The sequence below is a fragment of the Littorina saxatilis genome, linkage group LG1, assembly GCF_037325665.1.
Source record: "Littorina saxatilis isolate snail1 linkage group LG1, US_GU_Lsax_2.0, whole genome shotgun sequence".
In the NCBI taxonomy this organism is placed as follows: Eukaryota; Metazoa; Mollusca; class Gastropoda; order Littorinimorpha; family Littorinidae; genus Littorina; species Littorina saxatilis.
In genome coordinates this window covers 108,347,336-108,491,514 of record NC_090245.1, presented here as the reverse complement: position 1 = coordinate 108,491,514, position 144,179 = coordinate 108,347,336, and the positions used below count along the sequence as shown (strand labels likewise).

The following is a 144,179-nucleotide window of genomic DNA, read 5'->3' as shown; positions in this document are numbered from 1 at the left end:
TGTGACATAGATTCCGCACAATGGCAAGTAACGACTTGGTTTTGTACCAGTGTTATTACATCGTCTGCTAGCCAAATCTTGTCGCAATTCTACCTGTTAAGTACCATCCTGAACTCAGGTCAAAATGAGTTCCTTCCCTTCGGGTCTCATGTATCCCTGACAGGATGTCTTTTTTACATTTGGTCAAAATTTAGTCAAGTTTTGACTAAATGTTTTAACATAGAGGGGGAATCGAGACGAGGGTCGTGGTGTATGTGTGTGTGTGTGTGTGTGTGTCTGTCTGTCTGTCTGTGCGTGTGTGTGTGTGTGTGTGTGTGTGTGTGTGTCTGTCTGTCTGTATGTCTGTCTGTGCGTGTGTGTGTGTAGAGCGTTTCAGACCAAACTACTGGACCGATTTTTATGAAATTTGACATGAGAGTTCCTGGGAATGATATCCCCGGACATTATTTTCTTTTTTTCGATAAATACTTTTGATGACGTCATATCCGGCTTTTTGTAAAAGTTAAGGCGGCACTGTCACACCCTCATTTTTCAATTAAGTTGATTGAAATTTTAGCAAAGCAATCTTCGACAAAGGCCGGGGTTTGGTATTGCATTTCAGCTTGGTGGCTTAAAAACTAATGAGTGAGTTTGGTCATTAAAAATCGGAAACTTGTAATTAAAATTATTTTTTTTAATAAACGATCCAAAAACAATTTCATCTTATTCTTCGTCATTTTCTGATTCCCAAAACATATACATATGTTTTATTTGGATTAAAAACAAGGTCTGAAATTTAAAAATATACAAATTATTATCAAAATTAAATTTCCGAAATCGATTTAAAAACAATTTCATTAAGCGATTGATTTGTGCATGGGAGAAACGAAATTTGAGCATTGTAGGGAAAATATGTATTGTGAAAACGTTTTTAATTTCACAATTTGTGTATATTATGCAAGCGTTTGTATTACCTGACTGTTTTGAATGAAGTCAATACCTTATTGTTTAGATTTTTGTGGCGAAAAAGAGATTGTAATCGGAAGGCCTTTGAAAAGGTGAAAAGAAGCGTTTGATGTTTTGAAATTGAAAAAGATGGTTTAAAAATGATCGATATTAGGCAAATGCAAATTTCTTTTTTATTACAATGGGTTTCACAACTGACTACATCAAATGAAAATGATAATTGGAGTTTCACTCCGAAGATGATGTATTTGCGTTTTGGAAAGCATTTTGAATGTTTCTTATCGAATGTAAACAGTGCAAGATTTAAAGGGTTAGACCTAGTGAAATCACACTTTTGGAAAGCAGTATTAAAATATTGGCTGGATAATAACCACAACGATCGTGGGACAGTCGGGCCGACTTTATTATGGAATAATGCATGCATAACGTATAGTGGAAAAGTTTTATTTTTTGAAAGTTGGATACAACGAGGTGTATTGGTGTTAACTGACATTGTACTTTCGGGAGACATATTATCATATCAAGACATATGTGATTTGATTGGATATTCGCCAAACCGAATTCTTGAATATAATGTTGTAAAAGCTGCTGTGTCATTATTTATGAGGAAAAATGTTGTAAATATGACTGATGATGTTTGTATTACCTTACCACTGTTTAACGGCAAAAATGTGTTAAGTGCCAGAGAATATAGGAAAGAGATTATTAATATGAAAACAGATGTACCATGTTCCGGAGGATTTTGGAAGAGAAAGTTTTATGTAGAAATTGATGAACGATCTTGGATAGTTGCCTATCAGTCAACACAAGAGACTAAATTAAGAGTTTTACACTGGAAAATTATACACAACATTTACCCGACCAACATTCTCCTGTGTAAAATGAAAGTAACGGAAACTAATAAATGTAATTACTGTTGTGATGTAACTGATTTCATTGAACACTTCTTTTTTGAATGCCCGGTTGTATACAAATTCTGGAAGTTTATTGAAGAATTTATTTTTCGTACTTTAGAAATTAAGATTGTTTTGAAAGTTAGTGATGTTTTATTTGGTATGCATTTTGTAATGGTGAAAAAGGCAACTATGTATAAATTGAACCACATTATCTTAATCGGAAAGATGTGCGTTAGTATATAATTATAAAAAAACAAATTCGTTTTTACCGTTGGAAAGTATTTTTAATAGGCAGCCACAGATAAGAAGCATTTTTCTGTGAGTGTTCGAAGAACAAAACGTTAAAAAAGTTAGCTTGTTGTACTCGATAAGTTGTATTTAATTCATTGTATGAGATATTGTTAATTGTTGTTATTTATTTGAATAAAAAATTTTGAAAAACAAAAAAAACAAAAAAACAAAAAAACCAACCGTCCATCAAGCTTTAAACTGGCGCTACTTCTAGCGACACCAAACAGATCAATATTACTTAGACTTGCAACCTTCATCATGAACGCGTTTAAAATACGCAGTGAGTGGGTACAGTGATATGAGATATTGCACGATCTTGTTTTATGTGTATGCTATTTTTGTTGCTTTTGTCGATTGCTTAAAAAAATAGTAATAATGTTTTGTTTTTTGAAAACGTTAATGTGATGCTATATATCAGGGATGCAACGATTATGCATATAACTGCTTGCAGATTTGCGTGTGAAAGGGCATGTGAAGGGATAGATGGAGGGATGAATAGATGGATGACGGATGAATGGTTGGACAGACAGACGGATGATTAGATGGATGGAGGACAGAGGGACATGAGATGGATAGAAGGATGGATGGATGGATGGATGGTTGGATGGATGGATGGATGGATGGATGGATGGGCGGAAGGATGACAGATAGACATGAGTGAAGTGCGACAGAGACTGGATTTTGTGCAGATGCATTACTGTCCTTTTTCAAACGTTTTGCTGTTGTAAATGCCTGTTTCCACTGTCGCCATGTCGACTGTCATTACGATGATGATGATTTTTATTATGATTAATATTACTATGATTATTTTTCATGAAGCATGAATGTTGAAACTTTGTACACCCCGAATTGAAATGGGCCCAAGGCCTAATCAATAAACCATCCAGACTCCAGAAGAAAAAAAATGTCATCTTATTCCTTGTCGGTTCCTGATTCCAAAAGCATATAGATATGATATGTTTGGATTAAAAACACGCTCAGAAAGTTAAAACGAAGAGAGGCACAGAAAAGCGTGCTATGCAGCACAGCGAAACCACTACCGCGCTAAACAGGCTCGTCAGTTTCACTCCGTTTTGGACAAGCTGCGGACTACGGTCATTGTAAAAAAAAAAATGCAGTGCGTCCAGTTTCATTCTGTGAGTTCCACAGCTTGACTAAATGTAGTAATTTCGCCTTACGCGACTTGTTTTCTTCTCTGGAGAGGAAATCGTGTTTTATTTTTATTTGTTTACATATTTAGATCTTTTCGTAATGTGTTATTGATATAAGCAGATTCGCGATCGTCGATAATGATTTTTCATGGTGTTGTGTAATTTTTAAATTACAACGGAATTGTTATGTAAGACAGTTTCAAGCGAGCTATTTTTCGCGGATGTATTTACTGTGCAAACAACTCTAAATATGGCAAAAGTATCACGTGATAATCAACTTTGTCACGTGATCATAACAAAATGGCTACGGAGCGGACGATACTTGTTCCGTAACCAGTTGGGAGTGATGCAACAATATCACGGTCTCCTTCCCACAGCAGTCTCAAAATGTCGACTTGTTTTGACCTTAGAACGATGTCTTTATCATATCTGTGAAGAACAGAACGGAGATCACTGTCGAAGTCAGTCATTCGGAAATCGATTTCGTCTTATCAAAAACATTAGCAAAAAACACACGGGAGATAACTCTGTATTCTTGTTTTGATAGATTTCGGCTTTTAGCTCCGCCTCTTTCTCCTTCCTCCGCGTAGTAATTATCCATCCTGTCCGAGAGACTTGAGCGATAGCGTGGACCGAAGATTATTAGAATGGTTAAGTACATGCTGACCGGTGGTGTTATACAGTAGCGCTAATATTCTCACATCTGTGCGTTATTTGAAATGAAGATCTTGGGCTCGTAATACTAGCCAAATGTAAGCAAAGTTGTTTTGGGTGACCTTTGTCTCTAACAAGGTATAGTTGAAGTGTTCTCCTCGAATATTCCTGTGAAATAAAAACACTTCTTATCATAAAAAAAAGATCTTGGACTACACTACTCGTCATAAAAAACTACACACATACATTTAGCTGTAGATCTTTGTGATGCGGCCAGTTATATTAAAACCAAGTATATTGCCAGAAGAGTAATTTATTCCCCTACCGTATGAAATAAAGAGTTCCATTTTTCATTAATTAGTGTTTATGCAGTGTACCGGAGACCCAGGACACCCCCCAAAATCAAATTCGCAAAAGCAAACTTGCAGACATTAAAATACCCAAAAATCAAAATAAGCAAGAGTGACCCCGTTTTTGATTTCAAATGGAAGAACAACTCACTTTCTACCCATACACATTTATTTGGTTAAGCTGTTGTGCCTAGCAGTGTTGCTTTGCTATTTTGAAGAAGACTGGTGTCAGCCTCGGCAGAAGCCGTAAAAGGCCTGTTTTGACGTCTTTTTTTGTGGGCTATGCGGGTAAAAACCCTGTTGTTTTGTAATGGCTTGTTGTATTCATTTGAAATTTGACATGAGTATTGATAACACAATTGCAAATCCGCGTGGAAAATATCATGGCGTTTTGATGAGTTTGTTGGACGAACTGGAACTTTTCAGAAAAGTTTTATTAAACTGTAATAACTTTTTACAGTATAGTTGCACAAATTCAGCATTTTGCGAACTCCAACACAAGTGAATATTACATTTGGGGATCCATTTTGGAAACAAAAGCAACAACGCGCTTGTGTGGTAGGGAAATGTGAACGCGAAACAACAAGTACGAAAAACAGGTCTTCCAACAGCAAAACCGAGTCCAGCGCAGCAGACTGAACTGGCACGTCACTCACAGCGATAATAAGCGACTTTTATACGTCGCACAGTCTCTGTTTATATCTATACTAGCCGTCATCAAAATAAATCTGGGCAGATGCGTTTGAGTGCAGATGTTTGTGACGAGGCCGTTTACTGTAAAACCAGTTTGTTGTTTTGTTTGTTTGTTTGCTTAACGCCCAGCTGACCACGAAGGGCCATATCAGGGCGGTGCTGCTTTGACATATAACGTGCGCCACACACAAGACAGAAGTCGCAGCACAGGCTTCATGTCTCACCCAGTCACATTATTCTGACACCGGACCAACCAGTCCTAGCACTAACCCCATAATGCCCGACGCCAGGCGGAGCAGCCACTAGATTGCCAATTTTAAAGTCTTAGGTATGACCCGGCCGGGGTTCGAACCCACGACCTCCCGATCACGGGGCGGATGCCTTACCACTTGGCCAACCGTGCCGGTTCGGTTTGTGACCGGAAACGCGTGAACCGTGCTTTTGTGAAATTGATTTTGGGGGGTGTCTGTATTGTACAGACATTACCTTATGTGAAATTAATCTATTTGTTGAAAATGGTAGGGATGGCCTTTCCAGTCATATAAGTAGAGGTTACATGCCGAGTCTCAGTGATTATTAAAAATAATGGTCGAAGTTGGCGGATCATGAAAAATGCGAGCTTCAGTGAGCTTTTTCATGACCGCGAACTGAGACCATTATTTTTAATAATCACTGAGACGAGGTGTGTAACCTCTTTATTCCTCCTTTCTTCAGTTATTCAAAGAAAACAGGAGTTTTTGTGCGAAAGTTTGATCGAATCCGAATCACTCAACCAGTCAACCTGCGCAGGCGATCGATTAATGCGCGGTTGTATAGTTCCGTGCAAATCATTCCATTCTGTTAACACTTCTTGTCAGTTTCCCTGTTTTAGACTAAAATCAAGTACACAGATAAGCTGTTATTCTGCTGTGGCGGTAAAGGCAGATATTGTGTGTTCTGTTTATGTTTTAGTATCGTTTAGGATAATGTTCTTTCGTCAAATGGGACTAGCAGACGAACTTTTGCACCCGTGTTCCAACGTTAATTACTGTATGAAGTTCAGTTTTCTGGGGAAAATAGTGTATGAAACCGCTTTATGTTGTTTAAATTGATGAGATGTGTGCATTTGGTTGCGTGTGATCTGTTTATAAAATGAAATATTGTTGAAAACTGACCGTCGGATTGCAGTCAGTGTTGTCGAAGAAACTGCGTTGAAAGAAGGGGAACTACTCTTGTCGGCAAGAGTATGAGTTACTTGCCTTGGGAATTTGCTTGTGATGAACGGTGTATGCACGGCAGATCTAGATTCAGAAAACAACCGAACTCATGGATTTTATATGGAGATTCATGTGTTCAGGCCTGTAGTTGTTAATTTAAATGCGGTATGTTTGTATTGTTTGCTCCAGAGATGTATATTTCGTACATTAGAGCGTTCGGAACTTTTCAGTCGCAAAAGTAGTACCAAAACAGAACAGCTTCTCAACCCATTGCACTATCGAGGATTCAGGCTGTTGCTGGCTCGTTATTTGTTTGGTTGCTGGGTCATTATCGAAAAATAACTAGCTCTACAAGTTTACAGAGGTAAAGAAGCAGAGGGGGGAATAACTGGTTTTACACTAAACGGCCTCATCATAACGATCTGCACTCAAACGCATCTGCCTAGTTTTGTATGACGGGTAGTATAGTATTGCTTTGCACCTCTGCGCTTTGTTGGCCAAGTACTCTCTCCTCTCTCAGGAAGCGTGTTGGGTATGTGCACGAGAGTCCTCTGTACGGATGATACTCTGCAGGGATGATAGGCCATCTTCGCGTCTGCTGTCTTGGTGGGTCTGGCCCGGGGCAGACTAACAGTACGAGATCGGACACACAGGGGGAGTAAGAGCAGTAATAGCGGTGAGAGACGGGCCAAGAGGGAGAATAACACTCGTCTGTCTCGGTACCAGACCGTCCGATTGTCCGGGCCTGGAGTGCTGGCAATAATGCCCGCTGTCGAGGGGAGGGGGCCATTTTGTGACAGTCGCTAAAGTGCTTCGTTCTCATTGTTGGTGTGTTGTGTGGAGGGGGGTATATGTGTGTGTGTGTGGAGGGGGGTATATGTGTGTGTGTGAGGGAGAGAGAGAGAGAAAGTGTGTCTGTGTCTGTGTGTGTGTCTGTGTGTGTGAATGCTTACGTGTGTGTAAGTGCGTTTGTTTGTATTTGCCTGTCTGTGTGTGTAAATGCGTACATTTGTGTGTAAGTGCATACGTGTGCGTTTGTCTGTATGTGCCCGTACGTGAGTCTCTGTGTGTTTGTGTCTGCGTGTCTGTGTCTGTTTACGGCAAAGGAGACCAAAAACGTAACCGAGAAAACTTGTTTACGCAAGACTCAAAACAGACCATTTGATCATGACATCAAAGAAGCAAGAGATACGTAAATCTGGGCATCACGTAAGCGCGTGTTGTGTGTTCTAAAAGTCAATTCAGTTAGCGTCTGCTTTGAAGTGAGGGTGACGCTATTTGTCCAGGCGATGTGCCTCAGGCAGGGAAAAAGCAGCGACAGTGAGGTAGGTGCATCTCCGAGTGTTGAGCTTGATCAATGATTCCGCACTCCATTCTAGTTATGTTGCCGTCTGTCATGATTAGGTCTAATTCTATATTTGTCCCGAGCTTAGTTGCTGGTCTGTCGGCTTCCCTGGGATGGCTGGCGGCGAGATCACACGTGCAAACAAAGCGTTTCATGGTGCGGCGTGATTCACGTGCACCCCTCTGACCTCCTTCTTGACAGCGCTGCTGAGACTGAGCCATAAAGACATCACGGCCCAGTTACTTACACTTGCAGCTTATATGTTTCATTTCGTTTGGTAGGGAGCCCTTTGTGGCTAATTTAATCTTATTTAAGTCATTTCAATACACATTTTTGTAATGTAGGCCCTATATGTGGAACATATAGAAATGTGTCTTTCAAGAGTGATTGACTGTCTGACTGTATCAGCAAAGGACGACTTGAGTACAATCAGACGGAATGACAAGTCCTCATTATACTCAGTGCCTTTGAGTATGACCTCAAACAAAGGTGTAATCAGCTAAAGTGCTTTTCCAACAACATGGGAGCAGCGTTTGTTTGTCCCTGACAGTTGATTTGTATACAATGTTCACAGTAGTATCTGACACAGACACTAAATGACATATTTGTTTGATGCGTTCTAATGTAATCATCGTGATGACCAATTTGACCACTTGTAGTGTTATGAATACATTTGACTTTGTGGTACACTGAACCGTACATATTGCACAATATTCTGCAATGAACCGTACTCTCAAAGTACTGCTTGCATCTTAAAATATTGTGCAGTGCCCTGTGGCCATCTTACAGTGTTATGCATGTGCAGTTGTCATCGTACAATAGTGTGCAATATGTTGTTAATATCTCACGATCCTATGCAATTTATTGCAATATCTTCCAATATGCAATGGACGTAAAACTTATTATTTTGATCATTTTAGACTGTGATGAAATGTACTGTGGTAATCATGTTGCAGTATTGTGTAATGTTCTGTATTCATTTAAAATGTTGTGCCATGTACTGTAGTCATATTGAATAGCTGTACAATGTATTTTTGTCATTGTTCAGGTCATTGGCACATTCGTCCTGTCATCACCCTTTCAAGTAATCTTACTCGGATTTTGCTCTGTTCTGTTTTACACTGTTGACTTCTACTCAACTGTCATCTCATCAACATTTTCTTTGCACAATTATGTAATTATATACTGACGCACAATGTAAGTTGATTCCACTTATCTTGCTGTCGTGTTCTACAATCTTACCCTCCCTTTTCAGACGAAGTATGTCCATTTTCTTTTCCCTCGTCTCTTGGCCCGTCCAGACGGACTGCCCGTATCAGCCGCCACTTGAGATTTGAGACACCAATCGTGCTATATTGATTCATGTAGCGAGATGTTTTGGCTTATATTGATTCATGTAGCGAGACTGATGTTTTGGCTATATTGATTCATGTAGCGAGATGTTTTGGTAGACTGATTCATGTAGCGAGATGTTTTGGTAGACTGATTCATGTAGCGAGATGTTTTGGTAGACTGATTCATGTAGCGAGATGTTTTGGTAGACTGATTCATGTAGTGAGATGTTTTGGTAGACTGATTCATGTAGTGAGATGTTTTGGTAGACTGATTCATGTAGCGAGATGTTTTGGTAGACTGATTGATGTAGTGAGATGTTCTGGTAGACTGATTCATGTAGTGAGATGTTTTGGTAGACTGATTCATGTAGTGAGATGTTTTGGTAGACTGATTCATGTAGCGAGATGTTTTGGTAGACTGATTCATGTAGTGAGATGTTTTGGTAGACTGATTGATGAAGTGAGATGTTTTGGTAGACTGATTCATGTAGCGAGATGTTTTGGAGACTGATTGATGTAGCGAGATGTTTTGGTAGACTGATTGATGTAGTGAGATGTTCTGGTAGACTGATTCATGTAGTGAGATGTTTTGGTAGACTGATTCATGTAGCGAGATGTTTTGGTAGACTGATTCATGTAGCGAGATGTTTTGGTAGACTGATTCATGTAGTGAGATGTTTTGGTAGACTGATTCATGTAGTGAGATGTTTTGGTAGACTGATTCATGTAGCGAGATGTTTTGGTAGACTGATTCATGTAGTGAGATGTTTTGGTAGACTGATTCATGTAGCGAGATGTTTTGGTAGACTGATTCATGTAGTGAGATGTTTTGGTAGACTGATTCATGTAGCGAGATGTTTTGGTAGACTGATTCATGTAGTGAGATGTTTTGGTAGACTGATTCATGTAGCGAGATGTTTTGGTAGACTGATTCATGTAGCAAGATGTTTTGGCTATATTGATTCATGTAGCGAGATGTTTTGGTAGACTGATTCATGTAGCGAGATGTTTTGGTAGACTGATTCATGTAGCAAGATGTTTTGGCTATATTGATTCATGTAGCGAGATGTTTTGGTAGACTGATTCATGAAGTGAGGTGTTATCTCTGTTATGCCACCCAGACCGATGCCATCCTAAACGAATGCATGTACTGATTCTTGTAGTCAGGTGTTATCTCTGTTATGCCACCCAGACCGATGCCATCCAAAACGAATGTATGTAATGATTTGCTGCCACTTCCACCTTGCTGTACTGATTCTTGTAGTCAGGTGTTGTCACTGTCATGCTGCCTTCACTGATTCATGTAGACATGTTGTCACTTTCGCCTTGACTGATAGAAATAGTGAACTGGTGCATTGGCAAATAATGATATAGAGAGGGGATGTCAGGTCTGGTCTGGGTGGCCGAGTGGTAAACGCACTTGCCTCGGAAGCGAGAGATTGTGAGTTCGACCCTGGGTCAGGGCGTTAGCAATTTTCTCCCCCCTTTCCTAACCTAGGTGGTGGGTTCAAGTGCTAGTCTTTCGGATGAGACGAAAAACCGAGGTCCCTTCGTGTACACTACATTGGGGTGTGCACGTTAAAGATCCCACGATTGACAAAAGGGTCTTTCCTGGCAAGATTATATAGGCATAGATAAAAATGTCCATCAAATACCCGTGTGACTTGGAATAAAGGCCGTGAAAGGTGAATGCTCGCCCTAATAGGCTTGAGCTTTGCTGGTCGATGTGAATGCGTGATATATTGTGTAAAAAATTCCATCTCACACGGCATTAATAGGTAAAATGCGCCTTGAGTCGCCTTGTGTGGTGAGATGTGTGCGCGATATAAATTCTCGTAAAGTTATGAAGTTGCGCTATATAAATGCTCATTTATTATTATTATTATTATAAATAAAATAAATAAATAAAATAAATAAAATATCATACCTGTGTATATCTCATTGTTACAGCAGGGTGTCGTCTCACATGTCTACGCCTGCCCACGTAGTGGGGTGCTGTGACTCCCACTTATTCATACACCGGGATGCTTTAACTAGAAACTGAAACTGTATGAGTTTTCGATTGCTATCATAGTTACTGCTTGGACTTTGACAGTCAGTCAGCTGCTGTCATGCCATAAGTTCGTTAGTCGTCTCTTCTGCTGATATTGATATTCGAGACCGATGCAAGTGTCATGCCAAAGACTTAATTATGTACTGAGGTGCTAAAACTATCGCCTGGACCTACACATGAATTGGCAAGATATCATGCTGGCGAAGAGTTAGTCATTTACTGAGGCGCTATTACTTTCGAGGAGACCTAGACGTACATTGTGATGCTGTCACGACCATCCAGACCCGGTAAGGTCATGTCGGCGGTTACTGCTTGTAAGTGGAGCCTGGTGGATGGAGAAAGTCGCTTCCATTTACTGGGACCGAGAGGAGTAAAGTCTGCCTCCAAAAACCTGCGTCTCTGCTTTCTGCGATCCTGTTTCAAAGGGAAGACAACTCGAGAATCGGAGTGGAAAGGGAGATAACAAGTGGGCGTTGAACGGGAAAGCAGCGTTACGGGACAGGCCGTGGGGAGAGAACTCGACTTAGCTGACCCCTGGCAGTCAATGACAGGCCGAGCAGGGGGGAAAATTGGGTGTGAGATTTACAGGAAGTCTTTGCTCCGCGATTTACAGGAAGTTGTTTCCATAACCCCTGATTGGCGCCAAGACGTGTTTGCCATGCAATTATGTGCACTCTCCTTCCACGGGGAGCTTGGTGCACGTGCTTCCCTAGAGTGCTGGGGGATTCGCGAAAAGTTTGACAGTTTGTAGTACGGTGGAACCTCAATGTTAAAACTTCCATAACATTATGAGAAAAGCAGGTCTTGAAGAGGAAGGGGTCTTGCTGCGGGAGACATTAACAGAGGCAGGGACCTATCTAATATAGGTCTATGACAGAGGCAGGGACCTATCTAATATAGGTCTATGACAGAGGTTATGACTGGAAACTCACTGTCTTACAAGGGAGGAAATCTTAAATCGGGTTCCACTGTAGCTCGGGCTGCACCGCCCGCCCCAAGCAGTCCACTGGCACGCGATGTTGCCAGTCTCTCGCACCCCTACACCCTGTGCACAATGCAGTGCCGTAATTGCGCTTTTGATGGTTGTCGGCCAACATTTGCACAGTGTTTCTGGATGGCAAAATTATTTGTGAACTCCGCTTAAGAAAATAATATTACCTCGCATGTCTGTCTGCTCATTGCAGTGTCTTTGTGTTTTGTGTTTAGATCGGTGGATGTGTGTCTGTTGTCTGTGTGTGGTTTGTAATATATACAACTGTCCTCTGTGGACAATACAACTGTCTATGAAAGTCAATCCAAGGGCTGACACAATACAACTCTCCATGTAAGTCAATCCAAGGGCTGACACAATACAACTTTCTATGAAAGTCAATACAAGGTTAGACAATACAACTGTCTATGAAAGTCAAATGAAGGGCTGACACAATACAACTTTTTCGGTTGATTCAGAAAAAGTTACTCCAGGAGTTGCATAGACTTGAACACAAACTGGACGTTGTCAGGGGAAGGGGGCACGTTGTGTAACTGCAATCTAAGCCACTTAGCTTCGTTTCTCGGAGCTGGCCAAATTGTGCGGGCAGCGCGATTCAGTTATCTTATGCACGATCAAGCAATTACAGTGCCCTTTGGTGCGAGTGTGCGCATCAGGATTCCAGTCGTGTCTCCCTCTTTATCCCAAGTTAAGACCCGCTAGGCATTGTATTCACAGGGAAAATGAACTGCTTGATTCAATAAACTTGGCTAAAGTCACATACGCGAACAGTTTGCATTCGCATGAGAATGATCTATACTTTTTAAACGTTTGGCGATAAGAGGATGTGAGTTGCGTCATACGATCTATGGCAACGGATACAGTGTGCAGGAAGCTCCAAAAATTTCAGTAACCATGACAACATGCCACCTCATAAGCACCAAACTCTTTGTAAAGTGTTTGAATTTAAAAAAAACATTCTTATTGTCAGATTTTAAGGAGGGCGAAAGAACAAGAAGAATAAGAAGAAGAAAACGATTTTGAGGTTAATGATGATGATGATGATGATGATGATGATGATGATGATGATGATGATGATAGTAGTTTATGGCGAGCATATCTGTATAGGTTCAGGTTTGACAGATACTTTTTCTGATTATGTTTTTACCGTCTTCCCGTATGAAAACCTAATTGTATGGTTTGCGGTTAATTTGAAATGCCTGGGGATAAGGGCAATCTTTCTCAGAACAGCGTTTTTGCCTTCAGATGACACAGAACAGCATTCATTCAGTTCTGTTGCATAATGCTGAGCAAGATTGAGATTCGAGTGACGCCCCTTCCCGGGCCGCCATGTTTTGCCGGTCAACAGTTGGTCGTTGATCGTGATCACGCTCGACGCGGCCTGTGTGACGGTGTGGATATCTCTCGTCTCCCCGCGATACACGCAGAGCAGGCAGAGCAAAGAGACATTAGGGGATGTGATTTTAGCCGGGGGCGCGGGAAGACAGTAATCCAATTGCAGTTATTTGGTTTTCATCAGAGGCTGCAGCAAGGGCGCTAATTATCTGGCTTGCCTCCCTTTCCTTCCCCAGTCTCAGTCAGAAAAAAATGGCCGCCCGCCTTCAGGGAGGGATCTGCATGAAAAAGCCTCAAAATTAAACGCGCACGGATGGTGAAAGTCCAAAAAAGATTTTGCTTGGGGAATAATTGCGTCGTACATTTGTTCTGCTTCTTTCTTGTTTGTGTTTTTGCTCAGTTTGCATGGAGATTTCTTGTAAAATGATACCGTGCCCAGTGTGTATTACATAGCTTGTTAAATATTCCTTCTTTCTTTTTTTCGAAAGGAACAGCATTTTTGGACCGAAGATAAAATTGTACAAAAATTTGCCAGCTTTTTGCTGTGTCAATTTGGTTTATTTGGAGCTGATCACTTTCCGTCCTTGTGATTGTCTTTGCTTTCAGCATCTGTTTGACTTCGACTCTCCAATTAAAGAAAACGGAAAAGACTATTAGACAAATCGTGTTTTATAAAGACAGTTGAACCACACAAAGACTTAACTCTTTGATAGATGCATTCAGTCGCACTAGGAGGTAGCCGACAGTACTGTGTGGCTGTAAAACTGGAAAGAAGCTTTTAAACAAGTACCATGCATGCTCAGAGTGTCAACAGGGATAAGCCAACAGACAGTTCACTTAAAGTGACAGGCCGGATTCAGGACGAATTAGACAGCTACTCCGATCTGACGGTGCTATAAGAAAGATCAGGTAGTGCACGTTTACAAGACAAAAGCCAAAGGACATCATTATGCAACACAATTACAGACAAAAGCCAAAGGACATCATTATGCGACACAATTACAGACAAAAGCCAAAGGACATCATTATGCGACACAATTACAGACAAAAGCCAAAGGACATAATTATGCGACACAATTACAGACAAAAGCCAAAGGACATAATTATGCGACACAATTACAGACAAAAGCCAAAGGACATAATTATGCGACACAATTACAGACAAAAGCCAAAGGACATAATTATGCGACACAATTACAGACAAAAGCCAAAGGACATAATTATGCGACACAATTACAGACAAAAGCCAAAGGACATAATTATGCGACACAATTACAGACAAAAGCCAATGGACATAATTATGCGACACAATTACAGACAAAAGCCAAAGGACATAATTATGCGACACAATTACAGACAAAAGCCAAAGGACATAATTATGCGACACAATTACAGACAAAAGCCAAAGGACATAATTATGCGACACAATTACAGACAAAAGCCAAAGGACATCATTATGCGACACAATTACAGACAAAAGCCAAAGGACATCATTATGCGACACAATTACAGACAAAAGCCAAAGGACATAATTATGCGACACAATTACAGACAAAAGCCAAAGGACATCATTATGCGACACAATTACAGACAAAAGCCAAAGGACATCATTATGCGACACAATTACAGACAAAAGCCAAAGGACATAATTATGCGACACAATTACAGACGAAACGGGAGGCTGACACGAAACGTGCAGAGACCTTAGAAGCGAAATGAGGAAAAGAAAACCCCTGTTGGGTGTCATCCCGAGATGCCGCACAACGTCCTTGAGGTGCACGAGAAAGGTACCAAAGGTCGGTAGTCAGCCGCCGTGTTGGATTGGTTGAAATTGAGATTTCTTGTGATTTCAACGCGGTTTGTTTTCACCCTGTTGGGTGGCACCCAGTTTCGGTTCGTGCATCTCAGCCCTGGTGTCTCCTTGTCGTTTCGCGTTGGTGCAAGGGTTTATCTGAAAGAAGGCAACGTTGGTGCAAGGGTTTATCTGAAAGAAGGCAACGTTGGTGCAAGGGTTTATCTGAAAGAAGGCAACGTTGGTGCAAGGGTTTATCTGAAAGAAGGCAACGTTGGTGCAAGGGTTTATCTGAAAGAAGGCAACGTTGAAAAGAGTATTATGGCCAGTGCTTGTTACAAAAAAAAAGTTTACTTTATTTAATCTTATATGTTTGTTGTAAACGTGCATGTGTGTGTAGGCATGCACGAATGGATATCAGAGAACTAGGTTCGCACCTCGGCATCTTTCATTCTCACCTTAACTCGCAACTGGGGTGTCCGAACAAACTTTGACTCTGGGTCCATTTTGGAGGACTGTGTGTCAGTGATGAAGTTGCCTCTATACATCATAGGGAACCTTTGTGGTGTGAGTGATACACATCCGGGTCAAACTGCCGGCGGCGAAATCATACTCCGCGAGGAATCATGGGTATTTGACGCGCCGGTTGTAGACCAAACGGGTTTTCAATGAAGGAGAAGGCGTACAGGGACATAACTCACCAGATATTTTCATTTTCGTCCCTCGTTTTCTGCAACAAATCACCCTGGGAAAGCAGACGTGTGTTTGCAAAGGGGGATAAGATGGAAAACGCTCTGCATTGTCGCCCCTTATCGCGAGCTGCACTCGCCGCAGGGCAAACTGTCGCAACCGTTTTCTTTCCTGTCTTTCCTGGTGTGCCTGTAGCCTCGGGTGCTCCTCCAGTTCCATTTGTTGCTTTTCCCTCCGTTTCTGAATGCTACAGGATTTCGCTTTTTTTCCCCTCTCCATTTTCGATTTAATACAAGCTTCATACAAATTTGGATTTTTTTCTTGTCCGGTTTTGGATTTGATACAGAATACGCTCCGTCTATGTGCCAGGCTTCTCCTTTCTGCTTCTGTGTCCTCTTCATTTCTCGTGATTTCGTTTCTGATTAATAGAAATTTATTTCAGGTTTTTGATTTTGTCCAACTTCAAATAGATGTTTGTCCGCCTGTTTTTGTTTGATATAAAATGCTGTCTATCATTATGTCAACTTTCTGATTTTACTTCTATTGCGTCTTCCTTTTTGTGTGAGTTGTTGTCTTTCCTGTTTACATGGAAAGTGTGTCCACCATGAATGAACGGAACGTCACTGTAGCTGGTGACAAGTCACTGTAGCTGCTGACAAGTCACTGTAGCTGGTGACAAGTCACTGTAGCTGCTGACAAGTCACTGTAGCTGCTGACAAGTCACTGTAGCTGGTGACAAGTCACTGTAGCTGCTGACAATGAAAACTTCGGTATTTTTAAAAGAAACGGGGAAGGTTAAAACTGGTTTCGTGGCAAGTCAACACAGTGCTGATTGAAATTTCTCTCACCTTACCGAGGTCTCAGTGCATTCAGAGCCGTTATTATGCGTATATTATATATATTGACCAATGCACAATGATCGAGACAAGAATCCAAAATGGTCAACGCTTATTTTGTGACCAGATGAGCGGCACGAAAAGACGTTTTTATGAGAGGAACTTTGAAAGAGGACCAAGAGGACTACTTGAAGTCTTGTAGTCACATTCAATCTAGAAAGGGACCCCCGCAGTGGCGTGGTGGTAAGACGTCGGTCGCTGCCGCCTGGTGGGTTAATACACGCAGTGGCGTGGTGGTAAGACGTCGGTCGCTGCCGCCTGGTGGGTTAATACACGCAGTGGCGTGGTGGTAAGACGTCGGTCGCTGCCGCCTGGTGGGTTAATACACGCAGTGGCGTGGTGGTAAGACGTCGGTCGCTGTCGCCTGGTGGGTTAATACACGCAGTGGCGTGGTGGTAAGACGTCGGTCGCTGCCGCCTGGTGGGTTAATACACGCAGTGGCGTGGTGGTAAGACGTCGGTCGCTGCCGCCAGGTGGGTTAATACACGCAGTGGCGTGGTGGTAAGACGTCGGTCGCTGCCGCCAGGTGGGTTAATACACGCAGTGGCGTGGTGGTAAGACGTCGGTCGCTGCCGCCAGGTGGGTTAATACACGCAGTGGCGTGGTGGTAAGACGTCGGTCGCTGCCGCCAGGTGGGTTAATACACGCAGTGGCGTGGTGGTAAGACGTCGGTCGCTGCCGCCTGGTGGGTTAATACACGCAGTGGCGTGGTGGTAAGACGTCGGTCGCTGCCGCCAGGTGGGTTAATACACGCAGTGGCGTGGTGGTAAGACGTCGGTCGCTGCCGCCTGGTGGGTTAATACACGCAGTGGCGTGGTGGTAAGACGTCGGTCGCTGCCGCCTGGTGGGTTAATACACGCAGTGGCGTGGTGGTAAGACGTCGGTCGCGGCCGCCAGGTGGGTTAATACACGCAGTGGCGTGGTGGTAAGACGTCGGTCGCGGCCGCCAGGTGGGTTAATACACGCAGTGGCGTGGTGGTAAGACGTCGGTCGCGGCCGCCAGGTGGGTTAATACACGCAGTGGCGTGGTGGTAAGACGTCGGTCGCGGCCGCCAGGTGGGTTAATACACGCAGTGGCGTGGTGGTAAGACGTCGGTCGCTGCCGCCAGGTGGGTTAATACACGCAGTGGCGTGGTGGTAAGACGTCGGTCGCTGCCGCCTGGTGGGTTAATACACGCAGTGGCGTGGTGGTAAGACGTCGGTCGCTGCCGCCAGGTGGGTTAATACACGCAGTGGCGTGGTGGTAAGACGTCGGTCGCTGCCGCCTGGTGGGTTAATACACGCAGTGGCGTGGTGGTAAGACGTCGGTCGCTGCCGCCAGGTGGGTTAATACACGCAGTGGCGTGGTGGTAAGACGTCGGTCGCTGCCGCCTGGTGGGTTAATACACGCAGTGGCGTGGTGGTAAGACGTCGGTCGCTGCCGCCTGGTGGGTTAATACACGCAGTGGCGTGGTGGTAAGACGTCGGTCGCGGCCGCCAGGTGGGTTAATACACGCAGTGGCGTGGTGGTAAGACGTCGGTCGCGGCCGCCAGGTGGGTTAATACACGCAGTGGCGTGGTGGTAAGACGTCGGTCGCGGCCGCCAGGTGTGTTAATACACGCAGTGGCGTGGTGGTAAGACGTCGGTCGCGGCCGCCAGGTGGGTTAATACACGCAGTGGCGAGGTGGTAAGACGTCGGTCGCGGCCGCCAGGTGGGTTAATACACGCAGTGGCGTGGTGGTAAGACGTCGGTCGCGGCCGCCAGGTGGGTTAATACACGCAGTGGCGTGGTGGTAAGACGTCGGTCGCTGCCGCCAGGTGGGTTAATACACGCAGTGGCGTGGTGGTAAGACGTCGGTCGCTGCCGCCTGGTGGGTTAATACACGCAGTGGCGTGGTGGTAAGACGTCGGTCGCTGCCGCCAGGTGGGTTAATACACGCAGTGGCGTGGTGGTAAGACGTCGGTCGCTGCCGCCTGGTGGGTTAATACACGCAGTGGCGTGGTGGTAAGACGTCGGTCGCTGCCGCCTGGTGGGTTAATACACGCAGTGGCGTGGTGGTAAGACGTCGGTCGCGGCCGCCAGGTGGGTTAATACACGCAGTGGCGTGGTGGTAAGACGTCGGTCGCGGCCGCCAGGTGGGTTAATACACGCAGTGGCGTGGTGGTAAGACGTCGGTCGCGGCCGCCAGGTGGGTTAATACACGCAGTGGCGTGGTGGTAAGACGTCGGTCGCGGCCGCCAGGTGGGTTAATACACGCAGTGGCGTGGTGGTAAGACGTCGGTCGCTGCCGCCAGGTGGGTTAATACACGCAGTGGCGTGGTGGTAAGACGTCGGTCGCTGCCGCCTGGTGGGTTAATACACGCAGTGGCGTGGTGGTAAGACGTCGGTCGCTGCCGCCAGGTGGGTTAATACACGCAGTGGCGTGGTGGTAAGACGTCGGTCGCTGCCGCCTGGTGGGTTAATACACGCAGTGGCGTGGTGGTAAGACGTCGGTCGCTGCCGCCAGGTGGGTTAATACACGCAGTGGCGTGGTGGTAAGACGTCGGTCGCTGCCGCCTGGTGGGTTAATACACGCAGTGGCGTGGTGGTAAGACGTCGGTCGCTGCCGCCTGGTGGGTTAATACACGCAGTGGCGTGGTGGTAAGACGTCGGTCGCGGCCGCCAGGTGGGTTAATACACGCAGTGGCGTGGTGGTAAGACGTCGGTCGCGGCCGCCAGGTGGGTTAATACACGCAGTGGCGTGGTGGTAAGACGTCGGTCGCTGCCGCCTGGTGGGTTAATACACGCAGTGGCGTGGTGGTAAGACGTCGGTCGCTGCCGCCAGGTGGGTTAATACACGCAGTGGCGTGGTGGTAAGACGTCGGTCGCTGCCGCCTGGTGGGTTAATACACGCAGTGGCGTGGTGGTAAGACGTCGGTCGCTGCCGCCTGGTGGGTTAATACACGCAGTGGCGTGGTGGTAAGACGTCGGTCGCGGCCGCCAGGTGGGTTAATACACGCAGTGGCGTGGTGGTAAGACGTCGGTCGCGGCCGCCAGGTGGGTTAATACACGCAGTGGCGTGGTGGTAAGACGTCGGTCGCGGCCGCCAGGTGGGTTAATACACGCAGTGGCGTGGTGGTAAGACGTCGGTCGCGGCCGCCAGGTGGGTTAATACACGCAGTGGCGTGGTGGTAAGACGTCGGTCGCGGCCGCCAGGTGGGTTAATACACGCAGTGGCGTGGTGGTAAGACGTCGGTCGCGGCCGCCAGGTGGGTTAATACACGCAGTGGCGTGGTGGTAAGACGTCGGTCGCTGCCGCCAGGTGGGTTAATACACGCAGTGGCGTGGTGGTAAGACGTCGGTCGCTGCCGCCTGGTGGGTTAATACACGCAGTGGCGTGGTGGTAAGACGTCGGTCGCTGCCGCCAGGTGGGTTAATACACGCAGTGGCGTGGTGGTAAGACGTCGGTCGCTGCCGCCTGGTGGGTTAATACACGCAGTGGCGTGGTGGTAAGACGTCGGTCGCTGCCGCCAGGTGGGTTAATACACGCAGTGGCGTGGTGGTAAGACGTCGGTCGCTGCCGCCTGGTGGGTTAATACACGCAGTGGCGTGGTGGTAAGACGTCGGTCGCTGCCGCCTGGTGGGTTAATACACGCAGTGGCGTGGTGGTAAGACGTCGGTCGCGGCCGCCAGGTGGGTTAATACACGCAGTGGCGTGGTGGTAAGACGTCGGTCGCTGCCGCCTGGTGGGTTAATACACGCAGTGGCGTGGTGGTAAGACGTCGGTCGCGGCCGCCAGGTGGGTTAATACACGCAGTGGCGTGGTGGTAAGACGTCGGTCGCGGCCGCCAGGTGGGTTAATACACGCAGTGGCGTGGTGGTAAGACGTCGGTCGCGGCCGCCAGGTGGGTTAATACACGCAGTGGCGTGGTGGTAAGACGTCGGTCGCGGCCGCCAGGTGGGTTAATACACGCAGTGGCGTGGTGGTAAGACGTCGGTCGCTGCCGCCAGGTGGGTTAATACACGCAGTGGCGTGGTGGTAAGACGTCGGTCGCTGCCGCCTGGTGGGTTAATACACGCAGTGGCGTGGTGGTAAGACGTCGGTCGCTGCCGCCAGGTGGGTTAATACACGCAGTGGCGTGGTGGTAAGACGTCGGTCGCTGCCGCCTGGTGGGTTAATACACGCAGTGGCGTGGTGGTAAGACGTCGGTCGCTGCCGCCAGGTGGGTTAATACACGCAGTGGCGTGGTGGTAAGACGTCGGTCGCTGCCGCCTGGTGGGTTAATACACGCAGTGGCGTGGTGGTAAGACGTCGGTCGCTGCCGCCTGGTGGGTTAATACACGCAGTGGCGTGGTGGTAAGACGTCGGTCGCGGCCGCCAGGTGGGTTAATACACGCAGTGGCGTGGTGGTAAGACGTCGGTCGCGGCCGCCAGGTGGGTTAATACACGCAGTGGCGTGGTGGTAAGACGTCGGTCGCTGCCGCCTGGTGGGTTAATACACGCAGTGGCGTGGTGGTAAGACGTCGGTCGCTGCCGCCAGGTGGGTTAATACACGCAGTGGCGTGGTGGTAAGACGTCGGTCGCTGCCGCCTGGTGGGTTAATACACGCAGTGGCGTGGTGGTAAGACGTCGGTCGCTGCCGCCTGGTGGGTTAATACACGCAGTGGCGTGGTGGTAAGACGTCGGTCGCGGCCGCCAGGTGGGTTAATACACGCAGTGGCGTGGTGGTAAGACGTCGGTCGCGGCCGCCAGGTGGGTTAATACACGCAGTGGCGTGGTGGTAAGACGTCGGTCGCGGCCGCCAGGTGGGTTAATACACGCAGTGGCGTGGTGGTAAGACGTCGGTCGCGGCCGCCAGGTGGGTTAATACACGCAGTGGCGTGGTGGTAAGACGTCGGTCGCTGCCGCCAGGTGGGTTAATACACGCAGTGGCGTGGTGGTAAGACGTCGGTCGCTGCCGCCTGGTGGGTTAATACACGCAGTGGCGTGGTGGTAAGACGTCGGTCGCTGCCGCCAGGTGGGTTAATACACGCAGTGGCGTGGTGGTAAGACGTCGGTCGCTGCCGCCTGGTGGGTTAATACACGCAGTGGCGTGGTGGTAAGACGTCGGTCGCTGCCGCCAGGTGGGTTAATACACGCAGTGGCGTGGTGGTAAGACGTCGGTCGCTGCCGCCTGGTGGGTTAATACACGCAGTGGCGTGGTGGTAAGACGTCGGTCGCTGCCGCCCGGTGGGTTAATACACGCAGTGGCGTGGTGGTAAGACGTCGGTCGCGGCCGCCAGGTGGGTTAATACACGCAGTGGCGTGGTGGTAAGACGTCGGTCGCGGCCGCCAGGTGGGTTAATACACGCAGTGGCGTGGTGGTAAGACGTCGGTCGCGGCCGCCAGGTGGGTTAATACACGCAGTGGCGTGGTGGTAAGACGTCGGTCGCGGCCGCCAGGTGGGTTAATACACGCAGTGGCGTGGTGGTAAGACGTCGGTCGCGGCCGCCAGGTGGGTTAATACACGCAGTGGCGTGGTGGTAAGACGTCGGTCGCGGCCGCCAGGTGGGTTAATACACGCAGTGGCGTGGTGGTAAGACGTCGGTCGCGGCCGCCAGGTGGGTTAATACACGCAGTGGCGTGGTGGTAAGACGTCGGTCGCGGCCGCCAGGTGGGTTAATACACGCAGTGGCGTGGTGGTAAGACGTCGGTCGCGGCCGCCAGGTGGGTTAATACACGCAGTGGCGTGGTGGTAAGACGTCGGTCGCGGCCGCCAGGTGGGTTAATACACGCAGTGGCGTGGTGGTAAGACGTCGGTCGCTGCCGCCTGGTGGGTTAATACACGCAGTGGCGTGGTGGTAAGACGTCGGTCGCTGCCGCCAGGTGGGTTAATACACGCAGTGGCGTGGTGGTAAGACGTCGGTCGCTGCCGCCTGGTGGGTTAATACACGCAGTGGCGTGGTGGTAAGACGTCGGTCGCTGCCGCCAGGTGGGTTAATACACGCAGTGGCGTGGTGGTAAGACGTCGGTCGCTGCCGCCTGGTGGGTTAATACACGCAGTGGCGTGGTGGTAAGACGTCGGTCGCTGCCGCCTGGTGGGTTAATACACGCAGTGGCGTGGTGGTAAGACGTCGGTCGCGGCCGCCAGGTGGGTTAATACACGCAGTGGCGTGGTGGTAAGACGTCGGTCGCGGCCGCCAGGTGGGTTAATACACGCAGTGGCGTGGTGGTAAGACGTCGGTCGCGGCCGCCAGGTGGGTTAATACACGCAGTGGCGTGGTGGTAAGACGTCGGTCGCGGCCGCCAGGTGGGTTAATACACGCAGTGGCGTGGTGGTAAGACGTCGGTCGCTGCCGCCAGGTGGGTTAATACACGCAGTGGCGTGGTGGTAAGACGTCGGTCGCTGCCGCCTGGTGGGTTAATACACGCAGTGGCGTGGTGGTAAGACGTCGGTCGCTGCCGCCAGGTGGGTTAATACACGCAGTGGCGTGGTAGTAAGACGTCGGTCGCTGCCGCCTGGTGGGTTAATACACGCAGTGGCGTGGTGGTAAGACGTCGGTCGCTGCCGCCAGGTGGGTTAATACACGCAGTGGCGTGGTGGTAAGACGTCGGTCGCTGCCGCCTGGTGGGTTAATACACGCAGTGGCGTGGTGGTAAGACGTCGGTCGCTGCCGCCTGGTGGGTTAATACACGCAGTGGCGTGGTGGTAAGACGTCGGTCGCGGCCGCCAGGTGGGTTAATACACGCAGTGGCGTGGTGGTAAGACGTCGGTCGCGGCCGCCAGGTGGGTTAATACACGCAGTGGCGTGGTGGTAAGACGTCGGTCGCGGCCGCCAGGTGGGTTAATACACGCAGTGGCGTGGTGGTAAGACGTCGGTCGCGGCCGCCAGGTGGGTTAATACACGCAGTGGCGTGGTGGTAAGACGTCGGTCGCGGCCGCCAGGTGGGTTAATACACGCAGTGGCGTGGTGGTAAGACGTCGGTCGCGGCCGCCAGGTGGGTTAATACACGCAGTGGCGTGGTGGTAAGACGTCGGTCGCGGCCGCCAGGTGGGTTAATACACGCAGTGGCGTGGTGGTAAGACGTCGGTCGCGGCCGCCAGGTGGGTTAATACACGCAGTGGCGTGGTGGTAAGACGTCGGTCGCGGCCGCCAGGTGGGTTAATACACGCAGTGGCGTGGTGGTAAGACGTCGGTCGCGGCCGCCAGGTGGGTTAATACACGCAGTGGCGTGGTGGTAAGACGTCGGTCGCGGCCGCCAGGTGGGTTAATACACGCAGTGGCGTGGTGGTAAGACGTCGGTCGCGGCCGCCAGGTGGGTTAATACACGCAGTGGCGTGGTGGTAAGACGTCGGTCGCGGCCGTCAGGTGGGTTAATACACGCAGTGGCGTGGTGGTAAGACGTCGGTCGCGGCCGCCAGGTGGGTTAATACACGCAGTGGCGTGGTGGTAAGACGTCGGTCGCGGCCGCCAGGTGGGTTAATACACGCAGTGGCGTGGTGGTAAGACGTCGGTCGCGGCCGCCAGGTGGGTTAATACACGCAGTGGCGTGGTGGTAAGACGTCGGTCGCGGCCGCCAGGTGGGTTAATACACGCAGTGGCGTGGTGGTAAGACGTCGGTCGCTGCCGCCAGGTGGGTTAATACACGCAGTGGCGTGGTGGTAAGACGTCGGTCGCTGCCGCCAGGTGGGTTAATACACGCAGTGGCGTGGTGGTAAGACGTCGGTCGCTGCCGCCTGGTGGGTTAATACACGCAGTGGCGTGGTGGTAAGACGTCGGTCGCTGCCGCCAGGTGGGTTAATAGTGGAGATTTGTCCGATCTCCCATGCAGGTCAACTTATGTGCAGACCTGATAGTGACTTAACCCCCTTCGCGTGTACACGCAAGCACAAGACCAAGTGCGCACGGAAAAGATCCTGTAACCCATGTCACAGTTCGGTGGGTTATAGAAACACGAAAATACCCAGCATGCCTCCCCAGAATTCGGCGTATGCTGCCTAAATGGCGGGGTAAAAACGGTCATACACGTAAAAGTCCACTCGTGCTAAATACATGAGTGAACGTGGGAGTCCTAGCCCATTGAACGAAGAAGAAGAAGAAGATGTAGAAAAGGAGTGTCCCAAGCCGGACTTACTTACTTACCTGGGATACCATCAGAGACATAGATGTATGTCTCTGATACCATCCACAGACTGGCCCGGAACAGACGGGAGCGGAGGTCCTTCGTTGTTGGACGAGACCCAACGGTTGGCATGAAGGGCAACAACGAAGGACCTCCACTCCTGTCTTTTCTGGGCCAGTCTCTGCCTCTGGGTAGTATCGCACGGATGGTTCAGGGTCTCCATGTCTCCTTCCACCGTTCCTTCTGTTCTGGGCCAGTCTCTGTCTCTGGGTAGTACCCTACGGATGGTTCAGGGTCTTCATGTCTCCTTCCACCGTTCCTTCTGTTCTGGGCCAGTCTCTGTCTCTGGGTAGTACCCCACGGATGGTTCAGGGTCGTCATGTCTCCTTCCACCGTTCCCAAGTCAAACTATAGTGGTAATTATATCCGCCAACACCCAACTCAACTTTTACTTGATTTGTCAAGCAATGAAGTACGGAATGCCTCGGTTATTCCTTAATGTAAGAAATCAGAAACCCTTGCAAAACAGTCATGGTTTTTGGCATGGGAACTCTTCATGATTCCTTTCGACTCCGACAATCTGCTTGTCAGAGATCGCGCGCAACCAAACCATAATCAGCTAAGTTTTGCTTTCATTTGTCTCATAATGATGTTTCTGACTGTCCACTGTTAAGAACAGTGGCTCGATGTACTTGTGAATGTCTTGTTTTTTCAAACATTATGCGTTCCAAAAAAGAAATAAGCGTCAACCACTTTGGATTCCTGACTCGCAGGATATTGTTCAATGTCATCCGAATTGATATGCTACATTGGGGTGTGCACGTTAAAGATCCCACGATTGACAAAAGGGTCTTTCCTGGCAAAATTGTATAGGCATAGATAAAAATGTCCACCAAAATACCCGTGTGACTTGGAATAATAGGCCGTGAAAAGTAGGATATGCGCCGAAATGGCTGCGATCTGCTGGCCGATGTGAATGCGTGATGTATTGTGTAAAAAAATTCCATCTCACACGGTATAAATAAATCCCTGCGCCTTGAATATGTGCGCGATATAAATTGCATAATTTTTTTGTAACAAATCCCTGCGCTTAGAACTGTACCCACGGAATACACGCGATATAAGCCTCATATCGATTGATTGATTGATATCGGCATATATTTCAAAGATAGGCTCTTCATCGCATGAAACTTAAATAACAATCTAGAAAACCAAAGCAAAAATTGTGGAGCAAAATGAAAATAGGTACATTGTTATGTACCACCCTGTTTATTATAGTGTGAACCTTGCGATGTAGTCGGGTTCTTCGCTCATTCTGACGGCAGCTCGGGTAGGGGTCACACTGTGGCTTGGAGAGTGCAACAGTTCAGAGTGAGGCAAGGGCGGACCCCGACACGTTGGTTTGCACGTCTGTATGCCTGATGTCCCCACCCCCCTACACACACACACACACACACACACACACACACACACACACACACACACACACACACACATACATAGCAAGATACTTCTACCTATCCAAAGATAGGTTAAATGGTTCTTAGAGGACGTAAAATGTTTCAACAAAACTAGTCGGTCAGGTCGGTTCGGTTTGCTATCTCCACTCACAGCCACACGTGGTGCAGACGGCAGGAACATGGCGGGGACACGGAGGACTAGGGTCGTACAGAGATAGTGTAACGCACTCTCTGTGTCGTGTGATGCAGACGACAGGAACATGGCGGGGACACGGAGGACTAGGGTCGTACAGAGATAGTGTAACGCACTCTCTGTGTCGTGTGATGCAGACGACAGGAACATGGCGGGGACACGGAGGACTAGGGTCGTACAGAGATAGTGTAACGCACTCTCTGTGTCGTGTGATGCAGACGACAGGAACATGGCGGGGACACGGAGGACTAGGGTCGTACAGAGATAGTGTAACGCACTCTCTGTGTCGTGTGATGCAGACGACAGGAACATGGCGGGGACACGGAGGACTAGGGTCGTACAAAGATACTGTAACGCACCCTCGGTGTCGTGTGATGCAGACGGCAGGAACATGGCGGGGACACGGAGGACTAGGGTCGTACAAAGATAGTGTAACGCACTCTCTGTGTCGTGTGATGCAGACGACAGGAACATGGCGGGGACACGGAGGACTAGGGTCGTATAGAGATACTGTAACGCACTCTCTGTGTCGTGTGATGCAGACGACAGGAACATGGCGGGGACACGGAGGACTAGGGTCGTACAGAGATAGTGTAACGCACTCTCTGTGTCGTGTGATGCAGACGACAGGAACATGGCGGGGACACGGAGGACTAGGGTCGTATATCGATACTGTAACGCACTCTCGGTGTCGTGTGATGCAGACGACAGGAACATGGCGGGGACACGGAGGACTAGGGTCGTACAAAGATAGTGTAACGCACTCTCTGTGTCGTGTGATGCAGACGGCAGGAACATGGCGGGGACACGGAGGACTAGGGTCGTATAGAGATACTGTAACGCACTCTCGGTGTCGTGTGGTCTCAGTGTCCTACATAAGTACAGTTAGTATGAAACGGCGCGTCAGGGGGCCCGGGTAGCTCAGGTGGTAGAGCACTGGACTTGTGATCGAGAGGTCGCTGGTTCGAATCCGGGCCGGGACGGACACGGGTCAACTTTATGTGCAGACCCAGAGACGGTATCCATCTCCCACCCCCCGTGTCACCACAATGGCACGTAAAAGACCTCGGTCATTCTGCCATAAGTGCAGATGGCTGATACCACCTAAACACGCATACACTTGTGTATCTCATCTAAAGTCGGGTTAAAACCCGGGAACATGCCCCTAATGGCTTTGCCGTGAGGGCGTAAAACTTGAATTTCTCTCAAACGGCGCGTCCTACTGCTTGCTAGGTAGCGTGTACCGGGCTTGATCTGAGGATAGAGACGGGAACTGGGGGTGGCGCTGGGGGTTCTAATTTCGTAAAGTCTTGAAAAACTAGGTTCATCGCTTTCAATTTAAACATGTCATTTTGCTCCCTGCCATCTTCGTACAAGAAACATCCTGAGATATGTGATCACCCTTCATTATTTCTGGTCTGAGGTGTAGCTTGTTATTCTACTTTGAAGATCAGTAGGTCCATGTTCTATGTAACGCCTTATTTTGTTTCTATATCAAATCACATTTCTCATCCACTTCATTCTTGGGTTGTTAGTGTGTTTGTTTGTTTGTTTGTTTGTTTGTTTGTTTGCTTGTTTGTTGGTTGGTTGGTTGGTTGGTTTGTTTGTTTGTTTGTTTGTTTGTTTGTTTGTTTGTTTGTTTGGTTGGTTGGTTGGTTGGTTGGTTGTTTGGTCGTTTGTTTGTTTGTTTGTTTGTTTGTTTGTTTGTTTGTTTAATGTTCATCATATTAAGTGATACCGCGACACAAAGTACAACACTCAGCATGTGCGATGGAATGAAGTACTGAGATGGTCTGTTACATCTTTCATCATGTCCTATACATACCGTACTTCTTTTTGTTACATCTTTCTGTTACTGTGGTCTTTTCCTGTATACTTGTTGACGTGAAACAAGAATGTAAATTACATTACGTCCATAAAATAAAAGGAAGAAAAGAGAAAGTTGAAAACAGAAAATGTAAAAACATATTTTTTTTTTAAAGAAGAAAAAAAAAAAGAACCGAATGAAAAAAATGAAGGAACTAAAGCTTCCAAAATACTGCTATCCTGTTGAGCTGATCGGCGAATCAGCTGGGCCGTTGGCCCGCCGTTGGTTGTGGGCGATATCTGTGTGAATTATTGGCAGAGCGATTTTGTCCGGCCAAGTGAGGGCTGTATTGATTGGTTGGCTGTGAGCGCGGTGGTAACGAGCTGTTTCATTGGTGCCGCCTGACGCTTGAGCTCTCGCGCTGCTCATCTAGACTCCATCTATCACACCGATGGGGGGCGGGGTGGGGGCAGGAAGGGGTTAAGTGTGATCAAGGACAAAATGCCATTAAACACGGTGACGTCATACGACCGGTTAGCAGCAGCAGGTTGTTGCGTCAGCCACTCGCTGCATAGTGTCTGTACATTCCCTTGTGAGCTGCTCCAATGGTAAAGACTGCTGCTCCAGTGTGATTCCTGATTTCCAAATGTTTAACATTTTCCGGCTTTAGCTGCATTATTTTAGTTATTCATGAGTGGGTGGGTGGAGGGGATGGGCTAGTTCTAACTATGCATTAGATTATAAAATTGTATTCTGTGTAGACCACTCTTTGTACATTTTCTTTTAATAGATGATTGTCATTTGTTTTACCTCATGTCTGCCCTGCGTGTGATGGTGTGATCGTGACTGCTGTAGTGTGGGCGTGTGTGTGTTGGTGTGTATGTCAGTGTATGTGTGGGCGTATGTGTGTGTGTGTGTCAGTGTGTGTGTGGGTGTGTGTGTGTGCGTGATTTTACCAACACTACGCGAAATTCCTTGTGCTTTAAATGTTTTTTAATGTCACTTGGCTCAATAAATACTGTATTCTGTATGCTGAGGTGACTAAGACTGGAGCAGACCATATGTCTCAGAAAGGCTGCAATGAGTGAGTGAGTGAGTGAGTGACCGGGTGATTGTTTCTTCTAGTGTTGTGGCAGACGTAAAACAGCGCCTCTCCCACCCCCACCCAGCCTCCTCAACTCTCAGCAGTTTTCGTCTCTGGGAGTTTTTGTTTTGTTTTGTTTTGTTTTGTTTTAAACTCAGATTACTGTATCAGATTCGTATCGTCAGCGTTGGGTTTTGCCCAGTCTGTAAGTCATCATATCCACCGCTGTTTGCCGGTTTGACAGAATTCGCATGGAACTCGGCCCTTATACAATCGACAAACGGCTCAAGTTTTTTGTTTCTCCAAAGGCGTCCCTTCTCGATGTTTATACCGCTACATTAGGGCAGTACTGAACTGTGTGAAGAGTTTGATTTACCTAAAAAGGTGTTATTAAACGAATTTGGCACAGTATAATTCTTTCACAACAACAACAAGCCGTTAGCTTATATCGTTAATCGCAAGAGTCCTACATTTAATAAGTTCTAGCGGTGAGACGAATTTATTTGCAATTTGTCCTGCTGCAACGTCAAACTTATCCCACATTCTACTAGTGGGCATCGTAAAAAATTAACACCCTTGTGGTCGTTCTTTCCCTAGTGTGAAGCAATATGCATTCTTTGTTCATGATCGGTAAACGTTTTGCGAGATGTCTTTTTAAGGTGTTCAAGTTACCTCCTATATATAGATCTGTCAAAACTTTCACGTAGAGTTAAAGTAATATTCCACTTAGAAACATACCCTCAAATCAGTTGAGTGGCTTCATTCTGTGCAAAGTGGACACTTTTTTTTTTTTTTTGCTGGATGAATTTGGCTGTTTTGAGATAGGCGTCACTTGCAAAATTGATTCAACAAACAATTGGTTAAAACAGTTTTTTATTCAGCTAAATTACAAATAACAATCCCACATACAATCAATTAAACAAATGCTGAAATGGAGTACTACAAGCTACGCTTATGAACGTGCCCTGAAAACAATATAATATCTGATTTGGCGGACGAATAATTATAACGTTTGTCGGATAACGATATGAGGATAACATTTAACAAACAATTCCCACTCAACACAATTCCCACTCAACACAATTCCCACTCAACACAATTCCCACTCAACACAATTCCCACAACACAATTCCCACTCCAACACAATTCCCACTTAACACAATTCCCACTCAACACAATTCCCACTCAACACAATTCCCACTCAACACAATTCCCACTCAACACAATTCCCACTCAACACAATTCCCACTTAACACAATTCCCACTTAACACAATTCCCACTCAACACAATTCCCACTCAACACAATTCCCACTCAACACAATTCCCACTCAACACAATTCCCACTCAACACAATTCCCACTCAACACAATTCCCACTTAACACAATTCCCACTCAACACAATTCCCACTCAACACAATTCCCACTCAACACAATTCCCACTCTGCTGAGGAAGGAGCCGGACCATGGATTGTTAGCACGTGATTACGTAGACAGATCTTCTTATCCCGTGTAAAACGTGAATAGACCAGTTAGTGATTGTGATCAAGTTAATTTTCACAATAAGGAATGTAACTTTAATTTAGTTAATGTTCTTTGTAGAAAATTGACGGCCATTTTGTCTTCTTTTTTTCTGAAATAAATTCTTCGCTAACCGTGTCAACTATAAAGTGGTAAAAACACAACTTGTTCAGCATTGTTCGTCATATATTGTGACATGTAAGCAGTTACACATTCCCAGCATACTCAGCCCACGTAATTAGCATTCTACTTGGGTGTCCCCCTCCCCCTCCCCACGGAGAAAGGGTAGACGGATAATTTGGGCCCCCGGGGTTTGAAACGTAGTGACGTGAAATGGGGAACCAATTGCTATGGAGCTGGCTGCTTTGAACCGCTGACCTCTTCCCGCGAGTCGCGACTCAGTGATTGCCCCTGACGGATCGCCTCCCCTTTCCCCGCCACTCACTCTTCTTTGTGGAGGAAATAAAAATCGAATTTTGACTGCGGGGCTGCGATTTTCAAGTCAGAATGTCTTTTGAAGGGATTTTTTCCCTTTCCCTTCGCAAGGTTTTGGAGGAAAAGATAAAGTGGAGAAGGGGTGTACTTCAGATGTGCCCTTGGTGCTCATTATACGCTGAAGTCAGAACTGCTATCGACCGGCACAGCTAAGTTTTGTAGACGGCTGCGGGAATGGCAGTTCATTCAGCTTCATTTCACGGCTCACCCTGCCTCTTGACCTTTTGGAGCCCCGACCTCTCCTTTGTTGCACTTACGGCATAGATATTTTGTGGGTCAGAAACTCGGGGTTGTCGTGTACTTTTTTCTGATGACTTTCCGGAAGTTGCATTTGGTATGCATTGATTTCAAAAATAAGGTAGTCAAAGAAGAAACCTTTCCTTGGGGCTGTCTTTTTCGGTAGGGAAAGCGGTCCTAATATAGACCGGCTCCTAATATGGACCATCTCCAGTTCTGACAAACCAACAGCGCCAGAGCGCTCAAAACAATTTCATATCAAACTCCTATAGTGGCAAGGCAATTTTCTATGTATATATCATTTATGACATCTGTTTACCAATTACTATCAAGCCAATTTTCATGTTCAGTTCGTGATCCCTAGTTGTTCCCTCGTCACGGAGGATGCCGTAAGTTTGTTGTTCATCTTGTCAAAATCATTGCGATCAATTTGAAGCCCCCCTTCAATGTTCCTTGTGTTGAAAGGAACAGATGTAGTACAGTGCTCAAAACAGCTGTGTTTACAGGCGTTGATTACAAGATGTGTCTGTTTGTTACTGACAGGTGTTTATACTTCTGACAAGTGCTGTTGGCAAGTATTGTTGGCTGGTGTTGCTCACAGGTGTTTCTTTGTGTGTTCCTGGTAGGGATAGGTGTTGAGACAAGTGTTTCTGTATGTTGCGGACAGGTGTATTCTGACACATGTCAGTGACTGTTGCTTGCAGGTGTTTCTGACAGGTGTTCATGACGGTTATTTGTGTGCATGTTGTTAACAGGCTAGGTGTTTGCGTACTGCTAACAGGTATGTTGTCTATTATGGACAGGTGTTGCAAGGTATGTGTGCGCTGACGGGTGTGTTGTGTGTTGACAGGTGTTGCTAACAGGTGTGTTGTGTGTTGACAGGTGTTGCTAACAGGTGTATTGTGTGTTGACAGGTGTTGCTAACAGATGTGTTGTGTGTTGACATGTGTGTTGACAGGTGTTGCTAACAGGTGTGTTGTGTGTTGACAGGTGTGTTGACAGGTGTTGCTAACAGGTGTTTTGTGTGTTGACAGGTGTGTTGTGTGTTGACAGGAGTTGCTGACAGGTGTGTTGTGTGTTGACAGGTGTTGCTGACGCAGAGAAGGTGATCCAGGTGGTGGACGTGGTACAGATGCCCAGCCACACGGATGACCCCTCCGTCTCCTACCCCCCTCCCGCCGCCGACCCCACCCCCCAGCCTGCCCCACAACTTGCCCGCGGGCACCTCCCCCACGGCACCCCCCTGCAGAAACCGCTCCGTCCTGTGGACCGTCTGGCCAGCCTGCCCGACGAGCAACGGCTCCTCAACTACGTCATGCGGGGCTACGAGAAGTCCGTCAGACCCGTTCGGAACGCCACCACAGCCGTCGTCATCAGAATGGGTCTGACCCTCACACAGATATTTGACATGGTGAGTTGGTTGTCAGCTCTTTCGTCATCAGAATGGGTCTGACCCTCACACAGATATTTGACATGGTGAGTTGGTTGTCAGCTCTTTCGTTATCAGAGTGGGTCTGACCCTCACACAGATATTTGACATGGTGAGTTGGTTGTCAGCTCTTTCGTCATCAGAATGGGTCTGACCCTCACACAGATATTTGACATGGTGAGTTGGTTGTCAGCTCTTTCGTTATCAGAGTGGGTCTGACCCTCACACAGATATTTGACATGGTGAGTTGGTTGTCAGCTCTTTCGTTATCAGAGTGGGTCTGACCCTCACACAGATATTTGACATGGTGAGTTGGTTGTCAGCTCTTTCGTTATCAGAGTGGAACTTGCTTTAACATAAATATTTAAAATGATGAGTATGTTGTCGCCCCTATCGTTATCAAAATGGGTCTGACCCTTACACAGATAATAAAAATGTTGAGTGTGTTACCACCCCTGTCATCGAAATGGGTCTTACCCTCACACAGATATTTGACATGGTGAGTCGGATGCCAACCCTTTCTTTGTCAGAATGGGTCTTACCCTCACTCAACTGCTTGAGATGGCGAGTATTTGGTGTTGTGGCCCTTATCTTTATTATAATAGGTCTCCCCCGAAATCGGCGTATGGCTGCCTGAATGGCGGGGTAAAAACGGTTATACACGTACAAATCCGCTCGTGCAAAAACATGAGTGAACGTGGGAGTTTCAGCCCATGAGCGAAAAAGAAGAAGATAATGGGTCTGATTCTAACACAGACAATGAAATGGTGAGTGAGTTACCACCCCTGTCATCGAAATTGGTATGACCTTCACACAGGTAGATATTTAAATGGTGAGTGTGTTGTCACCCCTATTGTTGGAATGGGTCGAACTCCGACCTAGATAGGGTGAGTTTGCTGCTGCTATTCCCGCCCATTCACTCATTTTAACCCTGCGATCAGACTGTCAAGCCTTCCCCAGTGACTGAAGTGATGAGTGCTACCACACTGTTTCCTACCCTATCATCAGACATCCCCCTCCCTTACCAGTTATTTTACGCTGACCAGTCTGGTAGGTCGCAGACGATGACAAGAAAAATGTTCATTCAAAATGAACAGCGTCGATGCAATGTCCACCAAAGATTTATTTTGGGAAGTGTTAAAAGGTTAGGGTCAAAAGTCAATGAATTGCATGTTGTGCTGGATATATAAATTGTTTATTTCAGTCAATGCTTGCTATGAATTGATCAAACAGCCACAAGAAAAAACAAGTCGCGTAAGGCGAAATTACTACATTTAGTCAAGCTGTGGAACTCACAGAATGAAACTGAACGTAGTCCGCCGCTAGTGCAAAAGGCAGTGAAAGTGACGAGCCTGTTTGGCGCGGTAACGGTTGCGCTGTGCTTCATAACACGCTTTACTGTAGTCTGTACCTCTCTTCGTTTTAACTTTCTGAGCGTGTTTTTAATCCAAACATATCATATCTATATGTTTTTGGAATCAGGAACCGACAAGGAATAAGATGAAATAGTTTTTAAAACGATTTCGGAAATTTAATTTTGATCATAATTTTCAGAGCTTGTTTTTAATCCAAATATAACATATTTATATGTTTTTGGAATCAGAAAAGGATGAAGAATAAGATGAACGTAAATTTGGATCGTTTTATAATTTATTTATTTTTTTACAATTTTCAGATTTTTAATGACCAAAGTCATTAATTAATTTTTAAGCCACCAAACTGAAATGCAATAGGGAAGTCCGGCCTTCGTCGAAGATTGCTTGGCCAAAATTTCAATCAATTTGATTGAAAAATGAGGGTGTGACAGTGCAGCCTCAACTTGTACAAAAAAGCCGGATATGACGTCATAAAAGACGTTTATAAAAAAAAATAATAAAACGTCCTGGAATATCATTCCCAGGAAGTCTCATGTCAAATTTCATAAAGATCGGTCCAGTAGTTTAGTCTGAATCGTTCTACACACACACACACAGACAGACAGACACACACACACACACACACACACACACACACACACACACACACACACACACACACACACACACACACACACGCACATACACCAAGACCCTCGTCTCGATTCCCCCCTCTATGTTAAGACATTTAGTAAAAACTTTTTAATTAAAAAATAGAGCTTGTTTGAAACAGGTAGAAAGGAAGAGTTGATATTGCAATATCTGTACGTGGGAATGTGGTGAAAAAGAGTGCTAAAAGTAGTAAGTCGGCCTCAGATCCATTTCAAATATTTATTGCAGAAAAACAAAATACAAATTAAAAACAAAACCACAGAACCATTACCAGGTGTCATAGGAATGTTTGAAAACAATAGTTTTAATTTTACACTGTAAATACAGGAATCAGAATTAAACACCTCAAATTGGCACATGCATAATGAATCACCTGGAATTGCAACAGGGAGATACTGAAGTAATTGGAAACAAACACTTGAAATTGACAGAGAAACAATTGAAAATATATTACTGACATGAGCGTACAATATTTTAATGGAAGTGCATTTTTAGCACGAAGCATCCGCAGGAGGGTGCACTAACAATTACATAGTGCCACAAAATGTGTACGGACATTTCACAACCGTGCATTATTAGCACAGAACACATACATGGGGGCGCACAAAACATTATTGTACCATGATGATGATCGGGATTGTTGAAGATCTTTTCTTGTGCAAGGCGCCCCTGTATGACCGCAACTGATCCAACCGGCCGCATCTGAACAAACGACGTCGAAACGGCGCGAAACACGTCCTCTCGGTTGGTCTCGGATTGACTCGGCTCCTCTCGGTCTTTTTTTGTGTGTGTCTTTTTATATTTAGTCAAGTTTTGACTAAATATTTTAACATCGAGGGGGAATCGAAACGAGGGTCGTGGTGTATGTGCGTGTGTCTGTGTGTGTGTGTGTGTGTGTGTGTGTGTGTGTGTGTGTGTGTAGAGCGATTCAGACTAAACTACTGGACCGATCTTTATGAAATTTGACATGAGAGTTCCTGGGTATGAAATCCCCGAACGTTTTTTTCATTTTTTTGATAAATGTCTTTGATGACGTCATATCCGGCTTTTCGTGAAAGTTGAGGCGGCACTGTCACGCCCTCATTTTTCAACCAAATTGGTTGAAATTTTCGTCAAGTAATCTTCGACGAAGCCCGGGGTTCGGTATTGCATTTCAGCTTGGTGGCTTAAAAATTAATTAATGACTTTGGTCATTAAAAATCTGAAAATTGTAAAAAAAAATAAAAATTTATAAAACGATCCAAATTTACGTTTATCTTATTCTCCATCATTTGCTGATTCCAAAAACATATAAATATGTTATATTCGGATTAAAAACAAGCTCTAAAAATTAAATATATAAAAATTATTATCAAATTTTTTTCTCGAAATCAATTCAAAAACACTTTCATCTTATTCCTTGTCGGTTCCTGATTCCAAAAATATATAGATATGATATGTTTGGATTAAAAACACGCTCAGAAAGTTAAAACGAAGAGAGGTACAGAAAAGCGTGCTATCCTTCTTAGCGCAACGAATACCCCGCTCTTCTTGTCAATTCCACGGGCACTGCCTTTGCCACGGGCGGTGGAGTGACGATGCTACGAGTATACGGTCTTGCTGCGTTGCGTTGCGTTCAGTTTCATTCTGCGAGTTCGACAGCTACTTGACTAAATATTGTATTTTCGCCTTACGCGACTTGTTTTCTTTTACTTATGGTCGGAGTGGTATATTTATGTACATCTTAGATTAAAAAAACACACCAGGAAGCTGTGTTTAATCGTTTCGCGTATACATTTTTTTTCAGCTTTGAAATTGTTTTGGCTTGGAGAGTCCGCGCGCTTTGGCTTGGAGACTAATTCTCCACAGGCACGTTCTTCCCAACCACAGATACCAGCGTCGTCCGCGACGCTGGAATAAGGAGGTCGTATGCTGCTGATCTTTGGGCTATGCATGGTTGAGTGACTTTGCTGTCTCATTTACTTTCTTAAGCCAAAATGGATGACCTACTGATCACCGGTATGGAATGAGGAAGCTAACCGACCCTCGCTCATAATGAGCTGACTGACCTACTTACTGTCTTTGTTTTCCAAATAAACAGTGTCCCGCGGTTTCATATTTGATTTCGAATTTGGTGACGCATGCAAGGGCGGTGTGTGGAATAGACGAGGTTCGGAAATAACTCTCGAAAATAGTTTCTTACACCTCCACGTGTGTCAGACACACCCCTCGCTACTGACTGTCTATAACGTCACGTGTTTCAGACACACCCCTCGCTACTGACTGTCTATAACGTCACGTGGGAAAGTGTGAATCACTAAAAGCGAAATTATTCACTCTTTCACAACCCGTACAAACCCGACAGAGTAATTTTCGGAATGTTTCTATTTTAGCGCGTTTTTATCATTAGGATCCGTCGAAAACCAAAACAAACTATTTCCAAAATGAAAACACCCTTTAAAACAGTCAACCTTCAACAATGACACATTTTCCAGCTGGCGTAACTGGGACACAAAAATCCCCCGAAATCGGCGTATGCTGCCTAAATTAAATGGCGGGGTAAAAACGGTCATACACATAAACCCCACTCGTGACTGAAACACGTGACTGAAACACGTGACTGAAACACGTGACTGAAACACGTGACTAAAACACGTGACTGAAACACGTGACTGAAACACGTGACTGAAACACGTGACTGAAACACGTGACTGAAACACGTGACTGAAACACGAGTGTACGAGTTTGACCCCATGCACGCAGTGTACGAGTTGGACCCCATGCACGCAGTGTACGAGTTGGACCCCATGCACGCAGTGTACGAGTTGGACCCCATGCACGCAGTGTACGAGTTTGACCCCATGCACGCAGTGTACGAGTTTGACCCCATGCACGCAGCAGAAGAAGAGGAAGAAGAAGAGAAACATGACAATCTTCCGCCCGCCTTTTATCCAGCGTGAGGGATAGAGATGATGAAGAACCCAATGATTGGAGGAAATTGTGATGGTGCTTGATACGCCACTCGTTATTGGAGGGACAGAGATGATGAAGAACCCATTGATTGGAGGAAATTGTGATGGTGCTTGATACGCCACTCGTTATTGGAGGGACAGAGATGATGAAGAAGCCATTGATTGGAGGAAATTGTGATGGTGCTTGATACGCCACTCGTTATTGGAGGGACAGAGATGATGAAGAACCCATTGATTGGAGGAAATTGTCATGGTGCTTGATACGCCACTCGTTATTGGAGGGACAGAGATGATGAAGAACCCATTGATTGGAGGAAATTGTGATGGTGCTTGATACGCCACTCGTTATTGGAGGGACAGAGATGATGAAGAACCCATTGATTGGAGGAAATTGTCATGGTGCTTGATACGCCACTCGTTATTGGAGGGACAGAGATGATGAAGAACCCATTGATTGGAGGAAATTGTGATGGTGCTTGATACGCCACTCGTTATTGGAGGGACAGAGATGATGAAGAACCCATTGATTGGAGGAAATTGTCATGGTGCTTGATACGCCACTCGTTATTGGAGGGACAGAGATGATGAAGAACCCATTGATTGGAGGAAATTGTGATGGTGCTTGATACGCCACTCGTTATTGGAGGGACAGAGATGATGAAGAAGCCATTGATTGGAGGAAATTGTGATGGTGCTTGATACGCCACTCGTTATTGGAGGGACAGAGATGATGAAGAACCCATTGATTGGAGGAAATTGTGATGGTGCTTGATACGCCACTCGTTATTGGAGGGACAGAGATGATGAAGAACCCATTGATTGGAGGAAATTGTGATGGTGCTTGATACGCCACTCGTTATTGGAGGGATAGAGATGATGAAGAACCCAATGATTGGAGGAAATTGTGATGGTGCTTGATACGCCACTCGTTATTGTCTGCCACTCTCGCGGTGAACGGAAAAGATCGAATGTTCGTGAGACGGCAAGTGTTCTAAAAGTGCCTCTCACTTTTTATTCAAGCACGTGTTATTATGATGTGTCAGTGTATACAAACTAACGGTCTAGCGATGTTGTCATTTTGTTGTCATTTTGTTTTCTTTTTTGGATGGTACACTTTTTTAACCGTTTCTTTTTTTTTAAATGGGAGCGTTGGGAGAGCACTTTAGGTTTTGTTCTTCTTTATTCTTACCTTACTTTTTTATTTTTAGAAAACGGACATTTCCTTTTTTTGTTAATATAATTATATTTAAGTTTTCTGTAACGAAGTGATTTCTTTCTCTGATTAAACTTGCTGATACCTCGACAGGCAACGACATTCTAAAAGAGTTATATTGCTGAGGAAATACGAGTTCAAACATTGATGACTGTTTAACAGTGCTGCTTTGCCATTACAAACTAGGGGAGACATGTCTATTTTCGGTAATAACGCCCAACGTGTAACAACTCGGTGTGTGTGTGTGTGTGTGTGTGTGTGTGTGTGTGTGTGTGTGTGTGTGTGTGTGTGTGTTTTGCGTGCGGGCGTGCGTGCGTGTGTGTGTGTGTGTGTGTGTGTGTAGAATCATTCATTTATTTATTGTTAAGTTGGAGCTTTCATTAAAATCAAATGAGATATAGACAAGAAATGAGATTTTCCCTTTTGGTAGTTTTCGAAATGGTGTGAGCAGGGGTGTATCTGGAGCTCATAAGTTTGGTTTTTGCAGCCCTCGTAGAGTGCTGACACGTTCACTGTATAGCTTATGTGATGTACCGTACGTGACTCAATGTTCACTGTATAGCTTACGTGACGTACCGTACGTGACTCAATGTTCACTGTATAGCTTATGTGATGTACCGTACGTGACTCAATGTTCACTGTATAGCTTACGTGATGTACCGTACGTGACTCAATGTTCACTGTATAGCTTATGTGATGTACCGTACGTGACTCAATGTTCACTGTATAGCTTACGTGATGTACCGTACGTGACTCAATGTTCACTGTATAGCTTATGTGATGTACCGTACGTGACTCAATGTTCACTGTATAGCTTATGTGATGTACCGTACGTGACTCAATGTTCACTGTATAGCTTATGTGATGTACCGTACGTGACTCAATGTTCACTGTATAGCTTACGTGATGTACCGTACGTGACTCAATGTTCACTGTATAGCTTATGTGATGTACCGTACGTGACTCAATGTTCACTGTATAGCTTATGTGATGTACCGTACGTGACTCAATGTTCACTGTATAGCTTATGTGATGTACCGTACGTGACTCAATGTTCACTGTATAGCTTACGTGATGTACCGTACGTGACTCAATGTTCACTGTATAGCTTACGTGATGTACCGTACGTGACTCAATGTTCACTGTATAGCTTATGTGATGTACCGTACGTGACTCAATGTTCACTGTATAGCTTATGTGATGTACCGTACGTGACTCAATGTTCACTGTATAGCTTATGTGATGTACCGTACGTGACTCAATGTTCACTGTATAGCTTATGTGATGTACCGTACGTGACTCAATGTTCACTGTATAGCTTACGTGATGTACCGTACGTGACTCAATGTTCACTGTATAGCTTATGTGATGTACCGTACGTGACTCAATGTTCACTGTATAGCTTATGTGATGTACCGTACGTGACTCAATGTTCACTGTATAGCTTATGTGATGTACCGTACGTGACTCAATGTTCACTGTATAGCTTATGTGATGTACCGTACGTGACTCAATGTTCACTGTATAGCTTACGTGATGTACCGTACGTGACTCAATGTTCACTGTATAGCTTATGTGATGTACCGTACGTGACTCAATGTTCACTGTATAGCTTATGTGATGTACCGTACGTGACTCAATGTTCACTGTATAGCTTATGTGATGTACCGTACGTGACTCAATGTTCACTGTATAGCTTATGTGATGTACCGTACGTGACTCAATGTTCACTGTATAGCTTACGTGATGTACCGTACGTGACTCAATGTTCACTGTATAGCTTATGTGATGTACCGTACGTGACTCAATGTTCACTGTATAGCTTACGTGATGTACCGTACGTGACTCAATGTTCACTGTATAGCTTATGTGATGTACCGTACGTGACTCAATGTTCACTGTATAGCTTACGTGATGTACCGTACGTGACTCAATGTTCACTGTATAGCTTACGTGATGTACCGTACGTGACTCAATGTTCACTGTATAGCTTATGTGATGTACCGTACGTGACTCAATGTTCACTGTATAGCTTATGTGATGTACCGTACGTGACTCAATGTTCACTGTATAGCTTATGTGATGTACCGTACGTGACTCAATGTTCACTGTATAGCTTACGTGATGTACCGTACGTGACTCAATGTTCACTGTATAGCTTATGTGATGTACCGTACGTGACTCAATGTTCACTGTATAGCTTATGTGATGTACCGTACGTGACTCAATGTTCACTGTATAGCTTATGTGATGTACCGTACGTGACTCAATGTTCACTGTATAGCTTACGTGATGTACCGTACGTGACTCAATGTTCACTGTATAGCTTACGTGATGTACCGTACGTGACTCAATGTTCACTGTATAGCTTATGTGATGTACCGTACGTGACTCAATGTTCACTGTATAGCTTATGTGATGTACCGTACGTGACTCAATGTTCACTGTATAGCTTATGTGATGTACCGTACGTGACTCAATGTTCACTGTATAGCTTATGTGATGTACCGTACGTGACTCAATGTTCACTGTATAGCTTATGTGATGTACCGTACGTGACTCAATGTTCACTGTATAGCTTATGTGATGTACCGTACGTGACTCAATGTTCACTGTATAGCTTACGTGATGTACCGTACGTGACTCAATGTTCACTGTATAGCTTATGTGATGTACCGTACGTGACTCAATGTTCACTGTATAGCTTACGTGATGTACCGTACGTGACTCAATGTTCACTGTATAGCTTATGTGATGTACCGTACGTGACTCAATGTTCACTGTATAGCTTACGTGATGTACCGTACGTGACTCAATGTTCACTGTATAGCTTACGTGATGTACCGTACGTGACTCAATGTTCACTGTATAGCTTATGTGATGTACCGTACGTGACTCAATGTTCACTGTATAGCTTATGTGATGTACCGTACGTGACTCAATGTTCACTGTATAGCTTATGTGATGTACCGTACGTGACTCAATGTTCACTGTATAGCTTACGTGACGTACCGTACGTGACTCAATGTCTATGTCTTGTCTCAAAGGATAAGCTTGCATATATATCTAGCATAGTTTAGCTTAAAAAACGATTACATAGGGAAAACGAGTTAGCTACGTGTTGTTGTTTCTTTAGTTCCCATGAACAGTAACGAATAATATGTTCAGGGCATTCCAAGTGACGAATAATATGTTCAGGGCATTCCAAGTGACGAATAATATGTTCAGGGCATTCCAAGTGACGAATAATATGTTCAGGGCATTCCAAGTAACGAATAATATGTTCAGGGCATTCCAAGTGACGAATAATATGTTCAGGGCATTCCAAGTGATGAGGACCAAAGTCAACAACCTTTTCCTTTTAAAATAATGATGCGATTAAAACATCACCAAAAGGAAAATACAAAATTCAAGAAGAAAGCTCTATTTCATTGCTATAGAGCTCTAATCGTGAAAAGGAAGATGCAAAACAGCTTCACTGCTTTCTGGAATAAAGCTCTGTTTCATTAGTGGCAGATCTCTATTTCAGAAGCGGCGAAACCTTATTTCATGAGTTGGGATACAGCCATTTACGAAAAATAATCTGTCTATTTCCAGTAAGAGCATCTCACTGAAGTTGTTTTCTCAGCAAATAGCAATAACCGGCAGCGCAGGGTCTTTGATGTGTGTTGCGACCAGACCTCCGCTGTGTTCATCTCTTCCAGTCTTTGAAGAGTTATCAGGGTAAAGATGCGCCTAGGAGTTAGAGGCTTCAATGAAATCGATTAGCGCCTGAACGGTTACTGTCGCACACATGACGGTTACGTTGATTGTTTTCTTGGCACTGTGAAAACTGTTTTGGAAAAATAAGAAGTTTCTGGCGTCCATTGTTTTGAAAGAATATATTATGGTCTCTATGTGGAGCGCTCATCTCAACGCGTGCTTTGCTATTTTTTTCCGAACGGCAAACGAAGCAGCTTTTGGTCTTTCAAATACCTTGTCAATCGACGCTGATGATATACTGGTGCTAGACAAACAAAATGTCTGACGTATAAACAAAAGTAAGCAGAGCCTAACAAGCCACTTTTCCGATGCAGTTCATTATTTATAAATTCAATTCATAAAAAGGAAGCTAGTGGTACACAACATTTAGGGAAGCTCTCGCGTCTAAGAGTCAGAAGTCGAGTACCCTTATGGCACCGAAAACATGACAGCATACCACGTTACCCAGCGATGCCCAGCATATGGTGCGATTCACGCGGACTTGTGGCCAACCACAACGGAGATGCAGACAAAACTCTACAGTACCCTGGAAGACCCTGGAGGACAGATGCAATCATTGAGGAGACTGATGACGTCACGCAGAGCTGCCAACTGGTACCCTTTCAGCGTCGCGCACTACGTTTTACGACAAATTGCTACGCTGTTACGCCAAGCTTACAAATGCTACGCTCAAACAAATAATCACAAGCATGCAGCAGTTTCCTCCTTTTTGTGAGTCCATGTACTCACTTCTGATTGTCACTCCGTGTAGCGGTCAGATTGTGTGATTGTCACTCCGTGTAGCGGTCAGACTGTGTGATTGTCACTCCGTGTAGCGGTCAGACTGTGTGATTGTCACTCCGTGTAGCGGTCAGACTGTGTGATTGTCACTCCGTGTAGCGGTCAGACTGTGTGATTGTCACTCCGTGTAGCGGTCAGACTGTGTGATTGTCACTCCGTGTTGCGGTCAGAATGTGTGATTGTCACTCCGTGTAGCGGTCAGATTGTGTGATTGTCACTCCGTGTAGCGGTCAGACTGTGTGATTGTCACTCCGTGTAGCGGTCAGAATGTGTGATTGTCACTCCGTGTAGCGGTCAGACTGTGTGATTGTCACTCCGTGTAGCGGTCAGAATGTGTGATTGTCACTCCGTGTAGCGGTCAGACTGTGGGATTGTCACTCCGTGTAGCGGTCAGACTGTGTGATTGTCACTCCGTGTAGCGGTCAGACTGTGTGATTGTCACTCCGTGTAGCGGTCAGACTGTGTGATTGTCACTCCGTGTAGCGGTCAGAATGTGTGATTGTCACTCCGTGTAGCGGTCAGAATGTGTGATTGTCACTCCGTGTAGCGGTCAGAATGTGTGATTGTCACTCCGTGTAGCGGTCAGATTGTGTGATTGTCACTCCGTGTAGCGGTCAGAATGTGTGTCATAAAACATTGTGCACACTGTAAAGTAGCACTGCAGACGCTCTCTTGTGGCCATTATGTTGGGGTTTTTCCCTCTGAAATAACTTTTTTTAAATGTATATATAATCTTGCGGGAATGATCCGAAATGTGGATGTGCACATAAATGTAAGACAATGCTACACTAAAACACCATTTGCTACGCTGACATTTGAAAAAGAAAGTTAATTTATCACTTGAGGTTTCACAAGGGTCGGCAGGTCTGTTCATGTGAGGGAGGAAAGCCAACAGGTCTGTTCATGTGAGGGAGGAAAGCCAACCGTCTGTTCATGTGAGGGAGGAAAGACGACATGTCTGTACATGTGAGGGAGGAAAGACGACAGGTCTGTACATGTGAGGGAGGAAAGACGACATGTCTGTTCATGTGAGGGAGGAAAGACGACAGGTCTGTTCATGTGAGGGAGGAAAGACGACATGTCTGTTCATGTGAGGGAGGAAAGACGACAGGTCTGTTCATGTGAGGGAGGAAAGACGACAGGTCTGTTCATGTGAGGGAGGAAAGCCAACAGGTCTGTTCATGTGAGGGAGGAAAGACGACATGTCTGTTCATGTGAGGGAGGAAAGACGACAGGTCTGTTCATGTGAGGGAGGAAAGACGACATGTCTGTTCATGTGAGGGAGGAAAGCCAACAGGTCTGTACATGTGAGGGAGGAAAGCCAACAGGTCTGTTCATGTGAGGGAGGAAAGCCAACAGGTCTGTTCATGTGAGGGAGGAAAGCCAACCGTCTGTTCATGTGAGGGAGGAAAGCCAACAGGTCTGTTCATGTGAGGGAGGAAAGCCAACAGGTCTGTTCATGTGAGGGAGGAAAGCCAACAGGTCTGTTCATGTGAGGGAGGAAAGACGACAGGTCTGTTCATGTGAGGGAGGAAAGCCAACAGGTCTGTACATGTGAGGGAGGAAAGACGACAGGTCTGTTCATGTGAGGGAGGAAAGCCAACAGGTCTGTTCATGTGAGGGAGGAAAGACGACAGGTCTGTTCATGTGAGGGAGGAAAGCCAACAGGTCTGTTCATGTGAGGGAGGAAAGCCAACAGGTCTGTTCATGTGAGGGAGGAAAGCCAACAGGTCTGTTCATGTGAGGGAGGAAAGCCGACAGGTCTGTTCATGTGAGGGAGGAAAGACGACAGGTCTGTTCATGTGAGGGAGGAAAGACGACAGGTCTGTACATGTGAGGGAGGAAAGACGACAGGTCTGTACATGTGAGGGAGGAAAGCCAACAGGTCTGTTCATGTGAGGGAGGAAAGCAGAACAAGGAAGAATGAAATGAACATCCCAAAATCCGAGCTGTTCCCCAAAACGTGCATCGAAATGTCATTTTCTTCTGGCTAACTAGGATGTAGGACAAACCTGGCTGTCTGTGTAAGCCCACTTGAGGGGCTACTCTATTACTCTTGACTTAGCGCCCTTTTCACCACATTATTACCGGGGCCTCGACGTGCACGCACGCACCCCTTGTTTGAGAGCGAGCGAGCGAAGGAGAGAGATGGAACAAGAACAAGAACAAGAACAAGAACAATTCTTTATTTAACGAGGGTAATAGAGTAAGCAGTGATCTGCTTTTTTACATCTGGCCCTCGCCCTAAAGAGGGACTAGTCTAAAATTGCTTAAGAATAAGCAAGTAAAGAAAACTACTGCTACATGATTATAATAAAATGAAAGTAAGAACATATCAATTTACATGTTTTATACAATACATTGCTTAAATGAAAAATGTAAGTTCATTTGACATGAGTTAAGAATTATAGAGTAGATTGCACTGACGTAACAAAGCTGTACTGAATGCCATGCCCATTGACATACACTGCATTCGAAAAAATCAGTGTATATAAAAATAATAATACATTGCTAAAAAGCACCGGTTGTTGGTTTTAACAACCATTCTAGCGACAACAGATGTTTATTTAGACTTCATGAGATAAGACGTATATCTGGTCTTAATAACGTTTGTGCTGCTAGTTTGCCGTAGGATTGTCGGAAGAGCGTTCCAGAGACTGCTACCTGAATAGACTAAACTAGATTTGAATAGGTCAATCCTAGGCAGAGGCATGTTCAGTCTCATCAATTGGCGTGAAGTTTTTAACGTGAATTTGGAAAATATGGTTTGAGGTACACATCCATGAATAATTTTATGCATAAGGGTACCTTTATTATAACTTAGCCTTGCCTTCAGAGGAAGAATGCCTAAGTTCATGTAGTCTAACTGAAATAGGGTTGTTTTCTTTAATAAGACTACTTTAAGCGCTCGTTTATGCAATCTAATTAGTGGTTTGAATGAATTTTCACTTGCCGAGTCCCACAAGGTAGACGCGTAGTCAATAACAGACTGAATATGAGCATTACAGAATAATGGAGAGAGAGAGGGGGCGTTTGTTTGAGAGAGCGAGCGAGAGAGAGATGGAGAGAGAGAGAGCGAGCGAGAGAGAGAGCGAGAGAGAGAGGGAGAGAGATGATGATGGAACTTTATTTTTCAAGGATAGAAGTTTAAGGCGTCGCCTTTTCTTACAACCGGTCCTTTGAGATGGAGAGAGAGAGAGAGAGAGAGAGAGAGAGAGAGAGAGAGAGAGAGAGAGAGAGAGAGAGAGAGAGAGAGAGAGAGAGAGAGAGAGAGAGAGAGAGAGAGAGAGAGCGCGCTTTGGAGAAAGAACTGCGCGTCCCATGCTTATAGAGGCAGCCTAAACGTCAGTTCCGGTCAGCGGTGATTGGCAGCATTATCGCTATGGGAATTTCATGACATCACTAACTCGCTCTCTACGCTGGTCACGTGACCCGGTGATGTCCCAGCAGTGACGACAACTGACACCCCAAAAGGCCATATGTCATTGAACACGCTCTGCTGCTATTACTGTCCTGCATGAGGCTATTACTTCACCGCACAACTCTTCCGCCTGCTGAATAGGACTTGTTCCGCTGAATAGCTTTATGGGAAGAGTGTCGGAAGGGCTTTAATATTTGCTAGAACTGGCAAATGGCTGCCTCTTTGCAATGGGTCAAAGGAGCCACAGGAGTGGTACCAGGAAAATCGCTTCTGAGAAATTCACCCACTCTGTCGAATTAGATTCCATCTGCCTGAGTAGTTCTTGGCAGAATGGTTGAATCGTGAAAGTTGCGTCATTGTCTGCATCATCTCTTTTCGCAGAACGGTTGAATAATCTATTTGCCTTAATACTGCCCATGTCAGACTGTTGCGTGACTGATGTGGTAACGATGTGTGATCTTGTCTCACTGATGTCAAAATGACGTGTCTTTGTGCGGTGTGACTGGTGTTGGAATGATGTGTGATCTTGTCTTACTGATGTCAAAATGACGTGTCTTTGTGCGGTGTGACTGGTGTTGGACTCTGAGCCTTGGTCGATAAAGATGAAACAAAAGACGATATGGTCCCCTTGGACCAACAAAAAAGCTGGTCTGTCAACAAGCCACCAAACATCTTATATTGTCTCACTGATGTCAAAATGACGTGTCTTTGTGCGGTGTGACTGATGTTAGAATGATGTGTGATGTTTGGGACAGAGCCGGAGTGGCACAGTGGTTGGAGCGCTTGCCTCACGCTGGAGGTCGTGGGTTCGATCCCGATTTTACCGAGCGCGTTCCAGCGAGGCAGCAAGGGAGAGGCATGGGTACCGCCCCCATGAAAAGCCGACCAGAGAGTCCTTGACTCTAACATCTCGCTCCCCGTCGATCAAAAAATGGTTGTGGGACTACCTTTACCGTTACCCTTCAAGTTTAACCTGATGTTTTGGACTGTTGTCAAAGTAACGTTGTCTTAATGCGTTGTATTTGATGTTGAATCATGTATGATGATGTCACACTGATGATGTCACAGTGATGTCACAATGACGTGTCTGTGTTTTTGTTTGTTACAGGACGAGAAGGACCAAGTGCTGGTGACCAACGTCTGGCTGGACCAGGTCTGTGTTACACCTGTCTGTCTGTCTGTCTATCTGTCTGTCCGTCTCTCTCTCTCTGTGCCTCTGTCTCTCTCTCTCTCTCTCTCTCTCTCTCTCTCTCTCTCTCTCTCTCTCTCTCTCTCTCTCTCTCTCTCTCTCTCTCTCCACGCCTCCCATTCCCCCGTGTTTTACAGCAGGTAACCAAGGGTGTATTATGTTCACATGTGATTCCCAAATGTTATCATTCACACTTCATGCCCGGGTTAATCTCATCACAGAGAGAGGTGTACGGTTTATGCAGGCAGAACAAAAGCAGCAAAACTATGGCCGAGAGCCCAGGGTATATAGTTCCCGAAGCAAACGCGATGAGCTAAATGCCGCAGCACTATTATCTCCCCATACACGGCTTAGGGCTAGCTTGGTACCATCAGCCGCCGACATCTTGCCCCCCCCCCCCTCCCTCCCTCCTCTCTAATCCGCTTACTCCGATAAATCGCCACCCCTCACAGGACACCACTCTCACCCAACTTCCGTCGCTTGGGGGACTTCTGATTGGCTTATCTCCCTTACCCAGGATTACGTCCCCTGCGGCGACCAGCGGACTCGATGCGACTCTGAGCTGGCTGTGCCGTGGCTGGCTGGCAACACGGGGCTTCTCGGGCTGACGATCTTATGGGATCTCCGCCTTCTTGGCACTGCCGGTGATTGTGTACGGTTTCTCTCTGTAACTGATGAGTTTGCTGTTAATGCTGCTAAGACACGTAAGCTGGAGTCGTTTTGTGGTTCGCATCACGTTTTGCGAAAGCTTGTAAAGGCTGCGCGCGATTCCGTGTGGGTGTTAACAAATTTGTGTATTGTCTCTTTAAAAATATAAAATTAGCTTTTAAGGCTTCTTCAAGAAAATATAACAACATCAAACCAAGACAATACACGATGATCATGAAATGTACGCAACAATATTTCATTTCCCTTTTACAATGGTTGTGTGTGTGTGTGTGTGTGTGTGTGTGTGTGTGTGTGTGTGTGTGTGTGTGTGTGTGTGTGTGTGTGTGTGTCTGCCTGTCTGTCTGTATGTGTGGGTGGGTGTGTGTGTGAGTGTGTGTGTGTGTGTGTGTGTGTGTCCCTCAGACTAAAGTGACGTCCAATGCCTGCTTCTGTCAACGAGTAAATGGAAGTGACTGAACTTACAGTTTTAACAAAAAATACTTAGGCCCCTATCCTTCAGCAAAGTTATTTGTTCTATTCGTCTTGGTGACGGAGGGGGGGGGGGGCAGATGGAGGAGGAGAAAGGATAGAGCAAGAATGGGTATCTTACGAGGGACCCGAACTAAGTAAACGGACCCTACGCCTAGGTGAAGAAATCCATGTTCACATCGGTTTTTGTTTTGTTTTCTTGGAGTGGCTGCTCCAGGCCAAGAAGACACAGGGTGGGAGAGGAAGACACAGGGTGGAAGAGGGCGGCCAAGGGGGTTAGATTTAAGACTTCCTCCTTTTTTAATGAAGACCTTGGGTTTTCAGATGTTCTGTTCATAACCTTCGTAAATTAACCAACATTTTAAAACTCCCTCTTTTTTAAGACCATGATTTTCTGTGATTTTGTTTAGGTCTTAAAAGGGGGATTCCACTGTAGGCCCTATATCCATTATGATCTTCAACATGTTCTCGGCATCAGCGGACAATTGGACCTGGATTGAATATGTAGAGGTTACACGCCGAGTCTCAGTGATTATTAAAAATAATGGTCGAAGTTAGCGGATCATGAAAAATGCGAGCTTTAGCGAGCTTTTTCATGACCGCGAACTGAGACCATTATTTTTTATAATCACTGAGACGAGGTGTGTAACCTCTTTATTCCTCCTTTCTTCAGTTATTCAAAGAAAAGAGGAGGTTTTTTGCGAAAGTTTGATCGAATACTATACACTCTGCCAGTCAACCTGCGCAGGCGATCAATTAATGCGCGGTTGTATAGTTCCGTGCAAATCATTCCATTCTGTTAACACTTCTTGTCAGTTTTCCTATTTTGGACTAAAATCAAGTACACAGATATGCTGTTATTCTGCTGTGGCGGCAAAGGCAGATATTGTGTGTTCTATAGGATAATGTTCTTTCGTCAAATGGGACTAGCAGACGAACTTTTGCACCCGTGTTCCAACGTTAAAAACTGTATGAAGTTCAGTTTTCTGGGGAAAATAGTGTATGAAACCGCTTTATGTTGTTTAAATTGATGAGATGTGTGCATTTGGTTGCGTGTGATCTGTTTATTAAATGAAATATTTTTGAAAACTGACCGTCGGATTGCAGTCTGTTGTCGAAGAAACTGAGTGAAAAGAAGGGGAACTACTCTTGTCGCTAGACAAAGTATGAGTTACTTGCCTTGCGGGAAATTGCTTGTGATGAACGTTTGAGCACGGCAAATCTAGATTCAGAAAACAACCGAACTCATGGATTTTATATGAAGATTCATGTGTTCAGGCCTGTAGTTGTTAATTTAAATGCGGTATGTTTGTATTGTTTGCTCCAGAGATGTATACTTCGTACGTTAGAGCGTTCGGAACTTTTCAGTCGCAAAAAGTAGTACCGAAACAGAACAACTTCTCAACCCATTGCACTATCGAGGATTCAGGCTGTTGCTGGGTCGTTATTTGTTTGGTTGCTGGGTCATTATCGAAAAATAACTACCCCTACAAGTTTACAGAGGTAAAGAAGCAGAGGGGGGAATAAATATATATATATAGAGGTCTAAATGTCCTACTTTGACAGCTTGGTAGATAAATTGAAAGCCAGAAGATCTACGTTTCAAAGGTATCTGACACTGACAGTTGACCGGTCGGGGGTGAGACCAATTCGTCTGATGAAAAAGTATGCGTCAATGACCGCCGACCAAACAATACTGCCCTTCCAGCCTGTCCTTCAGTGGGCTTTCGAAGCTGACCGCATGGAGCTTTAGCACTGAGTTTTCGGTTAAAAGACGCTGCGAAGTCTTCGCGAAGTCGACTTCGGGCTCGATTAAGAACGGGCTTTTCGACACAGTCTTCGTGTTTCTCACGTCTTGTGCGATTGGAGAACCGTTGTCACGGCTGTCACCACTAAGAACTGAGACACGTGACGACTTTCGACAGAGGGAGGGTGGAAGGAGGAAGATGGAGGGCGAGAAAGAAAGATAAAAACCCACAAACACTTCAGTTCACACAGACAGAAAAAGTAGGCCGTTTGTTCCACAGCGACGCTTCAAACCTCTTACCGCACCGAGCTGGGAAACTAACCGAAATAAAGTGAGAGAAAAAGACTCGTGTGTCCAACAACAGCTGGTAACAAGAAACCCTGGAGTCATCAAAAGAGAAGGTTAACGGCAGTAAGAGACTTTGGAAGAAGAAAAAAAAGAGTCCTCGCAGGGGGTAGGGGGCAAGGGGGTAGTGATGGGGAGGTAGTGATGGGGGGGGGGGGGGGGGTAGAGAATGGGTGTGCAGGAGTCCTAGCAAGGGAATGGAGGCGAGGTGGGAGGGGGGTAGTGATGAGGGTTGGGGTAGGGGGTGGGGGAAAAAACGTTTCAAACAGACGACGTTTGGTAGATGCATGAAGAGTGCAGGCTGTGGAGTGAAGTGGAGAGCAGCGGGAGTCGTCAGGGATTGATGCTTATTGATTTTCACGGCGCTTTTGACGCTGGCCGGGTCCCTCCCGCTCCACCCCTTATTTCCCACAGCTCGTTTGTCTCAAACCGCACAACTTCACGTCCTCACAAAACTTTTTTTGTCTGGAGTTGTGAGTTTTCCGGCGCACGTTTCGTTTTTGAAGCGGTAGGAAAGAGGAGACAGAAGTGGCGGTGAGAAAGAGACGGGAACGATTGTGACATAAAGACAGGGAGAGGTGAAACAGTGGCGGTGAGAAAGAGACGGGAACGATTGTGACATAAAGACAGTGAGAGGTGAAACAGAGGCGGTGAGAAAGAGACGGGAACGATTGTGACATAAAGACAGTGAGAGGTGAAACAGAGGCGATGAGAAAGAGACGGGAACGATTGTGACATAAAGACAGGGAGAGGTGAAACAGAGGCGGTGAGAAAGAGACGGGAACGATTGTGACATAAGGACAGGGAGAGGTGAAACAGAGGCGGTGAGAAAGAGACGGGAACGATTGTGACATAAAGACAGTGAGAGGTGAAACAGAGGCGGTGAGAAAGAGACGGGAACGATTGTGACATAAAGACAGTGAGAGGTGAAACAGAGGCGGTGAGAAAGAGACGGGAACGATTGTGACATAAAGACAGGGAGAGGTGAAACAGAGGCGGTGAGAAAGAGACGGGAACGATTGTGACATAAAGACAGTGAGAGGTGAAACAGAGGCGGTGAGAAAGAGACGGGAACGATTGTGACATAAAGACAGTGAGAGGTGAAACAGAGGCGGTGAGAAAGAGACGGGAACGATTGTGACATAAAGACAGGGAGAGGTGAAACAGAGGCGGTGAGAAAGAGACGGGAACGATTGTGACATAAAGACAGTGAGAGGTGAAACAGAGGCGGTGAGAAAGAGACGGGAACGATTGTGACATAAAGACAGGGAGAGGTGAAACAGAGGCGATGAGAAAGAGACGGGAACGATTGTGACATAAAGACAGTGAGAGGTGAAACAGAGGCGATGAGAAAGAGACGGGAACGATTGTGACATAAAGACAGTGAGAGGTGAAACAGAGGCGGTGAGAAAGAGACGGGAACGATTGTGACATAAAGACAGGGAGAGGTGAAACAGAGGCGATGAGAAAGAGACGGGAACGATTGTGACATAAAGACAGTGAGAGGTGAAACAGAGGCGATGAGAAAGAGACGGGAACGATTGTGACATAAAGACAGTGAGAGGTGAAACAGAGGCGGTGAGAAAGAGACGGGAACGATTGTGACATAAAGACAGGGAGAGGTGAAACAGAGGCGATGAGAAAGAGACGGGAACGATTGTGACATAAAGACAGTGAGAGGTGAAACAGAGGCGGTGAGAAAGAGACGGGAACGATTGTGACATAAAGACAGGGAGAGGTGAAACAGAGGCGGTGAGAAAGAGACGGGAACGATTGTGACATAAAGACAGGGAGAGGTGAAACAGAGGCGGTGAGAAAGAGACGGGAACGATTGTGACATAAAGACAGGGAGAGGTGAAACAGAGGCGGTGAGAAAGAGACGGGAACGATTGTGACATAAAGACAGGGAGAGGTGAAACAGAGGCGGTGAGAAAGAGACGGGAACGATTGTGACATAAAGACAGGGAGAGGTGAAACAGAGGCGATGAGAAAGAGACGGGAACGATTGTGACATAAAGACAGTGAGAGGTGAAACAGAGGCGATGAGAAAGAGACGGGAACGATTGTGACATAAAGACAGTGAGAGGTGAAACAGAGGCGGTGAGAAAGAGACGGGAACGATTGTGACATAAAGACAGGGAGAGGTGAAACAGAGGCGGTGAGAAAGAGACGGGAACGATTGTGACATAAAGACAGTGAGAGGTGAAACAGAGGCGGTGAGAAAGAGACGGGAACGATTGTGACATAAAGACAGTGAGAGGTGAAACAGAGGCGGTGAGAAAGAGACGGGAACGATTGTGACATAAAGACAGTGAGAGGTGAAACAGAGGCGGTGAGAAAGAGACGGGAACGATTGTGACATAAAGACAGTGAGAGGTGAAACAGAGGCGGTGAGAAAGAGACGGGAACGATTGTGACATAAAGACAGTGAGAGGTGAAACAGAGGCGGTGAGAAAGAGACGGGAACGATTGTGACATAAAGACAGTGAGAGGTGAAACAGAGGCGGTGAGAAAGAGACGGGAACGATTGTGACATAAAGACAGTGAGAGGTGAAACAGAGGCGGTGAGAAAGAGACGGGAACGATTGTGACATAAAGACAGTGAGAGGTGAAACAGAGGCGGTGAGAAAGAGACGGGAACGATTGTGACATAAAGACAGGGAGAGGTGAAACAGAGGCGGTGAGAAAGAGACGGGAACGATTGTGACATAAAGACAGTGAGAGGTGAAACAGAGGCGGTGAGAAAGAGACGGGAACGATTGTGACATAAAGACAGTGAGAGGTGAAACAGAGGCGGTGAGAAAGAGACGGGAACGATTGTGACATAAAGACAGTGAGAGGTGAAACAGAGGCGGTGAGAAAGAGACGGGAACGATTGTGACATAAAGACAGGGAGAGGTGAAACAGTGGCGGTGAGAAAGAGACGGGAACGATTGTGACATAAAGACAGTGAGAGGTGAAACAGTGGCGGTGAGAAAGAGACGGGAACGATTGTGACATAAAGACAGGGAGAGGTGAAACAGAGGCGATGAAAAAGGACAAACCGATGTTGACAAAGGAGGATTTTTAAGGGGTGGGGTGGGGTGGGGTTGGGAGGGGGGTGTGAAGCAGAGGGTGGAGTGAGGGGGGTGGGGGTAGAAATAGAGCATCAATTTGTGGCCATGGGAACAATTCAAAAATCACAAATTACAGAAACATTTAATGACAAACGACACCGATTAATGACAAACGACACCGATTACACAAACCAAGACGTCTATTCTTGGCCCTCTTTCCAAAACACAGAGCTCTGACGTCAAAAGTTAAAGAACGTTCGAGAAGACGTTATAGTGCGAATCAGTGATAGTGTCACGTGGTCATTCTGTCACTTATACTGCATGTCTCCCCAGGAACAGACAAAGAATTTCGAGAACATAGTTTGTTTCGGTTACTTCATCATATCAGCAGGAGAAAATCACTTGTAAGGCCACCGCTAAGCTATTCATGTATCGGTATCGTTTCTCATTGATTGGTCATCTTCGCTCTACTGCAGGCAGTCGGTTACCACTGTATTGGTGTCACCCCCCTCACCTCCTCCCTCACCCACCCCCACCGTTCCCTTCTCCCAATGTCTGCCAGAAAGTACTGTGGAAACAGGGAGATACAGACGCTGCCTGGCTTTGTGTCTGGATGCAGGTGATTTCGTGCATCTCACTGACAGCAGGGTCGAAAGACTCGCTAGTTTCAATGACAATCTCTTGACGACGACGAAATGATGTCAGTGTACTTATTTGACGTACAACCCTAAACGAACGACAACATGCATTGTTTAACACCCTTGTTTGATGTTCAACCCTAAACGAACGACAACATGCATTTCACCAAAAGATGTCAGTGTTGTTTAACACCCTTGTTTGATGTTCAACCCTAAACGAACGACAACATGCATTTCACCAAAAGATGTCAGTGTTGTTTAACACCCTTGTTTGATGTTCAACCCTAAACGAACGACAACATGCATTTCACCAAAAGATGTCAGTGTTGTTTAACACCCTTGTTTGATGTTCAACCCTAAAGCCGGTCCTTCATTGAGTCTGAAGTGGACTTCGCGAAGCCTTCTTACCGAAAACTCAGTGCCAAAGCTTCGTGTGGCTAGCCTCTTACCGAAAACTCAGTGCCAAAGCTCCGTGTGGCTAGCCTCTTACCGAAAACTCAGTGCCAAAGCTCCGTGTGGCTAGCCTCTTACCGAAAACTCAGTGCCAAAGCTTCGTGTGGCTAGCCTCTTACCGAAAACTCAGTGCCAAAGCTCCGTGTGGCTAGCCTCTTACCGAAAACTCAGTGCCAAAGCTTCGTGTGGCTAGCCTCTTACCGAAAACTCAGTGCCAAAGCTTCGTGTGGCTAGCTTCACCAAGTATATTTGGCGTAGTCCACTTCGCCCAGTTCAGGACAGGCTTAAACGAACAAAGCAATGCATTTCACCCAGAGATGTCAGTGTCTTGTGACGCCATTGATTTGATGTACAACCTCAAACGAGTAGCAACACGCATTTCACCAAAACATCAGTGTCGTATAACATCACTGACTTGATGTAAGCCTACAACCTCAAACGAGTAGCAACACGCACTTCACCAAAACATCACTGTCCGCCACAGCTTGCTGGGGGGAATGCCAACCTCAAGCCCGTGACGACGTGCACATATCAGTCAGTGGTGTACACAGATCGACACGGCACACATCGTATGATGGCCTCCAGTGGCCTCCAGGTCTTCCCTGATACTGACCACTGTGGCCGCTGAGGACGTTAAACTTCAATTTGATTGACCAGGGCTTGAAATCCTACTCCCTTTGGATGATTTCCTCCAATAAAAGATTGTTTTTTTCCTCCCTACAGGCGGTCCTTCATTCAGCCCGAAGACGTCGCGAAGTCTTTTTACCGAAAACTCGGTGCTAAAGCTTCGTGCCCCCAGCTTCGCCAAGTCTTTTTACCGAAAACTCAGTGCTAAAGCTTCGTGCCCCCAGCTTCGCCAAGTCTTTTTACCGAAAACTCAGTGCTAAAGCTTCGTGCCCCCAGCTTCGCCAAGTCTTTTTACCGAAAACTCAGTGCTAAAGCTTCGTGCCCCCAGCTTCGCCAAGTCTTTTTACCGAAAACTCAGTGCTAAAGCTTCGTGCCCCCAGCTTCGCCAAGTCTTTTTACCGAAAACTCAGTGCTAAAGCTTCGTGCCCCCAGCTTCGCCAAGTCTTTTTACCGAAAACTCAGTACTAAAGCTTCGTGCCCCCAGCTTCGCCAAGTCTTTTTACCGAAAACTCAGTACTAAAGCTTCGTGCCCCCAGCTTCGCCAAGTCTTTTTACCGAAAACTCAGTACTAAAGCTTCGTGCCCCCAGCTTCGCCAAGTCTTTTTACCGAAAACTCGGTGCTAAAGCTTCGTGCCCCCAGCTTCGCCAAGTCTTTTTACCGAAAACTCGGTGCTAAAGCTTCGTGCCCCCAGCTTCGCCAAGTATTTTTACCGAAAACTCAGTGCTAAAGCTTCGTGCCCCCAGCTTCGCCAAGTCTTTTTACCGAAAACTCAGTGCTAAAGCTTCGTGCCCCCAGCTTCGCCAAGTATACTTCGCGTAGTCGACTTCGCCCAGTTAAGGACAGGCTGTAATGCCCTTGTCTCTCTATACCCAAAGTTATGCTCAGATTGGTAAGATTGGTAACAGTTTAACGTTTTCCGAGGGGGGGGAGGCTTGGAACCTTGAGAGGGGTGTTTCTACTTTCCTTAGCCACTTTGATAGTCCACACGCCGAAAGTTCCCTCCTTTTTATATTTAGTCAAGTTTTGACTAAATATTTTAACATCGAGGGGGAATCGAAACGAGGGTCGTGGTGTATGTGCGTATGTGTGTGCGTGCGTGTGTGTGTGTGTGTGTGTAGAGCGATTCAGACTAAACTACTGGACCGATCTTTATGAAATTTGACATGAGAGTTCCTGGGTATGAAATCCCCGAACGTTTTTTTCATTTTTTTGATAAATGTCTTTGATGACGTCATATCCGGCTTTTCGTGAAAGTTGAGGCGGCACTGTCACGCCCTCATTTTTCAACCAAATTGGTTGAAATTTTGGTCAAGTACTCTTCAACGAAGCCCGGGGTTCGGTATTGCATTTCAGCTTGGTGGCTTAAAAATTAATTAATGACTTTGGTCATTAAAAATCGGAAAATTGTAAAAAAAAATAAAAATTTATAAAACGATCCAAATTTACGTTTATCTTATTCTCCATCATTTGCTGATTCCAAAAACATATAAATATTTTATATTCGGATTAAAAACAAGCTCTGAAAATTAAATATATAAAAATTATTATCAATTTTGTTTTTTCGAAATCAATTTAAAAACACCTTCATCTTATTCCTTGTCGGTTCCTGATTCCAAAAACATATAGATATGATATGTTTGGATTAAAAACACGCTCAGAAAGTTAAAACAAAGAGAGGTACAGAAAAGCGTGCTATCCTTCTCAGCGCAACGAATACCCCGCTCTTCTTGTCAATTCCACGTGTTCTGTGAGTTCGACAGCTACTTGACTAAATATTGTATTTTCGCCTTACGCGACTTGTTCATTTTGTTCCATTTCCAGTCCAGTCCATTCAGCATGATAAAGAGACACTATTGAGGCGCTTTGCGTGTCGTTGGAGGGATTGATTCACTGTCAATACTGCATTCACGACTGACCAGACCGGACCGGAGTGAGAGAGACTGAAGTGATTGGTAGTTGATCAATGTAATCAAGACCAGGTTCGTGCTGGACGTGTACGTGAGGACATAGCCCACTTATCCGACAAAACATTCTGATTTGTTCGCGACGAACGTCCTTTGACGATGGCTGTCTCATACCGGCTGGACATGTCAGCAAAATTAAGTGATATCACTGTTATGGAGTGGTATAGCCCTTATTGCGCCAGATGTTATGGTCCTTTATTGGCCGGTTTCTAGACAATCATAAATGCCTCTACACCACTCTATAAATTTAGTATTTGTTTACAGGCTGGAATGTAATCTGATTAGTTGTCCGCTACAGTAGCTTACAAGGCACAAGCGCACACGCACTCACACACGCAAAAACCTGGTGTTAAATGGATCTTGACACTGCCAAGACTAATTATTATTGTTTACAAAGCTTTTTACATCACAAAATCATTTCCGGGCTTCGACCAGTACTCTAGGCCGACAACACCGCAAGAAACTCTACAGTCCAAGACGCAGACACCTTTTGGCTCAAACAAAGCAGCTTAACAGGTAAGACGAATAGGTATTCTACTGTACGTTACCCTACTGCCATCTTTCGGCTTTCAAGATGTTGGTATGGCTGTAAGTCCTTCAGACGACTGACAAGGGTGCACCAGTCCTCACGACACCGCAACCATTGCTTGACGTAGTCCTTGATCCTTCCAGTTCGTCTCGGCGGCTAACTGTAGAACCCTGCCAGCTCTCCATGCCATGGTCATGTCCACCAAGCCGCAGTTGACTGGTTCAGTTCAGCCTCCGGCGATGAAAACCCTCCAGTTGGAACACTGTAAAGTTTAATTATAGTCCATAAATCAACTTGTCTTTAGTTTCTTTCACTCGCACAATAAAAATACTCACTCGTCCAACATATTAAGCTGCATGAGCCAATATAATTATTTACACGTTAATTCCTGTTTTCTAAAGCCAAGAAAACGTTACGTAAAACCCTCACATGTTTAAGCAGTGTAGCACAATAGCTTAGGCCTACACAATAACGTTAAACACAGAACCAGTCACTCTTCTCACATACGACATTATGACATGAAAATATAACCGGTTTCAAACATACCTCAAAAGAGTGTAAAGCCAACATTTAGTACAGTCGCCGGCCTGGCATGAATATGAAAATGGAAGATATCATGTAAGCTGATAGGGAAAGTTCGTCAGTCTTCATCCTTCTTCAGTCAGATACCTAAAACAGGAGCCCGTCTGCTAAAGTGTTACGAAAAACATGAGTCGAGCTTGGCTCCTTGACGGCGACTGATTTTACAAAGTCGTTCTTGCTATGACATTGCCAGTGAGCTGTCGTCTGCATCACTTGCACGTGAAAAACCTTGTCAGTTACACAAAGGTACAACTGCGGTCAACGTGACGGTATGCAGCCTATAGCCCTTTCCAATGTCTGACCATCGCTATAGTCTATTCTATTTACAACAATACACATTACCAAAAATACGAGTAAACCGCTTCGTAACAATCACACGTATGTTTGTACAGACAGCACAACACAATACAGGACATGTCAGCAAAATGAAGTGATATCACACGTATGTTTGTACAGACAGCACAATACCATAGACCAATGCCGTACTGACAGCCAAGAGATGAACTCTTTGTGATCTGACGACGTCAGTAATGGGGGCGTACGTATGTATAGTATGTATGTGGGTCATGGTGCTGATTGCTAGAATCGGCTCTTGGGGGGGGGGGGGGGGGCAGAGCGTAAATTCTGATCGTGCAGATGTGACTCATCAGTACCATTAAGTCAGATGTCACGGCCCTGCATCTCACTCCCCCCATGCCCTCATCATCCTGTCCCGGGCCCCTGGGTCCCCCATCCCGACCAATATGAGATGGAGCGATATGCAGCGCAGTCCTTTCGCCCTCTGCCCACTGCAAGCTACTGTCGGTATGGTGCACTTAGATCACTTCAACATCTTTATCTCATCCATGTTTTTCTTGTTTTATTTCTCTCTTTTTTTTTTTTGGGGGGGGGGGTCTGTGTGATGTATTGTTGCGTCTGTCTGTCTCTCTGTCTGTCTGTCTGTCTGTCTGTCTGTCTCTATATATCTCTCTCTCTGTCTGTCTCTATATCTCTCTCTGTCTGTCTAGCTCTCTCTCTCTCTGTCCCTCTCTCGCTCTCGCTCTCTCTCTCTCTCTCTCTCTCTCTCTCTCTCCTCTCCCTCTCTCTTTCTCCTCTCTCTTTCTCCTCTCTCTTTCTCTCACTCTCTCTTTTCTCTCCCTCTCTCTCTCCTCTCTCTCTCTCTCTCTCTTTCTCCTCTCTCTTTCTCCTCTCTCTTTCTTTCACTCTCTCTCTCCCCCGCTCTCTCCTCTCTCTCTCTCACTCCCCCTCTCTCTCTCACTCCGTCTCTCTCTCTCTCTCTCTCTCTCTCTCTGTCTCTCTCTCTCACTCTCTGTCGCTCTCCATCTCTCCGTCTCTCTCTCTCTCTCTCTCTCTCTCTCTCTCTCTCTCTCTCTCTCTCTCTCTCTCTCTCTCTCTCTCTCTCGACCTAGTAGATCACTCACTTCTACTAAAGAAATTAAAGTGCTATTTAAAAGACGACTCCGCCTGTGCCTTTTTTTAATCGTATCTTTCAAAACGGAAACAGTATGTATCCATTAACTGTAAAACTTCGTCAAACGAGTTTGTCAGGAGTGGTGTCCCTCAAGGGTCTGTATTAGGACCTATCTTGTTCTGTATTTATATAAATGATTTACCCCTTCATGTGTCCGATGAAAAAGTTAGATGTGAGTTCTTCGCGGATGACTCTTCTGTTCACACCAGTCAAAAATCTTTGGAATCCATCAACTCTTCTCTTCAAACAAGTGTGGATGAAATCACTGAGTGGTGCGTTTCTAATGCAATGATCATTCATCCGATTAAAACAAAGAGTATGGTGATAACCACGAGACAAAAACACCAATTAAGTCCTTTACAATTACAACTGTCAGTTTGTTCAACTCAAGTGCAGTAAGTTAGGGAACATAGATTATTTGGTGTTACCATTGATCAAGAGTTGAAATGGCAAACTCATTTGAGTAATATTTGCAAACTAGTATACAAAAATGTGTACCTGTTATCAAAATTAAGGCATTACGCAGATTCTGCAGCACTCAAAATGTTCTATTACGCCCACATAATGCCTCATATAAACTTCACATCGACACTTTGGGATAACTGCAGTGATGTTCATTTAAAAAGACTCAATTCCCTGCATCGCCGAGCTGCAAAACTTATTCTGCATGATTTGAATAGGTCCACGGATGATAAACTAAAGCTCTTGAATTTCCTCCCCTTGAAAGATCAGTTGACGTTAAACAAGGCTGTGTTCATGTATAAAATTCTAAATGACGACTGTCCTAAATATTTGCAATCACATTTCAAACATGCCACAAAAAGATATGGGTCCCAAAAAATCATCCCTCCTATACCTCGCATAGACCTCTACAAATCGAGCTTAGCCTTCTCGGGAGCGTTTCTCTGGAACTCCCCCCAACAGATAAGAAATGCAACTTCAGTGAAAATGTTTAAGAGACAGTCACGTTCACACATCATTCGTGAAGGAAATGTCTTGTTCGATTGTTATTTTGTTAAACATTTTGTACTAGTGTTAACGGATGTGTAGCTGATCGGAGCAACTTTATTCCCAAATGAAAGATATAACTATGTCAATGTAATTTTGTAATTTTTGAGTTCTCCTTATGTAATTCCTTAAATGCACATTGTGTTGCATTCCATACAATGTATTTCTGTATTTTATATGATTGAATTTATATTTTTAATGTGCGTCTGTCTTTATGTGTTGTATAAAGGACAGGTTGGAAGAATAGGCTTTGCCTAAAACCTTTATCCTTTTGTAATAAAGTTCTGAGTCTGAGTCTCTCTCTCTCTCTCTCTCTCTCTCTCTCTCTCTCTCTCTCTCTCTCTCTCTCTCTCTCTCTCTTTCTCTCTTATTATTATTATTATTATTATTATTATTATTATTATTATTATTATTACAACCATTATCATCATTATCATTATTATTATTGCTGTATCAAATACTATAACTTTTTCTTTGCCTTTAAATGCCATTTATTCTCATATGTACGATTATTTTGCCGTCAACCTTTTTTGCTCTTATAATGTTTTCATGTCTGTTTTGTATTCATGTTAGTTAGCAAGGACAGATTGTAAGACTAGGCAACGCCTAAAATCTCCATCCTTCTGTAATAAAGTTTAATCAATCAATCAATCAATCAATCTCTCTCTCTCACTCTCTTTCTCTCTCTCTCTCTCTCTCTCTCTCTCTCTCTCTCTCTCTCTCTCTCTCTCTCTCTCTCTCTCTCTCTCTCTCTCTCTCTCTCTCTCTTTAATGAAACTTCCTTTTTATATGATTTGAGTCATGTCAACTTTTCTCCTGTACATAATTGTGATAATTCTGACGATGCCTTATCCTTGTGGCAAAGCTTGTTTATGCCTATTGTGGACAAGCATGCCCCCATTCGAAGGAGGAGAGTTAAACAAAAGGCGCAGCCTGGGTGGATTACAGCTGAAATAATGGAGGCTATGAAAATTAGGGACACGCTTAAGAAGGACAAAAACACTAACGAGTACAAACTTCAGAGGAACAAAATCAGTGTTTTAGTGAAAAATTCGAAACGTAGGTATTTCGAACAGATGATTTCGAATAATTGTGATACAGCGCACCTCTGGCGTGCCATGAACGAGGTTACGCATAAGGCCAAAAAAAAAAAATAGGTCTGTTTACGGTAACCCGACCGACCCTAGTTTTTTCGCGCGACCCTAGACTTTTTTTTGGCATTTGGGAAAAAAAAAAAAAATAAATAAATATCTTGGTTTTTTTGGCAAAATAACGTAAAAATATGGTTTTTGGGGGGAAAAAAAAAAAAAAAAAAAAAAAAAAAAAATCCCGACCTACCGACCCTATTTTTTTGGCCTATGTTACCGTAAACAGACCTATTTTTCTTTTTGGCCTAAGCAGCGTAAGCCGTCTTTAGCGCCTTCGGTCGTGGAATCGCCAGACACGCTTAACAACCACTTCTTGTCCGCCGCGTCCCTCCTTACCCAATCTAATTCTATAGCCACACAAAACGAGTTCTCTAACCCTCTCCTTGAGAGTTTCTGTAGTGACCGGCTGCGGTCTGCTGACCAGAGCCCTATCCCTGCACTGGCAGTTCATGAAGTAGGGAAATATATATCTGACCTCAAGAATAAAAAGTCCGTGGGCGTAGACACTATTAGTACCTTCTTTCTAAAACTTTCACTTCCGTATATAGTAGAGTCCCTGACGTTCTTGTACAATCTATGTATTAAAACAAAGGTCTTTCCTCTGGAGTGGAAATGTGCTAAAGTTATTCCTATTCCTAAGACGTCGGATTCTAGCGACATCAACAACCTTCGTCCTATCTCTGTTCTATCGGTGCTCTCTAAGCCTCTTGAGATGCATATCCATAAACATGTAATCCATCACATGGAAAGCCACGATCTTTTTTACCAATTCCAATCTGGTTTTCGTAAGTTTCATTCTTGTTCCACGGCTCTTGTCCGTCTCTGTGACACCTGGCTGTCGGCTATCAACGATTCCAAATTAGTTGGTGCAGTTTTCCTCGATCTGAGGAAAGCGTTTGAAACAGTCGATCACAATATTCTCATAACTAAACTAAAGTTTTATATAAACAACAGTGATACAGTTAAGTTGCTTGCATCGTTCATCACGAACAGATCCCAGCGGGTATATCTAAATGGTCAATATTCACAAGATGGTGTTCTAAATTGCGGAGTTCCTCAGGGGTCCATTCTTGGCCCACTTTTATTTAGTATCTTCATAAACGACCTACCTTTGCATATTACGAATAAAAATGTATCTTGTGAGCTTTTTGCTGATGATAGCTCTCTTCACTCATCGTCCAAAAAAATAGTTCAAGTGGAGGTTGACCTTCAGCAGGGAATCAACGACATAGAACAGTGGTGTAGTAACAACAAAATGACCCTGCATCCCAAAAAATCCAGCAGAATGGTAGTCACATCAGAGAGCGCCCCTTCTCCTCAACTTAAAACTGCACTCAGATCCTATAGAACAGGTTTCATCACACAGAGTACTAGGAATTGAAGTTGACCAGGAGCTTAGGTGGAACATACACGTTAAGAATATCTGTAAAAAGCTGTCAAGCAATCTCCATCTCCTATCTAAACTAAAACCCTTTGTAGACAAGGAGGGACTGAAAATGTTTTACGTGGCACACTGTCTATCATATATTAATTATGCCTCCACGGTATGGTGCGGTGCCAGTGAAAATATAATGAAAAAACTAAACTCCTTGCACAGAAGAGGTGCTAAGCTTATTGTAACCAATCCTTATCTGTCCACGTCAGAAAAGTTGAAGGTAGCCAATATTCTTCCACTTCAACAGCAGTTTGATTACAACATCTTAATTCTAATGTACAAGGCGCTCAATGAGCTGGCCCCACCATACCTAAATGCATTCTTGACTAAAGCTTCCGAGCGTTATGTGTCAAACAAATCTATATATATATTACCAAGGACTCGCATAGATCTATACAAAACTAGCTTTGCTTTTGTGGGACCTTCACTGTGGAACTCTCTTCCTTCGAATGTACAAACGTGCCGTTCATTGAACGCATTCAAAACCTCCCTCAGGAAACACATACTGAGGTCTTCATAAGTTACGCTGCCGGTATTGTAGCTAGCTTTGTTAATTATAATTATTTTATTACTCTGAAATATTGACTGCTGCATGCCTACATAATGCTAAATCTACCTGTCTTGGTAGGCTCACTGTGTGCTTGTTGAATGGCACTTAGTTGTGTGTATATTATTATTAGTATTATATGTGTTCCTCCTTGTGCGTCTGCGTGTGAGTGCGCAAATGTGATTGCGTAATTAATGTTCCATTCTGTAATTGCTTTATTGATGTTCCATTCATGTATTTTCTACTACTTTTCTCATTTATTATTACTGTATGCTTGATGTTTTTATGATTCTAGTCGGGCGCACGCGTGAATATGTGTTTGTGTGAATGTAAAGGGCACATTGTAAGATTAAGCCTATGGCCTAAAATGTCTACCCTTTATGTGAATAAAATGTTCTAAGTCTAAGTCTAAGTCTAAGTCTCTCTCTCTCTCTCTCTCTCTCTCTTCTCTCTCTCTTTCTTAGTCTCTCTCTCTTTTTCTTAGTCTCTCTCTCTCTCTTTCTCTTTCTCTCTCTCTCTCTCTCTCTCTCTCTCTCTCTCTCTGTCTCTCTCTCTGTCTCTCTTTCTCTCTGTCTCTCTCTTTCTCTTTCTCTCTCTCTCTCTCTCTCTCTCTCTCTTTCTCTTTCTCTCTCTCTCTCTCTCTCTCTCTCTCTCTCTCTCTCTCTCTCTCTCTCTCTCTCTCTCTCTTTCTCTTTCTCTAGTTTTGTCTGAGTCTGTATGGGGCGTTTTGTTTTTTCATCACACTTTCAACCGTCCTGTCCCGATAATATGTGTCGCCTCGCGCTTCGCTGACTCGGGATTTTGCCATCCACAATCGATGTGACATTTGATTTTTGTTACTGCTGCTGGCTGATGATTGCCCCTGTATTGGACGGCAAGAACCGCCCCCCCCCTCTCCCCCCACCACCACCACCACCAAATGTCTCTCTCACTCTGTCTCTGTCATTACCTATGTCTGTCTGTCTGTCTCTCTCTCTCTCTCTCTCTCTCTCTCTCTCTCTCTCTCTCTCTCTCTCTCTCTCTCTCTCTCTCTCTCTCTCTCACAATTTTGGCTCGACTTTGAATGCTCATATGAGACCACAATGAAAAGCGAGCAAGGAAACAAGATTGAATTAATCCCACATAGCCAAATAGGTTCAAGGGACATAGAAAGACAAGGCAATGTGGAAAACAACAGCAAACTAATAGACGATGCTCAAAAATAACTCTGTCGGATTTGTTTGGTTTGCGAAAGAGTGAATGCCTTTGCTTTTCTTGGGGCAAACTTTCCCATGTGACATTATAGATCAGTCACTAGCGAGGGGTATTTCTGAAATACGTCAACATAGATCACACGTTGAAAATGTGCCTGACTAAAAGCAAGAATATTCATCCTTTCACACCCCACACAAACCCGACACACTTATTGCCACAGTTCGTCTGTTTCCTGCTTGAAGATCTAAACAATTTGATTTATATCGTTGCATTATGTTGATGAGGATGTTGGTGACGATGTTGGTGACGATGTTGTGGTTGCTACGCGACAGGAGTGGGTTGACGAGTTCATGACGTGGGACCCAGTGGAGTTCAACAACATCACCATGATGAGGATCCCCTGTCACAAGCTGTGGCTGCCTGACATCGTACTGTACAACAAGTCAGTATCTCTGTCTGTCTGTCTGTCTGTCTGTCTGTCTGTCTGTCTGGCTGGCTGGCTGGCTGGCTGGCTGTCTGTCTGTCACAACAACATCACCATGATGAGGACCGCCTGTCACAAACTGTGATCGTCCCATATAAGTCAGTACCCCTGTCTGGCTGGCTGTCTGGCTGGCTGGCTGGCTGGCTGGCTGGCTGTCTGTTACTAGCTGTGGCTCCCGGACATCGTCCAGTACAACAAGTCTGTTCCCGTGTCTGTATGTCTGTCTCTGCGAGATGCAAACTTGACGCTTTGATAACATTGGCATTAGCATCCTTGCTGCTTACCATTGACCACCGTCTCGCATCAGCCGCGTTGCTCAGCACAGATTTCCCGTCTTGGCTTGAGACTGAGGGGACCGAGATAAGGGCTTTATGTGGCTAGAACTGAGCGGGCTGATGGAGAAGTTATCCCCTTTTATCCCTTCACTTAGTGCATCCCACACAGGGCTGCCCGGAACGGGGTCCAGACTAAGGAATGGTGCAGGATGTATAATGTCAACTTACCATCGAGTGGAGGCCCCCTCCCCCCCCCCCCCCGGTCTCTAATCCCTTGTAGTGCTGCCCTCCAACACTCTCGCTAACAACCGGTCACATTTTGCCCTTCTTTCTCACTCCCTCCTTAATCTTCGTCCTTGTCGTGGTGTGGTCAGCTTGACCCCCCGGGTCATCCCTTTCTCCAGACGCGTGGGTCAGATGGGCAGGCTCCTCCAAAATTTAAAAAGAAAAACACGAGTGTACGTGGGAGTTTCAGCCCATGAACGCAAAAGAAGAAGAAGGGTAAGTTGTCGCGGTGGTGGAAGGTGGCGGGGTGTTTATCTGAAAACTTTATGAAATATGGAGGAACAAAGAAAGGAGTACGTGTTACCGCTTCTGTCGTAAGATGTCCTCCCTCGCACAAACAGTCCCAAGATGTTCCTCCTTGCAAACTTGGCAAGACAGAGAACAGTAGCCAGTCCTTTGGTCAGCCACCTGTAAGCTGACCCTTGCCTCTTACCTTACACAGTCTGGTAGTGGTGATCAGTCCACTCATCGGTCACCTGTCATTGCGCCTTTGTTTGTTGTAACCTTGCCCAAGCCGGCGTGGCTAGTCACTAACAAGATCAAAAATGTAATTTCCTCGTATTGTTGTTGTTTTTTGTTCTCGTACTTCTATTTGTTGTCGTTTTGATTGGTTTGACTATTATGAATTTACAATATCGTCCGCCCCTTTACTCCTGTGTCTATAAGAGCACTACTCCTGTGTCTATAGGAGCACTTCTCCTGTGTCTATAAGAGCACTACTCCTGTGTCTATAAGAGCACTACTCCTGTGTCTATAAGGGCACTACTCCTGTGTCTATAAGGGCACTACTCCTGTGTCTATAAGAGCACTACTCCCGTGTCTATAAGAGCACTACTCCTGTGTCTATAAGAGCACTACTCCTGTGTCTATAAGAGCACTACTCCTGTGTCTATAAGAGCACTACTCCTGTGTCTATAAGAGCACTACTCCTGTGTCTATAAGAGCACTACTCCTGTGTCTATAAGAGCACTACTCCCGTGTCTATAAGAGCACTACTCCCGTGTCTATAAGAGCACTACTCCCGTGCCTATAAGAGCACTACTCCCGTGCCTATAAGAGCACTACTCCTGTGTCTATAAGAGCACTACTCCTGTGTCTATAAGAGCACTACTCCCGTGCCTATAAGAGCACTACTCCTGTGTCTATAAGAGCACTACTCCTGTGTCTATAAGAGCACTACTCCCGTGCCTATAAGAGCACTACTCCCGTGCCTATAAGAGCACTACTCCCGTGCCTATAAGAGCACTACTCCCGTGCCTATAAGAGCACTACTCCCGTGCCTATAAGAGCACAACTCCCGTGCCTATAAGAGCACTAGTCCCGTGTCTATAAGAGCACTACTCCCGTGCCTATAAGAGCACTACTCCCGTGCCTATAAGAGCACTACTCCCGTGCCTATAAGAGCACTACTCCCGTGCCTATAAGAGCACTACTCCCGTGCCTATAAGAGCACTACTCCCGTGCCTATAAGAGCACTACTCCTGTGTCTATAAGAGCACTACTCCCGTGCCTATAAGAGCACTACTCCCGTGTCTATAAGAGCACTACTCCCGTGTCTATAAGAGCACTACTCCTGTGTCTATAAGAGCACTACTCCCGTGTCTATAAGAGCACTACTCCTGTGTCTATAAGAGCACTACTCCCGTGTCTATAAGAGCACTACTCCCGTGTCTATAAGAGCATTTCTCCCGTGCCTATAAGAGCACTACTCCCGTGCCTATAAGAGCACTACTCCTGTGTCTATAAGAGCACTACTCCCGTGCCGATAAGAGCACTACTCCCGTGCCTATAAGAGCACTACTCCCGTGCCTATAAGAGCACTACTCCTGTGCCAATAAGAGCACTACTCCTGTGCCTATAAGAGCACTACTCCTGTGTCTATAAGAGCATTACTCCTGTGTCTATAAGAGCACTACTCCGGTGTCTATAAGAGCACTACTCCCATGCCGATAAGAGCACTACTCCCATGCCGATAAGAGCACTACTCCCGTGCCGATAAGAGCACTACTCCTGTGTCTATAAGAGCACTACTCCCATGCCGATAAGAGCACTACTCCCGTGCCTATAAGAGCACTACTCCCGTGCCTATAAGAGCACTACTCCCGTGCCTATAAGAGCACTACTCCCGTGCCGATAAGAGCACTACTCCTGTGTCTATAAGAGCACTACTCCCATGCCGATAAGAGCACTACTCCCGTGCCTATAAGAGCACTACTCCCGTGCCTATAAGAGCACTACTCCCGTGCCTATAAGAGCACTACTCCCGTGCCGATAAGAGCACTACTCCTGTGTCTATAAGAGCACTACTCCCATGCCGATAAGAGCACTACTCCCGTGCCTATAAGAGCACTACTCCCGTGCCTATAAGAGCACTACTCCCGTGCCTATAAGAGCACTACTCCCGTGCCTATAAGAGCACTACTCCCGTGCCTATAAGAGCACTACTCCCGTGCCTATAAGAGCACTACTCCCGTGTCTATAAGAGCACTACTCCTGTGTCTATAAGAGCACTACTCCTGTGTCTATAAGAGCACTACTCCCGTGTCTATAAGAGCACTACTCCCGTGTCTATAAGAGCACTACTCCCGTGTCTATAAGAGCACTACTCCCGTGTCTATAAGAGCACTACTCCCGTGCCTATAAGAGCACTACTCCCGTGCCTATAAGAGCACTACTCCCGTGTCTATAAGAGCACTACTCCCGTGCCTATAAGAGCACTACTCCTGTGTCTATAAGAGCACTACTCCTGTGTCTATAAGAGCACTACTCCTGTGTCTATAAGAGCACTACTCCTCTGTCTATAAGAGCACTACTCCTGTGTCTATAAGAGCACTACTCCTGTGCCTATAAGAGCACTACTCCCGTGTCTATAAGAGCATATTTATAAGTTTGTCTTATTGTGCTCCTTGGTTATTTCATAAATTCCATGGCTTTGTAAAAAAAAAAATTGCATTATGATGTCTTCTCCAATTTGTTTTTCACTTATGACGTCGGAGATTGCACTTTGAAATACATGGTCAAGAAGATAAGTCTTGCTTTGTTCAGTCGGAGTCGTTTGTCATTAATCGGTGTCGTTTGTCTTTATGTGTTCACGCTACAGTGCCGCAGAGTACACGGACGGGCTGATGCCTTGCCCACTCAGTATAGATATGGTTAGTATACTCTGTGACTAGCAATACTGATGTCCATACAGTGCCGCAGAGTACACGGACGGGCTGATGCCTTGTACACTCAGTATAGATATGGTTAGTATACTCTGTGACTAGCAATACTGATGTCCATACAGTGCCGCAGAGTACACGGACGGGCTGATGCCTTGTCCACTCAGTATAGATATGGTTAGTATACTCTGTGACCAGCAATACTCATGTCCATACAGTGCCGCAGAGTACACGGACGGACTGATGCCTTGTCCACTCAGTATAGATATGGTTAGTATACCCTGTGACCAGCAATACTCATGTCCACACAGTGCCGCAGAGTACACGGACGGGCTGATGCCTTGCCCACTCTATATAGATATGGTTAGTATACCCTGTGACCAGCAATACTCATGTCCACACAGTGCCGCAGAGTACACGGACGGGCTGATGCCTTGCCCACTCAGTATAGATATGGTTAGTATACCCTGTGACCAGCAATACTCATGTCCATACAGTGCCGCAGAGTACACGGACGGACTGATGCCTTGCCCACTCAGTATAGATATGGTTAGTATACCCTGTGACCAGCAATACTCATGTCCATACAGTGCCGCAGAGTACACGGACGGACTGATGCCTTGCCCACTCTATATAGATATGGTTAGTATACCCTGTGACCAGCAATACTCATGTCCATACAGTGCCGCAGAGTACACGGACGGACTGATGCCTTGCCCACTCTATATAGATATGGTTAGTATACCCTGTGACCAGCAATACTCATGTCCATACAGTGCCGCAGAGTACACGGACGGACTGATGCCTTGCCCACTCTATATAGATATGGTTAGTATACCCTGTGACCAGCAATACTCATGTCCATACAGTGCCGCAGAGTACACGGACGGGCTGATGCCTTGTCCACGCTGTATAGATGGTTAGTATACCCTGTGACCAGCAATACTCATGTCCATACAGTGCCGCAGAGTACACGGACGGACTGATGCCTTGCCCACTCAGTATAGATATGGTTAGTATACCCTGTGACCAGCAATACTCATGTCCATACAGTGCCGCAGAGTACACGGACGGACTGATGCCTTGCCCACTCTATATAGATATGGTTAGTATACCCTGTGACCAGCAATACTCATGTCCATACAGTGCCGCAGAGTACACGGACGGACTGATGCCTTGCCCACTCTATATAGATATGGTTAGTATACTCTGTGACTAGCAATACTGATGTCCATACAGTGCCGCAGAGTACACGGACGGGCTGATGCCTTGCCCACTCAGTATAGATATGGTTAGTATACTCTGTGACTAGCAATACTGATGTCCATACAGTGCCGCAGAGTACACGGACGGGCTGATGCCTTGTCCACTCAGTATAGATGGGCCGAATGTATAGCCCCTCCATACTTTTAGGATTTCATAGCGCTGTAGAGCGCATAGCTATGAAACGCACTATAGAACTCAGCGGTCCGCATGCATGAGTTGAAATAGTGCCTGCCATAGCTAAGAGCGGCTCTATTTTTAACACGTAGATAGTGGAAGGGTCAGTTGTACACCATTTGCTGCAGACAGTTTGGAAAGCCCGTCTCCTGATAAAACTTGCTGGAAACTTTTTCCATTCCGGTACCCTCGCCATAAAGGTATAAGTCACTCTCTTGCTGGTTCTGCATGCTGTGTTTGATGTTATAAATTCCCGTATTATTATTATTATCATCATTATTACTTATGTACCGCGATCAGTTCGCCACACACATCTTGAAAAGATCCGCACGCGTAAAAACTGACCCAAAGTCAAGATAACCCGCAGAACCGGCGGCAATGCACCCTTTCGATTCGGCAGTTCGAGTTGCTCTTACAGTTCATCCGTGATTGCAAGAATGTCCTGCCGACGAAAGCGGAATTTTCTGTACAGTTCCACGTCGTCGTAACGATTCACATGTAGGCGGTCAAGAAAAATCCGGTTGCTTCTCAAATTTCTTCTCATCCTGAATCGGCATGAAAGCAGCCGCCATTTTAAACGCTCCAATAGCGGGTTCCATAACACTTTTTTGGAAGGAGGGGCCTGCTATAACTTTATGGCCGACATAAGGCTCTATGCGCGGTCTATGCATTATTTATAAGAGACTTTATGGAGTCCACATACTTTATTGCAGTGACGTCATCAATTTAGGCTCCTATGGAGGGGCTATGCATTGGCTTCATGGTTAGTATACCCTGTGACCAGCAATACTCATGTCCATACAGTGCCGCAGAGTACACGGACGGACTGATGCCGGCCAACGCGATGATCGACTTCACGGGCAACGTGTTCTGGCCGGTGCCCACCAAGCTGCAGTCCTCGTGCAAGGTGGACGTGACGTACTTCCCCTTTGACTACCAGAACTGCAGGCTCAAGTTCGGCTCCTGGACCTACGACGGCTTCCAGGTCAGTACCCCCTGACTACAGTGGAACCCCTTTTAAGACCCCCAAATTTAAGACTTCCTGCCTTTTAAGATCCTGTTTTCTTAGAAATGGAACAAGGGACTGCAGGTGAGAGGAAATAGAACAAGATAACAATTAGAATGTACTCACCAGAATGTACTCACCAGAATGTACTCACCAGAATGTACTCACCAGAATGTACTCACCAGAATGTACTCACCAGAATGTACTCACCAGAATGTACTCACCAGAATAAAATCACCAGAATGTACTCACCAGAAAACAGCAACATGAACAATGATATTTGTGTATGTTGCTGTTTCCTGGTGAATACATGTGTTTGGCTATCTTGTCCTGTTTTCTCAGCTTTTCTGTTCATAACCTCTGTACATTTACCCTCATTTTAAGACTACCTCCTTTTTAAGACTGATTTTCTCAGATTGTTGAGGATCTTGTTGGGGAAGTTCCACTGTACTTTGATTTCGTCTTTCTCGTGACTTTTACTATCATTCTCACCAGAGACTGCATGAACATCAGCATTCTCACCAGAGACTGCATGAACATCAGCATTCTCACCAGAGACTGCATGAACATCAGCATTCTCACCAGACAGCATGAACATCAGCATTCTCACCAGAGACTGCATGAACATCAGCATTCTCACCAGAGACTGCATGAACATCAGCATTCTCACCAGAGACTGCATGAACATCAGCATTCTCACCAGAGACAGCATGAACATCAGCATTCTCAGCTTTCATCGTATCGGACTCAAGTTTGTGATAAATTACGTGCCAAATTAACGGAGAGAGAAAAAATTGAACGGCTTAAGAAGCTTTATTCTCTTGTTTTTCTTGGCACACAACCCGATTCAAACGAAAAATTGCACAATCCTTATAAATGCCGAATTGAGAACTTTGAATCGATATTTTATCCATACGTTAGGACCTTTCTTTCTTGATCGAGTTTTCGAAAAATGAGGTTTTGTCTCCCGAAGGGGAAGGCTAAACCGGTAAAGAAAAATCAGTCATTCAATCCGCTTTAATTACTTGATAGATTTTGCTATTTTGTTCCTGTCCTTCATCTCTTATCGCTCTTTCTGCCACGCGTGATTGAGTACTGCCCATTACTACACGCAGTTCTGTTCCGCCTGCAAGTTGTGTGGACTGAGCGGGACCATGCACCACCCTGTAATTGTTTCATTTATCACCCAGCACCATCGTGTCATTACGTCATTCATCATCTTTGGTTTTCTGTCTTTTCCCTGAGTCTGCAGAGGTGCCAGACTAGCAGGAACCAGGGTCAGAGACAATTGACGATGAAGCAGTCGCCCTGTTGCATTTCATATTGATTGAAGACATATTTAAGTCCGAAAGTGTCTTCGTTTCAAGATGGAAGATATGTTTCTCGCGGAATTGAATGTCATGCCGTAGACGCCTTGTGAAATTAGACAAAAGAAGACGTTTACGTTTTCAAGATGCTGATCAATCTCTCTCTCTCTCTCTCTCTCTCTCTCTCTCTCTCTCTCTCTCTCTCTCTCTCTCTCTCTCTCTCTCTCTCTCTCTCTCTCTCTCTCTCTCTCTCTCTCTCTCTCTCTCTCTCTCTCGTAACAATTGCATTAGAAAACAGGACATATGCAGATAACTGAATAAAACAAAGCAAACTTGATTTAAACTCACATAAAGAAAACCAAATCATCATCATCGTTACTGTCAACAGGTGGACATCACTAACAGGACCACAGAGGTTGACCTGTCTAACTACGTGGTCAACGGGGAGTGGGAACTGGTCTATATCAAGATCGTCCGCAATGTCGTGCGTTACGCCTGCTGCGAGGAACCGTTCCCTGACGTCACTTTTTATGTCAAGTAAGTCATATGACGTCATCAGGTTGTTGTTCGTCGCCACTTTGACTTTGGCTGATTCCTGGTAGTGTCTGCTGCAGAGAAGTCATGTCTAATCAGTAGCAATCCAGAAAGTTATATGAACTGCAGCAGGTGTGTGTGTTTTGTTACATTTAGTCAAGTTTTGACTAAATGTTTTAACATAGAGGGGGAATTGAGACGAGGGTCGTGGTGTATGTGTGTGTGTGTGTGTGTGTGTGTGTGGTGCGTGTGTCTGTGTGTGTGTGTAGAGCGATTCAGACTAAACTACTGGACCGATCTTTATGAAATTTGACATGAGAGTTCCTGGGAATGATATCCCCGGACCTTTTTTTCGATAAATGTCTTTGATGACGTCATATCCGGCTTTTTGTAAAAGTTGAGGCGGCACTGTCACACCCTCATTTTTCAATCAAATTGATTGAAATTTTGGCCAAGCAATCTTCGACGAAGGCCGGACTTCGGTATTGCATTTCAGTTTGGTGGCTTAAAAATTAATTAATGACTTTGGTCATTAAAAATCTGAAAATTGTAAAAAAAAAATTTTTTATAAAACGATCCAAAATTACGTTCATCTTATTCTTCATCATTTTCTGATTCCAAAAGCATATAAATATGTTATATTTGGATTAAAAACAAGCTCTGAAAATTAAAAATATAAAAAAATTATGATTAAAATTAAATTTCCGAAATCGTTTCAAAAACTATTTCATCTTATTCCTTGTCGGTTCCTGATTCCAAAAACATATAGATATGATATGTTTGGATTAAAAACACGCTCAGAAAGTTAAAACAAAGAGAGGTACAGTAAAGCGTGCTATGAAGCACAGCGCAACCGCTGCCGCGCCAAACAGGCTTGTCACTTTCACTGCCTTTTGCACTAGCGGCGGACTACGTTCAGTTTCATTCTGTGAGTTCCACAGCTTGACTAAATGTAGTAATTTCGCCTTACGCGACTTGTTTAGTAATTATGCTTTTTTTTCTTCTTTTTTTTAAACCCTTTGCCGGTTTTGCTGAATGTGATGGTCGTGTTAAACGCACAGTTGATGATTTAAGCGCTGAGGTTACTTTTGATGCCAGCGGTGACGTAACTTATGGCGTCTTTTATTGAAGGTGGACGTTGTTTCTTGTACTTACATGTAACATCGATGTGTTTTTCTGTGTGATAATGTCCGCACTGACATATTACTTGTGTGACGTCATTTGGAAACATTTTCGCACACTGTACCACGTGCTCAACGTAGAGTTTCCCGTGTTATGATGTCACTGCTGATGTAATTCTGATGTCATTTATTTGTTGCAGGATACGGCGGCGCACAACGTGGTGTTCCCCTGCGTAATGATGTCAGCTCTGGCGTAACTTGTGACGACATTTCTTTGCAGGATACGGCGGCGCACGCTGTACTACATGTACAACGTGGTGTTTCCCTGTGTGATGATGTCAGCGCTGACGTAACTTGTGACGTCATTTCTTTGCAGGATACGGCGGCGCACACTGTATTACATGTACAACGAGATATTTCCATGCGTGATGATGTCAGCGTTGACGTTACTGTGACGTCATTTCTGTGCAGGATACGACGGCGAACACTGTATTACATGTACAACGTGGTGTTTCCCTGCGTGATGATGTCAGCGCTGACGTTGCTAGTGTTCTGCTTGCCGCCGGACAGCGGGGAGAAGATCGCACTGGGCATCACCGTCCTGCTGGCTTTCTCCGTCTTCATGCTGGCTGTGGCCGAGAACCTGCCCGAGACGTCCGAGTTCGTACCGCTCATCAGTGAGTGTGTGTGTGTGTGTGTGTGTGTGTGTGTGTGTGTGTGTGTGTGTGTGTGTGTGTGTGTGTGTGTGTGTATGTTGTGTGTGTGTTGTGTGTGTGTGTGTGTGTATGTGGTGTATGTGTGCCGTGTGTGTGTGTGTGTGTGTGTGTGTGTGTGTGTGTGTGTGTGTGTGTGTGTGTGTGTGTGTGTGTGTGTGTGTGTGTTGTGTGTGTGTGTGTGTGTGTTGTGTGTGTGTGTGTGTGTGTGTATGTGTGTGTGTGTGTGTGTGTTGTGTGTGTGTTTGTTTTGAGTGTGTGTGTGTGTGTGTGTTGTGTGTGTGTGTGTGTGTGTGTGTGTGTGTGTGTGTGTGTTGTGTGTGTGTGTGTTGTGTGTGTGTGTGTGTGTGTGTGTGTGTGTGTGTGTGTGTGTGTGTGTGTGTGTGTGTGTGTGTGTGTGTGTGTGTGTGTGTGTGTGTGTGTGTGTGTTCAGTAGACTCTGCTCGGTGTCCGAACACCCCCGTGTTCACGTATGCGCACAATAAATAACCCGAGATCACAGCGAAAGTCTCCGGGCGTGGAAACATGAATACACGCATGCAGGAATAAGAAAAGAATAATGGGTAGCAACCTGTACGGCTGATAGCTTTCCCCGGTGAGAAAGCAGCCCGGATGTTCATGCGGGTAACCTCACAGGACTATATGCAGGTAACCTCACAGGACTATATGCAGGTAACCTCACAGGACTATATGCAGGTAACCTCACAGGACTATATGCAGGTAACCTCACAGGACTATATGCAGGTAACCTCACAGGACTATATGCAGGTAACTTCACAGGACTATATGCAGGTAACCTCACAGGACTATATGCAGGTAGCCTCACAGGACTATATGCAGGTAACCTCACAGGACTATATGCAGGTAACCTCACAGGACTATATGCAGGTAACCTCACAGGACTATATGCAGGTAACCTCACAGGACTATATGCAGGTAACCTCACAGGACTATATGCAGGTAACCTCACACGACTATATGCAGGTAACCTCACACGACTATATGCAGGTAACCTCACAGGACTATATGCAGGTAACCTCACACGACTATATGCAGGTAACCTCACAGGACTATATGCAGGTAACCTCACAGGACTATATGCAGGTAACCTCACAGGACTATATGCAGGTAGCCTCACAGGACTATATGCAGTCTTATCCTTAACCTTATCCTAGACGATGTTCGGAACTCGACTGTCAGGTTTTGATGGGAACTCGACTGTCAGGTTTTGATGGGTTCTTGAAGAGTTGTTTTCCCTTGTTTCCATAGAAACACTGAGGCAAACCTACAATGTCACGTTTAGCTTTCCTTAGTCACCCGTCCTACATATTCCTGTATGCGTGTGTTTGTGTTTCAAAGTCAGTCAGGTTTGGTCGTTACTGGGCTGTATTTTGCATGACAGGTCTGAGATTGTGCATAGCAAAGTCGGGCTGTTGATGTTGGTATGTGACCAAGTGGAGGGATGATCTTATACCATGTAAACTCCTGACCAGATCTGAGACGGGGAGGCAAACAGTTTTTACGAGGCGGAGTAGACCTTTAATGTCCGTAGGATGCGTTTCTCGGTTCACGTATTTGTGTGTATGTGCAGGTATCTACCTGACGATCGTGATGTCGCTGACGTCAGTGTCTGTGATTATGACGGTGTTCGTGCTCAACCTTCACCACAGGGGGCCAGACAAGCGCGCCATCCCGCCCTGGCTCCGACGTCTCTTCCTCGGCACGCTGCGCTCTCGGGGATCCCCCTACGGCCACCGCGAGGCCGGTTATCCCCCCTCCTCCCCCTTCCCCCACACGTGCGGCGAGCACAGCCACCTGACGCGCAACGTGTCCTTGAAGGTCACCTTGGAGAACCTGGCGCACGAGCTGCGCGAGGAGCTTCACCTGGAGAACGGGGGGCTGCTGGACGGGGCGGGTGGTGGAGGTGGGGGTGGTTGGCAAGGCAACGTGGAGCCTGCCCCCACCCCGTCCGCTCCGGTACACTCCCCACCCCACTCCCCTGCACCCCCCTCCCCCCGCCACACGTTTTTCGCGCCTCCTTCCCCCCACCCCTCAAACCTCACGCGCAGAGTGGTTGACTTTACACAGCAGCTGCCGCACAACCTCCAGCCACAACAGCGACCACAACCACCACCCCCACAACAACAACAGCCGCCACCATCACCGACGCCGCAAACGTTGAGCACCGCGGAAAGCCTGGCGAGCCACCTTTTCCAACAAGGGCTTGGGGGAGGAGGAGGGGGCAAGCCGCACGTCACTCAGCCCTCCTCCCAGCAAAGCGGTGGTGGTGGTGGTGGTGGCGGTGGTGGTACACATCGCCGCAGGAACGGTTACAGTTACGAGGACGTGCTGGTGTCCTTGCTACGCATCCTCGAGCGTCACGAGCGCGAGGAGAAGGAGTACGAGTCTGTGCAGGACTGGCGGCGCCTGGCGCAGACCGTCGACCGCATCCTCTTCTTCTTCTTCCTCTTCCTCACCGTCTCCTCCACGCTCGCCATCCTCGTCATTATGCCGGCCACACAGGAGTGACGTCACGCCTTCATGACGTCAAGAGTGACGTTGCGCCCTTGTACTTGTCCCGCTGTAAGAATGACGTCACTCCCTCGTACTCGTCTCTTTGGAAGAGGGATATTTCGCCATCATGACGTCAAGAGTGACGACACGCCCTCGTTCACGTTTCTATGTAAGAGTGATACAATGCCACCATGACGTCATGAGTGACGTCACGTACTCGTCTCTTTAAGAGTGACATCACGCCCTATCTCTCTATAAGAGTGCTGTTATGCCAACACGACGTCAAGAGTGACGCCATGCCCTTGTGCTCGGCTCTGTACAAGGTTGATGTCACGCCGTTAAGTCGTCAGGACTCCAACGTTGTGATGACGTCACGTCTGGAACTGTCGCGCTTTGACAGACTTACTGTTATTCCGTGCTGACCTCTTACCTCGGAACGCTACCTTGTGATGACGTCACCTTGAGATTGCTACACCTCACTGACGTCATAGACTTATTTGACATGATCACTGTAAGGGACGTTTCTGGCAGTGCCATCAGTTGAGAAGGAATGCAAGTGTGCCGAACAATGTTAATCAGAGTACCTGACATTCTCGTCACCTTTCACTGTGTGGCACGTGTTGAATTTAAAACGCATAGTACATCACTTTTGTTCCATCATATTTCCTGCATCACAATTTTTCTTCTTCTGCGTTTGATGTTCACGGCCGTCAAATCGTCAGGTCGGTGGCTGCCATGAAGTCTGCATTCTTCTGCAGATCGGCAGCGGGTCCCCAGAGCTTGGTGCCTAGGCCGGCGTGTCCTGGCCAGTAGTGCTGGCGTGTCCTGGCCAGTAGTGCTGGCGTGTCCTGGCCAGTAGTGCTGGCGTGTCCTGGCCAGTAGTGCTGGCGTGTCCTGGCCAGTAGTGCTGGCGTGTCCTGGCCAGTAGTGCTGGCGTGTCCTGGCCAGTAGTGCTGGCGTGTCCTGGCCAGTAGTGCTGGCGTGTCCTGACCAGTAGTGCCGGCGTGTCCTGGCCAGTAGTGCCGGCGTGTCCTGGCCAGTAGTGCCGGCGTGTCCTGGCCAGTAGTGCTGGCATGCTGTTTTCTGATGTGGGCAGGTTTGTTGAATGTGCTCAGAGGTTTGCTCGTCTGAGCCACACTCACATAAGGCTTTGTCACTGAGTCCCATCCTGCATCAGAATACCTCAATGGGTGACTGGTTATTTCATGGGCTGGTAGGGCTGATGCCAGGACTGAGCTATGCGTGGTCGTTGCACCAAGGCTACCTAAGTGGCTCGTCGATATAATGGGAAACCAGACTTCACGTGCACAGCTCAATGACCTGCTCGGATATGTGACTGGTTGTGTGGCGTTGGGTTGATGCAGTGACTGGTTCTGTGGCGTTGGGTTGATGCAGCGACTGGTTGTGTGGCGTTGGGTTGATGCAGTGACTGGTTCTGTGGCGTTGGGTTGATGCAGTGACTGGTTCTGTGGCGTTGGGTTGATGCAGTGACTGGTTCTGTGGCGTTGGGTTGATGCAGTGACTGGTTCTGTGGCGTTGGGTTGATGCAGTGACTGGTTGTGTGGCGTTGGGTTGATGCAGTGACTGGTTGTGTGGCGTTGGGTTGATGCAGCGACTGGTTGTGTGGCGTTGGGTTGATGCAGTGACTGGTTGTGTGGCGTTGGGTTGATGCAGTGACTGGTTCTGTGGCGTTGGGTTGATGCAGTGACTGGTTGTGTGGCGTTGGGTTGATGCAGTGACTGGTTGTGTGGCGTTGGGTTGATGCAGTGACTGGTTCTGTGGCGTTGGGTTGATGCAGTGACTGGTTCTGTGGCGTTGGGTTGATGCAGTGACTGGTTCTGTGGCGTTGGGTTGATGCAGTGACTGGTTCTGTGGCGTTGGGTTGATGCAGTGACTGGTTGTGTGGCGTTGGGTTGATGCAGTGACTGGTTGTGTGGCGTTGGGTTGATGCAGTGACTGGTTGTGTGGCGTTGGGTTGATGCAGTGACTGGTTGTGTGGCGTTGGGTTGATGCAGTGACTGGTTGTGTGGCGTTGGGTTGATGCAGTGACTGGTTCTGTGGCGTTGGGTTGATGCAGTGACTGGTTGTGTGGCGTTGGGTTGATGCAGTGACTGGTTCTGTGGCGTTGGGTTGATGCAGTGACTGGTTGTGTGGCGTTGGGTTGATGCAGTGACTGGTTGTGTGGCGTTGGGTTGATGCAGTGACTGGTTCTGTGGCGTTGGGTTGATGCAGTGACTGGTTGTGTGGCGTTGGGTTGATGCAGTGACTGGTTGTGTGGCGTTGGGTTGATGCAGTGACTGGTTGTGTGGCGTTGGGTTGATGCAGTGACTGGTTGTGTGGCGTTGGGTTGATGCAGTGACTGGTTGTGTGGCGTTGGGTTGATGCAGTGACTGGTTGTGTGGCGTTGGGTTGATGCAGTGACTGGTTGTGTGGCGTTGGGTTGATGCAGTGACTGGTTGTGTGGCGTTGGGTTGATGCAGTGACTGGTTGTGTGGCGTTGGGTTGATGCAGTGACTGGTTGTGTGGCGTTGGGTTGATGCAGTGACTGGTTCTGTGGCGTTGGGTTGATGCAGTGACTGGTTGTGTGGCGTTGGGTTGATGCAGTGACTGGTTGTGTGGCGTTGGGTTGATGCAGTGACTGGTTGTGTGGCGTTGGGTTGATGCAGTGACTGGTTGTGTGGCGTTGGGTTGATGCAGTGACTGGTTGTGTGGCGTTGGGTTGATGCAGTGACTGGTTGTGTGGCGTTGGGTTGATGCAGTGACTGGTTGTGTGGCGTTGGGTTGATGCAGTGACTGGTTGTGTGGCGTTGGGTTGATGCAGTGACTGGTTGTGTGGCGTTGGGTTGATGCAGTGACTGGTTGTGTGGCGTTGGGTTGATGCAGTGACTGGTTGTGTGGCGTTGGGTTGATGCAGTGACTGGTTGTGTGGCGTTGGGTTGATGCAGTGACTGGTTGTGTGGCGTTGGGTTGATGCAGTGACTGGTTGTGTGGCGTTGGGTTGATGCAGTGACTGGTTGTGTGGCGTTGGGTTGATGCAGTGACTGGTTGTGTGGCGTTGGGTTGATGCAGTGACTGGTTGTGTGGCGTTGGGTTGATGCAGTGACTGGTTGTGTGGCGTTGGGTTGATGCAGTGACTGGTTGTGTGGCGTTGGGTTGATGCAGTGACTGGTTGTGTGGCGTTGGGTTGATGCAGTGACTGGTTGTGTGGCGTTGGGTTGATGCAGTGACTGGTTGTGTGGCGTTGGGTTGATGCAGCGACTGGTTGTGTGGCGTTGGGTTGATGCAGCGCTGTGTTTCTGTTGAGAACAATGCACACACACACAAAACAACACGAGAGACGTTGGATAATTTGGTGTATATATGTCACGTTTTCGTTCTCCAATTTGTAGGGTTAATGCCAGTGACCTTTCTCCATAATTAATGCCAGTGACCTTTCTCCATAATTAATGCCAGTGACCTTTCTCCATAATTAATGCCAGTAACTTTTCTCCATAATTAATGCCAGTGACCTTTCTCCATAATTAATGCCAGTGACCTTTCTCCATAATAAACTACAGTCGAACCTGTGCACAACGAGCTCCCTGTGGATAAAGCCCACTGGTCTTTATAGACAGGGGATTGCTGTGGAAAGAAGAATGACATAGGAAGAAGAAAAACTGACCTTGTCAGGGATCTTCTGGGGGTGGTCGTAATAGGCAGGTGGTCGTTGTCGAGAATTGCTAATGAGATAGCAAAAAGTGTGTTGTGTATTCAATGCAGTGACGTCACGAACACGTCTTTTTGTCCTGGTATTTGAGGAACAGCCAAAGACGACGGCGTTTTCTTGCGATGGAACTTGACTGTGTCACGGAGTGGGCACCTGTACATCTGTGTGGGTCCAATCCTCTGTCGTCACAACACACGGTCTTCTTCATTTTCTTGTTTGTCTGTCTGTCTGTCTGTCTTTTGGTAGCAGCTTTAGCGACTTTAAGGTCCAGTGCATCATGGCGAGTCAGTTGGCTGCTGGAAATCGTGTTCGTCCACAACAACCCCCCCCCCCCCCCCACGCCTCACACACACACACACGTGCACACACACACACACACACACACACACACACACACACACACACACTACGTCCGTGTTTGACGTGGGAACAGTTTGTGAATATTCCGGACTTTGTCTGTGTTCGCTACATGCACACAATGCTTATCTCCATCTGTGAGATATTTCAAGTTTCAACCAGTATAGGCAGTTTCTTGATTCTTTGCAGTTCAATTAGGAGTGTCTGTGTCGGGGATGAGTGTTGGTACTTTGCAGTTCAATTAGGAGTGTCTGTGTCGGGGATGAGTGTTGATTCTTTGCAGTTCAATTAGGAGTGTCTGTGTCGGGGATGAGTGTTGGTTCTTTGCAGTTCAATTAGGAGTGTCTGTGTCGGGGATGAGTGTTGATTCTTTGCAGTTCAATTAGGAGTGTCTGTGTCGGGGGTGAGTGTTGGTTCTTTGCAGTTCAATTAGGAGTGTCTGTGTCGGGGATGAGTGTTGGTTCTTTGCAGTTCAATTAGGAGTGTCTGTGTCGGGGATGAGTGTTGGTTCTTTGCAGTTCAATTAGGAGTGTCTGTGTCGGGGATGAGTGTTGGTTCTTTGCAGTTCAATTAGGAGTGTCTGTGTCGGGGATGAGTGTTGATTCTTTGCAGTTCAATTAGGAGTGTCTGTGTCGGGGATGAGTGTTGGTTCTTTGCAGTTCAATTAGGAGTGTCTGTGTCGGGGATGAGTGTTGGTTCTTTGCAGTTCAATTAGGAGTGTCTGTGTCGGGGATGAGTGTTGATTCTTTGCAGTTCAATTAGGAGTGTCTGTGTCGGGGATGAGTGTTGGTTCTTTGCAGTTCAATTAGGAGTGTCTGTGTCGGGGATGAGTGTTGATTCTTTGCAGTTCAATTAGGAGTGTCTGTGTCGGGGATGAGTGTTGATACTTTGCAGTTCAATTAGGAGTGTCTGTGTCGGGGATGAGTGTTGATACTTTGCAGTTCAATTAGGAGTGTCTGTGTCGGGGGTGAGTGTTGGTTCTTTGCAGTTCAATTAGGAGTGTCTGTGTCGGGGATGAGTGTTGATACTTTGCAGTTCAATTAGGAGTGTCTGTGTCGGGGGTGAGTGTTGGTTCTTTGCAGTTCAATTAGGAGTGTCTGTGTCGGGGATGAGTGTTGGTACGCTCACTGTTCAATTAGGAGTGTCTGTGTCGGGGATGAGTGTTGATTCTTTGCAGTTCAATTAGGAGTGTCTGTGTCGGGGATGAGTGTTGGTACGCTTACTGAGCATGGTGTGTGCTGCATGCCCGTGTCGTGTGACTGCCGTTTTAGGAATGTTTGTAGATTGGACAGTCTGTTTGAATAAACACAATGCAATAATATGAGATTTCATGGTTTGTCGTTACATCTTGGAATTTGAATAAACAGAGCTACTTTTGGTTTTAAACATTGTGGCCTTTGTTATTTTGAAAAATAATGACTGTGTACAATGTTCTTGTGTCTGTTGTGATGAGGGTTGGTTTTCCTTTACACAGGTTGCTTGCGGAATCTGAAAAAAGAACAAAAATTCTATGGATTCACATGATGAGCAACGTGACTAATAACGTGTTCTATTGAAAGAGCACAAAGAAGACAAATAATACACCAATTAACCGTCAAATACAGACGACATAGCCTACAAAATAAAAATTACAACACACACAAACACACAGTATACACGCGCACACACACACACACACACACACACACATTTCAGTCCTATCGGTGTTTGAATATTCAAAATAAATAGAAATGTTCATTTCACGTTTAAAGAGAAAAACTCAGTAACTGTAATTGAAGCAAAAGCTTAATTTTGAAAGGAAAAACTAAAACAAATCGTTCTGTAACGTTAAGAAAACCGGTCGTGACAAAGCGGAGGGATTTCAGTCAGTCCAAACCATCTCTCGCATCACGACGCGGAGTGATTACACCGTGTCTTCCGCACTACTTTCCAGCTCCATGCAAATGCCCCCTACACATGCAGAAGGCTCAAGGGTATGTTGCGTGCGCATTGACACTTCATGAATATTAATGACAAGAGAAGAAAGTTGCCTGCAGCATGTGACGTGTGAATGAGTGATCAGTATGAGATAATCAAACCACTTAGTGCATTAGTCCTGAGATGCTGGTAAAATCTTCCGGAAAAAGTCTGTCCTTTTGAAATTATATACGTGTTGTAACGGCAGAGTGGTGATAAATGAACGAGACATAGCTAGGCTTCAGCAATACTTAAAAGTTCCAGTATTTGTTTGTTTGCTTAACGCCCAGCCGACCACGAAGGGCGGTGCTGCTTTGACATATAACGTGCGCCACACACAAGACAGAAGTCGCAGCAGAGGCTTCATGTATCACCCAGTCACATTATTCTGACACCGGACCAACCAGTCCTAGCACTAACCCCATAATGCCAGACGCCAGGCGGAGCAGCCACTAGATTGCCAATTTTAAAGTCTTGGGTATGACCCGGCGGACGCCTTACCACTAGGCCCACCGTGCCGGTTAAAAGTTCCAGTATCATTAAAACATTTCATTAACAGATTGTGCAGCTTTCGTCGGTTGTAGGCTACAATTATTTATTCTGTGTACATATTTACTTAATACAGATTGTGAAATCTAAAAGTTGTACTGTTCTCATGGCTGGTTCTAGGGGGGAGGGGGGTTCCTGGGTAGTAAATAAAGGACTCTGTCTATCTCTCTGTACATGTTAAAAGCACAGGTTGGAAGATTAGGCTAAGCCTAAAACCTTTATCCTTTCGTAATAACATTCTAAGAACTCTCTCTCTCTCTCTCTCTCTTTCCCCCCCCCCCTCTCTCTCTCTAAGTCTGTCTTTCTCTCTCTCTGTCTCTCCCCCCTCTCTCTCTCTTTTTAACTTTTTAATCCGGCTTTAATTTTTCAATTTTATCATTGTGTGTCTGTGCGTCCCAAGGACAGATTGGAAGAAAAGGCGTAGCCTTAAATCTTAATCCTTGTTAAATAAAGTTCAATTCAATTCTCTCTCCTCTCCCCCTCTCTCTCTCTCTTCTCCCCCTCTCTCTCTCTTCTCCCCCTCTCTCTCTCCCCCCCCTCTCTCTCTCTCTCTCTCTCTGTGCCGTAGCGACTTTGATGACGGACCTACTCCCGTGATTTGTTCTTTGTGTGGAGAGAAGCGACGGCTAAAAGCTGGCAGTCACGAGACAGAAGGGAAGAAGATGGTGCTCTCAGTGCTCAACTCCTCTCTCGCCTGTCTGGGGACACCGCAATTAGATTACACTCTCGCATCCAACTGAACGGGGATGTATATTATGTGGGTAGATGGAAACCGTGCATTTAGTTAGAAACAGGAGAGTTGAGTTGTTCCCGTTTGAGAGTAGGAATCGCAACGGCTGTCTGCATCAGTCTCATTTCAGCAGGTGTGACAGAAAAACGTTGGCTACGGTACACTAAGGCTCAAGGGGGTGTGTGTACAAGTATAATGTTCTTTGTAAGCAAGAACAAAGTTTTGTGTCACACAAAAACACAAAGAAAATGGCACAAAAGCACACACATACACTTAAACACACACACACACACGCGCTAACATTTAAACACACACACACACACACACACCCAATCACTTAAACACACACACACACACACACTGCAATCAGACCAATTTTATTCCTGTTGTGGCGTGGCACAATGACATAACACAAACATGGAAGTTTTCAAAAGAAAGAAAATAGTCACCAACAAGAAATCACAGAATCGATGCAGCTCAGTTTCAGCTGTCCACACAAATAAATCTTCACATTGTGTGTACGTCAAAGCAGAATCCACATGAAGAGAAATCAGGAACAAGGGAAGCAATTCATCTACATCTTTGAAAAAGCGGGTTGTCTCCCTGGACACACGATTTTGAAATATTGCTGAACAGTTTTCACAGAGTTAATCCCACACATAGCAATAATATACACAAACTAATCCAGGAGAAAATGTTGGAGTTATCATAATGTCTGTCTCATTTCAAATTTAATGGTGGCATTACAATTCAAGCCGGTGCTAACACCTCAGGCAATCCATTCAAGAGAAATATGAGCCTTTCTTGGAAATACATAATGAGGGGGGGGGGGGGGGGGGTGTAGATCTCCTAAAGGGGTCAGGGGGAAGAGACCCTAGTGGGGATGTGGGGGCTTCGCTGACAGAAGCTAAAGCATTTTGGCCTTGTACATTGAAATGAGCGCGCTCTGGTGAATGATTGCATGTTAAGAAAAAAGCTGTTTTGTTCCTCTCACCTGTGTAAGAGTATAAAACAAGTTTGTTGCAGTGAGAAAGTTAAATTGGAGCTATGCATTTCCAACATCATAGAGCTAATGACTGACCAGATAAACGAGTCATGACAAATATTGACAATGGCGACGTTCACCCCTCTGGGAATGAGGAGACAAAGACATAACTGATCTGCGCTGACCGGTGATAGAAACACCTGACAGGTGATAGAAACACCTGACAGGTGATAGAAACACCTGACAGGTGATAGAAACACCCTACAGGTGATAGAAACACCTGACATGTGATAGAAACACCTGACAGGTGATAGAAACACCTGACATGTGATAGAAACACCTGACAGGTGATAGAAACACCTGACAGGTGATAGAAACACCTGACATGTGATAGAAACACCTGACATGTGATAGAAACACCTGACAGGTGATAGAAACACCTGACATGTAGGTTGAAGGGTGGACCGGTGATAGAAACAGCTGACATGTAGGTTGAAGGGTGGACCGGTGATAGAAACACCTGACATGTAGGTTGAAGGGGGGACAGGTGATAGAAACACCTGACATGTAGGTTGAAGGGTGGACCGGTGATAGAAACACCTGACATGTAGGTTGAAGGGTGGACCGGTGATAGAAACACCTGACATGTAGGTTGAAGGGTGGACCGGTGATAGAAACACCTGACATGTAGGTTGAAGGGTGGACCGGTGATAGAAACAGCTGACATGTAGGTTGAAGGGTGGACCGGTGATAGAAACACCTGACAGGTGATAGAAACACCTGACATGTAGGTTGAAGGGTGGACCGGTGATAGAAACACCTGACAGGTGATAGAAACACCTGACATGTAGGTTGAAGGGGGGACATGTGATAGAAACAGCTGACATGTAGGTTGAAGGGGGGACAGGTGATAGAAACACCTGACATGTAGGTTGAAGGGTGGACCGGTGATAAACACCTGACATGTAGGTTGAAGGGGGGACAGGTGATAGAAACACCTGACATGTAGGTTGAAGGGTGGACAGGTGATAGAAACACCTGACATGTAGGTTGAAGGGGGGACATGTGATAGAAACACCTGACATGTAGGTTGAAGGGGGGGCATGTGATAGAAACACCTGACATGTAGGTTGAAGGGTGGACAGGTGATAGAAACACCTGACATGTAGGTTGAAGGGTGGACCGGTGATAGAAACACCTGACATGTAGGTTGAAGGGTGGACAGGTGATAGAAACACCTGACATGTAGGTTGAAGGGGGGACAGGTGATAGAAACACCTGACATGTAGGTTGAAGGGGGGACAGGTGATAGAAACACCTGACATGTAGGTTGAAGGGGGGACATGTGATAGAAACACCTGACATGTAGGTTGAAGGGGGGACAGGTGATAGAAACACCTGACATGTAGGTTGAAGGGTGGACAGGTGATAGAAACAGCTGACATGTAGGTTGAAGGGTGGACCGGTGATAGAAACACCTGACATGTAGGTTGAAGGGGGGACATGTGATAGAAACACCTGACATGTAGGTTGACGGGGGGACAGGTGATAGAAACACCTGACATGTAGGTTGAAGGGGGGACAGGTGATAGCAACACCTGACATGTAGGTTGAAGGGGGGACATGTGATAGAAACACCTGACATGTAGGTTGAAGGGGGGACATGTGATAGAAACACCTGACATGTAGGTTGAAGGGGGGACAGGTGATAGAAACACCTGACATGTAGGTTGAAGGGTGGACAGGTGATAGAAACAGCTGACATGTAGGTTGAAGGGGGGACAGGTGATAGAAACACCTGACATGTAGGTTGAAGGGGGGACAGGTGATAGAAACACCTGACATGTAGGTTGAAGGGGGGACATGTGATAGAAACAGCTGACATGTAGGTTGAAGGGTGGACCGGTGATAGAAACACCTGACATGTAGGTTGAAGGGTGGACCGGTGATAGAAACACCTGACATGTAGGTTGAAGGGGGGACAGGTGATAGAAACACCTGACATGTAGGTTGAAGGGGGGACCGGTGATAGAAACACCTGACATGTAGGTTGAAGGGGGGACAGGTGATAGAAACACCTGACATGTAGGTTGAAGGGGGGACATGTGATAGAAACACCTGACATGTAGGTTGAAGGGGGGACAGGTGATAGAAACACCTGACATGTAGGTTGAAGGGTGGACCGGTGATAGAAACACCTGACATGTAGGTTGAAGGGGGGACAGGTGATAGAAACACCTGACATGTAGGTTGAAGGGTGGACAGGTGATAGAAACACCTGACATGTAGGTTGAAGGGTGGACAGGTGATAGAAACACCTGACATGTAGGTTGAAGGGTGGACCGGTGATAGAAACACCTGACATGTAGGTTGAAGGGGGGACATGTGATAGAAACAGCTGACATGTAGGTTGAAGGGTGGACAGGTGATAGAAACACCTGACATGTAGGTTGAAGGGTGGACATGTGATAGAAACACCTGACATGTAGGTTGAAGGGTGGACATGTGATAGAAACACCTGACATGTAGGTTGAAGGGTGGACCGGTGATAGAAACAGCTGACATATAGGTTGAAGGGGGGACATGTGATAGAAACAGCTGACATGTAGGTTGAAGGGGGGACATGTGATAGAAACACCTGACATGTAGGTTGAAGGGGGGACATGTGATAGAAACACCTGACATGTAGGTTGAAGGGTGGACAGGTGATAGAAACACCTGACATGTAGGTTGAAGGGGGGACAGGTGATAGAAACAGCTGACATGTAGGTTGAAGGGGGGACAGGTGATAGAAACACCTGACATGTAGGTTGAAGGGGGGACAGGTGATAGAAACACCTGACATGTAGGTTGAAGGGTGGACAGCACACAGATCCTACTTTGCATAGAGACCAAGACAGGTGGACAAAAAGTTGAACATTCAGTTTTACCCGTATGTCTGAAGAGATCAGCTGTGTTTCTTTTCACAAAATCAGATAATTATACATTCAAACCACAAAACATTTCATTACAGAACCAAACATGAGTCATAACCTGTGAGCGCGAAGAGAGCATGACACAAGATGAAGGGTACAGTACTAGTCGTGCAAGCGATCAGACACCACCACAAGTCTGCCCGGCTTACTTTGGATAACAACTTCATTCAGCTTGACCGTACAGCAAAACTCAACAGCCAGGCTTACTTTGGATAACAACTTCATTCAGCTTGACCGAACAGCAAAACTCAACAGTCAGGCAGGTTTCTGGGCAATGATGACAGTCGACATTTTTTGCTGAATAATTTAGCAGATCGACATAGATGTCACTATGAAAGAAATTCTAACAAAACAAAAGAAAAGAAAAGAAAAGAAAAGAATGCAAAACAAATCAATTAAAATAATGCCCAGTCTGCATGGAGCAGCCAGGTGGTTGATCTTGTTTTCAAGTTGAAGGATTTCATCATCTTGCGTAAAAGCCTGGACCGTTCTTCTTCTTCTACTTCTTCAGCGATGGACGACAGAACTAGGTGGTGAACACGACTGCTTACACGAGTTGGGATATCAATGAAACTGTACATAAAATATATTGTTGTATCAAACATGCAGACACCGTCAACCCTTGTGTTTGTCACATTCAACCAGTCAACCAAGCAACTTCTATAGTATCATTATAATACATTGTAATATAGATCGTAAGCTTTTCTTTCTTTCTTTCTTTGGTGTTTAACGTCGTTTTCAACCACGAAGGTTATATCGCGACGGGGAAAGGGGGGAGATGGGATAGGGGAAAGGGGGGAGATGGGATAGAGCCACTTGTTAATTGTTTCTTGTTCACAAAAGCACTAATCAAAAAATTGCTCCAGGGGCTTGCAACGTAGTACAATATATGACCTTACTGGGAGAATGCAAGTTTCCAGTACAAAGGACTTAACATTTCTTACAATACATACTGCTTGACTAAAATCTTTACAAACATTGATTATTCTATACAAGAAACACTTAACAAGGGTAAAAGGAGAAACAGAATCCGTTAGTCGCCTCTTACGAGCTTTTCTGGTTACTCTTCAAACATTCTTATGAAAAGCTCACCTTGAAGAAAACAACATCAACTTAGCACAGCACACACACACACACACACACACACACACACACACACACACACACACACACACACACACACACACACACACACACACACACACACACACACACACACACACACACACACACACACACACACACACACACACACACACACACACACACACACACACACACACACACACACACACACACACACACACACACACACACACACACACACACACACACACACACACACACACACACACACACACACACACACACACACACACACACACACACACACACACACACACACACACACACACACACACACACACACACACACACACACACACACACACACACACACACACACACACACACACACACACACACACACACACACACACACACACACACACACACACACACACACACACACACACACACACACACACACACACACACACACACACACACACACACACACACACACACACACACACACACACACACACACACACACACACACACACACACACACACACACACACACACACACACACACACACACACACACACACACACACACACACACACACACACACACACACACACACACACACACACACACACACACACACACACACACACACTTGCAAAAGGCTTCTTGGCAAAAATTAAAATGACGTTGAACAGCCCCGAGTCCATCGAGTCCATCGAGGTACTGTCAAAACATGATTCCGATTGTAATGTTACTTCAGTCAAACTGATAAATCACAAACATTAAACAAATTCTATTTCAAGTCAAGCTGAAACACACAATTAAGAAATTCTATCCAAAGTTAACTGGAGAAAAAAAAAGAAAAAAAAAAAAAGGGAGTAGAGAAGCAAACAGAAAATTTTCCACTGACAAAGAAAGGAAAACCCTCCACACAAAACTCAACACATACCACACAATTACCATGCTGTTTAGCACACATCACAATGGCTAAAGACTTACAAAATGAACAAACAGCTGTTTATAATCTTTTAAAGACTAAAATCGGAGATAAATTGTTATGGGGAATGTTTTGCTTCACTTCCTTAAGGCAATGTGAGGCACTCAAATTCAACTTTGAGAATACATGGAATAACCTTGTTTTCTTGGTAGGTATTGAAGTGACTTATAAAAATGAATTAAAAAATTGTGAATACTAATAGACATAGACTGCCGTTGCTATGGAAACAGCCGCCATGTTGGATTTCTAGCAAACGGTTTTACAGCAACATCATACATCAGAAATGCATAATAATTGGCACAAGTATACACATGGCATATATCTACAATCATATAGAACGATGTTTTGACAAAAGACTACAGTTGAATTCAAACTAATTTTTGTAATATGGATAAATACATTTTTAACTGTATATTCATTAATCTTTATTACAAAAATTAATATAAATTCAACTCAAGTCTTTTGTAAAAAAATCATTCTATATGATTGTAGATATAAGTCATGTGTATCCTTGTGCCAAATATTATGCATTTCAGAAGTATGATGTTGCTGTAAAACCATTTCCTAGAAATCCAATATGGCGCTGTTTATGCCAGATTCCATAGCAACGGTTGTTTATGTCCTTTAGTATTCACACATTTTTCATTTATTTTCATAATTCACTTCAATAACTTCCCAGAAAACTAAGTTAATTCATTTATTCTCCAAGTTTAATTCTGGTAATTTTAGTGCCTCACATTGCCTTAAGGAACACTAATTAAAATCAATAAAAAAAGACTTCAGTAACTAGTCCTTTTGTCAGAAATGTACATGTAACAAAATAGTGTGCAGCTAAAAACATGACATTCTTTGTAAAAGTAGCAATCAGCTGTAATTCTCCATTTCAGTACTGAACAAAGGAATCAACAAATATCTGTAAAACGAAACAACAAAATGAGCAACCCCCCCAGCACAAATGAACACTACATGTACATCCATCTCCATGGTAACTGTGAAGCCTCCCTGCACACACCTTATCAATTTATCCCTCAGCCAAGCTTTGCACGGACAGAGGTGCGTTACTGACACCCCCAGGTCAGTGGGAAATACACATAAATCTGAAATCATTAAACAGACATGAGAATAGAAAATCGTCAAACTGGAGGAAATTAGGTTTGCCAAATCGTATACATGTATAACACAAAATGTAGACAATTTTTTTCAGTTTTCCTTAACCCTGATGTAAGAGAAAGGGGGAACAGATTTACACAGGAGGAGTGCTTACAGTTACAGCATCAAAATAGGAACACCTAGAGAGGTTCAAAAGGAACAATTCCTCCAAAAGGAGGAAGATTTTCATACATTATTAAAAGAACATAAAAGTAGACACAAACAGAGCGTGTACAATGAGCAAGTCAGAACTGTCTACCAGGTAAAGCCAGTCCCAGCAGAGAAAGGTGAGTGCTTCTCACACTCACTGACTGATCCATGTCAGGGCACAGCCACACTGACTTAACCACAGCCACACTGACTTAACCACAGCCACACTGACTTAACCACAGCCACACTGACTGAACCACAGCCACACTGACTGAACCACAGCCACACTGACTTAACCACAGCCACACTGACTTAACCACAGCCACACTGACTTAACCACAGCCACACTGACTGAACCACAGCCACACTGACTGAACCACAGCCACACTGACTAAACCACAGCCACACTGACTGAACCTTAAGACCTTCACAAGTCTGACAAAATCAGGTCTTAAAAGGAGGAAGTCTGAAATTGGGGGGTCTTAAAAAGGGGGTTCCACTGTCATGACCTTGTCTCTGTGCATGAACAAATAGAACCTAACTCATCTCAGCTCAGCCCATAACATGTTGGTAGAGCACCTGCATCATTGCAGTAACAAGTTTCCCTCAACATATACCTGCATCACAGCAGTAACAAGTTTTCCTTAACACACCTGCATCACTGCAGTAACACAATCCTTGTCATACATATATTTTGGCAACACACACAAACACACACCAAAAACAAAAAATACAGCGACAAAAAAATGAAGAGCACTTAATTATAGTATTTTAACAGTTGTCAAAGACTTTTTGCACGCCAAATCTTTGGGAGAGAAATGTATGGGACTGGACAGTTGTGATATGATATCCGTTTTGAGTTCACTTCAAGCCTTGAACACCAAGAACAACATCCGTCATGTTATTGACACACGCCATCACAACAAAGACGTTCAATAACTCAGATAACAAAGTCAAAATACAGTACCTTGTTCTCCTACAAAAAAATGTTGTAAGTGACAACTATAATATCATTGTCAATCTGTAATATTAATTCATTCACAAATTCCTACCACCCACACAAAGCAGCCAGGCTGTTGAGTTTTGTTATGTGTCTGAATGGAAGGATGGCCGTAGTGCATGTTAAGTACTGGTCAGATCTGTGGCAGTCATAACACAGCTAACTTGGCTGTATTGGCCGTAGTGCATGTTAAGTACTGGTCAGATCTGTGGCAGTCATAACACAGCTAACTTGGCTGTATTGGCCGTAGTGCATGTTAAGTACTGGTCAGATCTGTGGCAGTCATAACACAGCTAACTTGGCTGTATTGGCCGTTTAATCTGACCCCTTTCTAAAGAAAATTTTCCATTTTTATGTAACATTTTAATGGACACTTAAGTGTTGTTATTGTTATTGTTATTGTTAAGACCGGGTTGTCTCAGATTTGTGAAGGTCTTAAAAGGTGGGTTCCACTGTCCTTGTGATACACTGAAGATGGCGATGAACGCTGCACGCTGTCCCTACTCCTCCTGTTGACCGCCCAGGCCTGACTGAAACCACTCTTAATATCTGTACAACAATATTTGAGAAGGAGTTTTATAAAGTGGTGTGTTGGTAGGCTTAAAGGTAAGGTGCTACTGTTCACTGGTCATTGAGATCCCATGGGTTTTATAAAGTGGTGTGTTGGTAGGCTTAAAGGTAAGGTGCTACTGTTCACCGGCTGTCATTGAGATCCCATGGGTTTTATAAAGTGGTGTGTTGGTAGGTTAAAGGTAAGGTGCTACTGTTCACTGCGTCATTGAGATCCCATGGGTTTTATAAAGTGGTGTGTTGGTAGGCTTAAAGGTAAGGTGCTACTGTTCACTGGTCATTGAGATCCCATGGGTTTTATAAAGTGGTGTGTTGGTAGGCTAAAGGTAAGGTGCTACCGTTCACTGCGTCATTGAGATCCCATGGGTTTTATAAAGTGGTGTGTTGGTAGGCTAAAGGTAAGGTGCTACTGTTCACTGCGTCATTGAGATCCCATGGGTTTTAATGCCCCACATCCACTTACCTTGCTTCAGTATTCCTGTCTTGTAAAATATACATCTACGTCCAGCGACGCATCAACAAACACCATCCACAATGGAGCATTTCTACTCCATCCAAGCTTTCAATTTGCAGCCTCCAAAGACTCTTTCATGATTAGCAGTCCCAACTCAAAGTTTGCACCCATCAAAGAAACACACACACACACACACACACACACACACACACACACACACACACACACACACACACACACACACACAACAAAAGAAACAGTTTCATAAAATGAAACGTCTCCGCTCACACTTTTCAGAAGAAGACACACAGGAATGAACGACCCGCACGGTCTAAGATGTCTCAAGTCCACACCATAGAAGCCAGCAGTGTTCACACAGCAGCACAACATGGACCACCTCGCCCCGACTAGCTGCCTCCATGACACTGGGGACTAGCTGCCTCCATGACACTGTGGACTAGCTGGTCCTGTCGACGTGCCTGTGCTCCCAAGCTCTGTACAAGCATGAAGACTAAAAGCAGCTGTGTGAGTGTTCCCGGGCTCTGTCTGGCACCACAGGCATGAAGACAACAACTAGTTGTCTCCATGACAACGTGGACTAGCTGTCTCCATGACAACGTGGACTAGCTGTCTCCATGACAACGTGGACTAGCTGTCTCCATGACAACGTGGACTAGCTGGTCCTGTTGAGGTGCGCCTGTTCCCTGGCTCTGCTGGGCACAACAGGCATGAAACAACTGGCCAGCGCGTCCTCCACCAGGCGGCACCACTTGCTGTGCGTCATGTCCACAACACTGCTGCCCACCTGCCCGTCTTCGTACCTGTACATGGAGCACACAGCCAGCTATTAACTCCCAGACAAAGAACAAGACAGATATCTTATTGGAACGTTATATATTCATTTAATCTAACCTTTCAATAACATACCTTTCAACAACATACCTTTCAACAACATACCTTTCAACAACATACCTTTCAACAACATACCTTTCAACAACATACCTTTCAATAACATACCTTTCAACAACATACCTTTCAATAACATACCTTTCAATAACATACCTTTCAACAACATACCTTTCAATAACATACCTTTCAACAACATACCTTTCAATAACATACCTTTCAACAACATACCTTTCAATAACATACCTTTCTTGTGTGTGATTGTGAATGTTGCAACATGGGCCGTCTGTTTGGTTTTGGATGTTTATTTTTCACAGACTAAGATATATGTAGTGGTCACTCCCTCTCTCTCCCTCCCCCCCCCCCCCCCCTCACCTCCCTTCTTGTCCCTTCTCTGTTTAACAATAACATCTTGTCAACCAAACTGGTTCCTACCATTCTGTCTTTATGACTGTAAAGATCAGCTGTCGAAGGTTATAATAGTGGGTTACAGCAACTCAGTGGCATGCATCACTTCCCCAGCCAAAATACCCGTTTCATTTATGTCTGATCTTGTTGACTTTTGGTCGTTTTTGACTGTTTGGTATGTGTCTTGTAGCACATGACACCATTTCTCATGTGTCACCTGTTTCTCTCCCTTTCCCTAGGCCCAATCTCTCTTTATTAAAACAATGGATGCATAACTGCAAAAAACCTGTGCAAATCTTTGTACAAATAATTAAGCCTGCATGCCATATTAAATAATTAGATTAGAAGAATCTTTAGCAGTAAGTCCAAGCTATCAAAAAATAGGCACACAGTGTAAAAGTAAGACAGACACCATATGCAGATTACACAGATACACAGTGATTAAGACAGGTGTAAGACAAGATACTGACACAAAGAAGAAGTGTAAAGATAAGATACTGTCACAAAGAAGAAGTGTAAGACAAGATACTGTCACAAAGAAGAAGTGTAAAGATAAGATACTGTCACAAAGAAGTGTAAAGATAAGATACTGTCACAAAGAAGAAGTGTAAAGATAAGATACTGTCACAAAGAAGTGTAAAGATAAGATACTGTCACAAAGAAGAAGTGTAAAGACAAGATACTGTCACAAAGAAGAAGTGTAAAGATAAGATACTGTCACAAAGAAGAAGTGTAAAGATAAGATACTGACACAAAGAAGAAGTATAAGACAAGATACTGACACAAAGAAGAAGTGTAAGACAAGATACTGACACAAAGAAGAAGTGTAAGACAAGATACTGACACAAAGAAGAAGTATAAGACAAGATACTGACACAAAGAAGAAGTATAAGACAAGATACTGACACAAAGAAGAAGTATAAGACAAGATACTGACACAAAGAAGAAGTGTAAAGACAAGATACTGACACAAAGAAGAAGTATAAGACAAGATACTCACACAAAGAAGAAGTTATAAGTTTTTAAATAATTCAAATATATAATTTATTCATTAAGTTATGATCATTCCATTCTGTCCATACCATCCCAAAGAAGGCAGTTACATGCCGAAATATTGATATAAACGTACCTAACCTGGTTACTGGTGTGTTTTCTTTTTATTTAAACAAAGAAGAAGTGTAAGACCAGATACTGACACAAAGAAGAATCGTGTGCAGATGTGCGACTCCTTGGTAACCACCCAGATCTCATTGGTCTTCTTGTGCAGCTCTGGCGACTGGATGACTGTGTCAACCAATCATACACAGTGAGAACATAGTGACACTAAATGTTTATATGATGGCATCATCACCAGCATGGAATACAACATATGTCATCATCACTAGATTACAACATAAGATGTCATCATCACTAGAATACAATATATGTCATCATCACTAGAAAAAAAAATTATGTCATCATCACTAGAACACAAACACATCTCAATGTCACCTGCATGACTATGTCCTGATGTAATCACCACAAGACTCCAACACATGTAATATCACAAACATGACATCATGCCATCATAACCAGATTAAACAATTATGATGTCATCAGCATCAACATCACATTACATCATAATCACTAGAATACAACGCATGATGTCATCATCACAAGGAAGATATGGAATCTTCATCATCAGAATAAATCATCATCATCATCATCATCAGCTTGTGATGTCATCATTACAAAATTGACTTTAGATGTTTGTGTACACAAATGATTGTACGAACACAAATGAGACCGACTGGCTTACCTTCACAAAGGGCAATACAGTTCAGGTGAGAACTGGATAGGAAACGGTTTTTATCTACACTTGGCTTTGCCTGAAAGAAAACACACACCAAGTGAAATGACAAACAATCAACATCACAGCCTTTCAAAAAACAAAACAAAATTAAAACAAAGGCATGTACACACGCACGCTGGCAGGCAGGCAGCCAACAACAACAACAACAACAACAACAACAACAACAACAACAACAACAACAACAACAACAACAACAACAACAACAACAACAACAACAACAACAACAACAACAACAACAACAACAACAACAACGTATCTACCCAGGCTAACAGAAACCAAGGCATACACTAATGACTATAATGATGAAACAAAGTGAAAGAAGAATGGACGTAATAGGTGTGTGTCGTTCCGCAGGTGTTTGTAGGTTGTGCAGGTAATGGCCATGCTCTCTCACACACCCACACCCACACACACACACACACACACACACACACACACACGACAGGTGTTTGTCGTACCACAGGTGTTTGCAGGTTGTGCAGGTGATGGCCCATGCGAGAGTAGCTGAAGGAGTAGGTGGACAGCGGGCTCAGGTAGATCCCTTTGCCGTGGGCAGCGCCGTTAATCTGTAACACACACACACATGACAGCATGCACATACACATACAGACACATACAGCATGAGGTTCAAATCACACCTTGTGCTTTGGCGGTTTTGTACAGTCAAAAAAAACTGTCAAGAGTTTGATATGCAATGCTCTAAAAGAACAGTTTTCATTTTTACAATCACAAACTTGCATTCATGAATCAACACAAATAGGTGTAAGTTTTCCTGAAAATTTTACATACATTAACAACACACATGCACCTGCGCACGCACACACACACACACGCACACGCACACGCACACACACACACGCACACACGCACACACACAAACAGTACGTACCTGAAATTTGGTCCCTGATGCAACTATCAACCCTTGTCTGATGATTGCATGCCAGTTCTCTATGGACGATCCGCTGAAAACAAAACAGTGTATATATTACTATTATCGGGTGATGGCAGATGTTGAAACAAACGAAAATCACATATAGTGATATAATAGACAGGTTCATATTACAGCCACTGCAGGATGGAGTGCTGGCACTTAGCAATGCGACCAAAATACATGTCAGTGTAGGAAGGCGTGGCAAGACAGTCATCATAAATGACACGCCAAAAGCACTGAAGACATCATAAAATAAAGACATGAATACAGCTGCCGTACTGTGCCTTCAGCTCTAAAGGTACAGCAAAGTAAGACATGAGATAAGACTGGGACTCACTGGAAAGCAAAACAGCTGCCGTACTGAGCCTTCAGCTCCTGAAATTCCTTCTCCTGTGCGGGGGGACTGCTGAGCAGCAGGAACTGGTGGGGCGTCGACATGCACTTCAGCAACTGCACACAGTCCATAAAAACAATAACAGAGATAAAAGGTGTACAATTATGAATCAGGGAGAAAAAAAACTGGGTTCACTCAGATGATCCTCATTTGTTCATTTTGTTCCCCCTTCTTAAATGTTTGGAAATTCAGAAAATGTATCAGAAAACAATAACTCATATCAGGAATTCTTCATTTCCTGATGGGAACTTTCATCCCTGAAAACATGGGGCTATGACGACATCAAGGTGCCGAGACGCCTCACAGGGGTCGACACTAACTTATTTGGCCTGGGGCCACAGAGATGGAAATTGCTGGGGCGGAAAACAAAAATCTGGGGTCCACTCTCAGTATTCACGTGCGGCAATGCATTGTCTGTTTTTCTTCATCGTACTGAAGCCACAGAAATTCTTTCAACTATTTGACATTGAAATTACGACAGCGCTTCGCGCTTTTGGCTGCATCGGTCTCCTTTTTTCGTTTCTCTCCACCCTGTTCTTCATCTTCATTACCATGTCTTTTTACACCAGGGATGTGTCGCCACATTTTGCGTTTGGCATTTGAAGGCGATACTTATCTCTCACGCTAAAGAGCACAATCTGGGAGTTATTTCCCTTGCGGCATTGTCCTTCGACGATTTCAATGGTTTTTTTTTTCTTGACTGCGGCATTGATCGTAACGCAAATTTCAGTGACGACTTTGACTGGCGATTTTTAGTGATTGGCTCTGGCATTAGAATTTTCGGTTTGTCATTGTTGGAATTGTTGGGCCCCAAGCTTCGGCAATGTTTGGGGCGGAACACAAAACTCTGGGGCGTTCTGCCCCCCGCCCCCGCTAGTGTCGAACCCTGCCTAAAAACATGGGGATATGACGATATCAAGGTGCTGAGACACCTAAAAACATGGGGCTATGACGACATCAAGGTGCTGAGACACCTAAAAACATGGGGCTATGACGACATCAAGGTGCTGAGACACCTAAAAACATGGGGCTATGACGACATCAAGGTGCCGAGACGCCTAAAAACATGGGGATATGACGACATCAAGGTGCTGAGACGCCTAAAAACATGGGGATATGACGACATCAAGGTGCCGAGACGCCTAAAAACATGGGGCTATGACGACATCAAGGTGATGAGTCGCCTAAAAACATGGGGCTATGACGACATCAAGGTGATGAGACACCTAAAAACATGGGGCTATGACGACATCAAGGTGCTGAGACACCTAAAAACATGGGGCTATGACGACATCAAGGTGCTGAGACACCTAAAAACATGGGGCTATGACGACATCAAGGTGCTGAGACACCTAAAAACATGGGGCTATGACGACATCAAGGTGCTCAGACGCCTAAACACATGGGGATATGACAACATCAAGGTGATGAGACGCCTAAAAACATGGGGCTATGACGACATCAAGGTGATGAGACGCCTAAAAACATGGGGCTATGACGACATCAAGGTGATGAGACGCCTAAAAACATGGGGCTATGACGACATCAAGGTGCTGAGACGCCTAAAAACATGGGGCTATGACGACATCAAGGTGCTGAGACGCCTAAAAACATGGGGATATGACGACATCAAGGTGCTGAGACGCCTAAAAACATGGGGCTATGACGACATCAAGGTGATGAGACGCCTAAAAACATGGGGCTATGACGACATCAAGGTGATGAGACGCCTAAAAACATGGGGCTATGACGACATCAAGGTGATGAGACGCCTAAAAACATGGGGCTATGACGACATCAAGGTGCTGAGACGCCTAAAAACATGGGGATATGACGACATCAAGGTGCTGATACACCTAAAAACATGGGGCTATGACGACATCAAGGTGCTGAGACACCTAAAAACATGGGGCTATGACGACATCAAGGTGCTGAGACACCTAAAAACATGGGGCTATGACGACATCAAGGTGCTGAGACGCCTAAAAACATGGGGCTATGACGACATCAAGGTGCTGAGACACCTAAAAACATGGGGCTATGACGACATCAAGGTGCTGAGACGGCTAAAAACATGGGGATATGACGACATCAAGGTGCTGAGACGCCTCACAAACTTTGCGGTGGGTGAACAATTTCTAGACTTTGGGATGTAGGGATACTCATGTGAATGCAAACTGTGCATGTGTCTGTTAAGAGCAGATCAAAGTTAAGCTAGACAATTTGCACTGTCAGCACAACTCACCTTCTCTGGTGGCAGCTTGACAATGTGGGATCTGTTGCTGTAGATGATCCTGGACACACAGAGACATAACGTTAAGCAGCTGCCAGTGTATCAGCAAAGGTTAAAACATTCTGGCTCATGACACACCTCCACAAACTGTGCACATCTCTTGGCAAAATACTTTTCACACACATCAAGAACAAGAATTTTAAATCATCTATCAGGCTGGATGTTAGAATAATTGTGTCTACATACAATCTCTGTTAACTCTGGATTTCAAGTTTTAGCATCCGAGTTACCTTATCCTAGCTTAGTCATTCCTGGTGTTAGTTGTAATGACAAGCACCGACATCCTCTAGCTAAACACAGACTTCTTTTTCTTCTTCGTTCATGGACTGGAACTCCCACAGTTTTAAGTGAATGACCTTTTAGGCAGCAATACGCCGCTTTTGGGGGTAGCATGCTGGATATTTTCTTGTTTCTGTAACCCATCGAAATCTGACATGGATTACAGGATCTTTTCCGTGTGCACTTGGTCTTGTGCTTGCGTGTACACACGAAGGGAGATAAGGCACTAGCAGATCTGCACATAAGCTGACTTGGGAGATCGGAAAAATGTCCACCCTTAACCCACCAGGCGCTGCCAGACGGGATTCAAACCCACAACCTTCCGCTTGGGAGGCCGGCGTCTTATCCACAAGGCCTTGGGCCCGTCAGTAACACGCACAATGCTACATACTACAACAGTCAATAACACACGGACAATGCTACATACTACAACAGTCAATAACACACGGACAATGCTACATGCGCCCGTCAATAACACACGGACAATGCTACATGCGCCCGTCAATAACACACGGACAATGCTACATACTACAACAGAAGATGATCCAACAGAGGATCCTTTTTGACAAGTGGCTTGTGTAAGTGACTGCAGGTGTTAGGTGTAATGACACGCACTGACACACTCTAGCTAAACACAGACACAACGCTACACACCATGACAGAAGCGGATACAAGAGGGGGTCCTTCTTGTCGAGTGCCTTGTGTAGGTGACTGCAGGTGTTGCCGGTGAGGACACTCATGTGCGGCAAGTTCTTCAGCAGGCCCTCCACTTTCTTGAAGTCCTTTTTCTGCAAACATCACCATCACGGGGGAACATTTTTACATCAGTGGTAGTTGTCACTGACAAAGAGAATCTCTGTGTGTGTGTGTGTGTGTGTGTGTGCGTGTGCGTGCGTGCGTGCGTGTGTGTGTGTGTGTGTGTGTGTGTGTGTGTGTGTGTGTGTGTGTGAGTGAGTGTGTGTGAGTGCCTGCGTTTCCGTGTGTGTACGACTACGCAGTAAACTACACAGAGCACTGACCTTTTCACTGAGGGCGAACGCGCCGCGGTTGCTGGGGTCGACGATGTTGGGGAAGGGGGTGAAGATGGTGGCCTGACGCATGGAGAAACACGCCGCCTTAGCCATCGTGATCAGCAGGTCCACCACCTGTACATCACCATAGCAACAGAGAATCATCACCATGACAACAGGGCCATCACCATGACAACACAGAGACATCACCATGAAAACAGTCATCACCATGACAACATGGAATCATCACCATGACAACACAGAGACATCACCATGAAAACAGAGTCATCACCATGACAACAGGGAATCATCACCATGACAACACAGTCATCACCATGACAACAGACTCATCACCATGACAAGAGGGAATCATCACCATGACAACAGGGCCATCACCATGACAACACAGATACATCACCATGACAACAGGGCCATCACCATGACAACACAGATACATCACCATGAAAACAGTCATCACCATGACAACATGGAATCATCACCATGACAACACAGTCATCACCATGACAACAGACTCATCACCATGACAACAGGGAATCATCACCATGACAACAGACTCATCACCATGACAACAGGGAATCATCACCATGACAACAGGGGTTCATTTGAGAAAAGGGAATCGTCACATTGAAAATACAATAGCATCACAATAATACAGACAGACAGGCCACTTAAGACCAACATCATAATCTGAACGTAATGCCAGGACGACAAAAAATCAGAGCTTTAACTGTCATGTCAGTCCCACCAATATCCTCCATTGACAGATCAAACAGCTTTTTGCTCTAGCAGAAATGTGACCAATATCTAGAGTGAGCACAAAGCTGCGAGCACTGACCTCAGCTCACCAATAACTAGAGTGAGCACCTAGTAGTGAGCACTGACCTCAGCTCCAGTGGCGATGTCGGCCGTAGCGTTGGCCATCACACCCAGCGTCTGGAAGGCGAACAGGCACAGCTCCCGCGAACACACCGAGGGCTGGAATTATAGCATATTCACAAGGTGTAACGCAGATTTTCATAAGTTGAAAAGCAGATTTTAATATCATTCAAGCATTCATTCATACAATCATGTACATGTGCAAGCGTGAAAACTAGGATTGATAGAGTTACCCTAAAGCAGTAACCCCCATCTTCATCCATATGTATCATCACTAGAATACAATATATGTATCATCACTAGAATCTATATATATATACGACTAGTGTCTGTCTGTCTGTCTGTCTGTGTGTGTGTGTGTGTGTGTGTGTGTGGTTGTGCGCGATGCACGGCCAAAGTTCTCGATGGATCTGCTTCAAATTTGGTGGGCATATTCAGGTACACCCGGGACAGGACACAACCTGGTCGATATTTCAACACGTGCTCTCAGCACGCAGCGCTGAACCGATTTTGGTTCCACCTCAGCCACCCGGGCCCCCATACCGACACACCAAAGCCAAAGTTCTCGGTGGATCTTTTTCAAATTTGGACACCGTATTCAGCTACACCCCGGACACAATATCATCGATGAGATATTTCAACACGTGCTCTCAGCGCGCAGCGCTGAACCGATTTTGGTTTTTCTGTTCATTTCACCATTCCCAGTAACTCTTCCTTATCTTCTCCATGTTTTCAGCGTTTACCTCCCTTCCTTCGTATGGTGCACTATAGTATGAGGGGGCATCTTCGGTTATTCCCGGCGTTCTGTTACTATTTTTAGAAGGTCACCGCAGTGTCCAGAACGTAAATTGGACCCGTAAATTATCCTCACTGTAAAAGTGCAAAGGTCGAATCAATTTATAGTCACGCGAAAAATACACTGTCATCTATCTCTCTATATATACGGCTTCTCTGTGTTTGTGTGTGTGTGTGTCTCTCTCTATGTGGGCAACACCTGTGGATTGTTCAGTTCTGTTTGTGATGTGGTCTGGCGACTTTTGTGTATTTGTATGTACTGGCCTTCCTTTGAGAAGTCATAACACTTCAAAAGGGCTTAGAGATAAGCTCTAAATTGCTCAATCCTGTTTGAGTGGAGTTCGCCTCCAAAGGTGATTAACACGGTTACATTCGTCGACAAGGATGGGACTCGATATGGTCAGGAATGGCATTATGGCCACTGAATCATTTTTGTACTGTTCCCATTCCACGAATCTGGGAGGGACCTAAGCTTGGCGTGTCCATTGTTCGGACCCGGCGAAGCCGGCGTTCGGCTCCAACTACTTCTTCCCGGCGAAGCCGGCTACCCGGCGAAGCGGGTATTCATCTAGGACAATATATGTATCATCACTTTTCTCCACGGAATCTGTACTGCTTGCGTAAGTTTCAGGCTGCAGCAGTCTCTTGCAATGCATAACTTTCAGGCTGCAACAATCTCTGGCAATGCATAACTTTCAGGCTGCAACAGTGTCTTGCAATGCATAACTTGCTATTTCATCATGAACATAAACTAAAAGACGCTCAGCTGCTGTTGTCACTTACCATCAACATGGCTCCGTTAGCCTGAAAGACGTGGGGGCAGTCGCACACAACACAGAATTCATTCACTCTCGGCACTCGCTGTCGTATGTACCTGTACATCTGGACACAGAGAGAAAACATAGCATTAATTTCAGGCTTACACTGCTAGCATAACAGGAGTGCACCAAGAACATGAACCTTCCAAAGCACTAAAAAATGTATTTTTTTTACAAGTAAAATGACTATTTCTAAGAATACTCACCTCAATTTAACTAATAGGAGTTACCTTACTTACGAGTGCTAGACTGAGAAGCGTCCTATGTTACAAGTACTAGACTGTAAACAAGGTCGCTAACTCTAGATTTCCGTCAGTATACCATTTAGGGGAGTAGTCTCCCCTTGTCGGTAGTACCTCTCTGCGCATGTGCCGATGCCCATAATCCCCAGTTTCAATTCGAAGCTATTAAGTCAATAGCGGGGTTGGTTGGAGGGTCTCTGGTTAAATTGAGGTGAGTATTCTTAGAAATAGTCATTTTACTTGTAAAAAAATACATATTTCTTTCGAATACATCACCTCAATTTAACCAATAGGAGAATAGATATCACCTCAATTTAACCAATAGGAGAATAGATAACAGGCTGGAGGGTTGACTTTCGATTGGTAAATCTAGTGTCACCTCAACCGACTCAGCCCATTCGTCCAGAATCCCCCCTGTAAAATCTGGGGAAGAAAAGGATAGATTATTGGACTGAGAAGCAAGAACCCCTGAGTCGGGCGAGTGGCAAGTTGCATTGTTGCCACTGTGTCAACTTGCTCCAGAAAGGGACAATCGAAAGAAAGTCCCACCTGTCAATGTAGAGCTGTTATTTAAGGGCGGCCTCTTATTGTCAGGTCCTGTTGTCTACTTCTGAGAACCTAGTCGTAGGATTAGGTGACAACAGTAGAGATGTGGCCTTGTTAAAGGTCAAAGGCTTAGGTGTTGCCTACGAACCAGGAATAAGTAGAGGCATGACAACATTATAGGAAGCTCACCTGTGAGCATTATTCAGAGCCTTGCTCGATCTTGCATGTTGTGAAAACTCAGCTGAGTGTAATACTCATGTGTTAACAACCAAGTTTATTCATGCCCCTAAGGCATGGTTTCAACTGTATATTATTCATAACATGCCCTTCAAAGTGTAATGTACATTAAATTGTTGTGCACTGGAACAGAACATAAGTATATATGTGCAGTTTGTTCTGTTGAATTTGAAGAATTGTCTCCTGGCACTGTGGTATCAACAGATTTTAGCTGAGTGTAAATCTCAAAGTGTAAACACTTGAGTTTATCCATACGTTTAATCTTTTACCACTCAGATAGCTGATTTAAACACTCTCCATGAAAATGGAATTTGTAGGATCAACTGACTTCTTCATACCCTTTGCCAAGAAAAGGATTATATCCCAATAAACTGACTTCTTGATACCCTTTGCCAAGAAAAGGATTATATCCCAATAAAGATGTCCCATCCTGTGTTTGCATACTTTAATTCTTCCTTGTCCATTTTTTTTTAAATTTAATTTTTATTTTTTTCATAATGTGTATGTATGCACGCATACAAGTTAATCAAGTTAAAGTTGGTAAGAAAGTATTCTTTATCCAATTTGAAGAAGTACCACCACGTGGTCTCTGCTGAGTCCACCATGATCATGTGATAAAAATACCAAAACCATAGTCTGCCAACCGCAGAAAAACATCGTTTCCCAGAAACATAGGAGAGAGAATTACTTGCCTTTCTCTGAGAGTAAAGGAAGTTCCCTCCGTAATACTCCCGGAGGCGCATATCTCAATCTCAGTGTTTGGTTTTCTTTCCAAGCGGGCGAGGTTTGTTGTTGTTATTCTTCGATACAACCTCTTTCAGTTCTATCAGCGTTCAAGCGTACTGCGTTCCGTAGCTACGCTGCCCGCAAAAGTCATCGCAGTTTGTAATGACCGAAGTATTCATACGCCGTATGTAACCTTCGCGGGCGCTCGGTACTTTGTACGCGGTATCCCATAAGCCTAAAAATTCGGATCGGAAATGCTCGCGCTTCCGGTTGGGATAACGCACATGGCAAACCTCGCTGTAGTCAATATAAATGCTGTTAAAATGCACAAAAAAACGTCCGGGTAATTGCGAAGTTGAAGGTCTTGTTCGTATTCCTACATTGATGTGTAGGGTGACCTGCCGTTGCTTTCTATTGAAAGCGGCAAGGTGAGTTATCGTTCGCGGAGTTCTATTGTGCCAGTGGAACCAGCCAACCGCTGTAAATATCTGTTCGACATTCGTAACGACTGAGTGAAGAATAATTGTCACTCAATTGCATGTTCACTAGTTTTAAAAGACTAGTAACGGAGCCCGTTAGGCTCTGTGTCTCAACAAGGTATCATAGAAGTACCTTCTACTTATGACTAACTCAGTAACTTTGTTACATTCCTTTCGTTTTCATTTTCACGGTTCGTTACGTTGTTCAATGTGATGAATGTATACGGGCGTAGTAATCACCCTTAAAAAAAGAAAAACCCAAACCGTGATTGAAGGTGAATGTTGAAAGTTCCTGTGAAGGAAGTCTTCTTAGACGGGAAAAGTCTAAATACACGTCTAGCTCCCCGTAGCAAGAAATTGAAACTGGGGATTATGGGCATTGGCCCGTGCGCAGAGAGGTACTACCGACAAGGGGAGACTACTCCCCTAAATGGTATACTGACGGAAATCTAGAGTTAGCGACCTTGTTTACAGTCTAGTACTTGTAACATAGGACGCTTCTCAGTCTAGCACTCGTAAGTAAGGTAACTCCTATTAGTTAAATTGAGGTGATGTATTCGAAAGAAATACAATTTAACAATGAAATGTATCAAAAGAAAAACATTTTTCTGTGCACAATGTTGGTAAAAGGATGTATACGTAGCACACAGCGATTCAAGACTCACCAGCAGGGAGCAGTATAACCAGGCCAAAAAAAGGCATTTCAAGGAACAGAGCTTTCTTCACTTGACAATAGCACTTAGGGTGCATTGCCCAGATAGTTAAAGGCCAACATCGGTGTGCGGCAGATGTAGCTCTAGTTTCTCATCCTGGCATAGCTAAATTTAGCTCTGTGGCCTTGTACTATAACTAGGTACAAAGCTCTGGAGAATAACCAACATATAACATGGGTCTCCTCCAGATGGATGTTGGGCTTTAAGACTCAGCACAAGTGAGCATCAACTCACCATGACAATAAGGGCTTTAAGACTCAGCAGAAGTGAGCATCAACTCACCATGACAATAAGGGCTTTAAGACTCAGCAGAAGTGAGCATCAACTCACCATGACAATAAGGGCTTTAAGACTCAGCAGAAGTGAGCATCAACTCACCATGACAATAAGGGCTTTAGGACTCAGCAGAAGTGAGCATCAACTCACCATGACAATTGTAAGGTCAGCAGAAGTGAGCATCAACTCACCATGACAATAAAGCCGTCAGCCAGTGACGGCGCTTTCTTGACATCAGCGGTGGTTGGCGCCTGGAAGGACCACTGACTGGCCTCGGTCAGGTTGGGCTCTGTTTGGGACAGACTCATGCTGCGAACCGCCGGCTCTCGCTTCTTGCTCGTCTTGTGCGGTGACGACAGGTGGCGTTTCACTTTCCGCGATCCCTTGGACCCTCGCTTGGGCGGCAACGGTGGCGGGATGTCGGCGGCGGACGCTGAGTCACTGGAGTAGGGTCTTGTGATCCCCGAGTGGTTTGGATCATCAGAGAAATCTTCTGAGGCACTGAAACTGGAACATCAACACCATGACAGTGAGGCACTGAAACTGGAACATCAACACCATGACAGTGAGGTACTGAAACTGGAACATCAACACCATAACAGTGAGGCACTGAAACTGGAACATCAACACCATAACAGTGAGGCACTGAAACTGGAACATCAACACCATGACAGTGAGGCACTGAAACTGGAACATCAACACCATAACAGTGAGGCACTGAAACTGGAACATCAACACCATGACAGTGAGGCACTGAAACTGGAACATCAACACCATCACAGTGAGGCACTGAAACTGGAACATCAACACCATCACAGTGAGGCACTGAAACTGGAACATCAACACCATCACAGTGAGGCACTGAAACTGGAACATCAACACCATCACAGTGAGGCACTGAAACTGGAACATCAAAACCATAACAGTGAGGCACTGAAACTGGAACATCAAAACCATAACAGTGAGGCACTGAAACTGGAACATCAACACCATCACAGTGAGGCACTGAAACTGGAACATCAACACCATAACAGTGAGGCACTGAAACTGGAACATCAACACCATCACAGTGAGGCACTGAAACTGGAACATCAAAACCATAACAGTGATAACAAGCTATTGCCATCATCTTTATTTCCATCTTTGTGTCACATCTCTGTGTAGCCTTTATACTGATGAGCTGTGTGTCACATCTCTGTACAGCCTTTATACTGATGAGCTGTGTGTCACAACTCTGTGCAGCCTTTATACTGATGAGCTGTGTGTCACATCTCTGTACAGCCTTTATACTGATGAGCTGTGTGTCACAACTCTGTGCAGCCTTTATACTGATGAGCTGTGTGTCACATCTCTGTACAGCCTTTATACTGATGAGCTGTGTGTCACATCTCTGTACAGCCTTTATACTGATGAGCTGTGTGTCACATCTCTGTACAGCCTTTATACTGATGAGCTGTGTGTCACATCTCTGTACAGCCTTTATACTGATGAGCTGTGTGTCACATCTCTGTACAGCCTTTATACTGATGAGCTGTGTGTCACATCTCTGTACAGCCTTTATACTGATGAGCTGTGTGTCACATCTCTGTACAGCCTTTATACTGATGAGCTGTGTGTCACATCTCTGTACAGCCTTTATACTGATGAGCTGTGTGTCACATCTCTGTGTAGCCTTTATACTGATGAGCTGTGTGTCACATCTCTGTGCAGCCTTTATACTGATGAGCTGTGTGTCACAACTCTGTGCAGCCTTTATACTGATGAGCTGTGTGTCACATCTCGGTGCAGCCTTTATACTGATGAGCTGTGTGTCACCTCTCTGTGCAGCCTTTATACTGATGAGCTGTGTGTCACATCTCTGTACAGCCTTTATTCTGATGAGCTGTGTGTCACATCTCTGTACAGCCTTTATTCTGATGAGCTGTGTGTCACATCTCTGTACAGCCTTTATACTGATGAGCTGTGTGTCACATCTCTGTGCAGCCTTTATACTGATGAGCTGTGTGTCACATCTCTGTACAGCCTTTATACTGATGAGCTGTGTGTCACATCTCTGTACAGCCTTTATTCTGATGAGCTGTGTGTCACATCTCTGTACAGCCTTTATTCTGATGAGCTGTGTGTCACATCTCTGTACAGCCTTTATACTGATGAGCTGTGTGTCACCTCTCTGTACAGCCTTTATACTGATGAGCTGTGTGTCACATCTCTGTACAGCGTTTATACTGATGAGCTGTGTGTCACCTCTCTGTGCAGCCTTTATACTGATGAGCTGTGTGTCACAACTCTGTGCAGCCTTTATACTGATGAGCTGTGTGTCACATCTCTGTGCAGCCTTTATACTGATGAGCTGTGTGTCACAACTCTCTACAGCCTTTATACTGATGAGCTGTGTGTCACAGCTCTGTGTAGCCTTTATACTGATGAGCTGTGTGTCACATCTCTGTACAGCCTTTATACTGATGAGCTGTGTGTCACATCTCTGTACAGCCTTTATACTGATGAGCTGTGTCACATCTCTGTTCAGCCTTTATACTGATGAGCTGTGTGTCACAACTCTGTGCTGCCTTTATACTGTTGAGCTGTGTGTCACATCTCTGTACAGCCTTTATACTGATGAGCTGTGTGCCACATCTCTGTACAGCCTTTATACTGATGAGCTGTGTGTCACATCTCTGTACAGCCTTTATACTGTTGAGCTGTGTGTCACATCTCTGTACAGCCTTTATACTGATGAGCTGTGTGTCACATCTCTGTGCAGCCTTTATACTGATGAGCTGTGTGCCACATCTCTGTACAGCCTTTATACTGATGAGCTGTGTCACCTCTCTGTACAGCCTTTATAGTGATGAGCTGTGTGTCACATCTCTGTGTAGCCTTTATACTGATGAGCTGTGTGTCACATTTCTGTGCAGCCTTTATACTGATGAGCTGTGTGTCACATCTCTGTGTAGCCTTTATAGTGATGAGCTGTGTGTCACATCTCTGTACAGCCTTTATACTGATGAGCTGTGTGTCACATCTCTGTTCAGCCTTTATCAGACCTGGGAACCCCTGTTTTGCACTTTGAGTATTCTCAAACAAACTTGGTGTATTTTCAAAAAAATGAGCGTACTCCACACAGCGTTTGCACATCCATGATTAAAACATGCCTCATGCGCGTCCGTCACACCGTTAATTAAGTTTACCTATACATTTAAAACAAATGCTTTTTTCAATTTTTACTGACAAAAACTGCACCGTATTAAATTGATGGACTACAAGCCGCGACTTTAAAAAAAAAATCGCATTGCGGCTTATAAAAAGATGCGGCTAAAACGTTACCTAAACTTGAATAGCATTCACCTAATGGAAGTCGCCGCGGATTTTCATTTCGCTGGATTAGCGATTACCGGTACTTTATTGGCTCTCTACTCAAGGCTCGGCGCTTTTCTCTTTCTTTCGCGAATCTTCGTTTGTCAACAAGTCGTCGTGACAAGCATACAGAGAAACACCCGATGTATCAGGATCTCGCCCGCGCGAGATTTCGTTTTTTTGTGTCTCGCGATAGTTGGAGGAGCGAGAGCCGCCATGTTGTGCTTTCGTCTGCTCGAAATGTGCGCAAAAGTTGTAAATCATCCCAAAAAAGCTTATTCCGGGCGGGACTACATGTGTGTGTTGGTTACAAATTGTGTGTGTGTGTGTATGTGTGATATTTTTCTTCAAACTTTTTCACTTTTCTTCTTTGTTTCACTTGTTTATTCTCGGAGCCGATTTCGCCAAATACCGTACTTTCGTTTGCCTGGTTGTTTTGATTGATTGACACGATCCGATTATATTTTTTTCGACGGCGGCTAATATAGTGACTTAATCATGTGCCAAAATACTGGATCGGCTTCAGGATGGGCTTGTGAAGAAAAGTAGTCTAGGAATTTTTCTCGTCGTATTTTTTTCCCACTGACCATACTGAGCGTATTCTCGACAATCATGCGTACAAAATACGGCGAAATCGTATGGGTTCCCAGGTCTGCTTTATACTGATGAGCTGTGTCACTTCTCTGTACAGCCTTTATAGTGATGAGCTGTGTGTCACATCTCTGTACAACCTTTATACTGATGAGCTGTGTGTCACAACTCTGTGCAGCCTTTATACTGATGAGCTGTGTGTCACATCTCTGTACAGCCTTTATACTGATGAGCTGTGTGTCACAACTCTGTGCAGCCTTTATACTGATGAGCTGTGTGTCACAACTCTGTGCAGCCTTTATACTGATGAGCTGTGTGTCACATCTCTGTACAGCCTTTATACTGATGAGCTGTGTGTCACATCTCTGTACAGCCTTTATACTGATGAGCTGTGTGTCACATCTCTGTGCAGCCTTTATACTGATGAGCTGTGTGTCACATCTCTGTACAGCCTTTATACTGATGAGCTGTGTGTCACATCTCTGTACAGCCTTTATTCTGATGAGCTGTGTGTCACATCTCTGTACAGCCTTTATTCTGATGAGCTGTGTGTCACATCTCTGTACAGCCTTTATACTGATGAGCTGTGTGTCACCTCTCTGTACAGCCTTTATACTGATGAGCTGTGTGTCACATCTCTGTACAGCCTTTATACTGATGAGCTGTGTGTCACAACTCTCTACAGCCTTTATACTGATGAGCTGTGTGTCACAGCTCTGTGTAGCCTTTATACTGATGAGCTGTGTGTCACAACTCTGTGCAGCCTTTATACTGATGAGCTGTGTGTCACATCTCTGTACAGCCTTTATACTGATGAGCTGTGTGTCACATCTCTGTACAGCCTTTATACTGATGAGCTGTGTGTCACATCTCTGTACAGCCTTTATACTGATGAGCTGTGTGTCACATCTCTGTGTAGCCTTTATACTGATGAGCTGTGTGTCACATCTCTGTGCAGCCTTTATACTGATGAGCTGTGTGTCACAACTCTGTGCAGCCTTTATACTGATGAGCTGTGTGTCACAACTCTGTGCAGCCTTTATACTGATGAGCTGTGTGTCACATCTCTGTACAGCCTTTATACTGATGAGCTGTGTGTCACAACTCTGTACAGCCTTTATACTGATGAGCTGTGTGTCACAACTCTGTGCAGCCTTTATACTGATGAGCTGTGTGTCACATCTCTGTACAGCCTTTATACTGATGAGCTGTGTGTCACAACTCTGTGCAGCCTTTATACTGATGAGCTGTGTGTCACATCTCTGTACAGCCTTTATACTGATGAGCTGTGTGTCACATCTCTGTACAGCCTTTATACTGATGAGCTGTGTGTCACATCTCTGTGCAGCCTTTATACTGATGAGCTGTGTGTCACATCTCTGTACAGCCTTTATACTGATGAGCTGTGTGTCACATCTCTGTACAGCCTTTATTCTGATGAGCTGTGTGTCACATCTCTGTACAGCCTTTATTCTGGTGAGCTGTGTGTCACATCTCTGTACAGCCTTTATACTGATGAGCTGTGTGTCACCTCTCTGTACAGCCTTTATACTGATGAGCTGTGTGTCACATCTCTGTACAGCCTTTATACTGATGAGCTGTGTGTCACCTCTCTGTGCAGCCTTTATACTGATGAGCTGTGTGTCACAACTCTGTGCAGCCTTTATACTGATGAGCTGTGTGTCACATCTCTGTGCAGCCTTTATACTGATGAGCTGTGTGTCACCTCTCTGTGCAGCCTTTATACTGATGAGCTGTGTGTCACAACTCTCTACAGCCTTTATACTGATGAGCTGTGTGTCACAGCTCTGTGTAGCCTTTATACTGATGAGCTGTGTGTCACCTCTCTGTTCAGCCTTTATACTGATGAGCTGTGTGTCACAACTCTCTACAGCCTTTATACTGATGAGCTGTGTGTCACAACTCTGTGCAGCCTTTATACTGATGAGCTGTGTGTCACCTCTCTGTTCAGCCTTTATACTGATGAGCTGTGTGTCACATCTCTGTAAGGCCTTTATACTGATGAGCTGTGTGTCACATCTCTGTACAGCCTTTATACTGATGAGCTGTGTCACATCTCTGTTCAGCCTTTATACTGATGAGCTGTGTGTCACATCTCTGTACAGCCTTTATACTGATGAGCTGTGTGTCACATCTCTGTACAGCCTTTATACTGATGAGCTGTGTGTCACATCTCTGTGCAGCCTTTATACTGATGAGCTGTGTGTCACATCTCTGTACAGCCTTTATTCTGATGAGCTGTGTGTCACATCTCTGTACAGCCTTTATTCTGATGAGCTGTGTGTCACATCTCTGTACAGCCTTTATACTGATGAGCTGTGTGTCACATCTCTGTACAGCCTTTATACTGATGAGCTGTGTGTCACATCTCTGTACAGCCTTTATTCTGATGAGCTGTGTGTCACATCTCTGTACAGCCTTTATTCTGATGAGCTGTGTGTCACATCTCTGTACAGCCTTTATACTGATGAGCTGTGTGTCACCTCTCTGTACAGCCTTTATACTGATGAGCTGTGTGTCACATCTCTGTACAGCCTTTATACTGATGAGCTGTGTGTCACCTCTCTGTGCAGCCTTTATACTGATGAGCTGTGTGTCACAACTCTGTGCAGCCTTTATACTGATGAGCTGTGTGTCACATCTCGGTGCAGCCTTTATACTGATGAGCTGTGTGTCACCTCTCTGTGCAGCCTTTATACTGATGAGCTGTGTGTCACAACTCTCTACAGCCTTTATACTGATGAGCTGTGTGTCACAGCTCTGTGTAGCCTTTATACTGATGAGCTGTGTGTCACAACTCTGTGCAGCCTTTATACTGATGAGCTGTGTGTCACCTCTCTGTTCAGCCTTTATTCTGATGAGCTGTGTCACCTCTCTGTTCAGCCTTTATACTGATGAGCTGTGTGTCACATCTCTGTACAGCCTTTATACTGATGAGCTGTGTGTCACAGCTCTGTGTAGCCTTTATACTGATGAGCTGTGTCACCTCTCTGTACAGCCTTTATACTGATGAGCTGTGTGTCACAACTCTGTGCTGCCTTTATACTGTTGAGCTGTGTCACATCTCTGTACAGCCTTTATACTGATGAGCTGTGTGTCACATCTCTGTGTAGCCTTTATACTGATGAGCTGTGTGTCACATCTCTGTACAGCCTTTATACTGATGAGCTGTGTGTCACAGCTCTGTGTAGCCTTTATACTGATGAGCTGTGTGTCACCTCTCTGTTCAGCCTTTATACTGATGAGCTGTGTGTCACCTCTCTGTACAGCCTTTATACTGATGAGCTGTGTGTCACAACTCTGTGCAGCCTTTATACTGATGAGCTGTGTGTCACAACTCTCTACAGCCTTTATACTGATGAGCTGTATGTCACATCTCTGTACAGCCTTTATTCTGATGAGCTGTGTGTCACATCTCTGTGTAGCCTTTATACTGATGAGCTGTGTGTCACATCTCTGTACAGCCTTTATACTGATGAGCTGTGTGTCACATCTCTGTACAGCCTTTATACTGATGAGCTGTGTGTCACATCTCTGTGTAGCCTTTATACTGATGAGCTGTGTGTCACAACTCTGTGCAGCCTTTATACTGATGAGCTGTATGTCACATCTCTGTACAGCCTTTATACTGATGAGCTGTGTGTCACATCTCTGTGTAGCCTTTATACTGATGAGCTGTGTGTCACATCTCTGTACAGCCTTTATACTGATGAGCTGTGTGTCACATCTCTGTACAGCCTTTATACTGATGAGCTGTGTGTCACAACTCTGTGTAGCCTTTATACTGATGAGCTGTGTGTCACATCTCTGTACAGCCTTTATACTGATGAGCTGTGTGTCACATTTCTGTGCAGCCTTTATACTGATGAGCTGTGCGTCACATCTCTGTACAGCCTTTATAGTGATGAGCTGTGTGTCACATCTCTGTTCAGCCTTTATACTGATGAGCTGTGCATCACATCTCTGTACAGCCTTTATAGTGATGAGCTGTGTCACCCAACTGTCAGCATCATCACTATGACCTTGCAGCCTGTATAGTGATGAGCTGTGTCACCTAACTGTCAGCATCATCACTATGACCATGCAGACCTGCCATCCCTTGTGAAGCCTCAAGTTTAGCAATGTAGAAGTGTTTGGAAAGTTCAGTGCAGCAAATGGGTTCTGGTAGAGCATTTCCTCACATTCATTCCTACATCTGCATGTATGCCATCATGCACAAGAATAGGCATTTTTAATAAAGTTTCATGAGAATGGAGGAACATAAAATGCCCATTGGAGAGTATCTGCCGTGCCACTTTTCAGTGCAGATGATGTTTTATGACCGATTCTGTGACCGATTCTGTGACCGATTCTGTGACTGCCACAGAGTGGAAAGAAGAAATGAGTACCAAGACTCCCCAAAAAAGGAGAAACTGTTGCATGCTTGTAATTATTTTTGTCAGAGTAGCAATCTTTAGCTTGACGTAGCAATTTCTCTAAAAACGCAGTATGCTACGGTGAAAGCATAGCAGTTGGCAGCTCTGAGCATGACAACTGGAACATATGGTCACGTCAAATAAGCATTTACTTGAGTTCTTGTTCTAGCTGCATTTTTGTCAATTGTTTCATGTCATGTAGTTTCAATAAAATTGTGTTTAAATCAACTGGAATACACACTAACTATCACCATCATCATCATCATGACTGCCAGCTGACAAGCTACAGTTGAGTGCCAACAGACTGACTTGTCTACAAGGTTAAGAGCGACGTGTCACGTCACAGTGCAGATTGACATGTCAAGGCTAAGAACGTCACAGGGCAGATTGACATGTCTACAAGGTTAAGAGCGACGTGTCACGTCACAGTGCAGATTGACATGTCTACAAGGTTAAGAGCGACGTGTCACGTCACAGGGCAGACTGACATGTCTACAAGGTTAAGAGTGACGTGTCGCATCACAGTGCAGATTGACATGTCAAGGCTAAGAACGTCACAGGGCAGATTGACATGTCTACAAGGTTAAGAGCGACGTGTCACGTCACAGTGCAGATTGACATGTCTACAAGGTTAAGAGCGACGTGTCACGTCACAGTGCAGATTGACATGTCTACAAGGTTAAGAGTGACGTGTCACATCACAAGGCAGACTGACCCGCTGTGGTTGGAGGCTAGGAGATTGGACGCCTCCATCAGGTTGTAGTTGGTGTTGGTCAGCGCGTGGCGTGACTCCGACTCCCCGAACCCCATCTCCAGCAAGTGGCTCAACTTCTTGCTTCCATCATCCCTGACATCCGCCACCCTGCACACACACACAGCCCTGGTCATTACACGCACACACGACGCACACACACACACACGCACATACACACACACACACACACCGCACAACAAACCCTGGTTATTGCACACACACACATGCACATCCCTGGTCATTACACACACACAAACAACCCTGGTCATTACACACACATACACACAGCCCTGGTTATTGCACACACACACACACACACACAGCCCTGAAAACAAGTAGACTACTCTTTGTGCAAAAACATGTTCATTTTGAATGACACACCTACCCTGAGAGACGGACAGGAACGATTACCCTGAGAGACCGACAGGAACGCTTACCCTGAGAGACGGACAGGAACGCTTACCCTGAGAGACTGACAGGAACGCTTACTCTGAGAGACCGACAGGAACGCTTACCCTGAGAGACTGACAGGAACGCTTACTCTGAGAGACCGACAGGAACGCTTACCCTGAGAGACTGACAGGAACGCTTACTCTGAGAGACCGACAGGAACGCTTACCCTGAGCATAGACCATTTATCCTGGACCGCCAACTAGCTCTCTCTCCACTCTTTCTCTCTCTTACGAGGTAGCGGCCTCTCGCATTTAGGAACCTACGCTTACAATCAATCAATATGAGGCTTATAATAATAATAATAATACTATAAAGTGCATTTATATTGCGCCTATCCCTTACAAAAAATACAAAAAACTTTGGCTCTAAGCGCATTACAACATGTGTAGGGACTTGGTACAATCAAGTCTGACAAATACAATAACACAATATACAGTCGGTCTCTTAGGTAAAACTGGGAAAAGCAGCTTCGACATTTAAACACTGCTACTAAAAAAATCCTCTAACAATGCATACTGCTTTACAATATGCATTTATGTATAAATATAGTTAAAGAACATCGAGTTAATAGGAATTAGAAAAGGTTCTTATGATAAAACTATCTAGCGTATTCCGTGGGTACAGTTCTAAGCGCAGGGATTTTTTTTATATTTTTTTTTATTTTATGCAATTTATACCGCGCACATATTTAAGGCGCAGGGATTTATTTATGCCGTAGGAGATGGAATTTTTTTACACAATACATCACGCATTCACACCGGCCAGCAGATCGCAGCCATTTCGGCGCATATCCTACTTTTCACGGCCTATTATTCCAAGTCACACGGGTATTTTGGTGGACATTTTTATCTATGCCTATACAATTTTGCCAGGAAAGACCCTTTTGTCAATCGTGGGATCTTTAACGTGCATACCCCAATGTAGTGTACACGAAGGGACCTCGGTTTTTCGTCTCATCCGAAAGACTAGCACTTGAACCCACCACCTAGGTTAGGAAAGGGGGGAGAAAATTGCTAACGCCCTGACCCAGGGTCGAACTCGCAACCTCTCGCTTCCGAGCGCAAGTGCGTTACCACTCGGCCACCCAGTCTTACATGGCCTTTCAGAAATCAGGGGGATGTCATATCCGGTGTCGATTGTAAACATGGACGAAGTTGCCGAGGTAAGTTCTGAAAATGATAAAATAAACTCAGCTAAAGTGCATATGGAACATGTTTTTCAATGAGTTTTGTTAAGTTTAGTTTGGAGTTTTGGAAAATCTAGTTCATTGTCACCTCCCATTGTCACAAATAACTGGAGCGTGCTTTCTTTTCACTGTCTTCGAATCGCTGGCCTTTCAAACCGGACGCTAAGCGCCCCTGAAAGTCGAGCGTCGTAACCTCGAAGGGTCACGTGACGAGTTGGCGGTCCAGGCTATTTGGTCTATGCTCTGAGAGACTGACAGGAATGCTTACCCTGAGAGACCGACAGGAACGCTGCCCGAGCGACGCAGGTTGGTCTGTAGCACCTTGTTATCCGTCCTGTGCCACAGCTCCTTCAGGAACAACATCAGGATGCTGCAACATACATTGCACACTCTTCCAGACCTCCCATCCCTTATGAAGCCTTAAGGCAATGTGAGGCTCTAAAATTATCAAAATTAAACTTGGAGAATACATGAAATAACTTAGTTTTCTGGGTAGTTATTGAAGTGAATAATGAAAATAAATGAAAAATGTGTGAAAACTAATGGACATAGACAGCCGTTGCTATGAAAACTGGCATAAACAGCGCCATATTGGATTTCTAGGAAGCGGTTTTACAGCAACATGAATATGCGGTTAAAAATTCATTAATCTTTATTACAAAAATCATTCAAATTTAACTGTAGTCTTTTTTCAAAAAATCGTTCTATATGATTGTAGATATGTCATATGTATACTTGTGCCAAATATTATGCATTTCTGATGTGTGATGTTGCTGTAAAACCGTTTCCCAGAAATCCATCATGGCAGCTGTTTCTATAGCAACGGTAGTCTATGCCTGTTAGTATTCATACTTTTTTCATTCAGTTTTATACGTCACTTCAAGAACTACCAAAAAAACTAGGTTATTCCATGTATTCTCAAAGTTTAATTTCAGTGCCGCACATTGCCTTTAGTGTAACAATCTAGATTTATTTGGAATTTTCTGCAAATGGTGTTGAAGTGTAGCATTGTCTAAAAATGTATTCGCACATCAACATTTAATGATTAATGCTATCTTGCACATCCCCATTTTATGATTAATGCTATCTCACTCATCCCCATTTTATGATTAATGCTATATCGCAAATTTAAACAAAATCGTTACAGCGTAAAAATTTCTCTTAAAACGTAGCATGCAACAGTTACAGTGGGCAGCTCTGCTGTTCTGCGTTCCTGGGACACTGTTCGGTAACTATCTACGCTGCTGGTCACTGTTGGGTAACTATCTACGCTGCTGGTCACTGTTGGGTAACTATCTACGCTGCTGGTCACTGTTGGGTAACTATCTACGCTGCTGGTCACTGTTGGGTAACTATCTACGCTGCTGGTCACTGTTGGGTAACTATCTACGCTGCTGGTCACTGTTGGGTAACTATCTACGCTGCTGGTCACTGTTGGGTAACTATCTACGCTGCTGGTCACTGTTGGGTAACTATCTACGCTGCTGGTCACTGTTGGGTAACTATCTACGCTGCTGGTCACTGTTGGGTAACTATCTACGCTGCTGGTCACTGTTGGGTAACTATCTACGCTGCTGGTCACTGTTGGGTAACTATCTACGCTGCTGGTCACTGTTGGGTAACTATCTACGCTGCTGGTCACTGTTGGGTAACTATCTACGCTGCTGGTCACTGTTGGGTAACTATCTACGCTGCTGGTCACTGTTGGGTAACTATCTACGCTGCTGGTCACTGTTGGGTAACTATCTACGCTGCTGGTCACTGTTGGGTAACTATCTACGCTGCTGGTCACTGTTGGGTAACTATCTACGCTGCTGGTCACTGTTGGGTAACTATCTACGCTGCTGGTCACTGTTGGGTAACTATCTACGCTGCTGGTCACTGTTGGGTAACTATCTACGCTGCTGGTCACTGTTGGGTAACTATCTACGCTGCTGGTCACTGTTGGGTAACTATCTACGCTGCTGGTCACTGTTGGGTAACTATCTACGCTGCTGGTCAGATTTTGTGTGTCTGCTTTACATCCACTAGATCAAACATTTTCTCTGTTCATCATTCATTCTCACTCTGTTTTAACATCTGGCCCAGACAGTACTGGTGACTGTGGAAGAAATGCTCATTGACCTAAGGTGACTTCCTTCCCGTGCTAAGATGACTTCCTTCCACCCAGGATGTACACGCAATAAGGCATCCTTCACTAGAACCAGCACAGACCCACCCAGGATGTACATGCAATAAGGCATCCTTCACTAGAACCAGCACAGACCCACCCAGGATGTACATGCAATAAGCCAACCTTCACTAGAACCAGCACAGACCCACCCAGGATGTACATGCAATAAGCCATCCTTCACTAGAACCAGCACAGACCCACCCAGGATGTACATGCAATAAGGCATCCTTCACTAGAACCAGCACAGACCCACCCAGGATGTACATGCAATAAGGCATCCTTCACTAGAACCAGCACAGACCCACCCAGGATGTACACGCAATAAGGCAACCTTCACTAGAACCAGCACAGACCCACACAGGATGTACACGCAATAAGGCATCCTTCACTAGAACCAGCACAGACCCACCCAGGATGTACACGAAATAAGGCAACCTTCACTAGAACCAGCACAGACCCACCCAGGATGTACACGAAATAAGGCAACCTTCACTAGAACCAGCACAGACCCACCCAGGATGTACACGCAATAAGCCAACCTTCACTAGAACCAGCACAGACCCACCCAGGATGTACACGCAATAAGGCATCCTTCACTAGAACCAGCACAGACCCACCCAGGATGTACACGAAATAAGGCAACCTTCACTGGACCCTGCACAGACCCACCCAGGATGTACACGCAATAAGCCATCCTTCACTGGACCCTGCACAGACCCACCCAGGATGTACACGCAATAAGCCATCCTTCACTAGAACCAGCACAGACCCACCCAGGATGTACACGCAATAAGGCATCCTTCACTAGAACCAGCACAGACCCACCCAGGATGTACACGCAATAAGCCATCCTTCACTAGAACCAGCACAGACCCACCCAGGATGTACACGCAATAAGCCATCCTTCACTAGAACCAGCACAGACCCACCCAGGATGTACACACAATAAGGCATCCTTCATGTGAACCAGCTCAGATCCACCCAGGATGTACACGCAATAAGCCATCCTTCACTAGAACCAGCACAAACCCACCCAGGATGTACACGCAATAAGCCATTCTTCACTAGACCCTGCACAGACCCACCCAGGATGTACACGCAATAAGCCATCCTTCACTAGACCCTGCACAGACCCACCCAGGATGTACACACAATAAGGCATCCTTCATGTGAACCAGCTCAGATCCACCCAGGATGTATACGCAATAAGACATCCTTCACTAGAACAAGCACAGACCCACCCAGGATGTACACGCAATAAGCCATCCTTCATTAGAACAAGCACAGACCCACCCAGGATGTACACGCAATAAGGCATCCTTCACTAGAACCAGCACAGACCCACCCAGGATGTACACGCAATAAGGCATCCTTCACTAGAACCAGCACAGACCCACCCAGGATGTACACGCAATAAGCCATCCTTCACTAGAACCAGCACAGACCCACCCAGGATGTACACGCAATAAGGCATCCTTCACTAGAACCAGCACAGACCCACCCAGGATGTACACGCAATAAGGCATCCTTCACTAGAACCAGCACAGACCCACCCAGGATGTACACGCAATAAGCCATTCTTCACTAGACCCTGCACAGACCCACCCAGGATGTACACGCAATAAGCCAACCTTCACTAGAACCAGCACAGACCCACCCAGGATGTACACGCAATAAGCCATCCTTCACTAGAACCAGCACAGACCCACCCAGGATGTACACGCAATAAGCCAACCTTCACTAGAACCAGCACAGACCCACCCAGGATGTACACGCAATAAGCCATCCTTCACTAGAACCAGCACAGACCCACCCAGGACGTACACGCAATAAGCCAACCTTCACTAGAACCAGCACAGACCCACCCAGGATGTACACGCAATAAGCCATCCTTCACTAGAACCAGCACAGACCCACCCAGGATGTACACGCAATAAGCCATTCTTCACTAGAACCAGCACAGACCCACCCAGGATGTACACGCAATAAGCCATCCTTCACTAGAACCAGCACAGACCCACCCAGGATGTACACACAATAAGCCATTCTTCACTAGAACCAGCACAGACCCACCCAGGATGTACATGCAATAAGCCATCCTTCACTAGAACCAGCACAGACCCACCCAGGATGTACATGCAATAAGGCATCCTTCACTAGAACCAGCACAGACCCACCCAGGATGTACATGCAATAAGGCATCCTTCACTAGAACCAGCACAGACCCACCCAGGATGTACATGCAATAAGGCATCCTTCACTAGAACCAGCACAGACCCACCCAGGATGTACATGCAATAAGCCATCCTTCACTAGAACCAGCACAGATCCACCCAGGATGTACACGCAATAAGCCATCCTTCCACTTGGACTCATACCAAACTCAACAGTCTGACTGTTTCCTGAGCAGAGCGTGAGTTTTTGGATGAATTTATTTTGCATTCCCCTAACTCCGTCTCTAGAGTGAGAAGAACAAACTAAAACCCACTTTTTCATCTGCACGGCGATCCCGCACTCCTTCTTGTTGGGCTGGAACACCTCCACCTTGGGCGGCTCTGCAACAGTGGTACACACTACAGTGGAAACCTCATTTTAGACTCCCCAATTTTAGACTCCCCAATTAAAGACTCCCTAATTCAAAACTCCCCAATTAATGACTCCCTAATTGACTCCCCAATGTAAGACTCCCCAATTAAAGACTCCCCAATTTAAGACTCCCCAATTAAAGACTCCCCAAGTTAAGACTCCCCAATTGAATACTCCCCAATTAAAGACTCCCCAATTAATGACTCCCCAATTGACTCCCCAATTCAAGACTCTCCAATTCAAGACTCCCCAAGTTAAGACTCTCCAATTTAAGACTCCCATTAAAGACTCCCCAATTTAAGACTCCCCAATTTAAGACTCCCCAATTAAAGACTCCCCAATGTAAGACTCCCCAATTAAAGACTCCCCAATTTAAGACTCCCCAATTAAAGACTCCCCAATTTAAGACTCCCCAATTAAAGACTCCCCAATTAAAGACTCCCCAATTTAAGACTCCCCAATTAAAGACTCCCATTAAAGACTCCCCAATTTAAGACTCTCCTCTTTGAAGACCTTCCTGTTCAGACTTTCTGTTCATAGCTCTGTCAATTTACGCCTTATTTTAAGACTGCCTCCTCTTTAAGACCTGACTATCTCAGATTTGTGGAGGTCTTAACACTTTCGCGACGGGAGGTGACTATATTAGTAATAGCGCTGCAACGCCCACGGACGGGAAGTGACTATTTTAGTATTAGACATACAAGGTACACGACTCGTGATTGCTTCCCGGTTTTGGAAGCTTGCAGAAAATTGAGTTGTTTCCCTTGATACACGTGGTTTTCTCTTCCGGCTTGATCAAATTAGTGCAGATTTGCATGGTGTTTTCGAACAACAAAAATGAATCGAAGGCGAGCCTTGTCACGGGAGGAGATTCTCCGGATGTTGGATGTTGAGGATCCTGTAGATCATGATACATCGTGTCGTTTTAGCCTCAAGAAAGCGATAATAGCAGTGATATTGCGGAAGAAACAGTTCCGTTGTTGCTAGTACGAGTCGGCAACTACACGTGGTAGGGGGTGATACTGCTAGACGAACATGTATCTCGGAATCGTGCAGGAGCTATGGGGGCGTGGCAGCACTGATAACAATGGATGGCTGGAGCCTTCAAATCCTTTTGGAATTGTTCATAGGTGTACAGTTGGTACTTTGTTGTGAAAATGTGACTTATATTCAATATGGATTACCTAGACATCATTTGGTGAGTGTTACAGTTTTGCTTCATTTGAGTCAGGATGCTGTGAGTGAATGCGTGATTTGCTTGTTTTTTTCTTTGTACTGTCTCCTTATTTCTGTGTACAATGTTAACAATATTTCAGCTAATTCATAGGTTTTACACCTTGTTTGGTTATAACATTATTTATAATACTTTCTGTTAAAAAATAACTTTTAAAAAAAGCAGTGGAAAATAAAACACACACAAAAAAACGTTAAAAAACACAAATTATCCCCCTTTCACCCCCCTTTGCTAAAACAAATCGCGTGACAAACTTATAAATAGCACGACTGAACTGGGCATCCATTTTTTAATTAGTACACAAAATTTGGTGGTGATTGGACTTAATTCAAGCTTGTTAGACAGATTTCTTTACAGTTACTGATTTTTGGGAAGTTTCTTGGTGGCAAGCTTGGGCAGGCAGGACGTTAACGCCGTGGCAGTGCTAGTCACAATAGTGTTAAAGCGGGGTTACACTGTACAGCAATCACACGTCACTGTCACTGACAGTATTGTCTCATGTCTTAAAGCGGGGTTACACTGTACAGCAATCACACGTCACTGTCACTGACAGTATTGTCTCATGTCTGCCTTCATTTTAAATTCTATTACAGTGCAACCTGCCCCAGCAATACCGGCCATCTGCCTGTTACGGCCACCAGCAATACCGGCCATCTGCCTGTTACGGCCACCAGCAATACCGGCCATCTGCCTGTTACGGCCACCACAAAGGATCCCAAACAAGTTGTTTTTTCCCCATATAATTTACCTTTCCATAGCGACCACCTGTTTATAAAGACCACCTGTCTATAAAGACCACTGTTGGTCGGTTCCTCAAGTTGTCATTACAGACAAGTTTACCCTTACACGACACCAAAGTATATGCCAGGTTAGGTCACTTTTCAACAAAGGCTTTTCAAGAAGTTTGACACACACACTTTGAATTTAGCACTGATAAGTTATATGAAGTCTTATATATCGCGCGCGTATCTCCAGACTCGGACTCAAGGCGCAGAGATCTATTTATGCCGTGTGAGATGGAATTTTTTACACAATACATCACGCATTCACATCGACCAGCAGATCGCAGCCATTTCGGCGCATATCCTACTTTTCACAGCCTATTATTCCAAGTCACACGGGTATTTTGGTGGACATTTTTTATCTATGCCTATACAATTTTGCCAGGAAAGACCCTTTTGTCAATCGTGGGATCTTTAACGTGCACACCCCAATGTAGTGTACACGAAGGGACCTCGGTTTTTCGTCTCATCCGAAAGACTAGTACAGCAAACATTATTCAACAGATAGCAGTTTCTGAACTGTCAAGGTACCCCTCTACCTGAACAATAGGCTTGTCTACTCAGCTGCAGTACTTCTGTAATATTTCATCCATCTTTAATTCTTGGAGTTTTCCAAACACTCACCTGGGCAGTCCAGGTAGCTTTGATAGTTGAAGTTGAGACGTACAACCAGGGGCTCGTCCAGGTGTAACTTCCAGGCACTGGCAAGCTGGGGCTGTTTCAAACACAGAAGGAAAACATCAGCCTTGATCGTACAGATGAAACATCCAGGCACTACCAAGGACAATAAAGCCTTTTTCAAGGGACATAATTGTTTGAATTACAGGGGAATTGAGTTATCTGCTGTTAGTGTCAAGTAGGCATTGACGTTATCAATTCTGACCAACAAAATCATTACTCTATGAACATTCAAGTTAAGCCTGATCCAATAAAAGTGAACCGAGACAAGTAAATGCAAAGTACAGACTACAAGCACACAATAATATGCAAATACTGCAGGTAAAAGGCTAACCCAAGCCTGCAGAAAGCCACGTCACACAAAGTACAGACTACAAGCACACAATAATATGCAAATACTGCAGGTAAAAGGCTAACCCAAGCCTGCAGAAAGCCACGTCACACAAAGTACAGACTACAAGCACACAATAATATGCAAATACTGCAGGTAAAAGGCTAACCCAAGCCTGCAGAAAGCCACGTCACACAAAGTACAGACTACAAGCACACAATAATATGCAAATACTGCAGGTAAAAGGCTAACCCAAGCCTGCACAAAGCCACGTCACACAAAGTACAGACTACAAGCACACAATAATATGCAAATACTGCAGGTAAAAGGCTAACCCACGCCTGCAGAAAGCCACGTCACACAAAGTACAGACTACAAGCACACAATAATATGCAAATACTGCAGGTAAAAGGCTAACCCAAGCCTGCAGAAAGCCACGTCACACAAAGTACAGACTACAAGCACACAATAATATGCAAATACTGCAGGTAAAAGGCTAACCCAAGCCTGCAGAAAGCCACGTCACACAAAGTACAGACTACAAGCACACAATAATATGCAAATACTGCAGGTAAAAGGCTAACCCACGCCTGCAGAAAGCCACGTCACACAAAGTACAGACTACAAGCACACAATAATATGCAAATACTGCAGGTAAAAGGCTAACCCAAGCCTGCACAAAGCCACGTCACACAAAGTACAGACTACAAGCACACAATAATATGCAAATACTGCAGGTAAAAGGCTAACCCAAGCCTGCAGAAAGCCACGTCACACAAAGTACAGACTACAAGCACACAATAATATGCAAATACTGCAGGTAAAAGGCTAACCCAAGCCTGCACAAAGCCACGTCACACAAAGTACAGACTACAAGCACACAATAATATGCAAATACTGCAGGTAAAAGGCTAACCCAAGCCTGCACAAAGCCACGTCACACAAAGTACAGACTACAAGCACACAATAATGTGCAAATACTGCAGGTAAAAGGCTAACCCAAACCTGCAGAAAGCCACGTCACACAAACAATGATGGCGCTAGTATTTTTTAAAACCAGTACCCAAACTTTTATTATGCAAACAGTCCAGAAAAAAACCGGTAGGCTTCTCATTGGAACCAGTAAGAGTCCAACCCAGAGTACTGGTTTAATTTATTGTTTTACAAGCGAAAAAAACCGGTTGTTCTAAAAATTAACCGGTAGGTCATACCGGCAGCCTATATTTTATCGGTATTTTCTCTTTTCAACCGGTAAAATACCGGTAATTACCGGTTAACGCCAATACTGACAAAGCTACGATATAAGACACAATGCGATGGAATCTACTCACAGCCAAGTTCATTGTGTTGAGGGGAACGTGGATATCACAGTCAATTTCTCCCAGTGTTTCCAGTAACCTGAAACAACAACAACATCGCCGTCTTTCAGTCAGAACTCTGAAACACTGAAACTCATCATCAGGATCAAGTTTCACAGACTTTTCAGACATGAGGATGAAAGTCTCTGGAGTCTTTAATCAGGGGGATCTTAAAAGAGTGTTCCACTGTGCCGACATTCCCCAGGACAGTGTCCTACCTGACTGACAAATCTGGGTACACTCTCTTGTCCTCCACTGGTTTTGGATCGTCAATTCTCGTCTTGCGGTCGACACCGTCCTTCTTGTCCTTGGCTGGGAGGTCAGGGGTGGTGAAGATGTCCCTAAAGACCTGGATGTCCTGACGCAGCAAGGGGTTGATCATCGTCAGCTCCGAGCAACCCTGCAACAACAACAACAACAATGTAAAAAATCATGAAAATGTCATTACAGTAGAACCCCCTTGTTAAGACCTCCAAACATCTGAGAAAATCATGTCTGACAAGGAAGGGAGTGTCAAAATCCGGGTAAATTAGCAGAGGTTATGAACAGGAAATGTGAAAAATGAATGTTATAATCAAAATAAAAGGGAAGAAGTCCTAAACACGGGTGAGGGGGTTGTTAAAAGGGGGGTTCCACAGCACTTTGTTCACAGTCACAGTCAATGTAAGCACAGCACTTTGTTCACAGTCACAGTCAATGTAAGCACAGCACTTTGTTCACAGTCACAGTCAATGTAAGCACAGCACTTTGTTCACAGTCACAGTCAATGTAAGCACAGCACTTTGTTCACAGTCACAGTCAATGTAAGCACAGCACTTTGTTCACAGTCACAGTCAATGTAAGCACAGCACTTTGTTCACAGTCATAGTCAATGTAAGCACAGCACTTTGTTCACAGTCACAGTCAATGTAAGCACAGCACTTTGTTCACAGTCACAGTCAATGTAAGCACAGCACTTTGTTCACAGTCACAGTCAATGTAAGCACAGCACTTTGTTCACAGTCATAGTCAATGTAAGCACAGCACTTTGTTCACAGTCAGTCAATGTAAGCACAGCACTTTGTTCACAGTCACAGTCAATGTAAGCACAGCACTTTGTTCACAGTCAATGTAAGCACAGCACTTTGTTCACAGTCACAGTCAATGTAAGCACAGCACTTTGTTCACAGTCACAGTCAATGTAAGCACAGCACTTTGTTCACAGTCACAGTCAATGTAAGCACAGCACTTTGTTCACAGTCACAGTCAGTCAATGTAAGCACAGCACTTTGTTCACAGTCACAGTCAATGTAAGCACAGCACTTTGTTCACAGTCACAGTCAATGTAAGCACAGCACTGTGTTCACAGTCACAGTCAATGTAAGCACAGCACTTTGTTCACAGTCACAGTCAATGTAAGCACAGCACTTTGTTCACAGTCACAGTCAATGTAAGCACAGCACTTTGTTCACAGTCACAGTCAATGTAAGCATTGTTACACATCAATCTTCACAAACACACTCAGCAATTTCAGGTCATCTCTTGCCCTATTCCCATTAAATTGACAATGTGCTAATGCCCCTAATTTTCCTTGTTCTTGAGTCTTTACACCCCCGGTATAGGGGTGTGTATAGGATTCGGTCGATGTGTTTGTTTGTTTGTTTGTTTGTGTTCGCATATAGATCTCAAGAATGAACGGACCGATCGTCACCAAACTTGGTGAACAGGTTCTATACATTCCTGAGACAGTCCTTACAAAAATTGGGACCAGTCAAACACACGGTTAGGGAGTTATTGGTGGATTAAGATTCTACAAGGACTTATAGAGGGACATATTAATGGTCAAAGGGAAATAACCTTCTCAGTTGGTGGAAGTGAGAATGGTTATTTCCCTTTGACCAACGGGGGTGTTTTTCCTACCTCGAAGGAATTTCTTGTTAAGTCTTAAATTTGTTTATTCAAAAAAAAAATACAATGGTAAGCTTTGTCTCTTGTTTGTCCAGGTGTGACTGTCAACCACTGCTTGCTTATCTTACTGTAACAAACAGCAATTGCCTGTAGCTTGCTTATCTTATTGTAACAAACAGCAATTGCCTGTAGCTTGCTTATCTTATTGTAACAAACAGCAATTGCCTGTAGCTTGCTTATCTTATTGTAACAAACAGCAATTGCCTGTAGCTTGCTTATCTTATTGTAACAAACAGCAATTGCCTGTAGCTTGCTTATCTTATTGTAACAAACAGCAATTGCCTGTAGCTTGCTTATCTTATTGTAACAAACAGCAATTGCCTGTAGCTTGCTTATCTTATTGTAACAAACAGCAATTGCCTGTAGCTTGCTTATCTTATTGTAACAAACAGCAATTGCCTGTAGCTTGCTTATCTTATTGTAACAAACAGCAATTGCCTGTAGCTTGCTTATCTTATTGTAACAAACAGCAATTGCCTGTAGCTTGCTTATCTTATTGTAACAAACAGCAATTGCCTGTAGCTTGCTTATCTTATTGTAACAAACAGCAATTGCCTGTAGCTTGCTTATCTTATTGTAACAAACAGCAATTGCCTGTAGCTTGCTTATCTTATTGTAACAAACAGCAATTGCCTGTAGCTTGCTTATCTTATTGTAACAAACAGCAATTGCCTGTAGCTTGCTTATCTTATTGTAACAAACAGCAATTGCCTGTAGCTTGCTTATCTTATTGTAACAAACAGCAATTGCCTGTAGCTTGCTTATCTTATTGTAACAAACAGCAATTGCCTGTAGCTTGCTTATCTTATTGTAACAAACAGCAATTGCCTGTAGCTTGCTTATCTTATTGTAACAAACAGCAATTGCCTGTAGCTTGCTTATCTTATTGTAACAAACAGCAATTGCCTGTAGCTTGCTTATCTTATTGTAACAAACAGCAATTGCCTGTAGCTTGCTTATCTTATTGTAACAAACAGCAATTGCCTGTAGCTTGCTTATCTTATTGTAACAAACAGCAATTGCCTGTAGCTTGCTTATCTTATTGTAACAAACAGCAATTGCCTGTAGCTTGCTTATCTTATTGTAACAAACAGCAATTGCCTGTAGCTTGCTTATCTTAATGTAACAAACAGCAATTGCCTGTAGCTTGCTTATCTTACTGTAACAAACAGCAATTGCCTGTAGCTTGCTTATCTTATTGTAACAAACAGCAATTGCCTGTAGCTTGCTTATCTTACTGTAACAAACAGCAATTGCCTGTAGCTTGCTTATCTTATTGTAACAAACAGCAATTGCCTGTAGCTTGCTTATCTTACTGTAACAAACAGCAATTGCCTGTAGCTTGCTTATCTTATTGTAACAAACAGCAATTGCCTGTAGCTTGCTTATCTTACTGTAACAAACAGCAATTGCCTGTAGCTTGCTTATCTTATTGTAACAAACAGTAATTGCCTGTAGCTTAGTGTACATATGTACAGCAGTACACAAGCAAGAAAATAAATGAAAATGAACTGTGACAAACAGGCAACACATCTATACAATGTGGGGCAAAGAGATCAAAGCGTGTGGCATTTGCTGGCAAGAGCCCAACTGATTCATGTATGTACTCTACATCTTCAGTCAATCTGCACAGGGGTTGCCATTGAATGCTGGTCACATGTTTTGAGAATTGCTTTGCATTATGGGTCAAATTGTTTGCTCTACAGTGGAACACCCCTTTTACCACCTTCAACAATCTGAGAAAATAGGTCTTAAAATGGAGGTAAATTAAAAGAGGATATGAACAGAACATCTGAGAAAAGTTGGTCTTAGAAAGGAGGAAGTCTTAAATTGGGGGGGGGGTCTTAAAAGGGGGGTTCCACTGTATTACATGTACCAGATATTGTGTGAGATCTGAACCAAGGGTTATGAGCCATTCAGTGTATTTCAGTGCTGGAGCCTTTACCTCACATAGATTGTGAGTCAGCTTTGAAACATGACAAGACATCAGTCATGAGGACTAAAGTTATACGAAATCAGCAATAACATTGTTTAAATAAAATAAAGTCTGTTAATGATTTTCCTCCAATGTAAGCAAGTTAACATCACACCGTTATAGTCTGCCTGGTAGAAAGCAACTGCAAACACACTATTGCCCATCCACAAACAGAAATAATTTGAACAAGAACAGACAATACATGTTTCTCTCTCTCTCTCATAGAGACTGAAAACACAATAGCTGTTAATATCTGAGAAACAATAGAAGCGCTCTAAAGGCCTTCGCCGTGTCAATTAGAGTAGGTGAGAGCTATGCAGAACCAACATTCTGGCACCTATGGCCCTGTGTTAGGGAGGCTCACGCTCACCTATGGCCCTGTGTCAGGGAGGCTCACGCTCACCTATAGCCCTGTGTTAGAGAGGCTCACGCTCACCTATGGCCCTGTGTTAGGGAGGCTCACGCTCACCTATGGCCCTGTGTTAGGGAGGCTCACGCTCACCTATGGCCCTGTGTTAGGGAGGCTCACGCTCACCTATGGCCCTGTGTTAGGGAGGCTCACGCTCACCTATGGCCATGTGTTAGGGAGGCTCACGCTCACCTATGGCCCTGTGTTAGGGAGGCTCACGCTCACCTATGGCCCAGTGTCAGGGAGGCTCACGCTCACCTATGGCCCTGTGTTAGGGAGGCTCACGCTCACCTATGGCCCTGTGTTAGGGAGGCTCACGCTCACCTATGGCCCTGTGTTAGGGAGGCTCACGCTCACCTATGGCCCTGTGTTAGGGAGGCTCACGCTCACCTATGGCCCTGTGTTAGGGAGGCTCACGCTCACCTATGGCCCTGTGTGTATTTGTATGTGTGAAGTTAATTTGTATTCCATGATTGTAAACCATGTGGATGTTTTATGTGATGTTCATGCACTTGTATTGTAAAATCTCCAAAAATATGATTTAAAATTTTTTTTTCCTGACACCTGAGAGAATAACAAGCATTGAAATCAACAAGCGACTTTCATCCTTAAAACATTTGTCTCTAGTCCAATCTCACCGTGTCGGGGTGGTCTGGTTTGTTCATCTCCTCGTAAAACTCCACGGGGTCAAAGTCAAAGTTGTCCTCATCATCCTCTGACGAGGGCTGCGACTCGCAGTCAGTGTAATCAAGGTCAGAGTTGCCGCTGCTCACCACGATGACCTCTGAGGTCAGCGCCACCTCCGTTCGGACATCACTGACCAATCCGCTGTTGTTTTCCATCTTTTGCTGCTTCTGTGTCAGCTCTGTGAAGGAAAAGTTGAACACATCAATTTGTTATCCTTATCCAGCCCTGAAAGTCCAACAAATGGTGTACTCAGCTTTGGCTAGTTATTCTAAAAAAAGTACTAGCCAGAGAGCAAACTTTACTAGCCAAACCAACAAATTGTTTCAACAACTTTAATCGCATTTGGCGAGTGGATTAACATTTCCACTCATCAGTAACATGTTTCTACTCGCCATAGCGAGTAAAATACTCACCACTTTCAGGCCTGTTATCCCTTTAGGTGACTTCCAGGGTAACTTGTTGAGCAACAAACCGTTCAATAAACAACAAGGAAGAAGAACAACAACAAACAATGTGTGCATGTGTAGTGTATTCATGTATACATCAAGGGCACATTGTAAGTTGTCAATTCAGGTAAAACAGGCAACGCTTTATGTACAAATATTGACTGGCAGCGAACAGGTTAAATTAGCACCCAACACATCAATTTGTAATCCTCATCCTTTTAAATGATCAAATAACACTGACAAATGATATATCACCCATTGCAGTAAGCCACAACAACAGATGTTAACTCCTGACGGTGAGCATTTGAATATATATCAACCTCTTAAGGTTCTTACTTGAATCTCACAGCAAAAAGGCCCTTACCTATAGTATTAGTACACATACATAGTTAAGAACAAATAAAAAAGCCTAAGAAGTGTCCAACTATAAAAAACGAGGGGACGGTTGGCGATTGTTTATTGTTATCATCATTTGAACTTGTGACTCTAGAATCACAAGTCTACCACCTGAGCTACCCGGGACCCTAGGTTCACAAGTCCAGTGGTCTACCACCTGAGCTACCCGGGACCCTATGATCACAAGTCCAGTGGTCTACCACCTGAGCTACCTGGGACCCTATGATCACAAGTCCAGTGGTCTACCACCTGAGCTACCCGGGACCCTATGATCACAAGTCCAGTGGTCTACCACCTGAGCTACCCGGGACCCTATGATCACAAGTCCAGTGGTCTACCACCTGAGCTACCCGGGACTCTATGATCACAAGTGCAGTGCTCTACGAACTGAGCTACCCGGGACCCTATGATCACAAGTGCAGTGCTCTACCAACTGAGCTACCCGGGACCCTATGATCACAAGTCCAGTGGTCTACCACCTGAGCTACCCGGGACCCTATGATCACAAGTCCAGTGGTCTACCACCTGAGCTACCTGGGACCCTATGATCACAAGTGCAGTGCTCTACCAACTGAGCTACCCGGGACCCTACGATCACAAGTCCAGTGGTCTACCACCTGAGCTACCTGGGACCCTAGGATCACAAGTCCAGTGGTCTACCACCTGAGCTACCTGGCCCCGTGTGTCTCTCTCTCTCTCTCTTTGGGTAATAAAGTTTTCGAGTTCTCTCGCTCTCTCTCTGTCTTCTCTTCATCAGTTCTTACCAGCACCAATGGCAGGCAGCAGGTCGGGCAAGGGCAGACAACTCATGGCAACTTGGGCTGGTGGCGGTCCGCCTTTCTCCCACACTTGCTGGCAGTAGCAGTTCTCTGAAGGAATGGGAGAATGTTAGAACAACAGAATAACCCCCGAGAATGGAGTATGGCTGCTTGATTGGCAGGCAAAAAATGGTGATGCATGTAAAAACACACTCATGTAAAACTCGAGTGTACGTGGGAGTTGCAGCCAATGAATGTAGAAGAAGAACAACAACAGAACACTGAACGTTTTCACAGCCTCACTGCGCTTATCACAGACATATATATGCTTCTTGCTGTTGAAAAAACATGCAGTTGGTAAGATAATGCATGTTAGTTTCATTACAATATCTACATATATTGCTATTTCATATGTTACATGGATTTCCATTGGTCAATTGGGCAAAAATGAGCTCAGTGCAAAAGTGATATCGACGACATTTCCGTCAATATCAGTTTTGATATCGACAACCTCTTTATTGCTTCCCCACTTCAAAAACAAAAACACCTAAATTTAAAAACAAACAAATATATATAAATATGAAAATGTAATTATCCCAGAATTTAGTTGAGCAAGTGACTAAAGACTTTTTGAAAGGAAAGACATTTTAAAATACTAAAAAGTACAAGAAAAGAGTGAACAAAAAGAAATAATAATCAGAGGGAGGAATATGGAACAGCCAAAACTGAGACAAATACTTTTGTAATTTCTTTACAGAAAATACAAAATGTCCAGAGAATTAGCAATATATCTAACATTGACTGACTGTGTGATGACATCTTCTGCCATTGGTCTGTTTTGACAGTGATATCAAAATCGAGACCGGAGTCACTGTCTCAACAGACCATAGCAGAAGATATCATCACACAGTCCGTCAATATTGGGTACTACGATCTCATCAGATAAGAAAAAAATCCCAAAGCAGCAACAAAGAGAACTAACTGCGGACAGCTGTTTGCCCAGAATTTGTTTCATTTTCATTTTCATCACTTTGTCAGGTTGCTTTCTCCCAGTGGAAAGTTGGCAGCAACAGAGTTGCGCTACCCAGGAGAGCATGCATGTTTAGGTGTAATCAGCCATTTCTGGCAGAATGACCGAGGTCTTTTACGTGCCACAGTGGTGACATCAAGTGTGCAGAATGACCGAGGTCTTTTACGTGCCACAGTGGTGACATCAAGTGTGCAGAATGACCGAGGTCTTTTACGTGCCACAGTGGTGACATCAAGTGTGCACATGGACACTGTCTGTGAGTCTGTATGCTAATGACCCGTGTCCGGCCCATATTCAAACCCATGACCCTAGGATCACAAGTGCAGTGCTCTACCAACTGAGCTACCTGGGACCCTAGGATCACAAGTGCAGTGCTCTACCAACTGAGCTACCTGGGACCCTAGGATCACAAGTGCAGTGCTCTACCAACTGAGCTACCTGGGACCCTAGGATCACAAGTGCAGTGCTCTACCAACTGAGCTACCTGGGACCCTAGGATCACAAGTGCAGTGCTCTACTAACTGAGCTACCGACAAGGAAAGGATGTTGAAGTAAGACGACAGATCCCGAGGCTGCGTGTACTGCAGTCCTGCAGAAGTTTTCACTGGCAGCAAACAAGACAGTGCAAGCTGCTAGCCATGACACACCTGCCTGTGTACGACACACCTGCCTGTGTACCCTCTGTCACGCAGGAGGAGGCCCCACATTTGTCACCAGTGATGTCAAAACTTGCCTGTTGTACCATCCCGTAATCAGCACACCAACACCGGAAAACGTATACTAGACTTTATCTTAGGCGTATTTTGTGCGTGTGTTGCGTATTTGCGTACCGATAATAATTTGGCGTACAAAATACGCCCAAATCGTAATGGTAAACAGGTCTGTATATACTTCAGTCAGATAGATGTAAACCTGTGCAATGTTAAAAAGAGAACAGGTTGTATCCCATGCCCCCCCCCCCCCCCCCCCCCCACTGTACCATTAGTGTAGTGATGAACACACACCTGGGTAATCGTCTGACGCGATATAGGTGATGCTGCAGATACTGTTGCTGGTGGCTGAGATCCACCGGAACTTCAGTGTGTTGTCCTGCGGTTGCAGGCAGAAATCTGAAACATCACATTCACCTATAGGGCTGAAGACGGAGGTGTGGAGCCTGCATGGCGCCTCTCGAACAAATCACTGTACCACGCATTATCTGCCATCACGACACTTGGAGACATTCACCTACTTTTTTGTTGTTGTAAACTCTGACCTCGTATAGAACTTCTCTTTTTCTTTTTTTAACCATACAAAAAATGCACACTAAAACACGGTATCTCAGAACCATTCATGCTGTAACGCATGATAAAAAATAAGCATTCACCGAATCACTCTGTTCGTGTTCCAGGGTTCAGCCTGTTGACTTCAAATTGATTTCTTGAATAACCAATCCAGGTTTCCCAATTGCTTCGTTTCCGGCCGATTTATGTGGAGCACGAGATGCGCACAAAAAATATTGGCGGTCTAGAAGTGTCGTCTGCGCAATGATCGCGGCGGCTTTCTTGACCGCCATGGACGACCACGCACGTTGTGAGACGTCATTCGTTAGACTTCAATAACCACCATTACACTACTCTGCCATGCGAGGAGTATGCATTCGAGGAGTATACACTCTACCTTATTAAACAATCTGCCATACAAGGAGTATATTATCATGATACACACATTATACTCTATACCTGCCATATATTGCACAGGCTGACAGAACCATGCATTTACACTGATATCACACAGGCTGGCAGTGGCACACAAGGAGTATGCACTCAACCGTATTACACACTAAGCTATACAAGAAGTACACACTCTGCCATACGTACTGCAAACGTGCGCTCTGCCATACAAGAAGAGCACACTGCCAAATGTGTTAAGTGCGCTCTCTGCCACTGCCAGTGCCACATTGGCACAGACGAGGCATGCATCAGACCAACACTCTCTTCCGTCCTCACCCAAACAGGAAATAGGCAAACTTGGCCAAGCGTACGGCAAAGTATATTTCAGACGAGCAATTTCTGTCTTTACTGAGAGTTATTCGCGTTGATAATACCATCCAATACCAAATAGTGCCGTAGTAAAGATTCCCGGAACCTCATGAAACAGTCCTGAACAGGCTGAAGAAAACTATCACCTACCTGAAAACACGAACTGGTCGGTGATACAACCGTCTAGCTTCATACACTCTGCAGCGTCTGATTGGAAAGTTTCAATACGATCCATAATCTTCCTGCTTTTGACACACGGACGTGTGCAAACTTCCTGGTTTGGGTGAACATACAACTGTTTTCCTGCAAACACTTTCGCTTTGTGTTGAAATCACACTAATACCCACAATGCTCACTAGACTCTATTTTTAGCCTAACAACTTACAGTCTTGGTCAGCCCTCTCGCCTTCCAATCAGCGCTTGTTGGTGGAGTCTGGGGGGGGGGGGGTCTGACTAATTACTACGCGACCGCACGCGACCACACGCGACCTTGCACTACCTTGCGCGACCTCAAACTAAAGCATGTACATGTAATATTTTTATATATATATATATATACGACTTGTGTCTGTCTGTCTGTGTGTGTGTGTGTGTGTGTGTGTGTGTGTGTGTGTGTGTGTGTGTGTGTGTGTGTGTGTGTGTGTGTGTGTGTGTGTCCGCGATGCACGGCCAAAGTTCTCGGTGGATCTTTTTCAAATTTGGAGACCGTATTCAGACCTATTCAGCTACACCCCGGACACAACCTCATCGATGAGATATTTCAACACGTGCTCTCAGCGCTCAGCGCTGAACCGATTTTGGTTTTTCTCTGGATCCATTCCCAGTAACTCTTCCTTATCTTCTCCAGTGTTTTCAGCCGCGATTATCTCCCTTCTTCCACCCGGCATAGCCGGGTCCCCGGCGCAGCCGGGTATTCGGCTCGACTTCTTCCCGGCGCAGCCGTACCCGGCGAAGCGGGTATTCATCTAGTTAGTCATAACTTGACTAAATGTAAAAAGAACATCAGCATGTTAAACAACAACAACAACAACAACACATGATTCTGCGCGTGTGTGTGTGTGCCGTGTGTGTGTGTGTGTGTGTGTGTGTGTGTGTGTGTGTGCGTCAGTGTGTGTTGGCGTGCGTTCCGGTGTACGTGCGTGTGTTTGTTTGTGTGTGTGTGTGTGTGTGTGTGTGTGTGTGTGTGTGTGTGTGTGTGTGTGTGAATGTGTGTGGGCGTTCGTTCCGCCGTGTGTGTGTGTGTGTGTGTGTGTGTGTGTGTGTGTGTGTGTGTGTGTGTGCGTCAGTGTGTGTGGGCGTGCGTTCCGGCGTACGTGCGTGCGTGCGCGCGTATATGTGTGTGTGTGTGTGTGTGTGTGTGTGCATGTGTGTGCATGTGTGTGTGTGTGTGTTTGTTTGTGTGTGGGTGTGTTTGTGTGTGCGTGACTGAGCGGCCAACTTGTACAACATCAAGTCAATTGCATGTGTGCTTGTGTGTGTGTGTGTGTGTGTGTGTGTGTGCGTGCGTGTGTGTGTGTGTGTGTGTGTGTGTGTGTGTGTGTGTGTGTGTGTGTGTGCGTGAGCAGCCAGCATGTACAACAACAACAACAACAACAACAACAAGTCAATGTCACACTTTCGGCAAAATTGTCTCGTGTCTGGACTGAATATAGTATGTATAGGCGACATGTAATATTTCTTTGGGACCAACTTGAAGTCAATAAGGGCATTATGACAAATGAAGTGCCTCATCTACAATTTGGCTTGTCATTTCAACAAGGGCGATTTCAATCGTGTCAACTTGAGTGCTCGCGTAACAGTAGGATGGGGGTTGGGTTCCATGCCTATTGGACCGTTTGAAACCCTACTGGCCGAAACCCTACTGGCCGAAACCCTACTACAGCACGGTGTGTCAACTGTTTCCGTTCATCGTAACACCGGACATAAACAATAGGCCCTCGTGGTTATAGACGCGAAATCCAGAGTACTAAGGCCAAAAAAAAAAAATTGTCTGTTTCTGGTCACCCGACCGACCCTAAATTTCGGCGCCGACCCTAAACTTTTTTTTTCCAAACTCAAAAATTTTTATTTATTTTTTGGTGGTAAAGGGCAGTGTGAGAAAATGAACAACAAAAACGTGTGAAAACGAAAGTCCGCTGACGATTTGTAAATGTGTTGAGTGTCTTGTCTCTATGTATAGTGAATCCAGTCTCTTTGCGCGATTTTTAAAGTTAGTTTTATTGGTCTACATTTGGGGTAAAAAAAAAAAAAAAAAAAAAAAAAAAAAGTAAAAAAAATCCCGACCTACCGACCCTATTTTTTTTAGCCATGTTACCAGAAACAGACAATTTTTTTTTTTTGCCTAAGCATCGCGCGTGTCGATCAAGTCAGTCGGGTGAGGTTGTCAAACACCCACCCTTTATTTTGCGTCACCTTATTCGTTGACAAGATTACCACAGTGTTAAACAGCATTTTTGGTCAAGGGAGTTTGCTTCAATCACTGAGAGGACGATGCATCGTTTGACTGGAGATGCATGGAGCTGCTGTCAGACTACAAGGAGCGGCATTTGCCAGGCTTTGCCAAGCCTGTATTTTCACCATGTCCAGCGAATGCTGAAAGACTACGTTTTCACCCCTTCCCAATCAGGACATGTTGGAAGGATGTGGACGAACAACGCCTGCGAGTCCATGAACCATATTTTGAAGTTGTCCTTGCAGTGGAAGACACAGCGCCTCCCTGAACTCGCAGAGCGACTCCATGTCCTAGTCCGACTTCAGTATTCAGACATGCGGCGAGCCCTCCACGGACAAGCAACCTATGAACTGCCAGGCTACCACGCAAAGTTCAGAGGGACCGATATGGCTTGGCATCAGAAAACAAAAGATGAGCAAGACGCGATCTTCCAGCGTTTCTTGAAATATCGGCGGCCGAGTGGTCACGAGACTGTGACGTCAACAGACGGGAAGCTGGGCATCACAAAGACAGCACCCACTGCCAAGAAGCCAGGCCAGCGTACCCGCGTTCGTTCCACGAAGTCCGTGAAGTGGAGTTGCACCCCATCAAAGAAGTGACCGATGCTCAGTGAATTGTAACTGATTTGTGCTTAATTCTTCTAGGTAGGCGTTTGCGATAAACAATTAGGGGAGTAAGAAGCGAGTAACCGTTAACAATGACAGTTCTGGTTGGCCTGGGTATAGGGAGTTACGTTGGTGATTGAAGCTGTCACCATTAAATTAGATGCACGTTATAGTCAACAAAATTTGGGGGGCTTGCGTGGCGCTGGCACCTTATATGAGTTGGCCGTTATACATCAGTCAAAACTAATGTGGAAGAGAGAAGCAAGCAGCCGGCAAGGGTACATCGGGTGACTTCAAGGCGCTTGCATCTTATAGCATGCAGTAGGCCGTTATACATTAGTCAAAACTATTTGGGAAGAGAGAAGCAAGCACCCGGCAAGGGTACATCGAAAACCATTGCCACAGTAACGTCAGCAAAACTGCCTATATTGTTTCTTTTCATCATGATACAAGAAGATTTATTTTGAGAATGTCAAAGTATGCAAAAGCTCTTTGCAGGTTGTTATGCAGTTTTGCTGATTAACAATTTTGCTGTCAGCTTTTTATCTCACGTGTATCAGCTGTCTCTGCTTGAGATAGGCAGTGTACAACTTATAACTAAAATGAAATTGTTCAGAAACCAAAGAAAGTGTTGTGCGTTTGTCTCAAAACATAAACAAAATCACATAGGCAATTATCTTATGAGCTTCAATCTTATGAGCGTGTCAATATAATAATAATAATAATAATAAATAATAAATGAGCATTTATATAGCGCAACATCATAACTTTACAATTATGCTCTTTGCGCTTGACACATTTAAAATTAAAACACAGTTATACAAGTATTTACATCTACATTCATAGTCAACAACGCTTAATTAAAAGCATACACCTTCAAACATACATTACAAAAGATTCTTCCACTAACTAAGTAATAAAAACATGAATAAAATAGGTGGTGAAAAATCACTAAAACAACAAATAACACTACATGTAGCCTATGAGGCATCTTTAACTGAAAAAGTAGCGGATATTTGTCCAACCAGACCATGTCCAACAAAAAATTAAAACAGCGCACGACCTCAGTGTTTCGAGAGCGCGCGAGCTCTAATTAAGGGACTCACATAGCCACATTCTCCTTTAACTTAATGTTTAATTCAATCTGTCTCCTTTTATAAATAATCCAAGTCCCTAATGTGGCTTTGACATTTCTTGTCAAAACGGTCCCAAGCCCGTACAAACACAGAAATACAGACGCACACACAAACACAAATACTAACAAAAACACTAGCACACACACACACACACACACACACACACACACACACACACACACACACACACACACACACACACACACGTGCACACAAACACACACACACACACACGCAAACAAACAAGGCTCACACACACACACACACACACACACACACTGACACACACACACACACACTGAAACGCCGGGCACACACTCACCGCACACACAAACACTCACTTGACGTATACACAAATAAACACTTACACACACCCACACACACGCAGACTGTTGTTGTTGTTGTTGTTGTTGTTGTAGTGTTGTATATGCTACTTCTTTTTTTCTCCTAGTTATCGCTCTCTTTTGCTCCCATCGTTCGGGCGGGGATGTAGCTCAGTCGGTAGCGCGCTGGATTTGTATCCAGTTGGCCGCTGTCAGCGTGAGTTCGTCCCCACGTTCGGCGAGAGATTTATTTCTCAGAGTCAACTTTGTGTGCAGACTCTCCTCGGTGTCCGAACACCCCCGTGTGTACACGCAAGCACAAGACCAAGTGCGCACGAAAAAGATCCTGTAATCCATGTCAGAGTTCGGTGGGTTATAGAAACACGAAAATACCCAGCATGCTTCCTCCAAAAACGGCGTATGGCTGCCTAAATGGCGGGGTAAAAAACGGTCATACACGTAAAATTCCACTCGTGCAAAAAACACGAGTGTACGTGGGAGTTTCAGCCCACGAACGCAGAAGAAGAAGAATTAGAAGCTCCCATCGTTCGAGTATCATCATCATCATAATCATGATTATCATAATTATCATCATAGTGTTGTGACGATACTGGACATATTAACATAAGAATATTACGTT

The 144,179-nt window shown here is 45.2% G+C and overlaps 3 protein-coding genes and 1 long non-coding RNA gene across 4 annotated transcripts; 1 reads left to right on the top strand and 3 right to left on the bottom strand.

Moving 5' to 3' along the window:
• Positions 1-31,855: 31,855 nt before the first annotated feature.
• Positions 31,856-80,376, top strand: LOC138958163 (neuronal acetylcholine receptor subunit alpha-10-like). Its single transcript, XM_070329244.1, has 9 exons — positions 31,856-31,860; positions 32,253-32,284; positions 32,557-32,882; positions 48,163-48,207; positions 66,458-66,567; positions 72,575-72,755; positions 74,472-74,620; positions 76,210-76,415; positions 78,043-80,376. The coding sequence occupies exons 1-9, from the start codon at positions 31,856-31,858 to the stop codon at positions 78,978-78,980; spliced, it is 1,992 nt and encodes a 663-aa protein (XP_070185345.1). The 3' UTR covers positions 78,981-80,376.
• LOC138958809 (uncharacterized) lies at positions 58,561-59,689 on the bottom strand. Its single transcript, XR_011453518.1, has 2 exons — positions 59,287-59,689; positions 58,561-59,002 (listed from the first exon to the last, which is right to left on the bottom strand). It is a non-coding gene; the product is annotated as an uncharacterized lncRNA (long non-coding RNA).
• Positions 80,265-88,095, bottom strand: LOC138958153 (uncharacterized). The gene is made up of 3 exons (XM_070329235.1): positions 87,934-88,095; positions 87,434-87,509; positions 80,265-82,261 (listed from the first exon to the last, which is right to left on the bottom strand). Exons 1-3 carry the CDS (start codon positions 88,093-88,095, stop codon positions 80,265-80,267), a joined length of 2,235 nt encoding a protein of 744 aa, XP_070185336.1.
• Positions 88,096-91,996: 3,901 nt separating this feature from the next.
• Positions 91,997-139,352, bottom strand: LOC138949573 (protein mono-ADP-ribosyltransferase PARP6-like). Its single transcript, XM_070321411.1, has 22 exons — positions 139,174-139,352; positions 138,007-138,111; positions 135,979-136,083; positions 134,324-134,550; positions 129,573-129,754; positions 129,328-129,394; positions 127,612-127,702; positions 124,874-124,940; positions 120,481-120,582; positions 118,535-118,681; positions 109,630-109,945; positions 106,185-106,283; positions 104,613-104,705; positions 103,719-103,844; positions 103,354-103,487; positions 102,373-102,421; positions 100,071-100,183; positions 99,692-99,764; positions 99,261-99,368; positions 98,749-98,818; positions 98,147-98,234; positions 91,997-96,457 (listed from the first exon to the last, which is right to left on the bottom strand). Exons 1-22 carry the CDS (start codon positions 139,256-139,258, stop codon positions 96,310-96,312), a joined length of 2,595 nt encoding a protein of 864 aa, XP_070177512.1. The 5' UTR covers positions 139,259-139,352; the 3' UTR covers positions 91,997-96,309.
• Positions 139,353-144,179: the final 4,827 nt, after the last annotated feature.

Excerpts from the sequence above, each read along its gene's own strand:
- LOC138958163 (XM_070329244.1), top strand. Across the intron at positions 32,285-32,556 it reads TTATGGACAGGTGTTGCAAG|GTGTTGCTGACGCAGAGAAG; the intron begins GTATGTGTGCGC and ends GTGTGTTGACAG. Across the intron at positions 72,756-74,471 it reads GGACCTACGACGGCTTCCAG|GTGGACATCACTAACAGGAC; the intron begins GTCAGTACCCCC and ends TACTGTCAACAG.
- LOC138958153 (XM_070329235.1), bottom strand. The coding sequence starts at position 88,095 with ATGTCAGGTGTTTCTATCACCTGTCAGGTGTTTCTATCACCGGTCCAC. Across the intron at positions 87,510-87,933 it reads GTCCACCCTTCAACCTACAT|GGTGTTTCTATCACCTGTCA; the intron begins GTCAGGTGTTTC and ends TATCACCTGTAG. Across the intron at positions 82,262-87,433 it reads GTCAGGTGTTTCTATCACCG|AAACACAGCGCTGCATCAAC; the intron begins GTCAGCGCAGAT and ends TGTTCTCAACAG.
- LOC138949573 (XM_070321411.1), bottom strand. The coding sequence starts at position 139,258 with ATGGATCGTATTGAAACTTTCCAATCAGACGCTGCAGAGTGTATGAAG. Across the intron at positions 129,755-134,323 it reads AACCAGACCACCCCGACACG|GGTTGCTCGGAGCTGACGAT; the intron begins GTGAGATTGGAC and ends TTGTTGTTGCAG. Across the intron at positions 109,946-118,534 it reads CTAGCCTCCAACCACAGCGG|TTTCAGTGCCTCAGAAGATT; the intron begins GTCAGTCTGCCT and ends TTGATGTTCCAG.